At 34.8% G+C, this 144,179-nt stretch overlaps 12 protein-coding genes and 2 pseudogenes across 24 annotated transcripts; 5 read left to right on the top strand and 9 right to left on the bottom strand.

Annotated features, from left to right (window-relative positions):
* Positions 1–47,235: 47,235 nt before the first annotated feature.
* LOC122585500 lies at positions 47,236–50,901 on the top strand (annotated as a pseudogene).
* A 1,177-nt stretch (positions 50,902–52,078) lies between these two features.
* On the top strand, positions 52,079–54,952 carry LOC122591449 (annotated as a pseudogene).
* Positions 54,953–60,527: 5,575 nt separating this feature from the next.
* LOC122585824 (gibberellin 2-beta-dioxygenase 8-like) lies at positions 60,528–65,295 on the bottom strand. Its single transcript, XM_043757948.1, has 3 exons — positions 64,758–65,295; positions 62,262–62,586; positions 60,528–60,921 (listed from the first exon to the last, which is right to left on the bottom strand). Exons 1-3 carry the CDS (start codon positions 65,228–65,230, stop codon positions 60,670–60,672), a joined length of 1,050 nt encoding a protein of 349 aa, XP_043613883.1. The 5' UTR covers positions 65,231–65,295; the 3' UTR covers positions 60,528–60,669.
* Positions 65,296–76,256: 10,961 nt separating this feature from the next.
* LOC122583188 (synaptotagmin-2-like) lies at positions 76,257–80,824 on the bottom strand. 3 transcript variants are annotated; one of them, XM_043755623.1, is made up of 8 exons: positions 79,764–80,824; positions 79,429–79,670; positions 79,299–79,317; positions 78,572–78,777; positions 78,187–78,296; positions 77,402–77,500; positions 76,924–77,323; positions 76,257–76,860 (listed from the first exon to the last, which is right to left on the bottom strand). In XM_043755623.1, the coding sequence occupies exons 1-8, from the start codon at positions 80,507–80,509 to the stop codon at positions 76,760–76,762; spliced, it is 1,923 nt and encodes a 640-aa protein (XP_043611558.1). In that variant the 5' UTR covers positions 80,510–80,824; the 3' UTR covers positions 76,257–76,759. The 3 variants fall into 3 exon arrangements, with proteins under 3 accessions (XP_043611558.1, XP_043611562.1, XP_043611550.1); XM_043755627.1 differs by having other exon boundaries at positions 76,257–76,848; XM_043755615.1 differs by having other exon boundaries at positions 76,257–77,323.
* A 2,761-nt stretch (positions 80,825–83,585) lies between these two features.
* On the bottom strand, positions 83,586–88,233 carry LOC122585961 (pentatricopeptide repeat-containing protein At2g26790, mitochondrial). Of its 5 annotated transcripts, XR_006321837.1 has the most exons (6): positions 85,691–88,233; positions 84,690–84,764; positions 84,508–84,601; positions 84,255–84,303; positions 84,070–84,135; positions 83,586–83,884 (listed from the first exon to the last, which is right to left on the bottom strand). XR_006321837.1 is itself a non-coding variant. In XM_043758076.1 (2 exons), the coding sequence occupies exon 1, from the start codon at positions 88,086–88,088 to the stop codon at positions 85,704–85,706; it is 2,385 nt and encodes a 794-aa protein (XP_043614011.1). In that variant the 5' UTR covers positions 88,089–88,233; the 3' UTR covers positions 84,689–84,764; positions 85,691–85,703. The 5 variants fall into 5 exon arrangements, 1 of the variants encoding a protein (XP_043614011.1); XR_006321835.1 differs by having other exon boundaries at positions 84,070–84,303; XR_006321836.1 differs by having other exon boundaries at positions 83,586–84,135.
* A 1,596-nt stretch (positions 88,234–89,829) lies between these two features.
* On the top strand, positions 89,830–91,276 carry LOC122581502 (pentatricopeptide repeat-containing protein At1g61870, mitochondrial-like). The gene has a single exon (XM_043753735.1). The coding sequence runs from the start codon at positions 89,923–89,925 to the stop codon at positions 91,138–91,140; it is 1,218 nt and encodes a 405-aa protein (XP_043609670.1). The 5' UTR covers positions 89,830–89,922; the 3' UTR covers positions 91,141–91,276.
* A 4,894-nt stretch (positions 91,277–96,170) lies between these two features.
* On the top strand, positions 96,171–97,418 carry LOC122602129. Its single transcript, XM_043774858.1, has one exon. It carries the CDS (start codon positions 96,290–96,292, stop codon positions 97,313–97,315), a length of 1,026 nt encoding a protein of 341 aa, XP_043630793.1. The 5' UTR covers positions 96,171–96,289; the 3' UTR covers positions 97,316–97,418.
* A 765-nt stretch (positions 97,419–98,183) lies between these two features.
* Positions 98,184–105,460, bottom strand: LOC122584460 (helicase-like transcription factor CHR28). The gene is made up of 12 exons (XM_043756621.1): positions 105,221–105,460; positions 104,672–104,909; positions 104,452–104,583; positions 104,015–104,352; positions 103,331–103,402; positions 103,154–103,228; positions 101,812–102,676; positions 101,143–101,273; positions 100,317–100,535; positions 99,256–99,762; positions 98,645–98,854; positions 98,184–98,563 (listed from the first exon to the last, which is right to left on the bottom strand). Exons 2-12 carry the CDS (start codon positions 104,835–104,837, stop codon positions 98,453–98,455), a joined length of 2,826 nt encoding a protein of 941 aa, XP_043612556.1. The 5' UTR covers positions 104,838–104,909; positions 105,221–105,460; the 3' UTR covers positions 98,184–98,452.
* Positions 105,461–108,931: 3,471 nt separating this feature from the next.
* On the bottom strand, positions 108,932–113,648 carry LOC122610610 (6,7-dimethyl-8-ribityllumazine synthase, chloroplastic). The gene is made up of 8 exons (XM_043783585.1): positions 113,413–113,648; positions 113,137–113,270; positions 112,006–112,101; positions 111,684–111,779; positions 111,442–111,520; positions 109,746–109,792; positions 109,509–109,568; positions 108,932–109,309 (listed from the first exon to the last, which is right to left on the bottom strand). Exons 1-8 carry the CDS (start codon positions 113,558–113,560, stop codon positions 109,268–109,270), a joined length of 702 nt encoding a protein of 233 aa, XP_043639520.1. The 5' UTR covers positions 113,561–113,648; the 3' UTR covers positions 108,932–109,267.
* An 843-nt stretch (positions 113,649–114,491) lies between these two features.
* Positions 114,492–117,327, bottom strand: LOC122585707 (putative pentatricopeptide repeat-containing protein At5g08310, mitochondrial). Its single transcript, XM_043757830.1, has one exon. It carries the CDS (start codon positions 117,197–117,199, stop codon positions 114,713–114,715), a length of 2,487 nt encoding a protein of 828 aa, XP_043613765.1. The 5' UTR covers positions 117,200–117,327; the 3' UTR covers positions 114,492–114,712.
* Positions 117,328–117,915: 588 nt separating this feature from the next.
* Positions 117,916–125,497, bottom strand: LOC122608773 (myosin-1-like). 2 transcript variants are annotated; one of them, XM_043781869.1, is made up of 23 exons: positions 124,534–125,497; positions 124,345–124,446; positions 124,116–124,259; positions 123,893–124,043; positions 123,771–123,798; positions 123,433–123,598; positions 123,272–123,335; positions 122,939–122,952; positions 122,779–122,863; positions 122,613–122,716; positions 122,331–122,469; positions 122,102–122,220; positions 121,878–122,030; positions 121,694–121,783; positions 121,527–121,604; positions 121,227–121,385; positions 120,871–121,077; positions 120,040–120,245; positions 119,820–119,955; positions 119,582–119,711; positions 119,334–119,485; positions 119,212–119,218; positions 117,916–118,808 (listed from the first exon to the last, which is right to left on the bottom strand). In XM_043781869.1, exons 1-23 carry the CDS (start codon positions 124,843–124,845, stop codon positions 118,159–118,161), a joined length of 3,396 nt encoding a protein of 1,131 aa, XP_043637804.1. In that variant the 5' UTR covers positions 124,846–125,497; the 3' UTR covers positions 117,916–118,158. The 2 variants fall into 2 exon arrangements, with proteins under 2 accessions (XP_043637804.1, XP_043637798.1); XM_043781863.1 differs by having other exon boundaries at positions 117,916–118,806; positions 119,176–119,243; positions 119,339–119,485; positions 124,534–125,496.
* A 1,706-nt stretch (positions 125,498–127,203) lies between these two features.
* LOC122591442 lies at positions 127,204–128,957 on the bottom strand. Its single transcript, XM_043763713.1, has 3 exons — positions 128,577–128,957; positions 128,246–128,494; positions 127,204–128,193 (listed from the first exon to the last, which is right to left on the bottom strand). Exons 1-3 carry the CDS (start codon positions 128,955–128,957, stop codon positions 127,204–127,206), a joined length of 1,620 nt encoding a protein of 539 aa, XP_043619648.1.
* Positions 128,958–132,912: 3,955 nt separating this feature from the next.
* LOC122609328 (ribose-phosphate pyrophosphokinase 4) lies at positions 132,913–136,950 on the top strand. Of its 2 annotated transcripts, none has more exons than XM_043782389.1 (7): positions 132,913–133,121; positions 133,992–134,307; positions 134,532–134,627; positions 135,188–135,256; positions 135,342–135,470; positions 135,882–135,977; positions 136,379–136,950. In XM_043782389.1, exons 1-7 carry the CDS (start codon positions 133,006–133,008, stop codon positions 136,472–136,474), a joined length of 918 nt encoding a protein of 305 aa, XP_043638324.1. In that variant the 5' UTR covers positions 132,913–133,005; the 3' UTR covers positions 136,475–136,950. The 2 variants fall into 2 exon arrangements, with proteins under 2 accessions (XP_043638324.1, XP_043638316.1); XM_043782381.1 differs by having other exon boundaries at positions 132,917–133,121; positions 135,878–135,977.
* A 709-nt stretch (positions 136,951–137,659) lies between these two features.
* On the bottom strand, positions 137,660–143,903 carry LOC122609211 (protein MEI2-like 2). 5 transcript variants are annotated; one of them, XM_043782280.1, is made up of 14 exons: positions 143,885–143,903; positions 143,544–143,579; positions 142,650–142,719; positions 142,433–142,570; positions 141,920–142,350; positions 141,619–141,777; positions 141,019–141,135; positions 140,790–140,941; positions 140,600–140,691; positions 139,377–140,181; positions 139,206–139,290; positions 139,044–139,112; positions 138,752–138,931; positions 137,660–138,110 (listed from the first exon to the last, which is right to left on the bottom strand). In XM_043782280.1, exons 3-14 carry the CDS (start codon positions 142,678–142,680, stop codon positions 138,000–138,002), a joined length of 2,370 nt encoding a protein of 789 aa, XP_043638215.1. In that variant the 5' UTR covers positions 142,681–142,719; positions 143,544–143,579; positions 143,885–143,903; the 3' UTR covers positions 137,660–137,999. The 5 variants fall into 5 exon arrangements, with proteins under 5 accessions (XP_043638215.1, XP_043638206.1, XP_043638221.1 ...); XM_043782271.1 differs by lacking the exon at positions 143,885–143,903 and adding an exon at positions 143,673–143,770; XM_043782286.1 differs by lacking the exon at positions 143,885–143,903 and adding an exon at positions 143,673–143,770 and having other exon boundaries at positions 139,377–140,178.
* Between the last annotated feature and the right edge of the window lie 276 nt (positions 143,904–144,179).

Raw genomic sequence — 144,179 nt, 5'->3', positions numbered from 1 at the left:
CCAAACCATTTAACAAGCAACTAATCATTTCACAGTCCCTAAGAACGAACTCAGACTTACCTCTTTGCTATATTACAAACGATCGGGTCCACTGCCCGTGAGTGCGTAATAGTTAGTCCTTTGGTAGTTTTAGTTTACAAATATTAAAGCTCGATTTTGCACATCATCCACTCGGTCATGCCAATCAATCATGTAATCTTGTATCATAAACCTCTAGTTTATGACCACATGTGCTTCAATTGCACTTGACATTTTAGATCATATTGGAGAATGTAGTACATCAGTACTGTGAAGCCTTAATTCTCATTCAAATTGATATAACTCTTTTGAGTGTTTACACAATTCAATATAATATTGATTAGTCTCTAGCTATATCAAACAATAACAATGTTTGTAACGATAAAATGACAAAATTTACTAAACATGTAAGACCACTACAAACTTAACTCACACATGTATGTGAAACTCAAAACATTCAAGTCAACTATCATATAACGTTTTTAAATTTCATATACCCGTCGTATGAAGCAATCTTCACATATAAATTCATAATCTAATATGCATATCTCTTTTATTGGGACATTTTTCTTTTGCACATTGTCACTACTACTCATTGATCTTCTCATAGCATGACATCTTATCTTATCACCTTAACCATGTCTGTTGAGTCTTGGATTCGCTGATAAGACTTGCTCGCTGACGTGTGTCGTCAGCGAGTGTTCAGCGAGTCCAGTGACTCTCTTCAGCGGGTTGGATGCTGCCCAAATTTTTGGTCAAGGCGGGAAGATTTCAAACCAGATGAAGACAAGAGTCACATGGTGGTTCTTCCAACTGTAAAATACCTTATATGGCAAGATACAAGTTGGGACCAAAACAAGGTGTTGGATCAGGGATTCGCTGAGGAACTCAGCGAGTGGCTCATTCAGCGAGCTGTCAGCGAGCTCACTTATCTGCAAGCATATTCGATCTTCAAAGACTAAAGGATATGTTCAATGACTCACCGTCCAATATTTGTTAGTCAAATATGAACGGGAATTTGAAGATTAGAAAAATGGTCCCAAGGACACGTGTTGAAAAATCAAGATGAAGACATGTGACCTTGTACTACTTCGTTGCAGTGAAGTTTCTCTTTCATACCGTTTTTGGAAACAAACAAGATGAAGGAAAGAGGCTTCTGCAGATCTGAATGATCCACCAATAGATAGTTGACAACCTTCATGTGTCAACATCTACTAGAGTAGTCATGTGATTCCTTATCTGCCTATAAAAGGAATCACTTGACCTAGCCACCAAATGAGTTGGTGTGTTCCACTGTTTTACTTTATTCTCTCTAAGTAAAATTGTTAAGTTTTTGTGTGTTCAAAAACTTAACATATATTTTCTATTTATTGTTTATTGTTGTTGTAAAACAACCATCCATGTTTTCATCGTTTAGTTTGATATACATATAACTAAACAAAGTTCTTTACTTCTCATCTCTATTCTTGTTAATTCGTATTTACTTTACAAGTTAGTAAATTAAGACACAAGCAGTGCATTCGTGGACCATTAAGTGGTATCAGAGCCTCCGTTCCTAAATTATTGGAACAAGATCTGTTTGCCTCTTGTGCTTACATTAATTTCTTTCTTTTCTTTACATTTAAATCTAAATTTTTTTTCTTTTCTGTTCTAAAAGATGTCGTCTGTACCCACTCTTGTTAACACACGTGACTTTGGTTACGTTTCTATTCCTCCAAAATTTGAGCCAAAGGACTTTGGTTCATGGAAGGAACGAATGTTACTACACATAGTAGGTGTAGAACCATATCTTATGACCATTCTAAATGAAGGTCCTTACATTCCTACATATGTTCAAAGGACACCAGGTGCAACACCTGATGCTCCTGAAATTGTAACAGATCTAGTCAAGTCTAAAGTCCAGTGGACTGAAGAAGAGCGAAAGCTCGTCAATCTTGACTCTAGATTGAAAAACATGATCATCACCACCCTTCCCACTGAGGTGATGAAACTAGTCATTAAATTTTCCACTTCAAAAGAAGTCTGGGAAAGACTAGTAAGCACTTATGAAGGGTCAGCTGACTTGATTAAAACCAAGAAAATTGACCTCAAACGTGCTTATGAAAATTTCTTTTCTCTTCCTGATGAAAGTCTCGAGAGCACGTATACCCGATTTAAAGGGTTGCTCAATGACATGACAAACGTTGGCATTACCCATGACAATTTTGAGGTATGCCATAAGTTCATCGATTCTCTTCCTCTAAAATTGCAGAATCTTAGACAAATCCTCCGTACCACCAAAAAGATTCAAGAACTGGATCTTGAGGAGTTGTTTGGCACTCTTCAATTTGAAGAGAAGGCCTTGGCTCAAAACATTAGAGCCTCTGCTGAATCCAGGAGACATGCTGGCTCCTCTTCTGCTATCAGCACGTTTGCAAACCCCTTATCTGACCCTCTTGCTCTCATCTCTTCTGAGCCCATCTATCCCAATGATGGTGCCAGCACCTCTTCTCTTCCAGCATCCTTTCAAGCTCTTGTTGAAGAGCTTGATGCTGAAGAGAAAACAGGAAATGTTCAGTGATTTTGTAGAATTTTCCTTAATCGCTGGAAAGAAGTACTCCAGGAAATGGAACAACCGTAAGTCGGTTGATCCATATAAGCCTCCTGTGGATAAATCACAGGAGGAATGCTGGAAATTTGGTAGAAAAGGCCACTATCAAAAGGAGTGCAGGGTTTCTATCCCAACTCCTGCTGCTCCAAAATCTAACTCATTTAAAACTGCTGATGAATACAGGAACAAGTATTATCAGCTCAAAGCCAAAATGGCTGAAAGTGAAGAGGCCAAAACACCTGGCAAAGGTCTGGTCGCTGAAGAGCATGACTGGGCTGATTCAGATGACTCTGATGATGAGGAGTATGTTGACGCCATGTGTCTCATGGCTCTAGCTGATAGTGATGCGCTGACAAAAGACCAAGTCTCAACAAGTCAGTGGGTCAACGTCACTGTCAAAAAGGGATCACTGGGAAAAGGTGTGTGGTATTTGGACAGTGGATGTTCAAAATACATGACTGGCTCAAAAACCTTGCTGGATAACTATGTAGAGGCTGCTGGCCCTACTATAGTGTTTGGTGATAATTCTACCGGACAAACTGAAGGTTATGGTCTCCTCTCAAATGGGTTAATCAAATTCTCCAAAGTTGCCTATGTGAATGGATTAAAACACAATCTCATAAGCATAAGTCAACTTTGTGACGCTGACTACAAAATCATTCTTGATAAACATCAAGGGACTGTTGTAAATATAAACAAGGAAGTCGTATTGGTTGCTCCAAGAAAACGAGATGTATATCTCGTTGACTTCACTCCTATCAAAACTGATAGTGAGACTTGTTTCTTTGCAAAGTCAGCTGCTGAACTGAATTGGTTATGGCACAAGCGTATGTCGCATGTGAATTTCAAAACCATAAACTCACTGGACAAAAAGAACCTTGTTCGTGGCCTTCCTCCTCTCTCTTTCAAAAAAGATAGGCTCTGTGGTGCTTGTGAAAAAGGCAAATGCCATAGAGCTACTTTCAAAACTAAACAAGCCAACTCTGTTAAGGGTTGTTTTCACCTTCTTCACATGGACCTTTTTGGTCCAGTGAATGTCCAAAGTCTAAAGGGTAGCAGATACACTTTAGTTATTGTGGATGAATATTCACGATATACTTGGACAATTTTCCTTAATTCCAAGAGTGATGCTGCTGATGAAATCATTAAATTCATTAAGAAAATGGAAAATCTCAACAGCATAAGGGTCAAAGAACTCAGAAGTGATCATGGCACTGAGTTTAGAAACCACACTCTTGAAACTTTTTGTGCTGATCAAGGGATCTCACAAAACTTCTCTTCCACTAGAACTCCTGAGCAAAATGGTGTTGCTGAAAGGAGAAATAGAACTCTTATAGAGGCAGCACGCACTATGCTCAGTGAGTCCTCTCTTCCTAGTAGGTTTTGGGCTGAAGCAGTCAACACTGCTTGTCACACTCAAAATAGATGTCTTATTGTCAAAAGACATGACAAAACTGATTATGAGGTTTTAAGAGGAAAGAAACCTCAAATCAAATACTTTCATGTATTTGGATGTCCTGTCTTTATTCTTAATAACAAGGATCATTTAGGGAAATTTGATCCGAAAGCTGATGATGGTTACTTTGTTGGATACTCTTCTATCAGCAAAGCTTTTAGAGTATTCAATACTCGTCTTCAAAAAGTGGATGAATCAATTCATGTCACTTTTGATGAAAGCTCCTCTGCTCTTAGAGATATCCAACCATCTTCTACTGAAGAGATCTTCAATGAGTTCATTAACCCTCCTATGGAGGATGCTGACTCATATGTCGATGCTTCTTGCTCGCCTCCTTTTGATCAGCAACTCACTGAGGATGGTTCAGCAGACCCTGAACTAGAGCAAGTTGCTGCTCATATCTATACGATTGAGCCAGTTGAGCCAATCTTAAGATCAATCCATGCAGCATCAGCCAAACCTAGATCACTGGCTGATGATATGCAAGTTGATGACTCTGCTAATGAAGAGTATCATGATGCTTCAGCTAACACTGAGGATATGGAGTTTGCTGACAACTCCAACATCAATAATAACTCAACTCAGTCAAATAACTCAACTGATCATCCTGATACTGAACCCACTGTCACTATTGACCTTTCTTCATATAATCCTCTTCCTTCTGTTGATACTCAACTTGGTTCTTCAAGGGTTCCTTCACTTAAGTGGACAGCCAGTCATCCTGCTCACCAAATTATTGGTGATCTTCAGCAGGGCATTGTGACTCGATCAGCGACTAGAAACACATGTCTATATGTTAACTTCTTGTCAATGATCACTCCCAAAAATATCGGTGAAGCCATGGCTGATCCCTCTTAGTTGCTGCCATGCAGGAAGAACTCACTCAATTTCAACGACATCACGTCTGGTTTTTAGTTCCTTTACCACATGGTAAGGAACCCATTGGTACCAAATGGGTCTATCGAAACAAAATGGATGAAGACGGTGTTGTTATACGCAACAAGGCTAGGCTGGTTGCACAAGGTTATCTTCAAGAAGAAGGAGTCGACTTTGATGAAACCTTTGCTCCAGTGGCCAGATTAGAAGCTATACGCTTATTTTTGGCACATGCTGCTTATCGAGACTTCAAGGTCTATCAAATGGACGTTAAGAGTGCCTTCCTAAATGGAAAACTCGATGAAGAAGTCTATGTCGAGCAGCCACCTGGTTTTGAGGATCCAGCCAAGCCGCATCATGTCTATCATCTCTACAAGGCCTTATACGGTCTTAAGCAAGCCCCCAGGGCTTGGTACGACACTCTCTCTGAATTTCTACTTTCTAACAACTTTCAGCGAGGATCCATTGATAGCACTCTTTTCATCTTTCGAAAAGGTGCTCATATACTATATGTCCAAATTTATGTTGATGACATTATCTTTGGATCCTCGAGCACTAAACTATGTAAAAAGTTTAGCTCTCTAATATCTCACTTTGAAATGAGTATGATGGGAGAATTAAACTTCTTTCTTGGGTTGCAAATACGTCAGCTCACTGATGGTATTTTTATCAACCAGGAAAAGTATATCCGAGACATGTTGGCCAAGTTTGATATGTCTGACATTTCTCCAAAACTTACCCCCATGTCTCCTCCCAATAATCTCCATGCTGATCCTGATGGTAAGCATGTGAACCCCACTCACTATCGTGGGATGATTGGCTCGCTAATGTATCTTACAGCGAGTCGCCCTGATATCATGTTTGCTACTTGCTTATGTGCAAGATATCAAGCATCTCCCAGAGAGTCTCATCTTCTTGCTATCAAACGCATCTTCAAATATCTGAAGGGCACAATGACCTTAGGTCTTTGGTATCCCAGGGAGTCAAATTTTGATCTTGTTGCTTACTCTGACTCTGACTATGCTGGTTGCATGTTAGATCGTAAGAGTACCAGTGGAGGATGTCAACTGTTGGGGGGGAGATTAACTAGTTGGTCTAGTAAGAAACAGCATACAGTGTCCATCTCCACTGCTGAAGCTGAATATGTGTCGGTAGCGAGTTGCTGTGCACAAGTCCTTTGGATGAAACACCAACTCACTGACTATGACTTAGATTACACTAAGATTCCCATTATGTGTGACAACACAAGTGCGATTGCTATCACACATAATCCTGTTCAACATTCCAAAACCAAACACATAGACATTAGGTATCATTTCATACGTGACCATGTCATGAAAGGAGATGTTGAAATTTATTTCATCCCCACTGATGATCAACTCGCTGACATCTTCACAAAACCCTTAGATGAGAAGAGATTTAAAGATCTTGTCAGCAGGCTGGGAATGTTGAACGGTGACTCAACTATCTAACTTACATGTCTTGTGTAAGGTTAATTGGAGTCAGCAAGTTTAAGTTTGTCTAACTTGCGTTAAAACAAAATAAAGGCAATGGAAAGCCATAAGTTTCCATCTAGTCCAATAGCAAACGGTTATTGGTAAAGACTTATAAAATCCGTTGATCCTTGTTGCTTTGGGAAAAAGCAAAATAAAGGCAATGGAAAGCCAAAAGTTTCCATCTAGTCCAATAGCAAACGGTTATTGGTAAAGACTTATAAAATCCGTTGATCCTTGTTGCTTTGGGAAAAAGCAAAATAAAGACAATGGAAAGCCAAAAGTTTCCATCTAGTCCAATAGCAAACGGTTATTGGTAAAGACTTATAAAATCCGTTGATGGCTGACAATTTGCCAAAAATTGTATCTCAGCGACCATATGTGTGTCATATGCTCGCTGATACTTTATTTAAAATATGTTCTTATCGATACGTTCGCTGAGACATTTTCTATTAAATAAAATAAAACATATTAAATAAAACATAGGACTGGGTCTGAAACTCACTATTTCGGATGTAACTGTGTTGATGACGTGGCAGTCTTTTGTGCCACATATTATACACGTTTACAAAAAGTTACCCACTTGTTTTTACTCAAGTACGTCATCCGTCCACTTGAGACCATGACTATGCCTCTGTTGCTCTGTATCTGTCAAACGCATACGGCGCATACTCGAGTATTTTGAAAAATATCTTTTTTTCTTTTTCAAAACGTTACTCATAAAATGTTTTATATATATAAATATATATAGGGTTACAGTTGTTAAGCATCTGTAGATGTTGAAAATGAGGAGAGAGAAAAACTCTCTTTTGTCTTTTCGTTTCTGACCAATCACCTGCCTTCACCATACCCTATATATACATACTTCATACCCACTCTTCCTTTTTCATGCTTTCTTTCAACTATTCATTCTCTTCAAAATCTCTCAAAAATTCTTAATCTTCTCAAAATCATCATCTCTGCTTTCTTTATTCTCTGCATCTTCACAGTGTTCTTTCTTTCTAAACTTTAAAATGGCTTCATCTTCTCAAACTCCATCTGCTTCCGCCGCCACTCAAAAGTCTTATCTAAATTCTTCTTCCTTCTCTCCATCTGCCAATGTTGTAAAATCCTCAAAGATCTCTTTCAATGCTTCTGAGATGGTTGTTAAACCTAACAACCATCTCGGCTCGTCTGAAGTACCGAAAGGTACAAAAGGATATAAGCCAATACTCGATTTCATTCATGCTTCCCCTGCCAGTCACTGTATAATGGCAGATCCGGAGAAGATATATGTTCATCTTCTTCGTGAATTCTGGTGGACATGTAACTATGATGAATCCACCCAGTCTATCGTGGGTACTGTTCGAGAAGGAACAAAATCCATTTCTATCACTCCAACGTCGTTATGCCGTACTCTACGCTTCCCACAAGAAGATGAGGAAAATGTGTTTGTGGAAGCGGCTGGAGATGATGAGTGGAAGGCATGGTTGCCTTCCATCGGGTACAATCACAATTTGAGGAACCCTCCGGCCATCCCTAGCAATCCTCTTAAACAAAATCTCCCAGGGATATGGAGGGTTCTATTCACCCATGTGATCCAGTGCATGGGTGGAAACTCTGGGTCATATAATCAGGCGTCCTCTACTTCTATGCCTATTATTCATGCCTTGGCAGAAGGAAGGTTTGTAGATTTTGCCTTGTTGATCTTCAACGATATGAAGAACAAGGTCTCGCTGAACAACAGATCTCACACAGTGCCCTTTGTGAGAATTTTCTCCCTCATCTTCAAAGAGGCGCTGGGTGACGAGTATGATTTACCAAATACTGCCACGATACAAGTTGCACGGGTTGGCAGCAACATCTATAAGCAACCAGCTGAACACTTGGTTGCTCGCCTCACTCCACATATAAAAGAGGTACTCTTCTCCTTAAACTCTTCTTTATACCCCAAAAGCAGCGATTGGGAGGTAGCACTTCTTACTGATGAAGTGGCTGATACGGTCGCTGCGGACGTCGGAATGCCTTCTGAGGCTGGTTCGTTGATAAACCCCCCAGCGACCTCCAAATCCTCTAAAAAGACCAAAACAATTCCTAAGGCAGCGTCCCCAACTATAAATCTACAATCTTCACCCTCCGCTGTCGTCCCAAAACGAAAGCGGAGTGATTCAAAGGGCAAACCAAAGGTTAGGAAGTCCTCTACGCCCAAGGACGATAGTACCCAAGCCACCCCATCAGCAGCCTCCCAACAGGCTGTTGACGAGTTAAACGGGAGCAGCAAGCAGCCACCTCAAATTTCTGTAGGAGAGGTTGGTGAAGATATTGGGTTACCCCAGCCCACTAGAGGTCTTAGTCCAAATCCACCCCAAGTAAATATTCCCTCTTCTCTACAAATACCCTCTGAGTCGTTGACAACAGCCAGATCACAGGTGATGCTAGAGTCAACACCCTCTACGGCCGATGATACCTTGGTGGAACAACACACTGAGGTTGAGGCACCAGGTTCCCTTTCCCCAACCACTATCAATGTCTCGGAAACTGTTTGTGCAGGGACCGAGACTAACATTTTTGCAGACTTCGATATGGAAGATGAATATGGCAGCGAGTTTGATCCACAAGATTTTCATGCTGAAGTTACACTCGCTGCCGCTGAAGAGAGTGAAGAAGAAGTTGTTGTGGGTGAGATGTTTGAAGGTGATATGGGCTTCATAATGATTGGGGAGCATCAAACAAATGAAGAGATGCCCGAGATGCTTGCTGATATGCCTCCTCCTCCTTCCTACTCCCCAAGGACCACAGAAAGTTTTGAATCTATGGGGCACTTTGGAGAGTTTGAGACTGTGCTTAATGATGAAGAATTGCAAAGAAGGAAGGAGCTGTGCAAGAATCAACGTATTAGACCAGGAGTGTATGTTGAAGTTGAAGAACTGGATGATGAAGTTATCATGGAAGTGCCTCCTATGCATCATCCAGATTTCTTTGGCACTCCTTGCTCCAAGTACCCAGTCTCTCTAAGATCCCTAAGGATGCCAGAGCTCGACGATGAAAGAATATACACCGCAGTGGACTTGCCTGGATTTGACTATGTTGAAACGTATCAATTGCAAGAGCTGCTGAGAAGAATTCAGGTGTGCCAAAGTCAAGGGAATAGGCATGGGTACTTGTATGCGTGGTTGGTTGATCAGGTTGCCCAAGTACACTTAGAAGCGCATACAAATTTTCAATACTTGGTGCATAGCAGTGATAATCTCAATGATGGGCTGGCTGAGCAGAAAGATGTAATTATTCGAATGATTAAGGCTCAGCAGCAGCATACTGCATCAAATGAAAGGCTCTTCAAGCAGAATCAAACCCTTCTCAATGCAAGTATGAATCGGGTTAGTGTCTCAAACTCCTTTATCTCTGCCTCGCTAAATAAACTTAAAGAACAAATTGCTAAGTCAGCGACGGCAACCAAAAACACTGCCCTTCTCTCTTCTCTTCAACAACTCTCCCAATCGAATATTCTTTTTACAGCTCAACTCAATCATCTTCAAAACTCCATCAACTCCTTCTCTCGCAATCAACAAAATTTTCTGTCAACTCTCACCACCGAAATTGCCTCTCTCAAATCTTCCTTAAATTTCTCTTCATCGGCTACTGATAAACTCAGGATAGAGGAATCTATCAGCAGCCAGCGCAAACTTGAAAAGGAGGTCTCTGACCTTAAACAGATGATGAAAGAAATGATGGGTCTCCTCAAGAATAAAGTGGAAGTAGCAAGTACTCCAGCTACTTCCAAGGGGGAGAAAACTGCAATTAACGAGGAGACCCCAAATGCTGAAAAGGTCCCCCTCGCTGCCAAAGATCGTGTACAGGCAGCAAGTGCTGAGGGGGAGCACGCTGAAGAAAGAAGTGCAAAGCCCGCTGAAGTTGCGACAGCGAGGCCAATAAATGTGTCAGCTTTCAAACCAACAGATGAGTTTCATGCTGCCCTTGTAAAGAAGTATGCTGAAAAGGGAAAAGCAGCAGCAGTAACTCAAGGCAAACCACCTAAGGTTCCCATCTCAGCAACTGCACAAAAAGATAAGCTCATGTCCGGAGTTCTTCCCAAGTCTTCTTTAGAAACATCTGCTGAACTCACTCCCACTGAGATAGTCATTCAAGAAGAGCTGAAGAAAAAGAGAATTCAAGAAGAACTATCTCAGAAACTGATAAGTGAGCTGATTGTTAATGAAGAACTTGAAGGTGCTGATGATGAAACCAAAAGGTTAGCTGAGCAGTCTGGTGGTTTGGAAGCACTCAAGAGGAAAGAACTTGAATTCTTTGCGAGTAAGGAGAAGAAGCTTGAAGAAGCACGCCAAGCCTATCTTACTTCAAGAGAGGTAAGGCAAAGAAAAGAAGAAATCATATGGGTCAAGCCCACTCTTACTCAGCAAGGAATGAATCTTCAAGTTCAGAGGAAAGGTGTGCCCAGGGTATTCACTCTTAAAAATGTCAAATCTGACACCCTTGGGCCCACTGAGTGGATCGAGATCTATAAGCTCATCAAAGACAACAAAACACCGGTCTTTGATCCACTCATAAAGATGGCTGGTGATCAAATCAAGCAGACAAGGAGGATGGAAAAGAAATACAAAGTCAAAGATTCCTTGCTCAGTGCTGCCAGACATCCATACTCTCCTCCCTCTCAGCAACCCAGAAGCGGTGTCAAGAGGACAGCTTCTGGGCAGGTTACATCCTCACTCCCCACCATGCCTAGAACTTTGTCAAAATCTGACATTGGGGAGGAATCTTCACTCCACCTTCGCATGCCTTCAAGACTACTTTTCGTGGAAGGGTTGTACAGTGAAGACTTGGGAGGATTTCGCTTCACAAATGTTCATAGTCATGAGCTCTTATTTAGGACCAGTGAACACTCTGCTGCTCCCTCTGGATTTCTTGTAAAATTAAGGAAATACTGCTCAAGGACTTCAAACAATCCAAGATTCATTCAGCTGATTGATGAAAAGCTGATGAATTCCGAGAGACAAAAAGACAAGGCGTTCATAGAAGCAAAACAAGAATCTGTGTGGGAGTAGTTTTATACTTGTAACTTGTTTACTTTGCTGTACTTGTAACTTGTTTCTCATATATAAAATCAGCATTGTATCAAAAATCCCTTGTCAAATGTTTGTTAGTGCAAGCCCTCTATTCAGCTAAGTCTCCTCAGCGAATAGGGGGAGATTGTTGGATCAGGGATTCGCTGAGGAACTCAACGAGTGGCTCATTCAGCGAGCTGTCAGCGAGCTCACTTATCTGCAAGCATATTCGATCTTCAAAGTATTTGTTAGTCAAATATGAACGGGAATTTGAAGATTAGAAAAATGGTCCCAAGGACACATGTTGAAAAATCAAGATGAAGACATGTGACCTTGTACTACTTCTTTGCAGTGAAGTTTCTCTTTCATACCGTTTTTGGAAACAAACAAGATGAAGGAAAGAGGCTTCTGCAGATCTGAATGATCCACCAATAGATAGTTGACAACCTTCATGTGTCAACATCTACTAGAGTAGTCATGTGATTCCTTATCTGCCTATAAAAGGAATCACTTGACCTAGCCACCAAATGAGTTGGTGTGTTCCACTGTTTTACTTTATTCTCTCTAAGTAAAATTGTTAAGTTTTTGTGTGTTCAAAAACTTAACATATATTTTCTATTTATTGTTTATTGTTGTTGTAAAACAACCATCCATGTTTTCATCGTTTAGTTTGATATACATATAACTAAACAAAGTTCTTTACTTCTCATCTCTATTCTTGTTAATTCGTATTTACTTTACAAGTTAGTAAATTAAAACACAAGCAGTGCATTCGTGGACCATTACAAGGATTTTCTCTCTCTTACCCGTTTTGGTAAAGAAGACAAGGGCTCTTGCATAGAAGTATAAGGAGCCAATGGGACGTCGACAACCACCATCTATCACCATCAAAGTAAGGCTGTCTTGACCTAATTCCTCCTCTATAAAAGGAAACACAGCCGCATTGTATCAAGTGTGTTTGTCACCTCCAAAGTGTGTGTCACTTGTAATTGTATAAGTTTTTAGTGTGTCTAGACTTAGCAATTACTTTGTTCATTTGTATTCTTGTAAGTCAAGTTTGTAATATCGATCATCTATTCATCGTTTAATCAATGATACATATGATTATACTTGCATAGATTTATTACATTTGAGCTTGTCTTTGTTCTTGTTGTTTACCTTCTTATTTACTTTTTTGTCTAGCTTAATTATAACATAACTTGTGCATTCGTAGACTGTCAAGTGGTATCAGAGACACCGTTCCTAAGTCATTGGAACAAGATCTGTTTGCCCTCTTATGTTTACATTAATTTCTGTTCTTATCTTTTTCTTGAAAACCTCTTTTCTTTAAAACAAGAACATGACTTCTGTTCCAACTCTTGTGAATCAACGTGACTTTGGTTACGTATCCATCCCTCCTATATGTGAGCACAAAGATTTTGGGTCTTGGAAGGAAAGGATGCTTCTTCACATTGTTGGTGTGGAACCTTATTTAATGACCATTCTCACTGAAGGTCCCTTTATACCCACTTATGTCCAAAGGACTCCAGGTGCTACACCCGATGCTCCTGAAATTGTGACTGACCTGGTAAAGCCAGAAGTCCAATGGACTGATGAGGAGCGTAAGCTAGTCAATCTTGACTCAAGGCTTAAAAACATGATCATCACCACTCTTCCTACTGAGGTGATGAAGCTCGTCATCAAATATCCCTCTTCCAAAGAAGTATGGGATAGACTGGTCAGCATCTATAAAGGATCTGCTAACCTCATAAAGACTAAGAAAATAGACCTAAAGCGGGCCTATGAAAACTTCTTCTCTCTTCCTGATGAAAGTCTCGAGAGCACCTATACCCGTTTCAAAGGGTTGTTCAATGACATGACTAATGTTGGTATTACTCATGATAACTTTGAAGTATGCCACAAGTTCATCGATTCTCTTCCTCTCAAGTGGCAAAACTTGAGACAAATTCTTCGTAACACCAAGCAGATCCAAAATTTTGACCTTGAGGAACTGTTTGACACTCTTCAATTCGAAGAGAAGGCCTTGGCTCAAAATATTCGAGCCTCTGCTGAATCTCGAAGACATGTTGGCTCTTCTTTCTCTGCCAGCACTTCTTATCCTATTTCTGATCCTCTTGCTCTTATCTCTGCTAAGCCCATCAATTCCTATGATGGTGCCAGCACTGTTTTGGGTGAAATTTCAGGTTTCATTCTTGGGACCTCAAGAACATGGACCTTCAGGATCTTGACACGCCTTGACGAATTACTAACGATAAACTTCAAGTATTGTTTCTATGAGAATATTATGCAGGTAACTTGATATTTATCACACGGGAAATATCTCTAACGGTACAAAAGAGATTCAACATATGTCTTATTTGATCAACACTCAAAGAAGACATCAAATAAGACTTAGTCCAACATTATAATCGGACTTCAAGAGGAATTCAACATGAGGAGAATATCTTCAAACGGCTACAATATCAGTCAAGATATGCTCCAACTTTCACCAGATGAAGACCAGGAAGATCCCTATAATTTCGGAAAATTAGTTACTAGGCTGCTCTATATAAACGAGGACCTGATCGATCATAGGATATACAACGTTACACACACTCACATATTTACTTGCTTATTTTCTCTGCTCATACTTGTAAACAACCAACACACTTTTCTTTACTTAGAAAGATCGATCAAGTCGCTCTATCATTGTAACCAATTTACACCATTAATAAAAGAACAAGGCAGGAACGATTGCTTCCTCCCGGGGTTTTTATGCCGGCAATCCATAAAGGATTAAGGGCTTTTCCTCGATAACAAATCTCGGTGTTCTTTGTTCCTTTCTCTTTATTTTCCGCATTTATTTACGTTTATCTTTCTTTATCTTGCTTAATCTATCTTATATTTGATTATATAGTTATTTGCGAAATCTTTTGACTACCTTCTTTGTTTAAGTCGACATAATCTTGATTTATCATACTTATTTTAAACGCATCTTTGAATCTAAACCAACTTTATAAGCCCTTAACCTCACGAACAAAAGTTTGGTTACGTAATTGATCTAAGTCTTCAAGGTTGATTATCTTGGATAATTTTTTACCAAAACAATTTGGCGCCCACCGTGGGGCAAAAGGTGCTTTCGATCTGATAAAAAATATTTTTGATTTTCATAAATCTCGATTTTTCAAAATCTAATACCGAAGATGTCGACTCAACCAACTAATTCTTCGCAAATTACTCCTGTTCTTTCTTCTCCTTTGCCTCCTCCACCTCCAGGACGTGCTTCTTATCGAAGAAATAAGAACAATGCTGCTCGAACTTTTGCCCAGGAAAAAGGAAAGGAGGCAATGGATTCATTCCAGATCCCAGACTTATCTGGAGAAATTCCGGCAGGAAACTCATCTCAGGAGAATGCAAGATCAAGCCAGACTCAAAGAAGGAGTTTTTACGACGATTACGGCAATCCGGATCCCTACAATACCGGATATAGGAATGTTAACTCTGAAGAACTGGCTGACTTGTTTACTATTTTGCAGAATCTTGATAAGACAATTATGACTAATCAAGAATATAATCAGGCACAATTCAAAATTCTTGAGTCAAGGATTTTTGAAAACAGACCACCGATGACTCCTAGGAATTTGTTTTCAACGACTCCAACTGCTCCTGAGTCTGCTCCTATTAATACGTCGATGCCAACTGCGAATCCTAATTTTGGGAGTAATATTCCGCAAAACACTCATGTTGCTGGAACATTGGCCACCATGAGTGCAGGTTTGAACAATTCTAATAATTTTGCTGGATCTTTTGCTTTTACTATTCCATCGCAGGGACAAGGAGCAAATGATTACATCGCTAGAGAATTTTAGAAGATTAAAGACATGATTTCGAGCGTTCCTGGGTTTTGCAATCCAATTCCTGAAGTCAACCCTGCGTCCTATCTAATCAATAGATATGGCGACAGGATTGCGAACGTAGAAATCCTGAAGAAATTCCAAATATGAAACCATATGATGGAACCACTGACCCACAGGAGCATATCGCGCTGTATCTGGAGAAAATGGAAACGGTGTCGATTCCATCAAATTTGAAAGAAGCTTGCTTATGCAGAAGCTTTGGATCGACACTATCTGGATCAGCCTTAAAATGGATGCAGAGTTTGCCTCCTCTATCTATTAATTCTTTCGCTGATTTAACAAATTTATTTTATAGTCAATTTTCATGTAGTAGGACTTTTGAGAAATTGACTGACGATCTATATAAAATAATTCAAAAACCGCATGAATCACTTAGAGATTTTATGAATAGATTTACAAAAGAATCTCTTATTATTCCTAAATTAGATATGTTGACTGCTATTCAAGCTTTGCAGAGAGGTCTCCATAAAGGATCTAAATTCCAGGAAGATCTCGTAATGACGCCATACAGAAATTTAGATGAAGCAAAAGCAAGGGCAGCAAGATTTATAAGGCTCGAAGAAAATGAACTTACAACTTCAAAATTAGATGCCTTATCATATGATCGTCCAAATCGGAAGGCAAAAACCCCGGTGTTTAAACCGAGACACAAACCTTACTCAAGACATGTAGATGATCAAGTCAATGTCGTTGAAGAAGATGACGGGGTCGAATATCCAACTTTGGCATCATACTGTTTCTCTGTAGGAACTCCTGGCATTATAATGGCGCTTAGAGATCTTGGAGACAAGGTGAGATGGCCTTAGAAGAAAAATGACGGATACTTCAAGAAGAAAGATCCTAGCCAGTGGTGTGCTTATCATGAAGACTTTGGCCATATCACCGAAGATTGCAAGATGTTAAGAAGAGAAATATCCACTTTATTAGCAAAAGGATATTTGACAGAACTCCTTGGAAGGAAAAAGGCCAAAGATATTGAAGGCTTGGACTTTTCCAAACCAAAATCAACACAAAAAGCAGATTCCCCACCAGCGAATGCAAAATTAATTAATACCATCTCTGGGGGATCGGAAGTGTGCGGGACAACATATTCAGCAACAAAAAGACTTGCAAAGCAAAGCAAAGCAGATAAAGGAGAAAGAAGTGTGAAGAAAGCATCAATTTCGGACTCAGCCATTATCTCCTTTGAAGAAGATTTTGATGATATCATGGAACCTCATCATGATGGGCTGGTAATTACTCTTTTTATCGCTAACCATTATGTTCGCGGGATTTTCATAGATAATGGAAGCTCTAGATGAATTACGAGAAACAACCAGAATAAGAATAGCAGCTTATCAACAACGAATCGCCAAGTCTTATAATAAGAATTTATGATTAAGACGATTTCAAGTTAGGGATTTGGTGTTAAAGAAAGCTTTGATCAAGCCTGATGGGAAATTGAACCCGAAATGGGAAGGACCTTATTTGATCGAGGCAAAAACTGGTAAAGGATCTTATTGGTTACAAGATCTAGAAGGTAAATTAGTTACAAGAGCTTGGAACGCCATCCACCTTAAATTATATCATGTCTAATTAATTTTGTCTCATTGACAAAATCAGGTATGATTTCTAAATCCTTTTTTATTTATTCATTAATTTATTTATTTGTTTATTCTTCAAAATGATGATACTAACTTGAGCGTCGGAGTGGGGTTAGCCAAATGGCTAACGTCAGTTTCTAAGGATTTCAATTTGTAGGATCTCAAAGGATATTCAGCATCATACATAGCAACGTGGAACAAGGTCTTCACCTTTTGGCTTTTACGCCAACTTTTGGTTGGGGGTTTTCACCCTCTCTTACGATTTGCCCATGTCGCACGTTCATTAATTTCACAGCTGAAGGGTTAAATTCCAAGGTTGTCGAAATTAATTCTACCGATTATCGATGTCACCATCGATCTCCCGAAAAGGCTAACCACGCCACCCATTACACAAACACATACGAAAAGGCTAACCACGCCTCCCAAGCATGTTTAAGATATTGAGACACCCTCATTATCTTGGACTCCAATGTCCCTACGAGAATGTTAAAATTAAGAATTCCCTTCTTAATTTTAATCCCCTTCAAAGACCATATCGGTCCCATATATATTCTATTGCTACAGGAATATAGTGGAACTGATAAACAATTAAGACACTGGATGCTTGAAGATCACAATTTACAAGTGGATCTTAGTTACATATCACAAGGTACATGTATCTTACCCTATAATTATTACTTTGATTTTATTTGTTACTGTTGATATAGTCAAATAAGTCAAGGGTAATAATTAACTGACATGTGATATCATGCAAACGATTATTTAATTTTCCAATTTTAACCCCATTAACATCATTGATTTTTGGAATTGAAGCAATAAAGATCAAAGGATAAATATTTTTCATTCATAACGAAAATATTTACAAAAGATAAAACTGCTTGATAGCAGTTACAATCAAAAGAGTTTAAAAATGGGCTCTGGCCTTTGCATTATATCCGACATCGCCCATCAAAAACTTTACAGAAGAACGTCCCAGTAAAGCTCAGGGTTAATCTCCTTCAACTTATTCAAGATTGACCTAACCCTTTCTAGTTCCTCTAGAGCCCCTCGGAGTTCTTCCTGCGTTGCGCCAAGTTCGCAACAAATGTCTCTCAAAGCATTGTTGAGAATCTTATTTTTTGCTTCCAAACTCTTTTTCACCTCCAGACCCATTTCTTTTTCGGTCTCGATGGATTCCCTGTAAGATTTGAGTAGGCCTTCCATAGTTTGGATGATCTCATCGTTTATCTTGTCTTTGGCGATCTGTTGTTCTTCGAGATCAGCGAAAGACTGAAATATGAAATAAATAAGTTATAAATAACAAGCAAATAACTTAAGGAAAAAGAAGATTTAAATATACCTTTTGAAGGAAATCCCCAAGAGATTTTAGAGACATATTGTGACATCCGGCAAAATTCAAGGCCCGTTTGACTCGGGAGGAACCACTTTCTTTGACCATACTATATGATGATTAATATTGAATATGAATATACTCATATATATATAAATATATCTAGACTCATACATGAAACTATGTGTTAATTGATTTTTGCGTATAAGTAACTTATCGGTAAAACGTTAACTAGTATATATGCTTTCACTCGACCACCTTTGCGTGAGATGGATTTCAAATGAGAAATTAGATAAAAGAAAATGATTATCTTGTTTAATAAATATATTGATAACCTTATGTTATAATAATAATAAACCTTATGTTAAAATACTATACCTTAAATTAACCTACCAATTAAATAATTCTACTACTAACTAAACTAAATAAAATAATTAAACTAAATTACACTTCAAGCCCTCCAAAACCTCCTAGATTTCAGCCTCACCCCCTCCCCATACTAACCCTAATTATATAAACTCACTAAACTATTATATCCTGGCCACCGATTATATCTTCCAAATCGTCTACACTAACAATCCAGCCTTCCCCCCTAAACACATACTAACCTATTCTTACACCCAAAAACACACACTTCTCCTCCCTCTCCCTCCCTCAAACCCACGGCCACCACCACCCTTGAGGGCTGCCGCCCTTCAACGCCACAAACCACCACCAAAACAATCTTATATCATCCTAATAACAAGCCATGGTGATTTAAACATCTAAGCTTGAAAGATTAATGCTTAATAATAAGATTTAGCAAGCAAAAACTCTTCTTCTTCTTCTCTTTCTTGTGTGATCCGAAAACAGCCCTCAAAACCCATAAAACATCACTTCCTAATCATCTACAACAAGCAAACAACTCTTAGATTCGATCTAGTGCAAGAACAAGGTATATAGAAATCGAAAAGACCACCCTTCTTCTCCATAAAGGGGCTGGTCGAAATCTTTAATGGGTGAAAACCCATATATTTTCTTTTCATTTTATCTTCTAAATCCTCTTCAATGATTTGTCTATGCATCCTTGATGTTTGGCCTTTGGATTCAAACCTTTAATCATTGTTTAAGACAAGAGAATGATGGATTTAGTTACTATTATATTACTAGTATAATATAAATTATTTTTATTGGGATTCATCACCAAAAAGTTTATTCTTTTATTAAGATCCAAGTTGATTTATTCTTTTGTTTGTATTTGCTTTGTTCTTTGTTTGTATGTGATAAAGAATGTTGGATCTAATGATTGGATAATATAAGAAAAATAGAAATGTAAAGTAAACTCTTGGACTTATTAACATGAGTGAAGATTTATTAATTATAAATACTTTTGTTTGGATCTATGCATGTGAAAGAAATTCCAACAGATTGTATGGTTTCACATCTTAAATTCATACACTAGTATATAGTTAATATGTCCATCAATCATCTTATATTATAACACACTAATATTAATACATACTTGTGCGCTTTAACTACAAGTGTACTGCACACGCGTGAGTATAAGCACAAGTATGTAATAATCCAAAACATTCGTATGTATATTTATATGTTTAAACTTATATGTTTCCTCTAGTGCACTTGAGAAAACACCTACAGATTGTAAGGTCTTGGGTGCACTAGTGTGTCCATGCAAACGATTATACCTACCCGATACACCACATCCTTAAATTGATAGGAACCGGTGTCATGTATGGTCTCATCGGCATCAACACGTACATATAAATATAATGTATATATGTATATATGTTTGAGATGGAAATAATACAAGACACTTTTATAAGATCTACATGTATTTGTCACTCTTAAATGATAAACTCAATAACCAACAAAATAAACTTTGAACCATATTATTTATAAAGCTTAAGGGTGATGAAAACCTTTAAAAATGATCAAACACCACCTATCTATACTAAGATAAATTATATTTTCTTGTTTAGGTCATACTTAATCGACTCATCCTTTTCTTCATCCATACCCTTTTAAGGTGAGATCTCCTTAGCCCCATCTTACTTATATATTTTGGGCTGCAATACATACTCTTACTTTTATGAACACAAGTACATGCACATCGGTATACAAGGCTATTATAAGTTACTATGTTCACAACAAGTCCTCACAATCATGATATGTTAATTATGGATTTAAACGTGGATATGTTGAATGGCGCTATTTGGGTTGACACACCCCACCCGGCATAAACACGGCGGGGAGCCGAACGGGTGACACATATTTGTAAACATTCGGTACCTTGAACAAGTACCGGGAGGCAAACTATAACAACGTGTCAGTTTCGTATCATGAGCTTATATAGATGTATACTTCTTACATTCCTAGCATTGTTGTTTAACAATGGCTACATTCATTGTGGTAAAGCAATGGTTAACTTATGGCTTATGGTTCATGGCTAAACGTTTTATAAAAACCTAAGGAACTCACCAACTTTATGTTGACACAATTTAGTATGTATTGCAGGTGATTAGATGTTGTCATGCTCGGATTGCCACTTGTTGTTGCTTGTACTTGTTGAATAAAGACCCTTCTCACCATGCCTTCTAGTGCTCCAACTTTTGCTAAAGGATATGGATTTGTAGATCAAACGTCTTTCTCAATGTTTTCAAATCAAGACTATTTTAACTTCATGTAATGTCTTTGGATCTTTGAATAAATATTGTTTAATAAAATGCATGTTTTCAAAACGACAACATTTAAGTGTCGTTCATTATACTCTTGTGTTGTGATATTATTGAAGTCACACCCCACCCGTTGACCCGTATTTTGGGGGTGTGACACATATTGAAAGTATGGATTTTCAAGAACAGAAGATTTTTCGTGACTTCAAAAGACTGAGGGCACTCGCTTATATATAATAGGGTAAAAGGACATGAATGAATCGTCGGGTAGTTACCTATCAAGTCAAGACTCTTGGTTATCTTATCTCCACGCGTCTTATCCTCGGGGTGAATTCAAAAATTAACTCCTTGACTTTGGTCAAAGCGTACTCCGGAAGATTCAACATTATTTTGAGCAAAGTTATTTTAAACAAAATTGATTTTTTATCAAAATAACTTTGGGGACAATTGTTATGGGTGAAATTTCAGGTTTCATTATCTTGGGACCTCAAGATCATGGACTTTCAGGATCTTGACACGCCTTGACGAATTACTAACGATAAACTTCAAGTATTGTTTCTATGAGAATATTATGCAGGTAACTTGATATTTATCACAAGGGAAATATCTCTAACGGTACAAAAGAGATTCAACACATGTCTTATTTGATCAACACGCAAAGAAGACTTAGTCCAGCATCATAATCAGACTTCAAGAGGAATTCAGCATGAGGAGAATATCTTCAAACGGCTATAATATCAGTCAAGATATGCTCCAACGTTCACCAGATGAAGACCAGGAAGATCCCTGTAATTTCGGAAAATTAGTTACTAGGCTGCTCTATATAAACGAGGACCTGATCGATCATAGGATATACAACGTTACACACACTCACATATTTACTTGCTTATTTTCTCTGCTCATACTTGTAAACAACCAACACACTTTTCTTTACTTAGAAAGATCGATCAAGTCGCTCTATCATTGTAACCAATTTACACCATTAATAAAAGAACAAGGCAGGGACGATTGCTTCCTCCCAGGGTTTTTATGCCGGCAATCCATAAAGGATTAAGGTCTTTTCCTCGATAACAAATCTCGGTGTTCTTTGTTCCTTTCTCTTTATTTTTCGCATTTATTTATGTTTATCTTTCTTTATCTTGCTTAATCTATCTTATATTTGATTATATAGTTATTTACGAAATCTTTTTACTACCTTCTTTTGTTTAAGTCGACATAATCTTGATTTATCATACTTATTTTAAATGCATCTTTGAATCTAAACCAATTTTATAAGCCCTTAACCTCACGAACGAAAGTTTGGTTACATAATTGATCTAAGTCTTCAAGGTTGATTATCTTGGATAATTTTTTACCAAAACAAGCACCTCAAATCTCCCTGATCGTATTCAAACTCTTGTTGACGAGGTTGATGCTGATGAAAAACAAGAGATGTTTAGTGACTTCATGGAATTTTCTCTTCTTGCTGGAAAGAAATATTCCAGAAAATGGAACAACCGTAAGTCGGTTGCTCCTTACAAGCCTTCTGTTGACAAATCACAGGAAGAATGTTGGAGGTGTGGCAGAAAAGGCCATTACCAAAAACAGTGCAGGGTCTCTATTCCCACCCCTGCTGCTCCTGAATCTAACCCCTCTAAGTCTGTTGATGAATACAGGAACAAGTACTATCAGCTAAAGGCTAAGATGGCTGAAGCTGAGGAGGCTAGAGCACCTGCCAAAGGGTTGGTCGCTGAAGAACATGACTTGGCTGACTCCGATGAGTCAAATGATGAAGATTATGTAGACACCATGTGCCTGATGGCACTCGTTGATGGTGAGGCGCTGACAAAAGATCAAGTCTCCTCAAGTCAGTGGGTAAATGTCACTGTCAAAAAGGTACATTCTCTTCTCTCCTCTTCAGAAGATGATAAGACCAAAATTATTGAGTCTTTATCATGTGATCTTCAGTATGTAGAAACTTTACGTGCTGAACTTCAAGCTAAACTTAACTCTGCTGGTAATGAGTTAAGTGATAAAAATGAAAAATTCTTGAAATTGAAAAATGTTCATGTAGAACTTCAATCTCATGAGTTAATGACTTAAAAACTTCAACTTGAAAATGAAAAACTCAAGGCTGAAGTTTCTAATCTGAAGAGATTGTGACCTCTTGGTCAAAAGCTTCCAGGTTTCCTCATCAATGTCTAAGTGAACAAGTCCCTGCTCAGGTTCAAGCAGTGATTGGTGGCAACTTTGATGTTGCTGCTTATCTCTCCTGAAGAGATGAAAAAGTGGTACTTTGTCAAAGGACAAAGTGACTACCACTCTGAAATGAATGTTGGTGCTACCCATTCTTCCTCCACCAGCGAATCCTCTACCTCTACTGAGGTAAAAGATACTAAGTCTTCTACTAGCACAAATATGTTTTCTCATCTCCCTATTGTTAGAATGATGCCACATGAAGGTAGTTACCAATACTCTCCTCCAAGAACGTTTAAAGGGGACATCTCAAGTAATGGTTATAAACCCATTACTCCTCAGCAGCTTCCCAACAAATCTGTTGAATTTAGTCAGTCAGTCAGTGAATTCAGTCAGTCAGCAACCTTCATGTGCTCCATCATCTTCATCTCTAGAGCCTGCTCATGTTAGTCATAAGGATGACCAACATGACCGTCTAATAAAAAGACGTGTCAGGTTCGCTGATGATAGACTTCAACGAGTACTTTCGTCAAGGGATTTACCTGCAGATGGTCAATCTATTCAGCAGATCCCTCCTCAAAACTTGTCTGTGTTAGCTAGGTCCACTCCTAGGTGTAACACTCCTCAAAGAGGAAGGTTCCCTTCTCAAAATAGGTCTACCACTCCTCAGCGAGGACACTTGCCACATCAGCAAGTGAGACTTGTTACTCCTCAGCGAGGGCACTTGCCACATCGGCAAGTGAGACCGACAACCCCACAGAGAGGACAAATGCCTAATCAACATTCTCAATCCTCTATGACAAACAGGGAGTATCTGCCTCATAGGAAAATGAGGTCAGCAACTCCCAATCATCAATCTAGGCCAACTACTCCTAGAAGAATGTCTCATCCTAAACCTCAATCTCAACAGGGTTCATCCTTTTCTTCCTACCCTGTTGGAAGACAAGCATCGACAATCATTCAAGGATCTCAAAATCCTTATGATCACAATGGTCAATCCATACTTGGTTCTGTTCCTCAGATGCCTTGATATCGCCTATTTTATATATATTTATTTTATGCGATATCGTTTTTTTTATGTGTGAATTATTACTATTTTGATAGACTTTATACTTAATATATGTTTTTATTGAATTATAGGTTTAAGAGATGAAATATTTTGAAAGTGGACTAAATAAAGACCATTTGCAAAGAAATAAAGATTGGAGCTGAAAAAATGAAGAATATTACACATTATTTTTTGTGTCACATAAATCTATAGAATTATAGAAGAGACCAAGTATCCTGTATGTGAAGATGTAAGGGTAATCCAAGAATTGATTATGAGCTCAGGTAGAAAGTTGCAACACAACATTTTAAATTAATAATTGAGCCGAGAGATGAAGCGGTGTAGATGATACGTAGCCGACAAACAAATAATTCTGGCCTACATATATGATCATAATTAAATTACTGTTATTCAAGAATTGGAAAGTTGGTTTGGACTTGTGGTGTTCACGTGGGCTCGAGCAAAAAGAAAGGAAGAAGAAGCCCAAATGGGCCGAAGCCTTTGGCTTTGGTAAAATAGGTCGGTGAGCAAACAACATCAACAACTATTATATATAGTTGAGAAGCTGCTCAAATTAAAAGAGAGAAGGTTGCCACAATTTCGTACGTGGCTAGGACACAATATTTAGGGATAATTTGGACGTGAGGTGCTAGGAGAGGAGAAAGTGGTCGGTTAGTAAGGTCGAGAATTTTATTCGTAAAGTTTTCTTTTAGTTCGTGGGAAGCAGCCGCATAAGACAAAAGTTCGAACTCTATTGTCTTAGAGTTTCGAATTCGACCAGCAACATATTCGCAGCACGGCAGCAGTTACCCACCTCTCTCGTTCGACTTTTAAACTCTTTCACTTTTATTATTATTAGTTGTTTATTGTTAGATTATATTACTCTACACTTATTATTATGGATTATACTTATATAATATTTGTTAGTTTTATTGTTCTTGCCATGAGTAGCTAAATCTTTAATCATCTACTAAAATGAAGTGATACAACTGAACGATGGTTGCACTATTTTTATAATTCGAGTTGATTTGATTTAACGTTGTGTCGTAATCTTAGCTTATTAATTTTTTGTTATTTAACTCTTAATTAAGGATAGTTTTTGCATGATCTTAGTGGTAGCTAGGTTGTGTAAAAGTTATTTTGATTGCTTGGTTAGAAGCGATTGTATCTATGACGGGTACGGTAGAAAGTAATTAATAGTTAATAAGAGTTAACGAGTTAATGGTTGGGTACAATCAATAGACACAATTGTTATCTAAATAACCAAAACAATTAGTTGACTAGGAAAGTTATGAAAGGCGTCTTGGGGTACCGGTCTTAGTAATGGAACTAGTTAATTAAGGGAATTGAATAAAGTAACGAACTTGACGGGTACGGGGTGAGTCTTTGTTTAGTTCTCGGTTATAAATCAACATATTTGAATTGGTTCTTCAATTAAGTGCAACCTAAATTTATAGTGTCATGGATTCGAGGTAGATGATCTTTTAAATAATCTTGATATAAATCAAATCTCTTTTCGTTTAATTCTTCGGAATTACTAATTCTATTAATTAACTAACTTTTTCAAAATCCAAGGTGACGGGAGTCCTTAAAATCCAAAACTATTTTTAAACTGCATTAAACTCGCTTGCTCTAAATCAGTCCTTGTGTTCGATCCTGGACTTACTGATAGCTTTACTATACATGATAAGGTACACTGGCTGTGTGTAGAAATCTAACTATTAGTATTTTCTTGTTTATAAATTTAAGACTAGATTTTACACATCATGCCTCCATCTAGACCTAAACAAAGAAACAAATCTAAGTCTAAGCAAAAAGGAAAGGCATCTTCCTCTAATCCTCATATCAATGAGCTTACTTAGCGAGTCAATGATCTATCATCTCAGCTGAGAGACTTTCTCATTTTGAACCAAAAAGGCACTTCCTCTATTAAAAAATGTTATCTATGTAGCAGTAGAGGACATGTTGCCTCTGAATGTGAAAGTGTAAGCTCTAGGAATGCTCCAGAGGTTGTTACACAACCAAGTTCTTCAGTCAAATGTTGCTGAACAAAATGTTGTTGAGTATATCTCTTCCCAACACATTGAAATTCCTCATTCCCAAAGGGTCATTTCAAATGCATGGGGACATCCAGCTATGCTGATTGAATACAGTGCTCCTGACGTAGTCAGCAGCTATGTATATATTCAAAGCAATGAGACTAACATCATGCCTTTTGAAAAAAATGATCCCACCTTTGGAAATGTCAATGTGGGTAACTTCCCCACTCTTGAGGATGCTCTCTCAACAGAGCCACCATCTACCTCCAATGAACCTACCCCTAACTCTGCTGACAGGGTCATTGATGAGTTCCAAAGTGAAGCCTAAATCATTATATTATATCCATGCATAGCTCGCTGGGAAAAGGAGTGTGGTATTTGGACAGCGACTGTTCAAAACACATGATTGGCTCTAAGTCCCTGCTGGATAACTATACAGAAGCACCTGGTCCTACTGTAGTGTTCGGTGATAACACCACTAGACAAACTGAAGGGTATGGTCTTCTTTCTAATGGTCTTATCAAATTTTCCAAGGTTGCTTATATAAATGGATTAAAACATAATCTCATAAGCATTAGTCAACTTTATGATGCTGACTACAAAGTGATTCTTGATAAGCATCAAGGCACTATTGTAAATGTTAACAAGGAAGTCGTTTTGGTAGCACCAAGAAAGAGAGATATATATCTTGTAGACTTCACTACTATCAAAACTGATAGTGAGACTTGTTTCTTTGCAAAGTCAGCATCTGAGTTAAATTGGTTATGGCACAAGCGTATGTCGCATGTGAACTTCAAAACCATTAACTCACTGGCCAAAAAGAACCTTGTTCGTGGCCTTCCTCCTTTCTCTTTTAAAAAGATAGACTCTGTGGTGCTTGTGAAAAAGGTAAAGCCACAAAGCTACCCTCAAAACAAAGCAAGCCAACTCTGTTAAGGGTTGTTTTCATCTTCTTCACATGGACCTCTTTAGTCCAGTAAATGTCCAAAGTCTAAAGTGTAGCAAATACACCTTAGTTATCGTGGATGAATATTCACGATATTTTTGGACTATCTTTCTTCATTCCAAGGGTCATGCTACTGATGAAATAATCAAATTTATCAAGAAAATGGAAAATCTCAACAACATAAGGGTTAAAGATCTCAGAAGTGACCATGGCATTGAGTTTAGAAAACACACTCTTGAATCTTTTTGTGCCGATCAAGGGATCTCACAAAACTTCTCTTCTACTAGAACCCCTGAGCAAAATGGTGTTGCTGAAAGGAGAAACAGAACTCTCATTGAGGCAGCACATACCATGCTCAGCGAGTCCTCCCTGCCCAGCAGGTTTTGAGCAAAAGCTATCAGCACTGCTTGCCACACTTAAAATCATTGTCTTATTGTCAAAAGACATGACAAGACAGCATATGAAATTTTGAGAGGCAAGAAACCTCAAATCAAATACTTCCATGTATTTGGTTGTCTTGTCTTCATTCTAAACAATAAGGATCATCTTGGTAAGTTTGATCCTAAAACTGATGATGGATATTTTGTTGGATATTCTGCCATCATCAAAGCTTTCAGAGTATTTAATACTCGTCTTTAAAAAGTGGATGAATCTATTCATGTTACCTTTGATGAAAGCTTTTCAGCTCTTAAAGATATCCAATCGTCTTCTACTGAAGTTATTATCAATGAGCTCACTGATCCTCCTATCGAGGATATTGACTCATTTGTTGATGCCTCTTGCTTGCTACCTCATGTCAATCAGCAACCTACAAAGGAAAGCTCAGCTGCAGCTGAACGTGAGCAAGTTGCAGCTCATATCTACACGATTGAGCCAGTTGAGCCTATTTTGAGGACAATCCATGTTGCATCAGCTAAACCTAGATCTCTGGTTGATGATGTGCAGATTGATGACTATGCTGAAGAAGATGTTCATGATGCTTCAGTTAATGCTGAAGAGTTGGAGTCTGCTGATGACCCCATCATAACTGATGACTCTCACCAGTCAGATGGCTCCACTGATCAAAGTCCTGTCGAACCAACTCTAACTATTGATCTCTCTTCTTATAGTTCTCCTGCTGAACCAATTCCCCAGTCTTCCACTGCCCTTCTACTTGGTTCATCAAGTGTTCCAGCACTTAAATGGACATCTAGTCATCCTGCCCATCAAGTAAATGGTGATCTTCAGCAGGGTATTATGACTCGATCAGCGACCAAAAATTCATGTCTTTATGTTAATTTCTTGTCAATGATCACTCCAAAAAATATTGGAGAAGCTATAGTTGACCCATCTTGGGTTGCTGCCATGCAAGAGGAACTAACTCAATTCCAAAGACAGCATGTCTGGTTTTTGGTCCCTCTACCTCCTGGCAAATAACCCATTGGAACTAAATGGGTTTATCAAAATAAAATGGACGAAGATGGTGTTTTAATTCGTAACAAGGCTACGTTGGTTGCACAAGGTTACCTTCAAGAAAAAGGTGTTGACAATGACAAAACCTTTGCTCCAGTGGCCCGACTAGAAGCTATACGCTTATTCTTGGCACATGCTGCTTATTGAAACTTCACAGTATATCAAATGGATGTAAAGAGTGCCTTCCTAAATGGAAAACTCGAAGAAGAAGTTTATGTGGAGCAGCCACCTGGTTTTGAAGATCCAGCCAAGCCACACTGTAACACCCCGACTACGGCGAAAAACTAGGGGCGCAAGATAAAGCACACGCGCATATGGATGTTACATAGAAAAACTAAATGAGTTCATACATTAAGCATAAATAATCGATTACATAGTTCAAATAATCAAAATAGAAGTCATCACACACAGAATTTAAAGAAGCATTCAAATAAGTGCAAGGTAAGTTCCCACGCAGGGGAAACAGTTAGGCATATTGCCATCAAACATATACGAAAGCATGAAAACTCCCAAAACCCAGCCTGCAGTCTGCTAAGAGTCCCATGCTACCAATCCCAGCCACGATTTGCTTGATCACCTGAAAGGAATACTTAAATGTGTCAACACAAAGGTTGGTGAGTTCGTAGGTTTGAGAACATTAATAAGTTGTATAAGTTATGATTTATGCCGTCAATAGAATTCGAGAATAAAGTAGTATGATGTGGCTAGAGACCAACTTTGCACATGAGTATGACAATGTGTATAATCGTGCACTTACAGTACTTGGCTAGAATAAATCAATCGTGCACTCACAGTCATAAACATGACATGGCTAGTATGTATCAATCGTGCACTCACAGTCATAAACATGACATGGCTAGTATATGCAATCAATCGTGCACTCACGGTCATAAACATTACCTGGCTAGTATGTCACAAAGTAGTCTAGCAGCCATAGAATAATGAAAGCAGTTACGGCATATATGAAAGCATGTGTAGTATTCCTTTCACCCCAAAACATAAGTAAAGAAAAAAAGGGCTACGAAGACTCACAGTGATCCGGTACAGCGTAGTTTACAAGCACAGAGAACAAGCACAGATATAAGTAGGTTATATCTATTTGAATCCAAGTAAGTCTTGATGTAAACCTAATCACAAGTTATTGACCATAAATAAACACATGTATTAGTTCTAGTGATTAATTATTCACTGAGATGTCCTTGATGAACTGATGATTTGGTCCTTTGAAGATCTTTGAACGTTTTGACTCGAAAAGAGTTTGAATGAACTTTAAGTACATGAACTGGATTCGAACTGAACGTCTTTGAACTCACACATAAGTACTTATCGTGTTAATAAGTTGAGCATGTCTTTAAATGATGAACTTTAGCCTTAAGAACTTGATTTAGTTGTTCATAGAACTCGTACTTTAATAGTCAAGGTAGAACACGTCTTTGTATACTCAATTAGGGTTTGCACAATATTCGTTGTTCTAGATCGTTTTAGGAACTAGCTTCAATGTTAAAACATAGCCTTGAATGTGATTAATCATATGATAATGAAGTTAAGAAGTGATTTTGGTGATTAGGTACATGATTAGATTGTTTTGAGTGTGATATGTTATAGGTGTTAGGTTGTGCTAGGGTTTCGAAGTGTTTCAAGATCATTCTAGGGTCTAAGGAAAGTCAAGATCGTCCTGGTTGTTGCTTAAGATCGTCCTGGTTGTTGGCTCAAGATCGTCCCACCTGATGCTTGGTTCAAAGTCGTTTCACAACTACAAAGTCTCAAGATCGTTTCATCGTTTAAGGTATCACAAGCAAGGACAAGGTCGTTTTATGTTTAAGACACAAGATCGTCTTAAAGGTTATAGTTCAGGATCGTTTCAAGGTTCTTTACTTCAGGATCGTCCTAGCCTTGATCTAACAAGATCATTTCATACAATGAGAACAAGAACAAGGTCTTTTCCAAGATTATGAACGTGTGTTTGAGCAAAACTGATTCAAAGAATCAATTACCCATTAAACGTACCAACAACACAACACCACATAAGATCGAATGAACAAGCACGAGGAACCAAAAGAGGTTGTCTAGGACGATCTTGAACTAAGATCGTCCCATTTAAGACCGTTTCATGTGCCACACGAGCTGAACAGAGGCAATCATACAATACGAAGGCCAAGATCGATTTCCGGACTTGTTAGAACATAGCACTAGTACATATATACACAATAACACTAACCAATAACAGTTTTAACGATTTCAAGACCATCTATAACATGAACAAGGCGTGGCACATCAAGGGCAAGTTTTCCTTCACTTTCAAAAATGGGTTTTGTAGATTAAAGCATGTTATGACCCAAGTTTGTTCATAAAAATGTTACTAAACACATTTAGACACAAACCCATTAACTATAAACACGATTTTCATTTAAAATTGGACCAAAATCATCAAGAACATAAACTTGAAAAAGTACACTTTTAATTTGATCAAAAACTCATAGATTGTTGTTGTACCTGAGATTTGATTCTAGAAATATGTTTTGATTATCACAAGGATGCTAAAAGTACAAGCGATTTTGGTTTAACAACCCAAAATCAAAAGATGAATTTTGTGTGTGTGAATGTGGCTGCAACTAGCTTGGTGTGACACTCTTTCTAAATTCCTTCTCTCAAATGAGTTTCAGCGTGGATCCATTATGTAATATCCTATAAAATTTAAAAGATTAACTTGAAATACGTAAGACAATATTTATCAAATTGTCACAAATTTTAGGAAATAAAAGAAAAATAATATGTTAAGAAGATTGTAAAATAACCACCATAAACTTTGATATGGCCAAATTGTTGTCTCGAGAGTAATGACTAGAACTTGTTTAAGCCATTGTGATAATAACAAATATATAATAAGGATAGTAACTAGTATTAAAAGCTAGATAATAGTTAGTGATCGGTTATAGGGAAATGAAGCAATACATACATGTATGGAACAAAAATAGTGTAATGACCATTAAATTGCACCATGGCTTTTTGTATATATCATCTACGGTTAACAATAAAATGGGTAGATAAAAGCTAGACTAATTGTCATTGTCATTAACCTCAAACATTTCATATCCCTTTTCTTTTCATACGAAATACTAGGAAGATATTTGAATAATTAGATGGGGTTGGGAAGTAGTATAAGGAAAAGATGGATATTATAAGGTGAAGAATTTGGTCAAGTAATTTACATAGTAAAAGACTTTCATCTCTTTGCTAAAATTATATCATAACTTAGAAGAATCCTGATTCCTACTCCTTGTATGCATGTATGTGTGCTTGTCACAAAGAAAAGAAAGCAAGTCAACATAATATCTAGGGGAAATTGCAAGTAATTTACATTTACACTATACAACAGTCCAAGACATCTCTTCATTGGTAAGCCGCTAAACTCGACTTTATACAATACTTTATAATGTTTTAAACAAATTATTATCATTGTATATATATTTTTTTATATAAAAAAAAAGAATTGTTATTATATTTATTTTTAGTAAATATTATTTTAACTAACAAATTGTTAAGAGAGCTAGCAACATGAATTTTATATGACTTAAATTAGTTGGCCTTATTTTGAGAACTAATCCAAATTTTGGAACTTATGGACATCAAGTGCTACGTCTGATTATTTTCATTTTATTTTATATTTTTGGGGCAGTTTGTTGCAATATGATTTTTGTTGTTTTTAATCTACATATTTCTAGTACATATAGACATCATAGTAATATTGTAAATTTGAAAGACATCATGATATAGTTGATTCTCCATTTTCACAACTTAGATTCTACTATAATTAAATAATCGGTATAATTTAATCTTACAATACACCTCAAGGTTTTAATTTTTAACTATTTATGTATGATCCAAAATAAAAACAAACAGTAGCTTATTTTATTTTTATATTCTTATTTTAGTCAAATAAATAACATATGTATAAAATTGTATATGCCTTCAATATCGAATAACATTTAGCATATTTGACAAATGTGATTTATGGTCAGATCGCAATTTTTTTTCTCTAGCTAAACGAATATGTTGAAATGTAACAGAAGGCCATCAATTCGAGATATATAATAAAACCATAAAACAAAAAGGATATTACATACTCCCTATTTGAATATATTTTGTGCTTATACTTTTGTATATGATTAGATTCGGTTTGGTGATCGCGTTTCGTTGGTGGCTATTGCATTTTTGAATTCATTGTGATCGGCGTTAAGGTACGGATATTCTAGGTGGTATTAGGATCCCTCCGGTAAAATCTTTCTTCTCAAAACTTCATTTAAATTTTGTGAAATTTGTATGGATTTGATATATCATTTGAAAAATTATTTGTTTGTTAACCTTTGAATATATTTGTTGATTCAAAAATTATAATATTTTTGATATATATTAAGTCTGTCAAAACCATCTCGTGAAACCCAATTTGATAATAGTCCCGAAAGAGTTGCGTTTGGGTGTTACATTTGATGCGGTGATTCGCACGAGTGTTCCCCAATGCGTACACTCATATATGTCCCTCGATTAACGAAAATAATACTGTCGCATATTATGGAGTGATAGAGATGTGATTTTATGTTTATATTTAAATTTCTTCAAATATTTTTACTCTAATTGTCTAAAAATTCATTTTGTCTTTTTAAAAACTCATTCGATATATCTATATATATAAGTTGGTCAAAATGGTTTCTTAAGATATGCATGTAAGGGTAACCTATCCATGTAGGTCCCATGGGCGCGTTATCGTGACACCGCTGACGTGGCACCGTCCGTAGCGGTGTATTTGATTTGTTCTACGACGTCTCCTTTTGATAACCCGGTGTGGTTCGAGCTCATTATACTATATTTGATAGGAGGCGTATGGATCGGTCCTAGGTAATATTTGTTTGACGGTGGGCGCTTATCGTTGTGTCAGACGAGGCGTTTCGCACCATAAATGAATGATTAGTGGAGTAGCTACCCTATGAATTCATTCGGCCCTTGTTTGTTTGACTCTTAGATGCATTATTTTATGAAACTTGGTTTTATATTTGATATCTATATTTGATGTATAATATATTGTGGAAATTATACATATTTGTACTTTGATTTGAAATAAGTTTGTTTCAAAAATAAGTTTGTTTATAAAAATATGTTTCACTTTTTACACTATATTCCTGCTTTTGTCATATCCGCTCACTGGGCTTTTGCTCAGCCGTATTCCTTTTTCTTTCTTATATGGCAAGTAATCCAGGGGGCATTGGGGATGAGCGAAGAGTGTAGAATGATTTGGACCTAGCACCTTTCGCCTTAGAGTTCTTCAAGCTTTAGTTCTTTATGTTGGATTATAAGTACTTTTGAATATCTTGTTACTTTGACTTTGGTTTGATTTTGAATAAGATTAATGCCCTTTTTTCGATTAAGTTCCTTTTGATATCATTTTGTATGTTTTGTAAGTTAGGGGCGTTACACATTGACAGCACCCTCTTTATATATAGAAAGGGTGTCCATGTCCTCGATGTCCAAATCTATGTAGATGACATTATCTTTGGATCCTCTAGCAAGAAACTCTATAAGAAGTTTAGCTCAATGATGTCCTCTCACTTTGAGATGAGCATGATGGGTGAGCTAACATTCTTCCTTGGTTTACAAATTCGTCAACTCTATGATGGAATTTTTATAAACCAAGAAAAATACATTAGGGACATGCTGGCTAAGTTTGATATGACAAATATCACTCCAAAGCCCACTCCTATGTCCCCTCCAAATAATCTCCATGCTGACCCAGATGGAAAGCATGTGAACCTCACTCACTATCGTGGGATGATTGGCTCTCTGATGTATCTCACATCGAGTCATCCTGATATCATGTTTGCTACTTGCCTTTGTGCAAGATATCAAGCATCCTGATATCGAGTCATCCTGATATCATGTTCGCTGATGTATCTCACATCGTTAGGTGCATGTTAGATAGGAAAAGTACCAGTGGTGGATGTCAACTGTTGGGGGGAAGGCTGACTAGTTGGTCTAGTAAGAAACAGCATACAGTTTCCATCTCCACTGCTGAAGCAGAGTATGTATCAGCAGCGAGTTGTTGCGCTCAAGTCCTCTGGATGAAAAATCAACTCGCTGACTATGACTTAGATTTCTCTAAGATCCCCATCATGTGTGACAATACTAGCGCTATTGCCATTACACATAATCCTGTTCATCATTCCAAAACGAAACACATAGATATTAGGTATCACTTCATTCGTGACCATGTCATGAAGGGGGATGTTGAAATCTACTTCATCCCCACTGATGATCAACTTGCTGACATTTTCACCAAAACTTTAGATGTAAAAAGATTCAAGGATCTAGTCAGCAGGTTGGGAATGCTGAATGGTGACTCTGCTACTTAGCTTACATATCTCTCGTAAGTTAAGTCTTGACCCTTATCAGGATTACCTCAGCGAGTTCAAGTGTGTCTTACTCGCTGAACAGAAAAGCAATAGAGAGCTAAAAGTCTCTATCTAGTCCAGTAGCAAACGGCTGCTGGTAAAGACTTCTAAAATCCGTTGATCCCTTATGCTTTGGGAAAAAGCATAACAAAAGTAATAGGGTGCTAAAAGTCCCTATCTAGTCCAGCAGCAAACGGCTCCTGGTAAAGACTTCTAAAATCCGTTGATCCCTGATGCTTTGGGAAAAAGCATAACAAAAGTAATAGGGTGCTGAAAGTCCCTATCTAGTCCAGCAGCAAACGGCTGCTGGTAAAGACATCTAAAATCCATTGATGGCTGACAATTTGCCAAAATTTCTATAAAGCTAGTCAGCGACTACCTCTCTCTTTCTTTGAGTTGCTGACTAAAAACTTGGTAACCATTTTCTTTAACAAAAGAGTGACTCTTCAGTGGATACCTCTAATTATCCTAGTGTATTCCACTACGTATTTTTGTTAATATTTTATTATATATATCTCAAACGGTTATCTCGATTTTCTCCCAAATGGGCAACTTGTACACTGTACGCGCTGTATGTACTCGAGTATAGTTGAAATCGTGGTTCAAGTGGTCACATCATACAACCCACATACGTACATATATACAGTTTTCTTTAAATAAAATAACATTTTATATGCCACGTATGAAAGAGAGTATGTGTGACGACTCACTTTTTGCAGTTATGGGGCCCATACCCATGCCATATATATGCAAATCTCTTCCTCTTCTCCATCTTTTACGTTCATTTCTTTCTCACAAACTTTAAAATTCTCTCAAACTCTCTCAAATCTTTTCTATTCTCTTAAAATATTTTTCTCAAATTCTCATTCATATCATCCTCTTCCTCTTCATCTTTACTCTCATCTAAAATGGCTTTCCCATCTGAAAACGTTCCTAAACAACAACAACAACTCTCTGAAAATCTCTCCTATCTCACATCCAAAGTGTATGACAATGAAGGCATTTGTCCTTCTAATCAAGTGTCTTTCCAAGCCTCCAAATTGGTCATTAAGGCCAATAGCTATCTAGGATCTGAAGAGATCCCATCTAAAATCAAGGGATACTTTTCAATGCTCGACTTCATCATGGGATGTCCTGTTAGAAAGGCCATCTACAGTGATCCCAAGGAGATGTGTGTCCACCTCCTAAGGGAGTTTTGGTGGACTTGTGACTATAAAGTTGCCAGCAGCACCATTACTGGCACAGTAATGAAAGGAGAACACTCTATCTCCATCTCAGTTGACTTGCTAAGAGATGCTCTTCGTCTTCCCAAACAATCAGAAGAGCATCCATATGTTGATTTGGTCCCCACTGCAGTGTGGAAGGAATGGTTGTTAACCATTGGGTATGGGACCAACATGGAACCAGCACAACCTGTGCACAGCAATCCTCAAAAGAAGTATCTACCAGGTGTATGGAGGTTGCTGTTCACACATGTTATCCAATGTCTGGGTGGCAACAGTGGCTCTTTTGATCAAGCCACTGCTGCTCAAATGCAAATAATATATGCGCTGGCAAATGGTCGCAACATTGACTTTGCCAGCGTAATTTTTGAAGACCTGAAGGGGAAGGTCACAATAAAGAACTGGTCAAGCTCAGTGTCGTTTGCACGTTTTCTCTCGCTGATCTTCAAACATGAGTTAAAAGATAAGTACCTCCCTGAAGGTGCTCAATTCATTCTCTCCCCAAGGGTTAAAAGCTCTATATATAAAATTCATGCTTGTGACCCTGAACAATTTGAATCCAAGTATGTTGTGCTCACTCCAGCAATGAAACAGGTACTATACTCTTCCTACCCTGATATATATAAACCGAACCCTGCTGGAGCTGGTATGCTGGTAATCCCCCCAGCAACCTCCAAAGCTCCCAAAAAGACCAAGAAAACCACTTCTTCCACTTTACCTCCTGCTGCTGTCCCAAAACCGCAGCAGCGAGTACGAAAGGGCCAAACTTCTAAGGTTAGGAAGTCCTCACTACCCAAGGACAATAGAGACCCAGCCAGCCCATCAGCAGTCTCAAAAAAGGCTGCTGACGAGAAAAAGGGTAACCACAAGCAGCCACCTAAATCTTTTGTAGGCGAGGTTGGTAAAGATCAAGGGCCACCCCATCCCATTAGAGTTGAGTCTAACTCAAAAATACTTCCCTTTTCTTCTTCTCAACCTTATGAGTCGCTGTCAGCAGCCAAATCACAGGTGATGCTAGAGACAGCACATTCTTCGGCCGACGATACTTTGGTGACACAACACACTGAAGTTGAGGCACCCAGTTCCCCTACCCCTTTAAATTTCTTAATGGAGGGAAGGATGGATGTGGAAGTTGCTTTTGATGTTGAAAATGTAAGTGCTGGTGAAGCAAATTTTCCTAGTGATGAGTTAATCGATGAAGAAAGTGATCTGCAGTTGAGTGAATTTATGGCGGATGCATTCCAGCTGGATTCCTCCAACTAGGCTGATGAATTGGATGCAAGTGATATGGAGGCGGATGTTAAAGAGGCTGCTACTGATGAAAATGCAGCAGCCATTATTGAAAATGTTGAAGTAGCTGCTGCTGATGAGAACGTAGCAGCAAATGTTGAGGAAACTGAAGTGCTGACTCTTCATGCCAGACCTCAGACTCCACCCATGCAACCAGTGAACACCCTGCTCTCTCTTAGCATGCCCTCTTCTTTTCTAAGTGTTCCTAGCTGCTCATCTGCTACCATGCCTATTGAACCTCAGACTGCCAAAGATCTGGGTATCTCTTTCTCTACCCACTCTTCGGATAGGCTGGCAAGGGTGGAAAACCAGCTGAATGATCTCACCAAGTCCGCCACACTCACTGTTGAACTTAAAGATAAAGAAAGTGGTCGATTGGTGCAGATCTTAGAAAGTTGGTATAAGAAATAATGTGAAAACACTGCCAGCATTGAGACCATTAAAACTAAATTTGTTTCAATGGCTGCTGATCAAGACATGCTTCGCACCTATACAAATGTCATCCACAAGGATCAGCAAGCCACAAAAGGCTTTACTCGATCGTTGTGCAAGATTGGTAACTCCATCCATTACTCAGCGAAGAAGGCAACCTCCAACAGCCTAAATGCTGCTGCTGAAGTAAAGAAATTGGCTGATCTCATCTCGCCTCTGGCTACTCAAATCGCAAAGAATACAGAAGAAATTGATGCTTTAAACAAGCGAGTGGCTGATCGTCCTCCTCCTTTTGTTTCTTTCACTAGGAAGATCGACAGAGACAAACGAATTTAGAAAAGGAGATGGGTGAGATCAAAGGGCTGCTGACTCAGCTCGTTGCCTAGCAGTCTAAACCTGCAGCTACTATGGAAGTGGTTATTAACAATACCACTTCCAAGGGGGAGAAAATTGACGCTAAGGTCTTAGATGCTGTCCCTGCTGCAGTGAATAAGGCGGTAGAAGAAATTTATAATGCAGCTGCTGAGAAGGTACTGAATGAGGATGATCCCGCTGACGCCACCACAACTGAAGATAACGAATTGGCAATAGTGGCTGTCAGCGAGGTAAATGTAAGTGCTTCCCCTGCTGGTGCTGAGGGGGAGACCAAAATAGATATGGATGCTGAAGCTCCCCCTGCTGGTGTTGAGGGGGAGACTGGAATGGAAGTTCATGCTGAAGGGGAGCAGCAGACTGTTGCTGCAAATTCTCCCCAGATTGAAAACTTTAAAGAATTTGACCCACAAGTGCTTAGAGCTGAAGGGGAGGCCAGGTTCGCTGAAGAAATGGCTACTGACAGATCCAAGGAAGTCCTCCCAATCTTTCATCCACGCTTCCTTGGAAATGCCGAAGTTACTCCTTTAACAGCTGAACGAAGAAAACAGCTCACAGAGTCTGGTTTCTTTAAGAAACCCCTTATCACTCTGCAATCACAAAATCTCCCCATCACTTCCCCAGCATGTCATCAACATCAAATGATCGATATACTTGCTATGACTGCTGAAGAAAAAACTCAAGAAAAGGCTATTCAGGAGCTGGACAGAATCAAGACAAATCAAGAAAATGAAAAGAGAAACTTGGAATACATTAGCCAACTGCCTTTTATTGAAAAAGATCAACTAGATGGAGAGCAGAAGCTATTGCTGCAAACTGGTGGGGCTGAAGCCTTGTATGGGCAGAAGCATGCTGATGTGGAGAAACAGCTCAGTGAAAAGAGAGAAAGTTTTGAAGGTGAAAAGGCAAAGTGGCTGAAATATATTGAGGATAGAAAGAGACCATAAAAGATCATTGTCGCTCAAGCCTTCCTTGCTGACATGGGATTAAAGACAAACCTGGAGATTCTGAGTGAAGGTGCTGACAAACCAATCATGTTAGAAGGAATAAAGAAGACCACTCTTGGTGCTTCTGATTGGTTTGAAGTGCACATGCTAGTAAAGGACAAAACTGCTCCAAGCTACACTCCTCTTCAAAAGATGTTGAGTGAGTACTTTGAAAAGGCCAAGGAGTATGAGACAAAGTTCAAGGCCAACTTGCCCATGCTAAGGCAAGCACTTGGCACTTCAGCTGCCATCACCTCATCAGCAGGCAGAGGAATGCAAAGAAAAAGAAAGGCAGAGTATCAATCTTTGTCTGCTGACCTTCCTCCTATCTCTGGTGAGGGTGCACTAAATCTCAAACTTCCTCCCAGAAGTGTCTTTAAAGAAGGGAGAGTACTTGAATCACCCGCTGGCATCTTTTTCCTCAAAATTCAGAATAGTCAGCTTTTCTTTCGACTGGCAGAAATAGAAAAGGCCTCCACAGGGTTCCTCATCAGCATCAGAAAGAGATTCTCCAAGCTTTCAAGTGCAAGAGGTTTCATCAGCAAGATTGATGAAGAACTAATGAAACCTCATAGAAGAGATGATCCAGTGTTGGGAATAGCCAAACAAGAAGAAGTGTGGGAAACTGAAGCTACAAATCTTTAGATATCTATATTTGCAGAAGCTTTATGCTTCAACTTGTAATATTCTTTAATGATATAAAAGACATCTTTCTTCTATACTTCATTCTTTTCTAAGTATTATCCACTCAGCAAGTCTCCTTAGCGAATAGGGGAGATTGTTGAGTCTTGGATTCGCTGATAAGACTTGCTCGCTGACGTGTGTCGTCAGCGAGTGTTCAGCGAGTCCAGTGCCTCTCTTTAGAGGGTGATGTGCAAAATCGAGCTTTAAATTTATAAAACTAGAACTACCTAAAAACTCACTACTACGCACTCACGGGCAGTGGACTCGATCGTTTGTAATATAGTTAAGAGATAAGTCCGCGTTCGTTCTCAGGGATTGGAAACGACTAGTTGCTTTATTAATTGGTTTGGAAAACAGGTGTTGCTTCGAAAATCCTCTTTGACAATTAAATTAAAATTGATTTGCAAACAAATGGCATACAATTGAAAAGAACTTCAAACAATATAAATTAAAAGTCATCCACCTTGATTTCACTCGACTTCAAATGTGATTACATTTGATTAAGACCAAATTCTTTAGAATTTAAAGATAATCGTGACAAGATTAAGATGCTCACGTGGTACCACCAACCGTGAACAAATTACCGAATCACCTAATTGCCAGTTGAATTATACAAGCCGGTACCACCAAAGCAAAGACAATTTTTTCTAACAACTAGTTTATTTGACTATCGAATTATCAATTGAACCTATGTGACAACAACGTGGTACCACCAACCGCTATGAATCACGTTGACAAAATTAATCTTTTATTAAAAAACCCCTTAGGTTATATTCAGGGATGGTCCAATAAACAATAAGGGTGGTGATCATCTACCCTCAACTCACGATTGTTAGTAACTTTATTTTTTAAGTTCATTAGAAACCTACAGTTATATATGCAGAGGATGAGAAAAAAAACAATATAATAGCAAGAAATAAAATCAAAGAAGAAAGAAAAAACTTTGGTAAATGGAACGGTAATTGTGGCTAATAAAAAATAAATAAATTGCAGGGTTTCATTTAGAAGAAGAAAATAACACACTTTTTATATTTGTCCATTTAAGTTTTTTTTTTTTTCTAAAATTTTCAATTTAAACCCTAACTTTGAAGTTATTATTTACTAGGTTAGAAGTCGTGCGATGCACAATTTGGTTATTTGTCAACGACATTTGTTGTTTGGCTTGTAACATGACATTCATTATAGAAATCTAAACCTTGTAGAGTTTTACTTGTTTTTTACTCATGATAAAAAAAAGTGGTCTATAGTCCTATAGATAACCTAAAACATTAAAATATATTTTAAGAAGTCTTATTTTTGCTGGTTATACTTAACCCAAGATTTAACAATCAAATATTAAATAAACAATAACCACCTTTCTCATTGATTACGACAATAATTATATTTAGGATAATCTAATTGCAAAAGTTAGCGCTTAGTCCGTGTGGCAATAGCATTTGCCATAAATCCGTTTGGCGTTGGTTCAATTCCCACCACTGCGTTTGATTTTTTCATTAGATATTCAATTTGAACCAGTTCATTTCTCTACCAACATGCCATGTCATCCATTGCATGGATAGACTAAGCGAGTGCCACGTAGGACTTTTGTGCTTAGCACGAGCCACCTAAGACACTAGGTAAAACCCGCGCGTTACGAACTATCTTAATTTTCGTCAATATTACTTGTGAATTAGATACAATAAAAACATTCATAAAAGTTGAGAATTTACAGGTTCAACTCTAATAGTTTTCAGGATGAACCTTTCATATATATATATATATATATAATATATATATAGGTTTTAGATAAAATAAAACAAGTATTAAAGTAAAACAAATAAAATAATAGGTTTTTCTTCACTGAAGATCATCGTGCAATATGAAAATCATTGTGCATCAATTGCTTCGTGAATCTTCGTGCACCAATTTAACCATGATCCAATGGTCAAGATCATGTCTTATTTGTTTTACTTTAATACTTGTTTTACAATACCCAACCTATATATATATATATATATATATATATATAAAGTAAATATAAGGTTCTCTCATACCTGAGTTTAGATATGAAGCCTCCCACTTATTAAATTTAATACTTATTGTATAATAAATAATGACATGACCCTTAAATGGCTTCAAATATATGTATGGAGACCATAATAAGCCAATAATGCACATCAAAAGGTTTGAGGTGCATACTAAAGGAATTGAAATATAAATGAAAAAACTCAAATTTACATCCATGTATATCCGAGTTAAATGAAAAGGGAGTACAAATGAAGAACAATAATTGAAAGAAAAAAAAATTAAGCAGAAAGGAGACTTGCAAGTTACAACAAATGTATATACATGAAATTGAAAAAAGGAGTACAGATGAAGAACTGAATACTTGTGTTATATGACTAGTCATGACATTTTAGATGAAAAAGAGGATCAATTCATTATACATGGAATTTTAATGTATTGCAAGCTATCAACTATGTAAACTAAAGGAAGAAACTTAGCTCCAAAACAATAAACAAAAAGCTATTATGGAACCGATAAAACAAAATTATAGTTCTTGTGACTCTATAACAACATATCATTAATTTAGGTAGTGATGTGAGATCATTAGTATTGTACATTAGGATTTCCTCATACAAGACCAACGGGAGAATATTAATTACCTAGATGATCTTTAGCTTGACTCCTCATTGAATTGGGTCTCATTCAATTTTATAAAAAAAAAAAAAAAAGAAAACATGTGTACCATTTTCTTTCAGTTAGGCATTTTATCAAACAGTTGATATGCATTAAGGAATTTACAAAAGTGAAAAACAAAAGAAATAGGAAAATATATCAACATGAAATTAACAACTTACTTGATTGTTATAATTAGTATCAATGTCCTGAAAAATCACTATCAAGATGCAAATAATAATACAGAGTGATAATGATCTTAGTAGAGAGGCTAAAGAAAACTGCAAAACAAATACAATATAGATGCAACCCTATTAGTTCAAAATAAAAGATATTGATAAATTAAATGGAAACTTGTTACTAATGAAGTGATAATAAAACATAGATAGTCATAGGAATTGAAGGAAGAGGTACGTCAGAGGGAATTTTTCTACTTCTCTGGGAAGTCTATTGATACAACTGATGGAACCATCTAATGATAATTATTTCATAGAAATAATCATTTATTTATTGTGGCTTTTCAAATTAGAAACAAAATTACTGTTGGTTCAGCTGGCAAATATGTGTTCACGATACCAGCACGGTACTCGCGCAATGCAGCGGTGAGATGGTGCAGGTGATAGGTCGTAGGAGGTGATAAGTCATAGAGTGTATAGCCAAATGCCTTAGCCGTACGGGCTCCGCCTTCGAATTTAAAAATTCATCGAAAGTGTATCGAATGACATCCCTAATGAAAGAGCATGAATTTTAAGAACACTCATATAATTTTTATAATTTATCGATATACGGTTTTTGAGATAAAAGATTTTGAATAAAAAAGAGGAATAATATGATTTATAGAGGAGAGAGAAAAAATGAGTGGTTGAGATTTGAGGAGAAAAAAGAAGATGATGGTTGAGATTTAAGGCTATTATAGGTATATTATGTTGAAATGTTTAAATTAGTGAATAAAGAAGAAGGTAATTTTTTTTTACAAAAATTATAGATAAAAGTCGAATTGTTTACAAAAATGTCATCGCGTATTTTTTTAAAGGCGACGGGTCACACTCTGATTGGCCAATAAGACCTTCTCCCCCTTCTTTCTTTAACACACATTCTCATTTAATCTCTCTCATATATATATATATATATATATATTAAAATATAATGCCCTGAACTTATCTTCTCTCATATATTTACAGTAAGATCTTAGGTTAAAATAAAATGCATATGGTATTATTTCCTAATAAAGCTTGGTTTAAGCTTCATATCTTATGAAAATTTCAATTAAATATTTCATTCATACATTTTGTAACAAAAATTATAATTTTATGTTTTCAATATAGAAACTAATAAATTTTTTGACCAATATAGAAAGCAAAATTTTATTAAGTAGTTCATACATTCCATAAATTTATATCACTAGTTATTTATCCCCGCGCATTGCCGCGGAAACAACCTTTTTTTTATCGACAAAATAAAATTCTGTTATATGTTTACAATTTGACAAAAGAAACCTATTAAGGATTACATAAAAGTCATACATTTTGACAAAAGAAGGTTGTTGTAACTTTTAATTAACATGAAGAAAAAAAAAAACTCTTTAATAAAAACATGTTTACACACAGCTAGTGGTGTTGGTGGGAAATAACAAATAAGATTAACATACTAATATGTGAATTAAAATAAAAAAGACAAAGTAGAAGTAGCAACGAATATATGTATATATTAAACGTCGTTTAAGGGCAATCACGTAACAACATGCCAATAAGGATGATTTTTTTTATATAAAAAAAGCCCCAAACAGTTAGGCACGGGGGTAATGCCCCCAATAACTTTTCATGAATTAGCTTATATATATAACTGATTCCTGATAGGTTGTTTTACCTTTTAAGTCCAAATTAATATGATGCCCCCCGCCCATATTATCATGGCCCTCGACTTCTTTCAAGTTTTTGGGTGAAATGACGGAGGTTAATAATTAATGCTTTGCATTTTTATAATACTTGAATGATGGTGAGTTCACTTATGTATCGATGTGGGATGCCATGAAAATACAAGTTATCTATTAAGTCTTGGTGAGCTTTTTTCATATCATTAAGTCTTGATATACTTTCTATTCTTTTAACTACCATCGTAAGATAATTTTTAGTTATCTCATTTTTATTTTATTAGAGAACAACTAAATTCGCTATAGAGTTTATATTTTGTTATCATAGGTGCGTTATGAGTTGATTAAAGATTAACTATATTAGCGGTATATAGTTTATAAATTTTGAATTATTGAATTGTTGTTTGAATTATACTTGTGATGTGTTTTCTATTAATAACGGTATACTAAGCAAATTTTTATTATTTTCATTGCAACTTTTTCAATGTAGCAGCTTTTCGGTTTATTTTATCGTTTTTAAAATTTTGTTTAAATGATTTTGTGTCGGTGTATATTTGTCATTTGACCGTTATGAAAAAATTTGCCCCATATTAACCAAATTCCTAGATCCGCCTCTGGTTAGGCTGCTCGGCTACTACGTAGCTTGCTGGGTGCTTGGTCTATTGTAAATAAGCAACTTGAATTGTTATGTGCATATATGGTAAAATTCATGTGAGAGCTATTCACTATGAACATAGCTTATATTAGGTACAGCTTAATTTGTATATATGTGCATATATTTGTTCACATATACTATTCACATATGAAATAACATAACATATGAAATAACATAAATATATTTCATAAGAAAATTATACCACCATAAAGAAGATTAAAAGGGCAAAAGGTGAAAAAAAAAAGTTGGTTGTCAAAACTAAAAACAACAAAGTTTATTATAAGTTGGTGGCAAAAATTAAAAAACTCAAAGTCTGTTAGGTCAATTTAAAAAGAATAAGATTAAAGGGGCAAAAGATGGTGGCCAAGTTAAAAAAAAAAAAAACTTATTAATGATTGGTGGCAAAAATTGAAAAATCCAAAGTTTGTTGGTCCGAATAAAAGAATCCAAAAAGTTACTATAGCTAAGCTAATTTTAATTGTTATATATAATAATAATTTGTTTGTAGATTTTATAAATTTTAAGGAAATTTAGTGATAAATGGGGGAAAACATTTAGGTTATGTAGCACCGAAACGGATACGATAAAAGGGATCGGGGACTATACGGGAACACGGAAAGACAAAATTAAAAATATAGGATATGGATACGGTATAGATACGACAATAAAAAATAAAATAAATAAAAATATGTTGATTTTATATAAAGAGAGACTTGAAACTTGAGAGATTATGTATGATTATATATGTATAATTTTATAAGATATGTTTGTTAGTGACCGGTGATCAGTGATTAAATTTTTACTAATTAATTTTGAAATAGAATAAGCCTGATGGTGATCGCAATTGTATAATGTAGTTGGTTTGTGTTTCGGGCTATGCATAGTCGCAAGATGGCAGTCATTTTTTGGAATAGAAAAAGCTGATTGAAACCCTAATATTAATTAGATATGGTATGAAAACTTTACAGAAACGTTTCGGTATATATGAAAACTTCAAAAAAATGTTTCATACGCGTTTCATACGAGTTTCTTTTCCAATGGAGTTTTTGAAACATTTGGATCCGCCGTTGGTTATATTTCACTCGATTTAGAAAAAATGATATATGATATGTCGGTCATGTCAACATTTAAAGTTACTTTCACCACATATTTAGTAGCCACCAATAACTTTGGGAAAACAAAATTTAAGTCACTGGTTGACCGTGACTTTGATCAGAATTTTGAATTATAATGAGATATGTCACCCGGGTGATGCCCTGAGAAATATTACGTTCATGTATACGATAGGATATTAATTAATATAATTTTTTAGACATTTATTGTGTACGATAATATGTACGATTTATAAGGTGTTTTCAAAATTATTTTATACATAATTTAAATGTCATGGGGGAATAAAAAAATGATACTGATTTGTCATTGAATTGTATTTGTCATACAACATATTATAATTAGAAAAAAAATGCTATTGATTTATCATTTAATTGTATTTATCGTACGACATATTATAATTAGAAAGAGAAATAAAAACACACACATTAGTCTGTCTTAAAGACACGCGGACGCCGGACGGGTCAAACTTGTTGCCAGCTCAGAATTATCATCAATTTTATCATCAAAATCATATATAGATTTTGACCTCCTTTACAAATTAAATCGTGCTAAGCTTTTATAAGTCTACCAAATCCAATCCGCGTGTATTAACTCCAATAGTTGAGTGAAGAAAAATAAAATAAAATCCGTGTGTATCAATTTAAGGATGTTGGCCAAGTTGCAGCAATGGGAGTAGCCAAGAGTCTTTCTAATTGACCGAGCAAGTATACGTACCAAGTTGATCTCGTAGCAATATATGTTGTCCGTCCGTCCGTCATATATATATATATATATATATATATGCATCCCAACCATCTGCCATTGTATACTCATCCTTTCATGCAACAATTGCTAGTAATACCCAAAATCACTTATATATCAAATCCAAGTACACACATTCATACAAAATAAGCAACGTACCATAATGCATTTACCAATAGTGCTAGTAGTACTAATAATAATGATGGCATCTTTAGGGAAAGCAAGTGCTCATGAGTTGCCACAATGTTGTGAAACGTCGTGTGGTAATGTGAATATAACATTTCCTTTTGGTTCAGGTCCAGGATGCTACTACAGTGACGAGTTTCGTGTTACTTGCAACAGGTCCCATAGTGATGGGCCTACGCTTCTCTTACGAGCCAGCAATATCGTTATTACAAATTTGTCAATAAGCACGGGCGAGATTGAAGTTACTTCGTATGTTGCTCATGATTGTTACGATAGCAATGGGTTAAGAGACGAGAACACATCCAATGATCCGTCTTTCACGTTGATGTATTTCCAAGTATCAACCAAGAACAGGTTTGTCGCCATTGGGTGTAACGCCGACGCAAACATACTAGGATCAAGGGGGGATGAATCTTATGGTACTGGATGCATTTCTGTTTGTGACAACACCAGCAGTATCACAAATGGATCATGCTCCGGGATTGGGTGTTGCGAAGTGAAAATCCCAGAAGGAATTGGCGCTTTTAACTTGTCCGTAAGTAACTTTTTTAATCATACATCTGATGTACTTGACTTCAACCCTTGTAGCCATGCTTTTGTTGTTAACCAAGAGTACAACTATTTCAACTTTTCCTCCACCAATCTGCAAAATTTTCAAAGTATAAAGGAGATGCCGATGTTACTTGACTGGGCAATCGGGAATGAAACTTGTGAAATAGCAAGTCAGGATACAAAAAACTTCTTATGTAAAGGAAACAGTGAATGTATTGAAGAATATGCTGGTCCTGGATATCGTTGTCGTTGCAAGCAGGGTTATGCTGGCAACCCTTATCTTAAAGATAACTGCACAAGTAAGTTCAATTTAGTTCTAAGGGATAAGTATTTTAGAATGTAATAAACTTTGAATGAATGTCTATAGCAGGAAATAACTAAAGTTGTGTGTATTGTATGTAAACAACTCCAAAATAATGTTTATTGTATGTAAGAAAATGTATTCAACCAATTAAAATCAGACAAGTGGCACCTTTATATGGTTGTCACGTATGTTTTCTTACATACAATAAACATTTTTTAAAGTTGTTTACATACAATATACACAACTTTAGTTATTTCCTACTATAGACATTCGTCCAAAGTTTTTTACATTTCAGGATACTTATCCCTAGTTCTAATTATATAATTCCGACCCCCTTGCTTAATTTTCAGCTGACTTCCCCACTGATGAAATCCTGAACCATTTTTTGTCTTCTACAGATATTAATGAGTGTCAGCTGGAAGGAATTGATGTTTGTCTACATAAATGCGAGGATACTATAGGAAATTATACGTGTTCTTGTCCAAGAGGATACTCTGGAGATGGCAGGAAATATGGATCTGGTTGCACCGTCAAACAATCATTCGTTATAATGATCTCCATATGTAAGTATATGTACAGTTGATCCATCTTCAAATTTAAGATCAGTTTACAACCTAGTCAATCTGGAGCAAAAATTAAGAGGCTGAAATGAACGGGTTAAATTTAAGATCAGTAACTGTTGTATATTTTGTAGAGCTGTCAATACTCGATGCAACCCAAATCTCGACCCGTCTACCCGCTACCTGATTTTTTTTGGGATGGGTTTGGGTTGACAGGTCGACCCGTCAACCAGAAAATGTTTGAAGTTTATATAATTTCTTTTAATAGGTCGACCCACCAACCCATTTGACCCATAAAACTGACAACCCACGACCCATTTGACCTGAAACCAACCCACAACCCATATGACCTGAAATCAACCCACCAACCTGACAACCCACTACCCCGACTTTTTTCAGGATGGTTCAGGGTGACAGGTTGTGGGTCAGGGTTTAAATACCTGACCTAAACCTTTTAGTGGGCCGGGTTAGTGTCAAAAATTTTTTACCTCTCAACCCACCAACCCGGACCCATTGACAGCCATTATTTTTTTAGGATTAGTAACTGCATTATTTTATATTTAAATATTTCATTTCCTAATCTGGTTTTTAAAGTCTGGTTTTGTTTTAAACTATCCATCTTCATGTATTGGAGACTAGCCCCTTTTGAACTGGGCCAGTTATCTTAAGTGTTTTTAATTAGATTTCTGAACTTCCAGATTCTATCATAAAGTCACCGATGGTTAATTTATGTGTTGGGCGTGATACTATAAGAAGTCAAATTATTATTGTGCTACATCTAAGTTAATACTTCTTGTTGCAGGTACCTCAGTCGCTGGCTTGTTTCTCCTTTTACTCTTTACCTGGATATACTTGGGACTCAAAAGGCATAAGAATTTGATTCTTAGAGAGAAGTTCTTTAAGCAAAATGGTGGAATAATGTTGCAGCAAAGAATATCAGGGGTTGGGGGTTCTCAAATTCAAGCTAAGCTGTACACAGTAGAGGAGCTCGAGAAGGCAACCAACAACTATGATCAGAGCAGGATTATTGGAAAGGGTGGCTATGGCACAGTATTTAAAGGAATTCTACCTGATGACAAAATAGTAGCCATAAAACAGTCCAGGATAGCAGATCAAACCCAAACCCAAACCTAAGTCGATCAATTTATCAATGAAGTTCTTATCCTTTCTCAAATCAATCACAGAAATGTGGTGAAACTTATTGGCTGCTGCCTAGAAACAGAAGTTCCTTCATTAGTTTACGAATTTATTCCAAATGGCACCCTCTTTGATCACATCCACAATGAATGCAAGTCAAAGGCTATTACTTGGGACATCCGATTGAGAATAGCAACGGAGACGGCTGGAGCACTTTCATATTTACACTTTGCAGCTTCTGTCCCAATCATTCATCGAGATGTCAAGCCAATGAATATACTTATTGATAGTTGTTATGCAGCAAAAGTAGCTGATTTTGGAGCATCAAAGCTAATTCCTATGGATCAGAATGAATTGGCGACAATGGTGCAAGGAACACTGGGTTACTTGGATCCGGAGTACTTTCATACAGGCCAACTGACTGAAAAGAGCGATGTTTATAGTTTTGGAGTAGTACTGGTGGAACTTTTAACCGGAAAGAAGATTGTTGACTTCAGTAAGCCAGAGAAAGAAAGGCATTTAACCAAATCTTTTATAGCTTCTTTAGAAAATGACATTCTATTAGAGGTTCTTGATGAAAACTTGCAACTAAAGGAAGTTCCACATGATATCATCCTAGTTTCAAGACTTGCACAAAGATGTTTACATGTTAAAGAAGACGAAAGGCCTACCATGAAGGAAGTGGCATTAGAGTTAGAAGGAATATCGACATCAATGATTGACAGGCATCCATGGGTGAAAAGTACTTCAAATGAAGAAGCAACTGAGTATTTGCTTAACGGACCAAGTGAAGACTCTGAAGACACTGACGACGCCGATACAAGCCCAAATGCTTTTTTTAGCATAATCTGCATGCCTAAGATAACACCGATGACTGGCCGTAGGTATAGGTAGGGACTTGCATCTTCTGTCGTTGTTGCTGTATTGAGGAATGACCAAAGCCGGCTTATAAGTATCAATCCTTTTATGAATTACTAGATTTGAGTCTTTGACGTATGTAGTTTGTTCTTTCTGTCAAATTAGGTGCGGTCTATTATGCTTTAAGATTGTAGTTATTAGTATATAAACTCATTGTCTCATGTATATGTTACAACTTGAATCATAATTGTAAAATCTTTTCTTTCTAACTTTCTTGTGTAAGAAATTGTCTTCAGACACCGACTAGAACAAATCCACCAATAATTCACCAAATTCAATCTAACTTTATAAATATTCCAATACTTAACAATACCACAGTTCGTATCAGATCCAGAACTGGATAAGAAGATCAAGTCCAAATTGGATGAATTTATCAATTAAGTGGATCCGGTTTGATGAACAAAAATGTGAATTAAAAGTTCTACTTAATTAGATATAAAAAAATTAGTAACCTTTTCAATAGCAAAAAGAGCAGCACCATGACCGGCCACAAACTGCGTACTTCCATTTCCATTAACTGAAAACGAAGCGAGAACAACTTTAGATTTCCGACGAAATCGCTTAACCAAAACTCCGTTGTTTTTAGTTTATTTGCAGCCGGAAAAAAGCTTCTTTTCTAAGTCCACAAAATTGGAGCGGATTAGGAGTAGTAGTATTGAAGAGGGAGAACACATGTCGTTTTCTCCGGTAATCGCAGATGAATAGATGAGAATGAAAAAATAAGGGATTGTTTCAACAGTTTCCGTAAGTTGTGTTGAGTATTTTTTTTTTGGAAAATGATAATCATAGGGCTGTCACTAACAACATATTACATGTTTAAAAACTTATACATTATATATTAAAAAGTGCCCCCTGATTTTTCTAACTGCAAGGTACAAATTTTAATGCACCCAATTAGTTTTTACTGATAACCCTAAGGGCTGTCACTAACAAAACCCTTTTTTTTCCTGCCCAAAATTAATTCTAGCCACATGCTCTTCATTTTCCCTTTTCTTCTACTCATTTCCATACACTAAACACACACAAACATCCATACACTAAACACACACAAACACACATATCTTCCCATGACAATCCACTGTCGTCAATCACGACAGTCTATCACCATCACAACCATAAATTCCCAAAATCATCAATATTTAACCGCCGCAACGCGCAACATCTATCTAGTTACTTTTGACAGATTCATGTATACAAATATTAAAACCATAACCTATTCCGCCTAGCACCAGAGCCGGTACATGAATATCATAGATAATGTTGCTAACATTTTCTAATTAGACGTATACTCGTGCGATGTGGCAACAGTAGTAGCGGCGATGATGTGGTAGTGGTGGTGACGATATGGTGATGGAGGTGACGGTGACGGGTGATAACGATGACAATGACGATGACGGTATGGTTATTAATGTTAAGATAATTAATATAGAGGTGTACATGGTCAATTCTAAAGGTTTTTTTTGTTAAGAGAGGGGAAGGGGTGGTTTATTGATCTACATGTTATAATTATTTAATTTTTACTTATAGTAGGTTTAGATAAGTTTTTTCTTTCAAATGATTAGACACTAGGGGTTCCTCATCAAAAATATTTAAACTGAGGATCTATTCTGTGAGATTCTTTTTAACACGAACACGGTTAAAGTAATGTATGTTAGGCCCTTCGATATTCTCGAGTAATTCTCTCCTTTAAATAGATAAACTAATTAAGATCTCATGATTGTGAAAGATCGTGTGGTGATATTGATATTCCATACCCGTTTGGTTTGGAAGAAGGATGCTACCACAGTAAAGATCAACTTGTGACTTGTGATCGATCATCTGGCGATCCTAAACTTTTCCTTAATAATAGCATCATTGTTATTAGAAATATGGTGCCTGCTAATTAATAGTACGGTAAGGGTCATGGGTGATGTTGCCCGTGATTGCTACAACAGCCCTGATCAAGAAACACGCAACAACGCATGGGTGAGTTTGAGGAATTTTTGGATCTCAGACACTAACCGCTTTGTTGCCATTGGGTGTCAGACAGACGCGTACGTGATAGGAAGAAAAGGAACGAACCAGATCTTGACCGGATGCGTTTCTACATGTAATGGTAGCAACAGTGATATCACAAATGGAACTTGCTCTGGAAATGGGTGTTGTGAAATGACGATTCAAAAAGGGTTGGGCTATTCACAAGTGAGACTAAGTAGCAACAATACAATGCCGTTGAATCCTAATATTTGTAGCCATGCTTTTGTCGTTGAAGAAGGGGGGTACAATTTTTCTTCCACTGATCTTTTAGATTTTAGAAGTGAGAAGATGCCGATGTTACTTGTATGGGCAATTGGAAACAAGACCTGCGACAAAGTCGATAAGGAAGCTGACGATTTCTTATGTAAAGGAAACAGTGAATGCATTCAAGAATATGCTGGTCCTGGATATCGATGTCGTTGCAAGAAGGGTTATGCTGGCAACCCATATGTTAAAGATAACTGCACAAGTATTGTAAATTCCACATAATATGGCTATGCCTTTTCCTCTTTATTTCAATCCTTCAGTCCTTATTGCATCAGACTTGGTAAATAACAACACGATTTGATCACCATTTTCTTTTCTACAGATATTGATGAGTGTACAGTCGGAACTCATAATTGCAACGGTGAATGCATTGATACTCAAGGAAGCTATAGATGCCCGTGTCCAAATGGTCAACCTGGAGAATACAGGAAAGATAACAAAATGGCAGGAAGCTAATTGTTAAGTTATGTGTTGCTGGCTCACACTATAAAAAAGTCCAAATTATTAGTGTATTGTGCTCAATGTATGTCAATGCCTCTTGTTGCAGGTACCTCAGTTGCTGGCTTATTTCTGCTCTTACTTTTTACGTGGATATACTTGGGGCTTAAAAGACATAAGAATTTGATCCTTAGAGAAAAGTTCTTTAAGCAAAATGGTGGAATAATGTTGCAGCAAAGAATTTCCGTGGATGGGGGTTCTCAAATTCAAGCTAAACTCTTCACATTAGAGGAGCTTTAAAAGGCAACCAACAACTATGATGAGAGCAAGATTATTGGAAAGGGTGGCTTTGGCACAGTATTTAAAGGCGTTCTACCCGATGACAGAATAGTTGCCATAAAAAAGTCCAAGATAGTAGATCAAACTCAAACCCAAATTGATCAATTTATCAATGAAGTGATTATCCTTTCCCAAATCAATCACAGAAATGTGGTGAAGCTGATTGGTTGCTGCCTGGAAACAGAGGTTCCTTCATTAGTTTATGAATTTATTCCAAATGGCACCCTCTTTGATCACATCCACAATGAATGCAAGTCGAAGGCTATTTCTTGAGACATTCGACTAAGAATAGCGACAGAGACAGCTGGAGCACTTTCATATCTACACTCTGCAGCATCTGTCCCAATTATTCACTGAGATGTCAAGCCGATGAATATACTTATTGATAGTAGCTATGTAGCGAAAGTAGCTGATTTTGGAGCGTCACGGCTAATTCCTATGGATCAGAAGGAATTAGCGACAATGGTGCAAGGAACACTAGGGTACCTGGATCCGGAGTACTTTCACACAAGTCAGCTCACTGAAAAAAGCGATGTTTATAGTTTCGGGGTAGTGCTGGTGGAAATTCTAACCGGAAAGAAGATTATCAACTTCGATAGGCCAGAGAAAGAAAGGAATTTAATCAAACTTTTTATTGCTTCTTTAGAAAATGAGTCTCTGTTAGAGATTCTTGATGAAAACTTTCTCAAGTAAAGGAAGTTCCTCACGAGATCATTATCCAAGTTTCAAGACTTGCCCAAAGATGCTTACACCTTAAAGGAGACGAAAGGCCTACCATGAAGGAAGTAGCATCAGAACTGGAAGGAATATCGACATGAATGATTGAGAAGCATCCATGGGTGAAAAGTACTTCAAATGAAGAAGTAACTGAATATTTGCTTAACGGACCAAGTGATAACTCTGAAGACACCGATGACACTGATACAAGCCCACAAGCTTTTTATAGCATGATCTGCAAGCCTAAGATAACATCGATGGCTAGTGGTAGGTATAGGTAGTGAGTAGGGAGTTGCATCTTCTGTTGTTGTTGCTATATTGAGGAATAACCAGAGCCATCATATCACTTTTTGAAATTACTAGATTTTGATGTATGTAATTTGTTCATTTTGTTAAATTTGGTGCAGTCTATTGTAGTGCTTTAAGACTGTAGTTAGTATATAAACCCGTTATCTCATGTATTTGTTACAACTTGAATCATAATTGTCAAATCTTTTCTTTCTTGCCTAAGAAAATCTCTCTAAACACGGACTAGAACAAATCCACCATTAGTTTACCTGATTCAATCTAACTTGATATATAATCCAATAATAAACGATGCGAAAATTGGTATCAAATCTAGAACAGGATTAGAAGATTAGGTCTTTGCAGATTGAAGCATCGATTTGGTGATTTATATTCGCTTTTTACTCCTATTTGGTACGTATATTCTCTGAACTACTGATACTGTTTTGAGGTGGATTCTGTGTAACAGTGAATGATATATGCTTGAATATGTTTACTGAACATATTACATTCATATTATTGAACATCTGGTCAGCTGTTTGAACACTATTTGAACGAAACTAAAATTAGCGACAGAGACAGCTGGAGCACTTTCATATCTACACTCTGCAGCATCTGTCCCAATTATTCACCGAGATGTCAAGCCGATGAATATACTTATTGATAGTAGCTATGTAGCTATGTAGCGAAAGTAACCGGAAAGAAGATTATTAATTTGAATCGGCCAGAGAAAGAAAGAAATTTAATCAAACTATTTATCGCTTCTTTAGAAAATGAGACTCTGTTACAAGTTCTTGATGAACACTTGCTACTAAAAGAAGTTCCTCATGAGATCGTTCTAGTTTCAAGAGTTGCACAAAGATGCCTACACGGCTACACCTTAGAAGAGACGAAAGGCCTACTATGAAGGAAGAAGCAACTGAATATTTGCTTAATGCACCACATGAAGAGTGTGAAGACACAGGCAACACCGATACAAGCCCAACAGCGTTTTTTAGCATAATCTGCATGCCTAAGCTAACACCGATGGCTAGTGGTAGGTATAGGTATGGACTTGCATCTTTTGTCGCTGTTGCTGCAGCGAGGAATGACCAAAGTCAGCCTATAATCATCAATCCTTTTATAAATTACTAGATTTTTATGTATGTAATTAGTATATAATTAGAAATCTCATGTATTTGTTATAAAACTTGAATCATAATTGTAAAATCTTTTTTTTCTAACTCTCTTGTGTAAGAAATTCTCTCTAAACACAGACTAGAACAAATCCACCACTAGTTTACCTGATTCAATCTAACTTGATATATAATCCAATAATAAACGATACGAAAATTGGCATCAAATTTAGATCGAACAGGATTAGAAGATTAGGTCTTTGCAGATTGAAGCATCGATTTGGTGATTTACATTTGGTTTTTACTCCTATTTGGCATATTCTCTGATCTGATACTGTTTTGAGGTGGTGTTTGTGTAAGAGTGAATGATATATGCTTGGACTTGTTTACTGAACATATTACATTCATATTATTGATGTTCTGTGTTGAAAGCAGAATAGAAATTGAGAAATTGAAACAGTTCAACTTCCTACTTATAATTTCCAGTCTGACATCTTTCTTAAAAGTGCCTAAGTTTTGTTCGCAATTCGACTATGATTATTTTGAATATAGATTTCATCGTTTTTGCACGGTTAGTTTACATGGATTTGTCATTTTTGTGGATCCGGTATTATGAACAATATTGTGAATTGAAAGTTCTGCTTAATCAGATTTAAAGTTTTTATTTCTGCATGTTTGAACTAAGATTGATGTTAATTCTGGTTGAAATGGGATAATAATTCACATTTTTGATTGAAATTGTACTTGGTTTTAGGCTATCTCAGTTCTAATTTGTATCTGATGTTATCTGAATTAAATTTGTGTTATTCGCATTTTGTATGGATTACCGGTTAGCTCTCTTAGCTGTTAAGTGACATTAATTAGTTTAATTTGAACTCATTTTGCATTTTGGTGAGCATTTTCTGGGTTACAGCAAGTATGTTCATATATGTCAATATGGTTTTCGATATATAGTCAACCACAGTAATACTTAGGAGTTCAGTTTTTAACTAGTTTATAATTTCTTAGTATTGTTGTTCGGCTTCTAAGTACTCCATGTTTTAGTTTGTGTGATTGATGATATTTATCCTATAAAAACCCAAAATGCAATTCATGGTTAACTGAAACTCGAACTACAAGTGTGAGTATTACTAAAACTCGAATTTGCAGGTCCATTTTGTACTAGAACACAAGAAATCCATGTTTGACAGTGAATATACCATGAACTTATGAACATTCCAAAATTCTTCATCTGCTGATATTCTGAAAATGCCTTTAAGAACGAATTGCGGAATTCTAGATATATATAACCCCCATCAGTATATAGCCTAGTTTTGTACTAAAACACGAACCAAAATTAACTTTGTGCTAAACCCCAACTGAATTTCCTTTTAATGATAAAACCTGGACTGGGTTGTTTATTTGAATCAAAACTCGAATAGAGGTGCTGAATCAATCTTTGTGTTTGTGCGAAAACACAAAAGAAGTTTCATACCTGTTCTAAAACCCGGAGACTTATTCTGTTTCTATTATAACCTGAGCTAGTGCGTCTATTTGTATCAAAACTCAAACTGTTTGTCCATTTCTCTATAAAATTCGAACTGCACAACTGCAAATAAATGTTCCAGTTTCAATTTTTGGGTAGTTCATATTGTACTTAGTTCGGTTTTTAGTTATCAGTGGAAGTTCTGATTTTAGTTCATTGTATTATCTCGATTTTTTAGCTGTTCCTTTAGTTCGAATTCTAGTTGTTTATATGGATTCCGTTTTTGGCTTTTACCCATTTTGTCCATTATCCAAAGTTCTATTTCTTCTTTAGTTTGTGATATCTTTCTACTTTTCAAACTTTCAGTGGTTTAGTTTGCTATTTTGAAAACGGCCCGTTTTGACCCGAGTCCATTTTGACCCAGCCCGTTTTGACCCAATCCGTTTTTACTCGTTTTCAAAACTACCCATATTGACCCAGACGTGTTTTGACGGCGTGACCCGACCCGACCCGCACATTTTTCCATCTCTACTTTCTATCATTGTTCAACTAACTATTTCAAGTGTGTGATTAGCTAAGATTATAAACAGCATTATGTCATGTGAGGCACTTACAATTGGTTTCAAGACCAAGCCGCTGGTTTCTGTTATTCGGTGAAAATTCACAATGGAATGACCCGTTCACCGATTTTGTTAACAAACAAGAATTAACTTGGTGAACTTATGCATCTCTGAGAAGAAGGTCGAGACTCCAGACACTTATTATGTTGAGATACCACAGACTAAGTCTAATGTACAAACAATTTATACTTTAAACACAGCCCTTAAGGTTGTATTTATCAACCCAAACAAAAAAGGTAAACATTTGGTATGGTCCACAATTTCTTTTCCTTCATGTGCTTTTGAGCCAGAAAATATTACAAAAAGTTTTGATTTTCTATTGCAACAAATTTTATATCAAAACGTAAATATAAATAAATCATGTATAACATAAATTTCAAATAATAACTAACTAGATTAAACCTATGCGATGCATGAGACAAACTGATAGTGTAAATAACTACTTTATAAAAATTATCACATTATCTCTCTTAACACCTTTTAATACTCTATCTCATAAAAATGTCTCATGCAAAATGATTATTCTACCCTTAATGAATTAATTAAATCTCTCTTTTTAATTCATTAATTTAAACACCCCAACTTAAAATACCTATAATACTTTTAATTTAATAATTTACAACATATACTCTTCAACTTTCAAAATAATTTTAAATTAATTATTTTACAATAATAGTCACACCACCACCACCTCCGTCACGCCACCACAACTACCAACCACCGTCGCTAATACCACATTGTCGCTACTACCACCGCCGCCACACTACGCGGGTAAATTGCTAGTAAATATAATGTAAGAAATAACCACATTTGAAAATTAATAATCTTTTATATGGATTATTAAAAGACAAAGTTTAAACTATAAAAGCATCATTATACTTGTAACAATGTGAACAACTCAATATGACAATTCCTTAATATAGTGATTATAGGAGGCATTGAAAGATAATTTTCATTAAAAATATAGTATAAATGTATACAACGTATAAATATAAATTTAAGTATTAAATATAGTATATAATTTATAATTTATAGATGAATATCGTGTGTAATATATTAAATATAAATCGAAAATGAAAATATCTTTATCTTTGTCAAAAATATGTTTAAAAAAATAGATATATCTACACAAATACATTGCAGCCGACTTCATGTTACGACTTTTTACTTTTTATTTATTTTATTAATTAATGATGATTAGGATAAATGATTGGGAATATAAAAGATGCTTAAAAGTAGGAAATTAATGAAAAAATTACACATAGTGAAAAATTCTACATGGCATACTCTCATAATTGTTAGCTAAACAAAAACATATCATCTCTTAGTTATATAGAGAGATAAGGAGTATCCCAGTCGCTCCTAGAGTTTTTAGAAAAATTAAAATGTGACAAAAACCCTTGTTAGAAAGTTTTTTAAGAAGATATATGATTATGTTTATGATCTATACAAATCTGTACAACCTAATAACCTGTTGAAACTGGCAAACATTTATATCTAACATTGGGCCGTTAATTAACAAAGAAAGTTGGGCTTAGAGTTTTAGTTCAATGGTAAATTTGGGCCCATTAGGTTGGGTCGTGTGACTTGGGAGGCCTTATGCAGTTTACATCCTCTTTTCCTTTTCTGGACATTTGTGAATTCAAATTCATTTAGTAATTTAGAGACACTTCTTTATACATATTACGAAGTAGGTGAACATATATAAGTGCAAATCTTATCATTATCTATACTATATTATAAAACAGATAGCTTTTATATTTTTAAAATTAAACTTAAATGTTCAATATTGATTTTAAGTACCTCCTCAAAATATCCCTCCTATCTATTCTATATTTACCTAAAATAACTATAATATCATTTCTCTCTCCTCAGATTTCAACCAATCATTTTTTTTCTCTCCTCAATAAATCATTTTATTTTTCTAATTCATTCAAAAAATTTTATCTTAAAAACCGTACATCGATAAATTATAAAAAATTATATGGGTGTTCTTAAAATTTCATGTTTTTTTATTAGAGTGGTCATTCGATATACTTTCGACAAATTTTTAAATCCGAAGGCGGAGCCCGTCAGGTAGATCATCTCATCACCGCCGCCGCCGCCATTACATCACCACCCCGCCATCACCTCCATCACCGTCGCAATGCGCAAATACCGTTCTCGTCATTAATAATAAATAAATATAAAAATAAAAAGAAGATACTTAATTCGGTTATGTACATAAGTTTAATTTTCATTTTACTTTGTCAATCGCAAATGTTATTTAATGAGAGAATGCAAGAATCAAGCATAGTGTCATGTAGTGCTCATGGAATTAATTCCTCATCAGTAACTCTTCAAATCATTATGAGATTTACTACCATTTGACTTCTAAAGGATAAAAGGATTCCAAAGGGCTAATTCGATACTGATGCAGGAATTAACTAATGATCAAACTGGAGACTGTACAAAAAGGCTAAAATATCTTGTGTTACATTAATTAGCGTATTATATTATATATATAGAAATAGAAATAGAATATATGGTACATACAAATAAGATATATAACTGTTATATGACAAATGAAATAATTAAATCCCCCAACCCTCTAGTGGTGCATTATCTTTTAACATAATTGCACCATGTATATATTTAGTTATATATATGTATCTAGTATTCAACAGGATTTATTTATGCATCTCCACCGGTAGACACAAGAAATCTTGGAAGACCGACCTTGTGACCAAAGGTTTTAACATCTTGTTGAATTTGGCTTCGATACTCCCCAAACGTGAAGCTTCTATATATCGAACTTTCTTCTTTGCAAGAACCGATGAACGACTCGTAAGAAGGGCACAAGAAGTAGGCTATCGAGTGTCTCTCTACTTCCCGGTTTACCATTACTTTGTGTTCCACACTTTTGTAAACGTCATTGCTCCATGCCTACAAAATTAATTTTATATATTTTACAAGTTAGTTTACTAATTTCATATGCTTCATTGAATCTGTTCGATCTTTTGCATCAAAAAATCATTAATATTCTGTGATTAAGAAATGTGTGATTCATACTAGCTACTTTGACCATTATTGTATTGCTATTATATTATGAACAACAACACTTTTTGATCGATTATAAAAATAACATATTCCTCTTTCTCTCTCCAAGATTATTATTATACCTGGCATTAGTTAGACTTATATATATTTCAAAAGATAAAAAATAAAAATAAAACTGTTGACTTTTGTTGCATGTCAATGGCTAGAGAATCAACTCTAAAAGTGTTATTTGGAATATATGCAACGTATGTATTTTTTTTATAATATATACTACATATGTGCCAAGAAAACTATACTCGATTATTAAAAGTTATGATGGTATAGAATTAATTAATTAAGTACACCGGCTTGGTATAAAAGTTATGATGGTATAGGATTTTAATTAAGTACACCGGCCCGTTTAAAGATACAAATACTTTTTTAAGAAGATTAAAACAATTAAAGTTATTTTAATAGCGGTGTTCAAACCATTCCTCATGACCCCCTCTTGCCTCATCCAAGCTTTGTAATTTTTACCTCTTGTAAAACACGTTAACTCATTTTTTTTAAACAACTACTCCTAAATTATTTGAATAACTAAGATGTAACTTAAATTTTTTGAAAATCTAATTAAGTTTCCAATTATAGAGTACAACTAATAAATAGGGTAAACTATTTGTTATATCGGATCACTCTACTTAGAAAAAATGATATGCAAGTCGGTGTGTCAACACATATATCATCTTCGTGATAATTATTAAAATTAACTTTAAGGAAAATGCTAGAGTTGAATCTAATTTGAAAAAAATCCCTGATACTTTTTATATTAAAAGTTCATCCCTAAATTTTATATACTTAATTAAACCACAATTTTAACAGTTTAAAAAAACCAAAACTTAGCCCAATTTTTCTAGTGTACTAGTGTACTATTGCAAATTACTTTCACCGTCCATTGACTTTCAAAAGGATACAAAGTCAGTTAAACATATAACATTATTAATTGAACGAGCTAGGTTCGGTTAGATTTTATTCCCCGACCTAGAATCATTATGACTTTAGTATCGTTTAAATAATAGGATTTACACGTACTAGATATATGTATATATGAAGGATGAAACTCACGGTTCGGATAACATCTTTATTACCATATATTTTATGCCCGTATATTATTAATAAATAAAAGCTTTATATATATGCTAGCTAGCTAGTACATGAAAAAGGTAGCAAATTAATTAAAGGAAATATACCTGAAAAAGGTCACCGATGTTGACAACAAGGGCATCAGGATTAGGTTTTACTGCCACCCATTTCGAATCTTTCATAAGTTGAAGCCCACCAACTTGTTCATCTTGGTGCAATATCGTGAGGAAGTCGCTATCCGTGTGGGGGACGAGCCCGAAAACCTCTGGAGACACGGGGCACGGAGGGTACCGATTTAACCTCATGAAACACGTGCTCGCATCGCACTTCTCTTCCCATGCCCCCCTTTGTACTCCCATATTCGTCACAAGTACTTTTGCTATCGACTTTGCAAGTTCTTGCATTGAGCCCGCATACTCTTGCATCACTTCCCTAAAGAAAGAACAAAAGAAAAGAATTATATTCTATTAATTATTCGTACTTCTAAATGGCCGGAGGATCAGGATTAAAATTAAAGTAAAATAATTATTAAAGATAAAATAGTTAAACTTTTTTAAACTAAGATTGTTGTGCATCATATTTGTGATGGAATTCATAATATATTAATTATTTTTAGCTTTGATTAATAAATTTTATTTACTGTATTTAGTTATATACATTAATTTATTATGTGAATTTTTATGTATTTATATACATTAATTTATTATGTGAATTTTTATGTATCAGTTTTATATAATGTGTTTTATTATCTGAAAATTCATGCAATCAATATTATATAATGTGCATGGTTAATATTCTTTGTATAATTGGTAAATTTTCATGATTTTATTTCATTTATCTTATTTAGATACTTGTTTGTTAATAACTAGTTTTACTATAGTACATTAATAAACTGCTTGTAGTACGCAGTAAATTAGCAAATAAATAGTCGATGGTCATATTCCTTTGTCTATTATGGGAGACATAGTGCCTAGTGGTTGATCACTTTATTTCCCAATATAGCAGTATATTTAGGTACATTTGGATTTATATATACACAACAAGAATAATATAATATATTCTATTCCATTATTTTTTTAGCCGTTTATAATGATATATCCTAATTAGTTCCAATTCCCCTAGCTACTTTGATTCCCTCTAAAATATATTCTAAAACTCTCGGTTTATTTCAATATATAATAATACATATACCAGAAAAGTTATAGCTTAATTATTTAAGAGTGAAAAGCTCAATATAAAACATATATTGTACTTATACGGAGTATAATAGAAGCTAGTCGTCCTTAATTAACTAACATAAGGCATCTTAAACCTTAAAATATAATTAAAAACCGACAGAGAATTATTTTTTCCCATTTTCATGTCAGACGGTTAGTATTAAATTAACTAATTCTGGAAAAGGATTATGTAACTTTATGCTTCAATATTATCTTCTTTACAGATATAAAAAAATGGAAAGTGGTAATTGTATAAGGTTATCTATTTATATTTTATATATCAAGCTTTAACTTTAGACATAATACTCGTATCTTGTTTACTCACAAGTTGCCGTTCAATTCCGATAAACGTGTTTATACAAAATTAAACCATATAATTAACGAGAAACAATTATCGGTTCAGAATCACATGTACACCCACGTACACCATGTGGACAATATTGTGGAAGGAAATTATATGATTAGCTAACTCAGTGACTCGCTAATTAATGAGGGTTTCAGATCATGTTGTGAAACATGATACTAATATATATATATATATATATATATATATATATATATATATATATAGGGTTTAGGACTGTGTTTAAGGTGCATAAATTGTTTGTATATTTACCATGAAAATCAAGGGATGGACTTTTAATATGAAAGGTATAAGTTTTTTTTAAGGGTTATATTTAGCATTTCCCTATATATAATATATCTTTAAAGTTCAACAATATTCCAGAACCAATTAACTGCCAAAGTTCAACATCTTTATGTCGAGATTGGGTAATTAATTTGTTGTACTAAATGAGGTTTGTTTTGATTAATTACATTATGTTTCTAGTGAAAATCACTTAAGAAACCACATCCATATTTTAACTTTTTTTTAAAAAATAATAATATGTCGTATTGCATATATGTCGAGAATTCGTAAGTGTAGGCCTAAATACGATGTTTATACGCGGAAATGTGAACTTTGAGTGTACGTCCAATGCTTCTTTTAAAGCTAACATGGCATATACCGTCGAGAATAGAAGAAGTATGATATAACAATGTATTCTTTGGACTACTTAGCGTCTTTGCTAGTAGTCATTTATCATTTATAACTTGATATGTTCATATAAACATAAGTAATGTTATATAATGATAAATGACTACTGGCAATGTACTCTTTGAACGTTAAGTATAACTTGATATTCATGAACCGTTTATGGATGAACATAAGTAATGTTAAGTATAACTTGATGTGAACGAATCTGTTCACGTATATCATTTACATATGTATATCAGCATATATATATATGCCTTTCAGAAAAATTATATTGATAGTTAAAGAGATAATGCATGATATGTTAATCAAACAGACAAACAGAAGGGTATAAGGGTACGTATATATAGTACCTTAAAGAATTGAAGTCTCCATAGCAGCTATCATCAGAAATCTTTGTAAGAGGAACATGGAAAGCTTCACACCATGATAATTGTTTAGGACATGTCGCGGTTTGATTTCCCCATCTATACGAGTTATTAAGAAGCCCGGGAGCGGCTTTTTGTTCAAATGATGCCTTAAACAACTTCACTTGCTCCTTCCTCATCTTCCTAAGAAGTTCAAGGTTTATTCCATGGTTAACAATCTGAAAGAATCCCCATTCAGCCGAAGCCTTACATATCTCCAAACCACAAGAAAGCCGATCCTCTTCATTTTCGCTCCACAAACCGCTAAGGTCGATAAGTGGAAGCTGGCATTCTTCCATGATCTCGGTCGGTACATGGTCGTTGTTCACAAGTCGTTTTACGTCAATTTTGTCTCTTGACTGGTTAAGAAGTTGAGTGTAGTCATGAAGAAGAGGTGGATTTTGGTTGAATTCAATCATTTTCACACAATCTCTAGTGCACGAGGGGTATGTAAGTTTAATATACAAAGAGCGAATGATACAAATATAAGACCAGAAAGTGGAGTTTTTATACTTATAACTTTAGAGAAACAAACAAGGAGAAGACTACAAAAAAGTGCATGAAAGATGGTCTTCTCATTTAGTTTCATAACATATATATATAAAGATTGAAAAATGAAGAGGGGGGAAAGAAGAAAGCTTCCTAAACGTGACAAATGTCAAAGTTCTACAGTCTTAGAATTATATTGGCCCAAGAAGACCAAGTCTGCATAGGGTTACACAATAGTGAGTATATCAAATATATTTTGGCACCGAATAATGTTAAAGTATATGATTTATGGTGGGAATGGGAAGAAAGAAAATGGGAAAGAAATATGGATCCACTAATTATAATATTGTGAAACGGTGAAATCTTGATACAACAAGTTAAAAATCGCCAAAAGTAAGATCCTTAGAACATGCCAAATGACAAAGTGTCAATCGTCTTTGACTATGAGACTTTTGTATTATTGTATTATAAGAGCGGTGATCATTTCAAAACTAAATTTTTTTTAAAAATTAAAAATCTGGTCAAAACACACTGTGATTTTAATTTAACACAACTTGTTTTTAATGTGTTTTTTAAAAACACATCGTGTTAAGTTCATATCACAGTATGTTTGAACAATTTTCTGATTTTCACGCGCTATCAAAAATACGTTGTGATTTAAAACTTAACACAATGTGATTTTAGATTACACAATAAAACACAATGTGTTTTTATAAAACACAATTAAAACACATTGTGTTAAATTCAAATCAAAGTATGTTTTTGTCAGTTTTCTAGTTTTCATAAAATTTTTAGTTTTCAAATAAACATTTTACCATAAACTATTAATATTATTCATTTAATTAAAGTATTCATTTTTCTTGATGGAAAATGATATATATCCACTTAACTAATTAATCATATTAAAAATTTTCCTAACTACAATATGTAGCAAAATCATATCATAATATAAAATTTTGTAAGTAATTTGTGGAATCCAAAAGTTTGTCGAGGATTTTTAAAAGTATCTTTATGAAAATTATATATTTACTTTAAATAGATTAGCAGATTATTTCTCGTTTTGTACATAATTATGTCTTTATTTAGCGTCTAAAACTTGTCTTTCCTTAATTAACCTCCGTGTAATTTAAAAATTATAAAAAATGTTAAATTTTGCCGATCAAGATATAACGAGTATGATGAGACAAAATTTGAAATCAACACGAAAGTCTATAGAATTTTATGCGCCAAGCAAGATTTTTGGCATTTAACATGTGAAACTAATGTTTAATGTTTAACAATCTACTTTTTTTAACAAATGAAATGCGAATATGTCCCTTTACCTTTTTATAGAGTCGATCTATCTCCATATTAGTTGATAGAATTTATAAATTTCACAAAATAAAATAAAAGAGACATATCACATTATCATATATGATTATATTTTCTTTATTACTATTTGGTGTGGGTAATATTTAATTTTCAATTTTGATCATAAATAATTTTGACTGTGTCGTTATAAAACTTTTGATGTAAAATATATAAGTTAATTGTGTTTTAATTGTATTTTATTGATATAGTTTTAATCAAATAAATCTCTACTCCCTAGTTAATAAAGCAAATCTTCCTCCCCATTAAATATGTCTGTTTTTGAAATAATTTATTTGCCTTTGTATTTTTTGTTTTTTCTTTACGTAACTACTTAAATCCCTAATAAAGCATACCTCCTTCTCCACTATTACTGTCGCATTGCACGGATACCATGCTCGTATATAATACAAACAAAACATGCATCTTACGCTCAAAATTAAAAAAGTTCACTCAAAAGATTAAACTAGCTTTGATAATTGAAATTGAACGGAAAGAATATATGAATCTTGGTTTTTACATAATTAATTAATAAAAACAAATTACTAAATTTGATAATATCGTAAACCCCGTGTACAGTATTGAATACGAGTTTAAAATCTAATATAAATTAATCTAACACCGTATTAAATGACATGATAAAAGTTTTATATCAATTTCAAGTGAATACTTATTACATGACATGTAATAATTAATTTAAGGGTTATTGTTAAACATAACTCTTATGTCTGCAGTTAAGATGCATTAAATAGTTATACACTTATCTTAAAATTTAAGAGGTTGGATTTTGATTAAAAAAAATATATACAATTTTTTTATTCTCGTTAAATACAACTGCATTTAGCATTTTCCATAATTTAAATGTTAACTTATGGGCGTGAAGTCAACCAAATTTTCCTTCTTCAATTAGAAAAATCGAACTTCAAAGCATGTATCACATATTCACATGGATCAAGTAAGTTTAGGTAAAAAACCACACATGAATTATGTTCAATATGTGTTATTATAATAACAAAAAGAAGATTAAAAAATAATTAAGAATGAATACATACAAAACAGTATCTGGCCATGAAAAGTGTCACAAGAATTTATTTCATAGTTTCGTTTTCGCAGCCTCACGAGCACAAGACTAAAAACGAGTATTCATTGTAAAGTACAAATGTGTGAGTTTTTTTTTTTATTTAGTATTCAAAGAATCGACTGAATAGTGTGAAGTCACATTTTAAAATACAGCATCGGTTTCTTCTATTTAGATTTTTAATCGTTGTCATAAATAATGTTAGTACGTTGTAGATTAGCCTGATTTGTGTGGTGTGATATTATTTTCTAAGTTTTTCGACGTGTTGTCAGATTTCTAATCATATATTAATAATTTTGGTGTTAAGAAAAACAAATCTTTATTTATCATTTTTGGATGTACTTGAATTCATCAAGACATATTTTCTAAATCTTTGGACGGCAATATGATTTGAATAATTGGTCATGCATATTTTTGTTTTTTAGGACGGCTTCTTTCTTCCTTTTGCCTTAACTTCTTTTTCGCATCCAATTTCAGCATTGGCAGTCTTCTCTTAATAGTACGAAACTACGAATCAAATGTTTAAATACCAGTATTTTAGTCGTACTATTGTGGTACTCGATACAAGTATTGCCGGTATGGTAAATTTAATATATGAATTTACAAAATTTAATAAAGTTTAGCAAAATTATCAAAGTAAAATTACAATTCACTCCAAAATAATACCAAATAACATAATCCATATGTAATATGTCTCTTTTTTTCATTAAGGTATCATAAAAATAATTATAAAAAAATTGAAATAATGAAAAAACATAAAATAATGAAAAATTGGTTTTACAATACCGGAAATATTGAAAATGTCGACAGTTCCCGAAAACATTGGACAAAATATCGGGATAATTGTACCGGAGTACCCTATGGTACCGGTACACTGGTAATACTAGTCGGTATAGCATCGATACGAATATACGTAATAAAGTACAAATCGAAGTCGGATATATAGATAAGAGTGCCCTAATTACTTGCATTCTCACGTTGGACCATTTCAGTATGTTTCTGGTGTAAACTTATTAAGTAAACTCAACACCATAACTAAATGAACTTATTTATTTAAAAAAAAAACAAATAAAGGAAGAAGCAAATTTAGAAACACAAGATGGTTTGGTTAGCCGAATCTATTTACAAATTAAGGTCGCAAAAAGCATTTTTATCGCCTCCCTAAGATAATATTTTTTTTCTGCTAATCATCCCAGTTTCAAAACTATGCAATCACTAATTCTTTCTTCTCGTTTTCATTTGATTTTGTGACAGATTTACATTACTGGGCCCGCTTATTTTCTGCCAGATTTACCATTACAGACATGAGGGCCCGCGGTATTAACGGCGACGTCGCCGCTAATACTCTCTGTTGGTGTTACACTTTTTTGCCTGATGGTGTTACGCACGTCATTGATCAATCAATGTTTAATTTTCTAATTGATAAAGTCAATTTATCCAAATTTGGACTTTTTTGACACAAATTATTGTCCATTGACAAGAATAACTCCAAACAAATTTCCTGACACAATGAAAAAGGGCTAAAGACCAAGTTAAAACTACTTGTGGTATGTGATTTTGAAAAAGTTACCAGTAACATGTCTTGAGTTTTAATTTTATTTTGCTTTAGGGGCAGTCGGCCACACTTCTTGTGCCTAAATTCCCATTCAGTTGTGGTACGTGTTTTAATTTGTACGACCCACAAATTCATTATTATTGTTGGTTCAATTGTCTATTCTTTACGGAGACTATGTTCGCGTAGCAATCAAAGGCAACTTCTTGTCTCCTATCGTTTCCTTCTTTCTTTCTAATTTATGGCCTCATTTTTTATTGTCTTGATTTATGGCCTCAGTCATGTCATAATTTTTGATTAAGATATAATTATTGTTTTTTTCTGTCGGTATCTCCTAATTATTTCCATCTCCATGTCAATTCTTTGCAACTTTTTTTCTTCATTCTTAACAGCAAATTAAGATTATTGATGACTTTACATCAATCGAAGAGCCGAGTGAGGTGCTGACTGTACAAATTAAGAGTCACTAGCTCATCCAACCATCTCCACGCTCACAAGAGGAAACCCACCATGTTAGTATAAAACCTCATATTGCAATATAGAATCTAACGTTTTCACGTATGGTACTTGAATTGATGGCCTCTTCATTATTAAAGTTATTGGGTATTTTACCTTAGAAGTGAGCGTCGTTGATTTATAAGAGGATTTGAAATTGTGACATGCGGAAACAAGGTAATTACACGCCCCGGCCAACACACCAATGCTATGTTGGTTTATGAGCTTTTAATATGGAGTATATGTATTTTATTTTATATTTCTATAATACATTAGTCAACTATAGAATAATACGAGTATTGTGTAAAGTTTTTACAAGATAGGTCGTATTGTCTTAACGAGTATATGCAAATATATGGTTGCTTGATAAGGGGTGGGTTATTTTAGGATTATTCTTAAATTAGGATTATTAGAACCAAATCTCAACCATTCATTTTCTTTTTCTCATCAAATCTCAAATTCCGTTTTCCAAAATCCGGCGATAGCTCCGACGACGACAACGACATCTCCGGCGACATTTATGGAAAGAATCAGTTTCGTTTCTGGTGGATACGGTATGGGCGTTGCCCTCATCCGTTCTAAAGGGATTGTCACCAGGCACAAATGAGATATGGATTTGATGGGCAGCGATCCAAGAGATGGTGACGGTTTGATACTGTATATGCGTAGCCCTTGCTGCCGAAGTGGTGATTGTCTCGCCTAAGAAGAAGGGAGGATGAGGAGGTGGTGGTCGGAGATGATGGTGGTGGACGGAGATGAAGGAGGAGAGATGGTAAGAAAAAAAACAAGTGGTTGAGATTTGATGAGAGATAAAGAGAAAAATGAATAGTTGAGATTTGATCCTAATGGCAAAGGTGGCTCAACAGTACTATGGAACTAGGCGATCGCTTTAGGCCCCCAAATTTCTAAGACCTCAAAATCTTGTATATTAGACTTAGTGTTTGAATTTTAGATTAAGTATCATTATATAATTTGCATTGCAGTAACGCCTTTTTGATTTTTGCATCAATATCTGCATATTGTTTTTTTACTTGTAGTTCAATAACAAAAGACGAGCTATTTTTTTTTTACTTTAGTTTATATGGTAATGAACTGGGCCCCCAAAATTAATCTCGTTTGAGGCCTCTAAAAACCTTAAGCCGCCATTGCCTAATGGTCCTAATTTAAGGATGATCCTAAAATAACTTTTTCATGTTTGATAAAAGACGAACGCTATATAATAAAACATCTAGTGTTTACTATTATTATATAATTAATTAATAGCCAGATTTAATTAAAGTTAATCCTTCAAACTTTGGTTTACCGTCTAAAATTAATAACTACATAAAATGAAATCTGATCCATTAAAGGGTGAAATTGTGGCCAAAGATGTAGGTATACACTCATTTCTTTAAAGTAAACATTTCATTTGTTGTGACTTGTGACCCAAGATATCCTTTCAAAAATCTAAAAAAGAAAACGAAAGCTATGATATTATTAATTCAATTGTCATTATATTAGAATTCTTTCGCAACAAGCATGCGTTTAGTTTATTATTAACTGTTAAACCAATTAAAATGATCGATTAGAAAGATTTGATGTTTGTTATCGCTAGGCGTGCAATAAACCATATGGAAGGTGCAAACAAGCCATCCCTTAATTGATGTTAACATCATAAAATACATGATTTAAGTTAAATTAAATCAACTTTTTTTTTCCTGTTCCTTTTCCTTACAAGTTGTTTTCTTTTATTTATTTTTCTTTTTCACTACACATATATTATTTGAATTCATCCTACTAGATAAACTGTCAAATGAGAATCTATGAACACAAAACTTCCTTAGATAAACCCAGATAGTTGTTTGGAATAGATCAAGTCGCAACATATATGTGTCAAAATGCTGCAATTAAGAATAAACCGATTGCTATTTGTATGGTTTGGTGTTAATAATGGTTGACATGGAAGTATTATCACAACAAGATCGTCATGTGTTGTACGGGCTTAGAGATATTTAACAATATAGTTTCTTTTTTTTTTATAGATTAATTTTTGTAATAAGAAGTTTAACCTGATGTAGTCATTATGGCATACCCCTTCAAACTAGCTATATGATGTAATTAACTAATTATGGTTGTTTTGACATCTTTTGCTTGCCAAAGTCTTTTTGTTTTCATAACATAACTTTCGCCGGTGATATAAAAATTTTAATATCAATTTATTTGAGTGTTTGCTTCTTTTGCTCAAAACATTAAGGTATAATAGGTTGGAATTTCTTAGCTTTGGCTTTACCTAACCCAATATATCAATGGATGAGATAAACTGCTAAAGGTCTATTGAGATTTTTCATATAACATCGTAGTATTATATTATGAGGATACGTACCTGCGCAATGCGGCGGCGAGCCGGCGATGACGGTGGTGTGATGGCGGCGACGGATGGTGACGGTAGTTGCAACATCAATTGGTGTAGATAAAGTATTTGATATAATGGGGGTTAGTATAGATATTTTATAATATAATGGACTAATGATATAGTTTAATATTAAAAGTTGATGGTAATTTAATTCATTAAGGATACTTTAGTCAATTCACATGTCTAAATTTTTAAAACTTTCTAACATGGCTTATAGTTTTTATATATAGTAATACCCGCTAAACCGTATACGCAATCCCCTGCTTTCAATGCTTAGAAAGTTAGAATTGGCAAAATAGTCATTCAAAAATATGAGATATCCTAATTAATTCAAATTTTTTTCTTCATACGTTTCTCTTCCGTATCTCTTCCAAAAATACCTATATATTCACAAAACATGAATATAGACGTCAAATATTTCCACCAAAAATCAATCTTTCATTAGACTAAAACATAGTTGCTCTAATAACTTATCAATCAATCATAGTTCTCGATTTCTTAATGTTGACTTTTGTTTTCAATTTTAACTTTAATTTACACTTTTTTTGTTTTCCATCACAAATTTACATTTTTTACCCAATAGTTTTAATATAATAAATAAATAATAATAACTTATATATATCCAATAGAATAATAGCTAATATATATTCAATAAAATAATAACTAATATATATCTAATAATATGTTCTATCATATATATAAAATTACGAAATCTTAATGTTGACTTTTGTTTTCAATTTTGACTTTAATTTACACTTTTTTGTTTTGCATCACAAATTTACACTTTTTACCCAATAATTTTAATATAATAAAAAAATAATAATAGCTTATATATATCCAATAGAATAATACCTAATATTTATCCAATAAATAATAACTAATATATATACAATAATATGTTCTATCATATATATAAAATTAATTATATAAAAATAAATTAAGTTTACTGTAAATATGTTAAGATTTTAGTAGTAATCGTACTATTTTAATTTTATTTTAATATATATTAAAAGACAATTGAACTAATGACTTATTAACCAATCATATCGCTCGATTTAATCAAATTGACTCTCGCTGATGTCATCATTTAGTTTTTTACATTATTTTATTTAATTAATAAAAAATAAATAACTAAAATAATTATTTTTACAATGTTATTAAAACTAGTTTCTATCTATAAAGTCCAGTTTTCACACACGAACAATTGTACATTGCAGTATCTTGAATTAAGTCAATAAGGGGCTTTCAGGTGTTAATATGTGACAAAGATAAGAAGACAAAAAACACTACAACAAATTTCGTCTATAAATAAGTCTTTCAAATGATGAAGGATGGTATATACTTCCAATATTCTTTTATTACATTAGTTTTCTTTTTATTAGCTTAACATTCTTTACATTTGAATTGAACACTCAATATCTACTTTTATTTTTAACTTTCACTTTATAAGCTTTTATGAGTTACATATATTAATATCTAATATTAATGATGTTGTAAGTCTCGTGTCCAGTATTGGATACGGGTCTAAAATCTAGTTAGTCACTAAAACTTAGATTTCCATTATTCAACACAAAGGGCTTAATTAGTCATTTTTCGAGTCTTCGACTACTGCAAGTCTATAGCCACCCCTAGCGGCAGTTCAATCATACAACAACGTAGTATCGGTCTCCAAACCATGAGCCCAATTATGCCTTCGAGATTAATTAAATTTATATACTTAAACTAGTACTTGTTGTGAAAAAGTACATTTTTTCACCACTTTGGACATCAATAAATATATGGTCGTGTGACATATATCATGAACCGTTTAGTGGGTTTTGTAGTCTCTGGCCAAGGCTACGTAACAAACTAAGATGCGTCCAAATTGGGTTAAAGGTGAATGAGATATCGAGTCTCAAAGTTGTGTGTTTAATGCATAAGTTGGAGTTAGAAAACCTTGTCCCACATTGGTGTGAGATATAAACTTTCACTAGTTTATAAGTGGAAGTTTTTAAGCTATATCAAGATCTTGTGTTGTGTTTTACTCTGGCTCCTACCCGCGCGCAAGGGGTGCAGAAAACGGGTTTCTGGGTCAAAATTCTCTGAACCAATGCGTGTACGCGCAACCTGCGGACACAAATGCAGCTCAAAAAATTGGGCCCCGCGGGGGGCTCCTTTTTGCTGCGATCGGAGATACACACTGCTCTATCTTTGCATATTCGTTCTCGTAGCAACATCCATCCCTGTGTTCCGTTCTTATTTCAGGCAAGTGATCAACGTCCGGCAGTATGCTGCTTTAACCGGTGTACCCTGGGAACAGATGACGAATCTGTTTAAGGGAATTGTGTCAAACACAAGCCCGATTCTTCTTTATTGTTATTACATTTCTTTGTCTTGCAGGAACCTTTTCAGTTTGCTTCTTTTATTTAGTTCTTCCATTCTGTTCTTAGTTTTATTGTTTCATATTTTCGTTCGTATTGTAATTTTCTAAAGGAATTACATATATTATTATACTGTATTTCCAACAGTACTAATACCCGTGCATGTTGCACGGTTCACTAATAATCATTTATATTTATATTTCATTTTATTTATGATAAACTTTATATTTGTTTATAATAAACTTTTATCCAATGAATAATAACATAACATCGATTGAGTATTAAAAAACTTATAAACATCAACAAAATAGTATTAAAAATATGTAATGTAAACCTATTGATCAAAATAATAATAATCAAGAAAAACATAGAACGAAGGCTAAATCAATCAATCGAAATCTAATAAATTAATTTTTTTAATCCCTCGAATCAATTAACATTGAATATATACAATAACATAATAATAATAATAATAATAATAATAATAATAATAATAATAATAATAATAATAATAATAAATAATAATAATAATCAATACACTATACTAATACTAATGATCAATATAATGTTTTTGTTATATATCCAAGATGGTTCGTAAACTATCATAAAATACTTAGATAGCTTTTTATCTGGATTCAATGCTTAATACAAATAACTTAGATAGCAATATAACATGTTGTCGACTTAATTGTCGTCGAAACCAAAAACTATGATGATGATGATCTTATAAGAATTTAGTATTTATAGTGTAGGACATTAATTAAAACGAATGAGATTATTACTATTATCCGAGATATATCCATATGTATCTACTATGATAATTTATTTTTAAAAAATATATTAAATATGGTTAGTTGATAAATATAATAATAATTAATAATTAGGAAATTTTTTTTTTTTTTTTTTGAAAGCAATAATTAGGAAACTTTAACTTATAGTTTGAGTAGGATACATGTCGTTCATAGAAAGCACCATGTGTCGCATAAATGATGCTTTAGTCCTGTTTTAATTTATTGGTCGATAGTTAAATAGTACACTTCCGTTCTTAGTTTATTTATTTATTTATTTAATATTTTAAGTTAGTTTCGATTTAGACGTACTGAAGGTACTTTTAACCAGCGATTTGCTAGACCTCCAACCCCCTGCTCATGAAAAATCCCTTAAGATGATAAACCCAAGACTCGAACCCGAAACCTTAGAAAAAACTCACCCCCGGGCCACATAGTATTTTGCATGTAAAGTTTTATTACATTACTAAATTTTCTCAATAATACATTGATCGTGTAACATAATATAATACCTTACAGACCGGGTGGGTTTCCATCTAATATTCAACACAAAAGGCTTTATTTTTCTTTTCTTTTGAAACGGCCACGGCTGCTTCAAAGTGGCTTCCTAAACCGAACACAAGGGCTTAGGCATGCTTGTTGTAATCTTTAACATATATAGAATGGTTTTTGTATTTTTGTAATCTTTGAAGATTAATGATGTTTCGTTTACACTTATTGAATGAGTTGTATTTTAATTTTTTGAGTGTAATAATAATGGTAGAGTAACTAGTTTTGAATGTGATTGTTCCTAGTGTAGTTTATGTAGCACACTTTGTCAGTGTGGTAAGCACTACAAGTGTGGCAAGCACTACAAATGTTCTTATGTGATACACCAATAACTATGAGACCGTCGTCATCTCATGACATATAATTTGACAGCATTCTATAATACCACATCACCAAAATAAAATAAAGTCTCATATTATCCATGCCTAAATAAATTTGAGGATAACAACATTCGGATGCAATGAGGCGTCATATAAAAATAGCAAAAAGCTTGACATATTCAGGTTGTGCTAATCGGTACCTGCCTACCCCCTTTTGGCTATTGCCAAAACCATTTGTAAAACAAGACGTAAAGCTTGGATTCCATACTTATGAAATAAGTATACAAAAAACGGCAGAACATGAAAGGGGCTATATGCAATCTATCTGTACAGTTGCGATCTATCATATAAAATATATTCTCCTATCTAATTTCTCTCTTTTGCGTAAATTTATAAACGTCAAGAACTAAGGGTCCTTCTCTAAGGCCGGATTTGATACCACTGTAGCAAAAATTCATAGGGGTCATGTTTAAAAAGTTATTCCAGCCCTAAACTAGCATTTCCCTGCTCAATAGTTAGGCCAGAAGGTTATCAAAATTCAAGAATTACTTGATTACCGTGAAACTATGTGCATCTCATCAAGGATTGAAGATATTTGAGCCACCCATGTTAATGGCTGTTAGTATCGAGATACTTGTGATCACGCCAAGCCAGAATAACGCTGATCCTGCAGATAAATCTATAGTTTGGTCAGCACAACCTGTCTGAATGAAAGAAACAATAGGTGAAATGTGGTCACTACCTCCAGAATCAGATTCAGGCTTTGCAAGATTGGCTGTTTGACCAGGGGGCGTAGTTGTTGGTCTCATATCTGTTACGGTATTTGATGATTCAGAAGCCACTATTCCTTGAAATTCCTCACTGACAATGAAGGCTGCTAAAACATCCATGAACGTTTCTTTATCTGACCCACGTGATGTAGGCTTGTATGTAGTGTCGGGTGGCATCAGGTCCAAAAACTCATCATCTGACGCATCTGTATCAGACTCGATCTTCTCATCCTCTTCGTCTTCAACATAAGATTTATATGTAAGTCTAAGTAGGATCTCTCCAGAAGAGCCCTTATTCAACAGTCCCCAACCTCCTTGGAGGGTCACAACCCTATCTGTTGGTACTGTATCTTTTAAAGATCGTAGATCAACCTGAAAGTTTGAGAAATTTAAGTATCTAAAACAATTATTGATTCAAGAAACTTATGATTGATAAAGTGAAAAGGTTACCTCTCCGGCACCAACGGTCAAGTGTACAAAGCCAAGAGAATCCTTCACTTGTATCAACAATTTTTGTTTTCTTGGGTTTGTAACTAGCATACTAAAATCCTGACAAAAGCAAAGATTGAAAATCAGTAGTGACTTTGGATATTTTAGTTCGTTACCTTATAAATCAGCCGATCTGAGATATTGCTATCTCAAATGGATACAAAAAGCAAGTTGGTAAAAGTAAAAACGGGTCAAATATGTTGAAAGTCATCCTAAGCGTATTCTTGATGGTTACTAGTTACAACACTTCAAATCGTTATATTCAAATACTTATTGATATATTATGACACTGGTAATAATAGGTAATGCATTACTTGAAAAAGATAAAGATGGACAAAATCTATTTACCCTCGGGTAAGGGTAACACTATCTGCCTCCCACCTCCCCAATATATTCATGATGGGATTGCACATCTTTGTTATAAAGATGGACAAAAAGTAATTACCTGTTTTGATCCAACCCCTAATCATACTTGACAAATCAATCATATATTGAAAAGTTATAAAGATGAAGAACAAAGTGATTTTGGATCAAGCTGAACTGACTCGTTTTGATTCACACCTTAATCATATAATGAAAAGTTATAAAGAAGAACAAAATATTGATTATAGATCAGGCTGAACTGACTCGTTTTTTATCCAAACCCATTTTGACCCATTATTGAACCCCCACACATCTTCGCTAGCTTCGTAAATTACTTTAAACTTTCACGAAAGATGCAAACTAACACTAGGAGAAAATCTCACCTGATTCCATATTGGCTGTCCTGGAGGACCAGTGACAGTTGTTTGACTATTCTTTTTACTGCGCATCACTTGATCTTCCAGCCTTAACTCAACATATGGATCTGTTTTCCCTGCACAAGAAAGTATGGAAACAGATCTTCCATCATGGTTCTGGTCTAGCACAATACTCAAAAGTGAGATCATAAAAACACTTGTGTTTTAGCATATACATAATAAATGTAAGTCATGAAATAGCTTCTTTAATTTATTAGCTTGGCATTACATTTGTATCTACATACACATGTACACAATTTTTTGAAACATACCCCAAATTGATGGAATAGAAGATAATGAAGCTTTAAAGGTAATAATACATAGAAAATACAAAAATGTAGTGACTACGCACCATAGAAGATGTAAGAGAGTTTCCGAGCATCAACAAGAGTGACAGAAAGTTCACCAACAAAATTTTTGTTTCCTTCTTGCATTTCCCCAGATTTGAAATCATTTTGTAGGGGACCAGCAGCTTTTCCCTTTTGAAAGTCTAAGACAATCTTTTTAGGACGCACAAAGAGTCGTGGCAAATCCTCAGTCAAAAGCTTTTTCAAAAACCTACAACTCCAAGCAACATAAAACAATAAGTTGACTGAGTAGACCATCAAATTACCAAAGCATTTAAATCAAGTCCAATTAAGGGGTGTTTGGTTTTCGGTATAAAACTGAATATCTAACTATGGAGACCTGAAGCCAAAACTCACACTAGTCAGTTTTTAATGTTTGGATAAATAAATTCTTCTTCAGATTATCTGTTTATTAACTGTTGAAACTAATCATTTTACTCTCATTAAAAATGAAAACTAACCTCCTACAACAAAAATGCCTTTTTTGTCAATTTAAATGTCTTTGTTGGTCATTAACCTAAATCCTTACACAATCAAAATTTTCAAAAAACTAGACTTCGGATTATCTGATTATTAGATATTCAAATGGTAGTTGCACAACCAAACACTATCGACTAAATCCTTTTCTTTCAGCTGACTATCTGATTTTAACCATTTAATAGGATACAATCAATTTTAAAATGTGCATCCAAATAAAGGCATTCATACTACAGCAATTTGCAGAGCACTTACATCGAGAGTACAGGGATGGCTGGTATCACATCAATACATGCAAGCAAGAAAAGAGAAAACAATGAGCATGTGATAATTATAGTTAAAAAACTGACCAAATGATAACAACGACAAAAACAAAATGGTATACCCATTAAATTAAACAGCCGAAATGGTGACAACTCAAACTTTATTTTTGGAAGTGAGACAAAAGCCCATGAAGCAGCTCCCACCCAAGGCTTAGTTGGAATCAATCTCAGTTTAACCCAAAGTTCTCCATCAATATCAAAGTCCCGAATACCAACTGGCACCTTAATTGGAATAATCCCAAGTTTTAGTGTCAGCATTAGAAGCATTCGAGCACCACCAGTGTAACGTAAACCTATTTGGTACCTTTAAAAAAAGTAATAACAAATAATATAAGACAAAAAGTAAGGATGAAAGATCATTAAACAAAAACCTTAAATGTAGCATAACAAAACTTACTGTAAATCATTGATGCTGCGAGAAGTCCTTCGTTCAACATTTCTAACGACAAACGGCTCATCCCCAAGCGAAAACTGCTTTATTTCAACTCTTTCAACATAATCAGGTTTCTTTAGATCATCAATAACTGGTTGAAGCAAACCGATAACCCAATTCTCGAGCCCACCTCTATAAACCTTCCATAACTTCCCCAACACCATGTTAACCCACTCAACTGACTCCTTCCTCTGCAAATCTTTCTCGAGAAACAACGAAAAACTAGTGGGCACTTGTGGCCACATTCCAAGTTTTTCTCCCTCATTATTACTACTTTTCTTTCTCAATGTCCAAAGTTTATCAAACACAACCCCGAAAACAAAAAAGAAAACAAACATTCCACCTATATTTTTGTTAAAAGGAGGTAAAGATATCGGATGTATAACCCCTAATTGAGTTCTTAACTTACCTACAATAGGATCATCTCTAAATCCACTAAACTCATTATAACAACCTAATTCTTTTTCACCCTGATCTAACTCACCCGAAACTCGGCTTTCCGAGTAGCTTTTCATTCCTCTTTTAACCGAATTCGCAATATCTAAGCTCAAAGATTGGTTCCTTTCATCAAATGGAGCTAAACTAGCCAGAACCACACCCCTTTTTCTTGAAACTTTTTTTCTACTTAATTGGATTGTTTGGAAACATGGGCAAATGGGTAATGATAAAATCTTATAAAAATCAAAACTTGGAGATAAAGATTGAGCCATTGATACATATGGTAAATAAATCAAAGTACTAAAATTTCAAAAAAAGCTATAAAATTTATGCCTGATCAAGATAAAGAAAGTTGTTAACTTGGTTTTCTGTAATAAACTTAAGCCTAATCAAGATAAATAAAGTTGTTAACTTGGTGAATAAAGATTGAGGTTTTTATATTCTGGTTAAGAATCTTTTTTAATTGGTGAATAATTTATCAAGATTTATGATATGGGTATTGGAAAAAGGTGAAGATAACATAACCTGGGTAAATCTTGCAGCAAAATGTTGGGGGCTTTGGGCTGCAAAATTGACTTGAGTTTGAAGAAGTTGACAAATTTTGTGAGATTTTATTGCTAACAAATTGATAGTGAGATTTGATGGATAGATGACCCACCAAGAATTTTAAAAGGGTCAAAGAGACGGACGGAAGAAGGCTGGCTGCACAATATACACGTGGGCGAAACCGACGCGGGCTGGTTTGATACTGAAAGGTTTGACCCGGACATTCCTACCACTCGGTAGGCTGAGAAAAATCGAACCGACTACATAAAAGCCTACCCAAAGTCCCAAACCATAAAACTAAATCGAAAAAAAGCCAATGTGAGTCAACTCATCTGGTCAGAGTTGTTATCGGTTTTACCTAAAGTTTTGAGCTCGATCCTTAAAGATAGATAAAATCTTAAGGTTTTTCCTTCTGAATACTTGTAACGCCTCATGGTCAACATCTCGATGTCTAAAGTACGTACAATGTTTTACCATTATACGGTGAGGTATCGCCAATGTCATATACCGACTGAATGTTCGGGGAAAAAAGTCAAAAAAATAAAACGGCTAACCGATCACTTTGGGTTTTTTTTCTTCCATAAATTCAACTTTTTTTTTTTAACATTCGAGTTCCATAGCATGTTCATTTAACTCAAGCGTGATCATAATGCATTTGAAGAAAAAACTTTATAAGTTTGTCGCTTTAGAGAGTCAAACTCAAGACCTATTGAGTTATTGGTAAAGTAATGTTTTCTCATATACTCCAAACAATTGTCGGTTGATCTATGATTTATTGGCCAAAAATCAAAATTTTGGATTCGCCTTTAGTTTCATATGAAAAATTAAATTAAACTAAAAATATTTTTTTTGTTTTGTTTTATTTTATATTTATATCATTTTTTATTTTATATTTATATCATTTTGTATTCATATATATTGCTTATTTTTAATTAAAATGTTAATACATCTATAACTTTTTTCTTTAAGTGTAATTGACCAATAAATTGTATGTTTTAGATGACAATGTACACCAAGATCAATTCAGTTAAAAGAAAAATTATATCAATTTCAGTTCTAAAAAATAAGATTATTAACAAAGTTCAATTATATATTCTAGTTTCTTTAACATAAGATTTGCTTAATAAAATGTTTAATTTATAATTTAGTAAGCTAAATTCGTTATTAAAAAGAAAAAGAAATTCTGAAACTTGATCCAAAAACCGAACTAACAAAAAGCGAATCTAATGCTTTCTAGTTTTCAAAAGGCGAATGTTTTGGTTTGGTTTTTGTTTGTTTTTTTTCTCCAGAACCGACCACACTCACCATAGTCTTTGGTGATCTTTTTGGTTCAATAAGCTAACTGAATACTGATTTGAGGCTCAAAATTAATAACTAATAAAGCATTTATTTTATGGCTGGTTTTGATAATGATGTTTAGATGATCAAACAGAAAAATGTCAACACACTACACTTTTTATTATTTAACCCTTAGCAGAATTTGAATAATTTGGGGATGGTATAAATGATTGGATATGCTTTGTCGTTTTTTTAAATCGGTGTCTAGGAGATAAATTTGTTTTGTCGTAGTTCACTTTATGTCAATGCATTGGTGTCTGGTGACCCAACCAGTATTTTAGTAATTGAACCACACTTTTTGCAGCGAGGGTCTCTACAAAAAGTTGTCACCATTATCCGTACACTGTTGACTTAACAAACATTAATGTAAATTTGTTTTATTCACTTTTTGCAGCGATCCCTCGCTGCAAAAAGTGAATAAAACAAATTTTTTAAAGTAATAGTTAGCGAAATTAAAAATTTATACAAACATCAAACAAGAAATTAAAAATTATATTAATTTTTACACTTTTAATTTTATTCTTATTCTCTTTACTTACTTGTATTTTATACCTAATATAGTTTACTTATATGTTTTTTCTATGTAATCTTTAATATTCTTTTTATACTAATATAGTTTATTTATATCTACGTTTTTATATTAACTTTTTTACTGAAATTTTCAAATGTCATATTTAATACTTTTTAACTTAAATTTTATATTTACTTTTATCTATATTTTTGTTACACTAACTTTTTATACGTTTTAAGTAGTTTATTTTAAAGTTTTGTATTTTTTTTTACTAAATTTCATATTTTTGTTACACTAATTGTACGTAATTCTACGTAATTTATATATATATATATTTTTTCTTATACTTACTTTTATATTCACTTTTTTCTTAATTAACTTTTATATAGTTTATTTTTTTTTTGCATATACGCTAATAAAAAAATCTGAGTTTGTTGTCATCCTATCCGATCGATTATAAGATGCACTAGTTTACAACCTCAAAAGGTAGCATCATACAGTACTTCTGTTTCAAGTAAATAACATATGAAATGGTGTATACAAATAGAGCCGGATTTGAGCATGGGCAACCAGCACAAACGAGCAGGGCCTAATGTTTTATATGGGGCCAAAATTTTGTTGGTTCAACCATATACGAGTATATGAATAAACAGAAAAGGATGTTACAAAATATTATATTTACCCTATTGTTAATGTTTTTTTCTTTCAATTTTTAAGCATATATGTTTGAAACCTAGCATAAATAGTGTGGGTTTTTTAATTACGTAGTCCTTTTTTTCATAATAATCTGTCAAGAGTGTTTATTATTATTATTATTATTTTTTATTTATCATTATTATCCTTACTTTAAATTTAGTTTATCACTCTAAATAAACACAAAAAGTATGAACAAACATGATTTACATTTTAGAGATTATTAAAATATGGGGCATATTTTAGTATAGAACAAAGCCTTTAAAAACCATGAGACAGTTCTGTATAACAACAAAAAAAAATATTTAAGAGTTACACTACTAATTATGTACTTGTATATCCTATTCTCATATTCTGTAGTGTGTTGTAAATATAAAATAAAAATAAAAAACTCTTCTCTGTGGAGTTTTTGTTGCTTGTTGGTGGTTTCTCCCTCGCTGGCAATTCGAAGTTTCAGGCGTATTCTTGGCCGTATGCATACCTGGCTCTCTGCGCATGGCTTTTTGTTTCCTATCTTCTGCTTTTTGTGCATATACGTAACCATTCAACCATGATAGATCTATAAGGCCACATTTAACTATCTTTATCAGCGTTTTCATGACAGGACAAGGGTCTCCCAGGAGAAGGTGGCTGGTGAAACATTTAGATGATGGATAGCTTCAACCATCTTCAGGGAGATAAACGATATGATCTAAAGAATTTCAATGGATAAACTCGGATATTTTCACAATTTTTGGAACGAACCTAAATACGAGTAGCACGTTTTGCATTTTTTTTCCTTCCCATGGGACGGAGGGTATGCTGCATAAGCTATGTCAGACACCACAAATACACCATGACTTCATTTGCATTAGAGCCGGAAGGCTGAAAAACTCACATTAAAGCAAAAAAAGAGCTTCAATTGAGAAAGTAGTTGAAGCAATGCTTACAGCTCTATTGATTTGTTGCACATGTCCAAGCAGACACTGATTCAATTAACTGCAGAGAAAAAAGAACCATCAAGTATGTTGAGAAGTGGGTCAAATTCAGGGTCCTAAACTATCTAAAAACCTGAATAGCATGAAAGGCTTCTCTTTATATGTGCTGAAAGAACACACAAACAGCGCCGAGTCTGCTTATGAAGAAACAAACTACAGAAACTTACCATCAACAAGAGAAAGATAGATATACAAGGCTCTATACCTTTTGTTAGTTTTTGTCCCAGCAAACTTTCAGTCACTTTCCACAATTCCAGGGCTATCTAAGATATATCATTTCACGTTCATGACCCTTTTTCCTATAAGAAATTTATTTCCTAGAATATATTACATGATAACAATGTCGTAAATAAAAAAAAACCACTTTCATTAAAAAATTAGGCCTACCGAGTGTAGCTAAATGCTTCCGGCAGAGTGAACCAGAGAGTTGGTCGGGTGGAGCTTCTGATTTAAAATCCGGCACTGCAGATATACAAGCATTCAAAAAAATCATAAACAGAGACAGCCACTCCTTTGTAAGATAGTGTATGCTTCAGTTATAAGGAAAGGTAGTAAATCAGATAAGTTTTATCAACATCTAGAAGATACAATACATCTTTTAATACCTAGTAAATGCACCTAACTATCTTCAAGTGTAATAACATATCTAAACTGCTCTAAGGGCCTAAGGGCAGAAAAAAAGATTTATTTACGTAGGCCTTATTGCCTTAAACATCAACCTAGAAATAGGCCTAACTAGAAGATGGAGACACATGGCAAATCCAAAGGAGGAGATAAGAATAAAAAAAAATGCTTGAGCCTTGAGCCATGTGTCAAGCATTCAGTGGATTATTAAGACGATTTTAAGGTTGATTTTTAAGCCAATGCATCATTATTTTCGTCCTGTTACTTTTGAGGGGGTCAGCTTAGATAGTACTTATCTCAAACAGGTAAAATCCATAATTAGCTAAATAGATAATGGGCTAGTAAGATTTGTCCAAATCAAATTTCGAAGCATATATCTTTTTAGCAGGCCAACCCGGTCAGACCTCACCCAGTTACCCCACATATCCATCTTTCCACCTCTAAGTATCATATATCATAGCCCGGTGAGAAGTGTCATTGTGACTATATGTATTAATGGATTACAAGGTCTGGACATCTTAGGCCTGTTATTTGTACATATCAATATTAATTAATGACAGTAATATCATGACAGACATAATGAAGACCGCCTAACTTATTGTACTTTTTAACATTTAGGGTCGTGCTACAGAGTACATATATGAGATAACCATGTATGGATTTGCAGAATGCAGAGTTCTCTGTTAACTAAAAATTTCGTAAGATAAGACACCGGCCATTTGCATAGGAAAAAACAAAATGATAGTAGGACTTATTTGTCAAACCTGTAAGGGTAATTTAATGCCTAAATTTCCCTTTCTTGGCCTTCACTGTTGTTAGAGCTAGCATAGTCCGTGAGTTTGGTTGGATCCCCTTTGATATCATCTCATCAACAAGTGTTTCAGCCTTCTTCATGTATCCATGAGAACAATATCCACACACAAGTGCAGTGTATGTCACAGTATTTGGTTGAAGACCTCTGTCTATCATTTCATTAAATAAGCAAACAGCATCCTCTAAGTTATCTGATTTACAATGCTTGTCAATCATAACCGTATAGCAAATGACATCACAACTTAAGCCCATTTCTTCAATTTCACTTGAAATTCTCAACACATCCTCCTTTTTACGTCCTCCGTGAAGTAAAACGGTATAGGTAACAATATCAGGTCTTATACCCCTATTTTTCATGTCATTAAAAAGATAATAAGCTTCCTTTACAGAATTAACCCTACAATAACCATTTATAATCATAGTGTACGTAATGGCATCTGGTATTAATCCTTTTTCGATCATTTTATCAAAAACCCACCTCGCCATCCTAATGTCTCCAAGACGTGAATACACGGATACAAGTTCACTGTATAATAAGTCACCTTTACTGTTGTCTGATGCCTCAAGTGCTTCAAATAACTCGATAGCTTTTCTGGTTTTGCCTTCCGCGCAAAGACGGCTTAGAAGTTTTAAGCAAGAAGCCCGTTTTACAATGAGCCCGCGTTCAGACAACCAAAGTTTAAAAGCATTAGTGGTATCGTTTGCTTCGCAGTACCCATTCATCATTGCTGCATAATGATCCAAAGTTTTAAATTCCAGAGTATTGAAAAAATATTCAGCTTCTTTCACCTTTCCTCCCTTACATAACCCCTCAATGACCACACTATCTGTAATACACGTGGGTTCTAGCCCATGTGCCCGCATATCGTTTAAAAGACCGATTGTCTCCTCAAAAAAACCACATTTTGAAAACCCACCAGCAAGCACGTCAAAAGTGATAACATCTGGTCTCAATCCATTCCTCGTCATCTCTTCAAAGATACTATACGCATTCCATGGTTCTCCTTTAAGCCCATACCCGTTGATCAAAGTGGTATAATGCATAACATCTGGAATCATGTTCTTACGCTTCATTTCTTGAAACAACACAATAGCTTCGTCCATTTTCCCTAGTTTACATAATGCATCAATCGCAATATTAAACGAGATTTCATCAAGAAAAACTCCCAACTCCATATAATCCATGAATCGACATGCAGCTTCAGCCAGCAAACCCAGCTTACACAAGCATTGCATTATCGCACTTACAATCTTACAATCAGTTTTAGTACCTGTTGATTCCATCTCATCATGTAGGGCTAACGCCTTAAGAATATTCCCTGTTTTACAATATCCTTGAATCAATGCTCCATAACAAGTCACATCAGGCACAACTCCAGCATTCTTCATGTCAAGCAAGACGCTTTCTGCATCCTGTAGCTTCAACTCTTTCACATAACGTCTAATGATAGAAGTATAAGCATAAACATTCATTTGCACATTTGCGACCCGTAAACTTTTCAGGAACTCAAAACCAGAATCAACTCTTCCATTCGAACAAAGCCCATCTATATAAGTACCATAAGTAAACTCATTAGGCTCAACACCATCCTCCTTCATTTTCCTAAAAACATCCAAAGCTTCCTCCAAACACCCCTTCCTACAAAATCCTTTAACCAAAATCCCATACGTATACACATTCGGAACCAATCCTTTCCTCTTCAACTGCCTAAAAACCGACTCCAACATATCCAACTTCTCCCACGAAATCAACTGATTCATCAAATAATTACACGTATTTGTCGACAATAAAATCCCACCCCTTTTCACCTTAAACAACGTGTCAACCGCCTCATCAAACATCCCAACACTCGCATAAACCTTAACCAAAACATCAACACCTTTCATCAAACTTCTCGACCTCGTGGCCTTAATCTCATCCATCAACACTTCAAACAAATCCGAAACATCGAATTCAAAACCAACCCCATCTGGGTTCTTTACAACATCCAAGAAAACATTATATAACCTTATATCCATACCCCAATTACATAAGAACCTAACTATAGCCATATAAGTAACAACATCATGCTTAAAGTTTGAAGCTTTTAACTGGGTAATGAAAGATAATGCAAGATTGGGCTGTTTATTTAACTTATGTAAAGTTTCAAGGACTGAAAACTTGTTGGGGTGTTTTTCTTCAAATGGGCTGCAAACTAACTGGGCATTATTATTTTCATCTGAAGATGATAAATCTGAACTGTAAGTTAAATGGGCAAGTGATGAAATAGATATATAATGGAATTTAGATATATGTTTTACAGAATCAGTAGAGAAAGAGGATGATAACCTGAATATTGGATGCCACATAGGGGTTTAAATGTTAAGTCTTTGAGATGAACATGGTAGTGGCGGCCGGAGAAATGAAAGTGGGGACGGCGGCGGCGGTGACTGTGTTGGTGCCGGAGAAAGAAGGTAGTAAACCTGTAATTGTGGTTTGTTCTTATATATAGGTTTGTACTGTTGAATGTTTAAGGGTTCTACAATCGAATTTGAAACTATAGCTTATTTTCATGGCTTTTTTTCTTATTTGCGTATGAAAGTAAAATAAGCTACTTTTTAGTGTTTGTGTGGGCTTATTTGCTTAGGCTTATTAGTTTATATAAGCCATTTTTGAGAAGCCATCTTTGTCAAGCTTTTTAGCTTATTTCCCTTCATTTTCCTTTCAAAAGTCATAAGCTAATCCAAACATTACAAAAAAGCTTATAAACTTAAAGCAAAAAAGCCATAAGCTACTCATATTTTATAAGCATAAGCCATTTTATAAAAGTTAGGCCAAACACCCCCTTAGTTTAACTTGTCTCAAATAGTCCAAACCTGACCAATTATCATTTCTGTCCTAAGTGATATATCTACGTTAATTTTTAGACATCTACAACAATTGCATATATTTTATAGCACAATGTACAACTGTTTAATGCATGGATTGTTGTAGATGGCTAAATTTAGTTTTGGATCTATCACTTCCCATTTTTTTTTTCTTTTTACAAGTCATTTCTGTTCAAAAGATTATATCGAGTATCATGTTATTGTTCATATGAATTATTTCTACACATTTTAGTTAATTAACATTTAATTTTAAATCTGAAAGAGCTTATTAAATCGTTTATTGGATAACATCTATTTTTATGACAAAAATAAAAAAAGGTCGTCATTAACATGTGAATGTGTACATTTTCACACTTATCGGTGTGTAGCTAGGACAAGACCCATCAACTTGTAAAATACTTTAATTCAAGTCAAATCGAGTTGAAAAATGTCGAGTCAAGGAATCAAGCATACTTTAATAATGATATTAAGTTGGTCTAATTCGATTTAAGCTTGATAAATCAACTAGTTATCTTGCTTGAAAATAAAGCCTCATCGAATTCAAAGCCATTTTGAGCTTTACTAAATTCACTAAAATTACTCTGGTGTTGCCTTAAATATACTTTTAAAAGTCTTTATAATCATGTGATTTTAACATTTGGCATAATAAAGGATGAGATTAAAAAATAAAACATGAATTACTTATCATTTTTTAAGATTTTTAGAAAAATTATCCGGTTTTATTAAGAGGGCATATTATTTTATTTTTTTTTAACAAAAGAGGACATATTATTTCTCTTTTAGTCAAGGTTGTAAAACTTTTTCGAGTCGGCCAAGTACCTAAAATAAACTTCTGACTCTTCACCTCGCCGAGTCGAGTCCGATTCACGAGTTCCCCTACCTTGATACGGACACTCCAACCTCAATACAAACAAAATAATGATATCAACTAATCTTACGTTCAATTTTCAAGTTTCGAGTTATTATGTTATTGTTTTTAAACAATTATGTTTAAATTTAATATTTTTAATTACATATAATTTCAAAAATGCTTATTTTTGTATATAAAATTTCAATCCGAATTTTTCTCAAGTCAAATCCGATTCTCCAAAAACTCTTAACTGCTCCCCTCGCTAAGTCGAGTCCTAGTTATATATATATTGTCATAATAATTAAAATTTAATAATTTTTATTATTAATAATTTGATTTTTTTTAAGGTGATTACTTGAACCATCCCTACTATATACACAAATCACAACACACCACTAAAACTAGGGTTCTGAACCTTTGAAAAACCCTAGAAACACAAATCATCCCAAAATTTCACAAAACAAAATGGCAATGGCAGCTTACATTTCAAGAATCACCAAACTCTCAATCTCCAAACAAACCCCACTAAGACCATTTTCATCATCATCATCATCTTCCCCTCAATTCCCATCATTCCGTTTACTAAAATCAGCAATCAAATCAGAAACAGACCCACTAAAGATTGCAACTTTATTCGAATCCTCAATTCCAATACCCACATTTCGTCGCTACAGACCCTTATTCGATCTCTCTGTTCACAAACTGACAAGATCCAAAAGATTTGATCTTGTTGATCGAATTTTATCGAATACGATATCGAGTTCCCCTGTTTCCCAGCTGGGTTCTGAAGGGTTTTGGCTAAGGATTGTTATGTTGTATTCAAAAGCTGGAATGGTGGACAATGCACTCCAAGTGTTTGATAAAATGCTTGAGAGAAAGAAATGTGAGGTTACTGAGAAATCACTTTGTGGGGTGCTTTCGGTTTTGTTGGATAACAAGATTTATGATGAGAAGTTGTGGAAAAGTTGTGAGGAGTTTGTGAAAAAGACGGGTGTGAAGCCGGGTGTCAAGGCGTGTAATTTGATGTTGAAAGGTTATTGTAAAGGAGGGCGGGTCGACGAGGCTGCAGCGTTGGTAACGAAGATGGAAAGTGAGGGTGGGGTGAAGCCGGATATTGGGAGTTATAATGTGTTGTTGGGGGCATATTTGGATAGTGGGAAAAAGAGTGATTTTGATATGGTGGTGAAACGGATTAACGAGAGAGGTTTGGAAGGTAATTTGGTTACTTATAATCATAGGATTTTGAGGTTTTGTAAGAGTAAGGAGTGTGTTAGGGCTAAGAAGTTGTTGGATGAAATGATATCAAAAGGGGTGGAACCTGATTCGTCTAGTTATAATGCGATTATATTTGGGTTTTGTAAGGTTGGAGATTTGGAATCTGCAAGAAATGTTTTGGAAAAGATGGTGAATGATGGGTTTGTGAAGGCGCCGTCTTTTGGTTATTATACGTTGATGAAGCATATGGTTGAGGAAGGCGAGTTTAATGATGGTTTGGAAATATGTAAGGATATCGTAAAGAATAGGTGGGTTCCTCCGTTTGAAGCCACAAAGCTTCTGGTCAATGGATTGGTGAAAGAGTCAAAAGCAGACGAGGCGAAGGAAATTGTCGGGAAGTTCAAGACGCAGCTCAGGGGGTCTGCATTAGAATCATGGGGAAAGATAGAAGCTAGCCTTCCTATATAAATGCGAATATGATTTGTTTTGAGGATAAAGAAACAGATTTCATAATGTATGATCAAAAACAGAAGGTGTGCTAGAAGTTTCTCTAGGATTTTCACTTTTTAAATATAACAGTCCTGCGTAGTGGTTGTTCTTTTCATTATAAAGATTTTACTTTTCAATCGGTGACGTTTTGCTTATAAGGCATCACCGTAGATTGTAGCTTAGGCAGTTAACCTTCAATACCTTGATAAATACTTGAAGCTTTAGCAGTTTTTCGCACTAATAACAGCTTGTGATGAGATGTTACCACAAATTATTACATAAGGTTACACTTTTGGCCACATGTTTTGATTAGTTTATCCCATAATGATATGTCGTATTCATACGGTTTTCAGTTCATTTTGTCGTGTTTATATTGTAAATTGTAAAATAATCAATGATGATGTCAAAAATCATTAAAATGGATGCTAGAGTAGCTATCATGTCAAGTTTGAGCTATTATCTGTTTTTAGTTACATTTTCATTTCGTTACATTTAGTTACATTTTCATTTCGTTATTATCTGTTTTTATGATCCATAGTCTGCAGTAATGTTGGATTTTACCTAGATTTATAAGTTAGTGGTTAGTGAATAGGTTGTATCCAAAAAAGTTTTTGGTATGATCAAATAGGGACAAATATTTCTTCTTTGATGACAACCAGTTGCCCTTTGTATCAGAGTTCCGAGTTATTTGATATTTTTGTCAAGATGTTTCTCCTTAGAGTTAATTTCAAATAAGTTGTGTATAGTTTGTGAACGTGCCACTATGCCTAGCGGGTTTTCATAAATGTTGTACTTAAGCTAGACAGCATCTCTACATTATGCATAAGCGATCGTTCTCATGATCTCATTTGAGATTTGAATGCTGGATATAAGATAAATTTAAGTTCTTAGATAGTGTGCTTAGCAAATCATGTATTTAGATCTATATGTAGAATTGTAGAATAGAAGCACTTTAGATTTCCCTCTTAAATATCATGGAAAATCACTTCCAAAACTCCCTTGAACCCAAGTAGATTATCTTGATAACATTTTCAATTTCAAAGCCATTCTTTTCTTGTTAGATCTGTAGGTTGTTCAATTGGGAAAAAGATTAGGATGAAAGAATCACCAAAGACGAGTTTGTTGATCTCAAAATAGTCCATGGTGTCAAAGTACAAGACTTTAACTAGTATGCTAATAAAGTGTAAAGTAGATAGTATCTATACAAGTTAGTATTTCTACATGACTTTTTTAATGACAATTACTTCAACTCTTATTGCACATATTGTCACTCATTAGTCATTCATCCCATAATTTTAGGATTGGGTGCTTTGCAGGTAGCCACTGGTGGCAACACTCTTAATCCCAGGTTAACTAGTCTTTTATGCCATAACACTTCACTAATCCAAAATCTGCCTTGCTAGAGTTTCTATGTCTGTGTCATGGATACGTTTTAAATAATAAATGCTACATTCAGATCTATCAATCTTGGAACCAAATTTGGTTACTCAAAATCATAGTATTGTAAGAATAAGGTGTGTTAGAGATAAGAAGTTGGATGAATTGATGTCGAAAGGGGTGGAGCCAAACTCTTCCAGTTATAATGCGATTATATTTTTCTTATGTCTAAGGTTGGGATTTTGAATCTGGTTATTGAGAAAGTTGTGAGTGATGTAATGTTTAGCTCCGTCTTTTGGTTTTCATACTTGGAACCATACAATCAAGGAGGGCTTATTGGGTTACGTATACGGGAAATATGTAAGGATATTTATTCTGCTGTTTGAACCACCAAAAAATCAATGGATTGATGACAAATTCAAAAGCAGACAAAGGAAATGATTTTATGGGAAAGTTCACAAAACAGCTCAGGTGATTGAAGCTAGCCTTCCTATAAAAATTAGAACTCGGGTTGTTTTCTGGAAAATGAGAGCGGATTTTGTAATTCATGATCAAAAATAGCAAGGTATACTAACAGCTTATTTAGGATTTTCGCTTTTAACTGCAACTTACATACATAATGGTTAATGTTTGTTCTACATCAAGTTATTTTCTTTACAAAGGTTAGACCTTCTGATAAGTTATGATTTTGCTTGTACCTGCATCATCAGATATTTTATCTGGGCTGTTGCTTAATGTCATGCTAAATGCTTGAAGATATCTTAGTGCTTTTGTGCAAGTAAATGTGATGTGAAATTACCAAAAATTATACATTACTTCTTGATCATGCATTGCAATCGCCTTTTCTCATATGATATGTCCATCTGATTTTTTTTTAGAGCAATATGTATAATTGTATTGCTTGTAACTAATGGCGTTGAATGTTATTAGAATATCAGCATGTTGTATTTGTGCATACCAGCTATGGATGCTGGAATGGTGGATACACTATCCCATTATCCATCTAAGTCCTAAACTAAAGCACATAAGTTTATATGTTTTACAGAAGAACTTGTACATATCCTTGATGTATATCATGAACAAAATCAAATCTTGCTGAACTAGATCCATATTGTAACTTGTAAGCTTGACAATATCAGGGTCAGTGCGCTTATTTCATGTTAGTTTCATACTTTCATTGTCATCAACTCCAGAAGATTACTCCGACCATAAAGCATGTACCCGAAAAAACTTCTCACTCAAGTATCATGCTAATCATCTCTTTTCTTTTTTATTCTAATGTGGATTACCCTGATCTTTATTGATTATAAGAATGATTACGACACAGTGAACACCACAATCATTGACATAGTCTGCAGTATGCTGGGGACTACGACAATGATATGGACGTATGGTAACCACTTTGATACAGTAAGCTACTTTGAAACCATGGCCTCGCCATCACGTACCCATAATTTTAAACTTTTATCAAGTCGTGTACTTGTATAGTTATATTAAAAGAAAAAGAAGTCAGCAAGAAAAGTAAAAAATGATTTGCAATGTTTTTAAATTGTATTTGAAGAACATCAAAAAGGAGAATGAAGGCGTGAAGCATCTATATTTGACCTTCACCCATAGAGAAAGAAACCAAAACTTACTATACGAATCAAAAAGGCAAAGAAAATAAACGTGAGAAATCCACCAAAATATACGGATAGTGTACAAGTGGTTAGTAACTTAGTACTACATCAACAAAAGATACGAATCTTATACAAGTTGCAATTACGACATCAACAGTTACTTTTTGTGATGCAATAATTCGTGCAACTTAGTTGTATCATGCAATGACATTTTTGTAATTAACGACTCGATAGTTATAGTATTATTAATATTGAGTCGAGACGAGCTATAATTTGTCAAGTTGAGCTGGAAAAAAGTCGAGCCGAGTTTGAAATTACGAAATTAATACTTAATATTAGTTACCGATTTGAGCCAATTCAACCTCAAAGTGTCGATTAAGAGGCAATAAGAGCTAGTAAATAAAGGCTCAATGTGAGTTTGTTAATCAAGTCGAGCTTCGGTTTGAGCTTTGATAGTGTATATATGTATATAAAAATCTTGATTGCATCATCACAATCTTTTATCCATTTGCTTTTTCATTTACTGATTCGAAAAAATAGAATAAGTAGCATACTTGAACTTTACATGTAGTCAGTTAAAGATCAAACATCACAACTATCATGAATATCATCATTTGCTTCATTTGCTTTTGTTAAAATGGTTAGGTTGTTCCATTATGCTTATTTTAGAAAAGCCTATGTATTGCGATTTGATGTGCGTTTCCATATTTTACAGATGTCGATTATAATTTATAAGTGATGCGTCAATTATTCTTGATATATCCTTATCACTCCATTCGTCTTAAAAGTTAACGAATGATGCATAACAAACATGGAAGTTTGCAACAGGACTTGGACAATTCAAAAAAATTAATGATAAGATGATTAAAACGCATCTATTCGAATTAAAGGCTCATTTGATCCATATAATGCGAGGGAGAGAAAAATTCCATTTGTCATCCGAAAACTTGATCAGATAGAAGAAAAGTGAATATATGGATATCACACCTCACATAATTGTAAGTTTTCAAGATTTTTACAAAAAATAATTCTCAAAATAAGGCTTTCCTATTATTATATATATATATATATAATGTATCCTATAAAATATGAGAGATTATATTGGCACCATGAATTTTTTAGTAAGATACCATATTTACATACTCCCTTCGTCTCATTAATAATGTCCACTTTTTAATCTTCAAAGTCCTTTCTTTACAACTTTGACTAAAAATATTTTTATTTGTGTTGCGTATTACTTGATGAAAATTATATGACTAAATAGAGGTTTAGATGTGTTTTCATTGGGTATAAATTTCGCCAAGTATTATATAATACAATAAAAAATATTTAAAGTCAAACTTACAAAAAATAGACTTTAAATATTTAAAACTGGACACAATTATTGGGACGGAGGGAGTATCATTTATTGGTATAATCTCTATCTCTACTACATTATAAACATTTGTTCTCACCAATTTTTTCAACATTAAGTGAAAATCTTAAAATATCTCTATCACTTATTCATAATATTCCTAAAAGAGTTCTCAACCACTCATTTCTCTCTCTCTTCAAATCGCAACCACTTATTTTTCTCTCTCTTCCATAAATCATTTTCTTCCTCTAACTCATTCAAATCTTTTATCTCAAAAACCGTACATCCATAAATTATAAAAATTATTTGGGCTTTTAAAATTTCATGCTCTTTCATTAGAAATGTCATTCGATATACTTTCAACGAATTTTTAAATCCGAGGGAGGAGCCCGGACGGATAAGGCATTTGGCTACCACACTCTATGACCTAACAGCTCCTATGACCTATCATACTTTATGGCTTATCACCCTACCATCCCACCGTCGTAACACGCGGATTATTTGTCTCGTTTATTATAATATCTATACAATATGATGAAAGTATATACCTAAAGGCTAAAGCCAAACGGTCAAGCGAGGGCATTCTAGAGATTTCACTTGGTTTCTTTTCGTTCTCACTTCCCCCTATCTTTTATATTTATTCATTCACACGTCTTTAATACTTAAAAAAAAGGAAATGCACAAAATAAATTCAATTCAATAAAAAGAAAATTGAATACACATCCACAACCACAGGCCAAGAATAAAACCTATATTATCATATATATCTCCGGCCGCCATGTTTCTCGTCGAGAAATCTCAATTAACTTCCCATTTCAAATCTAAATTCACCAAAAAACCACCTTCAACCACCACCAAATTCTATCAACAACAAGCTGCTTCTAGATCTTTATATGATGAAAAAATCATTTCACATCTCAAAACCCTAACGCCGTTACCTACTTCTAGTTTCACCTTACAATGGATCTCTAACGCCGTTAACTTCCTAACTAAGGTCCACACCGACTCCGTAACTCATATCTCCAGCTTGAAATCTGTTCAATCTGATTATTATCATGTTTTATATATGGATTATAGTTTGAAAGTACTGGATCTATGTAATTTGATGACGTCAGCTGTTCAGAAACTTACCGAGCGTCGGATGTTGATGAAGCTGAGTCTCCGGTTGATAGATTCGAGCTCCTCCGGCGAGGCTCCGGCGTCGGAAAAGGTGAAGAAAGCTAAAGACGTTTTGATGAGATCTGTTGGTGTAGATCTGGCACCGGAGGTTGAAAAAGCTAAACGAGCTAAGGATTTGATCGGAGAGTTGATTGAATTGATTTCCTCCGGTGAGATTCCGGCGCCGGAGAAGGTAGAAAAGGATCATCAATCTAAAACGTTGATCGGTAAATCTGAGCCGTTGATTAGGAAAGATCTGATCGGACGGACGTTGTACGGATTAGGTGTATTGACTGTATTTGTAAGTAATGTTTTAGTTTCTGTATTATACGGAAGGTTAGATATAGATATAGATACAATAGATGAGATCCGAGTTCCGGCTGAGTTTGGTTGGGCTGACTCGGTCAACGATATGTTTGACCAGATAAATTCAAAGAAAGGATTACTAAAGGAGGTTAAAGATGTGAGTGACGTCATCGGAGACGGAAGTGAGGAGCGGTTGATAAACGGTGGAGAAGAGCTCAAGAAGGTGGTCGGAAAGTTCTCTGACGGTGTAGATGAGTTGACTAACGGAGTTAACGGTTTGTTTAGGTGTGTGATGAATACGCGTAATGGTGTGTTAGACGGCGTTAGAAAGTGTGTGTGATGTGATGTGTTTATATATATTTTGTTTTTATTTTTCCTGTGTAATGTGTTATTGATTGTACCAAAAGCGGTGGAATATCTAAATGACATGAATTATTACGTAATACAATATCATACGTAACGAGTTGTGTGGTGGTGTTAATCCTTGTGACAGCTTTAGAGTTTTTTGGTTACTTTCTTTCTTTTTTTGTTTAGTAACTTGAAAGCAAAATGACAAACGAAATTGACCATCCAGCTAACAATCAGCTGTTTGGAGTTGGGACATAACGAAGAAGATAAAAAAAAGGAAACTTATTTGAAAAAAAAAAAAAAACTAGTTCTGGTTTGTTACTCATGATTAAATTTTATAATGACATCAAAACTAAAATGATATAATTACACATTGCACCACATCTGGCGTCAGCCGTTTCAGATTAGTTTTCTCCAGAGAGGTTGTTTCGATGAAGTTTCAGGTGCCGGCAAAGTCTGATATTGTTCAATTGTGATATAAGTTTCCAACAAGTTTCTTCTGAAGAGGATCACTGTCGGTTTTCAACGGTTTCCAACTTTCCATACTTCCATCAGATGATTGCCTTGACTTCAGGTGGTTTGGTTGGTAGGCCACCCTCCCATTGTTGGATTTATATAGAAAATTTTTTAACAAGGGTCGAGAGGTTCGACATCTATTAGCACTCAAAAACAGATTATGTAGCCAGAAAACAGACCTAGATTAATATCTTGAATCATTGTAATTTCTAGCCCCTTGTTAGTTTTTGCTAATCTGATTATGTACTAACAGCTACTGCACACACTGTTTTATGCGACTAAAAACAATAGTTTACATACCTAGATGCGTTCAATGACTATTACATCCTACTTCCAAACTGGAGTTATAAAAATGCATGATCTTGACCATGCTATGTTCCCAATTGGTCCCATAAACATGGCAAGAACAATACCAAAAGAGTTGAGTAATGCCTACATAGATGCACCTACAACCATAGTATCCTATTTTAGTTTGGGTACAAAAACGCCCGAATGAAAAGAACATTCGAGACTAACCTTCTCTACAGAAAAATAGTATTTAACACTATTTACAGGGCTTAGCACCTGATCTAAACAAAAACGCCCAAACGCCACCACCTAAAAAATGAAAGTTTCAACGTCCCCCCATGAATAAAAATCTGAGATCTTCTGGGGTCAAACCCTTGGCTGAAGCTCCACTTTGATCTTCTCCGAAGGCCGAAGCCACCATTTTCCTCTTTTCTTCCTGCATTTGGCACAACATATCAATTAAGGAAAAAGAGTGTAATTACTAAACGGTTAATTACAGTAACCCTGCAGTACAAACCTGGAGAGCAAGAATTCTGTCCTCAACTGTGTCTTTAATAGTGAGTCTCGTCACTGTAACAGGACGAGTCTGACCAATTCTATGAGCTCGGTCAATAGCCTGATCTTCAGTGGTTGGATTCCACCAAAGATCTAAAAGAATAACATGGCATGCTGCAACCATGTTCAGACCAAGATTACCGGCTTTCAATGACATCAACATAACAATCACCTGGAACAAAATTTCACTCTTGATTGCAAAACTAGAATGAATTTTACAACTATCAAGGTGCCACTTAGCAGCTTATTTAATGAGTAACTGGTCAAATACCGTGATGTGCAGGCTACCGTGTTGGTAAGTTGTGACCATTTTGACTTTAGGAAACTTGTATATAAAATAAATTTTGTAGCTTTGATGGATAAACAGATTGATTACTCAAAAATAAAGGGAATACCAATTGGTTACCATTTTTACTTAGCCATATGACAAGGTAAGCATACAATGTTTTTGGGTAAACTCCAACCCATAAAAAAACCTACCTGCTCTGACTTGGTACCCAACCCGACCATTTTCCCACTTCTAATGTCATATAAACAGGAATATATTAATCAGCTATTAAGTAAGAAGTCAACCTCAGGATCAGTGTTAAATTCTTTGACAGCCCTGTCCCTTGAAGCCAAAGACATTGAACCATCAAGCCTCCTGTATTCTAAACAATACTGATTAAGTGACATCTCAACAAGGTCCAGCATTCTTGTCCACTGGGAGAACACAATTGCTTTTATTGGTCCTTGAATACCAGAACTAGAAGATGCATTCCCAGAACCACCATTGTATTCTGAATATGAACTTTCTGATCTGCAATTTGACCGGATAATCTCAATTACAGCTTTGATCTTGGCAGAACTATAATCTTGCTGAAGAACTATGGATTTCTCATTAATTTTTGATGAACTTGCGCCATTATCATCAGAGATAGAACTTCGTAATGTCGCTTCGTTAAATACAACATCAGAACCAATTGGACTTTTGCATTTTGGTGACGGACAAATATTCTCATCCCCTGTTAAGTAATCTGATACACATTGATAACAAAATACATGTCCACAAAGAGTAACTACAGCATCTTCTGGGGGATCCTGTAAAAGCATCCAGTAATCAATTAAGATCTGAGTCAACAAAGAAGCATAAGTTGCACGTGTTTGAATGTTTAATCTGCTTATCTATTTATAGCGATTGTAATCACAGTAATCAGAATTTATGTCAAAAAGATTATAATTCTGATTACTTGATTATCTATGGGTCAAATGATTAGCTTCATACCAGTAAAATCAAAACAGATAAATTAAACAAACTAAATTCACTTATTTACCTTTCTTTTTCACCTTGTCATAGCAAATTTGCATCAACATTTCTTGTTAATAACTTTACTATATATAAAAGATGATTGTTGGAAATTTTAGTTGATCAAAATATATTATCATTATTTTAAAAGATAGATGTTACAGCTAATTATGTTATGTTGATATTCAATATCACATATTTTGTCTCCAAACACCCTGTACAACACCATTATACTTTTGGACGGGGTCATGGGTGAGGTTGGGTGGGGGCTATGGGCCATCTGCCATCAGGACATACATTAAAGGCTCTCGATTCTAGAAAAATGAAGTTGGAGTCCGAGGAAACTCACACTACACAAGCTACATATGTTGAGAGTGTCCAAGAGATTTAACAAGTTGACTAGCATATCTTTGGGAAGAGTCTTTGCCATTCTTGTAGAAACTCTACTGACAGATTCTGAACTAAATCCCTTAACAAGCAACGGGTGGTCACAAGCTTGGCGAAGGCGCAACAGCATCAAAAGGATATTTGCATAATTTTGACTTACAGTACCTGCAGCTGCGTATGCCTATAAAAGAGTATGTAAGACTCAGAATGGACTAAAAAGCTAAGATTCAGGACAGCATAAATAAAATTGAAATCAAACTTTATTCTTTTATAAATCATATTCTTCTCTTCCTTAATTCTTGAATAACTTTTTAATATTTAACCAACTTGTTCTGTTTGAGGCTAAGGCCATTGTAAAGACAGATGTAAACACACACCAAAATATAGCATTATGACTATTTACATATTGTATTGAATGATGAATTAGTATCATTCCAACTGAAGCAATGTTCAAAAGAAGATTTGATTGTTTCAGCTAAATCATGTAACTGATGTACCATACTTGAATAACAATACCCTAAGAGGCTCTTCGTTGTTTTGTTAGATTAAATTAGGTTTACCCAGAAAACTTTGCATCACCATACGGTTCTGCACTGTTCTTAAAGTATCTGAGATAGTATTTATGTAGATCATAACTTTAAAAAATAATGACTATTTAAGTAAAGATTGTTTAGATATAGATATAACCCAAAATCGAAAACAGTTGATTATAATAGCAATAGCATGGTATTCATCATACTTAAAAAGCTTTTCTTTTATCCCACATCGAGGAAGTAGAACATCAGTACCTTGAATCGTGAACGTGATTCAGCTTCAAGCTTGAGATAGAAAGCTCGTTCTTCAGATGAGAAATCAACTACGGTCAAATTAATAATTTTCTCAGGTAGGTTGATGATAGGCTTACCATCAATTAGAGTACCTGCCAAAGAGAGAGAAAAATAGCTGATGTTAAATAAGGTAAATGATCAATTATCTTGCTCTTCCAAAAAAATAAATTGCCGTGCTACAAAAATAAAGTGGCGTTGTATGATATGGCATGAGAGACTCTCTTTTGAAAGTGCTTTGGAATTAGAACAATTTTACTCGAGCACGAATCCAGTTACATGTTTTAAAAACAAATTGATATCTCAATTAACTTGTACCAGCAAAGGTGGGTGGGTGTTTTTTTGTGTGGGTGGGTGGGGTGGTGTAGCAGCAGGAGGTCATTGGAGAGAGAGAGAGAGAGAGGTGTTGATAATGTCTTAGGGTGGAAAAACTAAGGAGTGTTCGTTGCACGGTCACATGGATATAAACTAATAAACTTAAAGGCTGAGATTAGATCAATAGATGATCCAATGGGTTTATCACCAAATTATTTAGTTTTGTTCCTGAACTATTTGCTTTGATCCATCCACATTAGATATTGGAAAAGTACAACCCATAAAACTTGTATCTAAAACATATATGTGTTCAAGTACCTTTTGTTCGACGAAGCATTATTGCCGTCAGCACAGCTTGAAGTTTCCTATAACCATGCATTGAGTTTCTCGATATCGGAATCTTTATCTGATTGCAAAAAGATTTATAATTGGCATACGGGTCACATTTCAAAAATCTGAAATAGCTGAACAGTTCATCAATTGAGTTCTGTATAGGCGTTCCTGACAAACACCATCTTTTCTTTGCTCGAAGTCCACAACACGATTTTGAAACCTGTGTTCTGCTATTTTTTATTGTTTGAGCTTCATCTAATATCACGCGAAACCAATTCACCTTTGCAAGAGTACCACTACAGTCAATAGAGCCGTCAATTCCTTTTTTACCCTTCTTTTTCTTGCCAGATGTAGCCACCTTCTTTTTCTTAAAAGCAAACGCAGAAGATAGCCCATATTTGTCCCCGAACTTTTGATCATCTTCATCCTGCTCATCAAAAACTTTAGTCGGGACTTCTTTTGCGACAATGGCATATGTTGTAAGGACTACATCATAACTTGCCAGCTCAGCAGGATCTTTGGTTCTATTGCCACCATGATAGACTAGAACTTCAAGCTTAGCCTCATCTGTAACTTTTTCATCAAGCTCACGGGCCCATTGTCTTAGCACGCTTGCTGGGCACACAACCAGGGATCCTGCTGTGGGTTTACGGTTACTAACTTTATGTGCTGAGCTACTAGGCGGGGTTATTATTTTAGATTCATCTTTGTCTTCATCTACAACTACTGTCTCTTTTCCGTCATCCTCATCATCTAAATTCATAGCTTCAGCTTTCGAATCATGATTCGGTTTTGATAAAGATTTCGACATCTGTATCAGTGCAATAGTTGAAATGGTCTTACCAAGTCCCTGTGGAGGGAAATAGAGAAAAAGTAAGTCTATGTGGGATTTCAAAGTTTTACGATGTAAGCCCTAAATTGCAGCTACCAGTTTCGCTTTGACCCATTCACTAATGAATGGGGTTGATTGGGGTTGTGTTATCTCAAACAAGTCATATGGGCCATATAAATATGGTAAGAGAATGGGCCAGATCTGTTGAAAGCAGCACAGTTTCTTTTTAATGCCAACAAGCGTACAACATCCTAAATCACTTCAAAGATCAGATAATATTTGTAAACATAACTTATTTTCTAAATGAGAAAAAGATGTTTTCTGTCAACCCAACCCAAACCAACCAAAACTTTTCTAAACCGATTCCCCCTGTACACATTTTGACCAGTTACCACCCTCCTCCCCACAAGGAATTGATTTTTTTTTTTTTTGTCAGTTCTGGTATTACTAAATATAGTATGTTGACCAATGTATTGCAATTCACAAGCTATTAACCTGATCATCAGCTAAAATTCCACCAGAACAAGCCACACTATGTTCTTTTTGAAGCATCCATGCCAATGCAATTTTCTAGAAGCACAAAACCAAAACACAGGGAACTATGAATTAATGTACACAAACAGAGACTAAAAGTAAAAAAAAAAAAACTTTATAATCAGGCATGTGGAAAACCTGATGCCTTAGAAGAGAGACCGAAAGGACCCCTTTGGGTAAATCTGCTTCAGCTTTAGATTGACCAAGATCCTGATATATATAAACAAAGATATCCATTTCAATGTTATACAAAATTCAAAACTTGAGGAGCAAGCTATTGAAACCAGGCACGTTAGGTTTAACCCTGATATTAATGAATGGGCAAATTCAGATCAGGTGTCATCTTTATTAGATCAAACATGTTGAAAAAAAGGCTTAAAAGGCTATAGGGCGATACAAGCCCAAAGTGTACCTTATATAATATGATGTATGCATGATGTCTTCTAAATTATTTTCTTCATATATTTTAGAAAGAATATAGTCTGTGTGGTCAAAATTGACACTCTAAGCAGTAAGTACTTTGAAATAACTATAAGTACCAGTAACTCAGCGCTATGGGTCAACACAAACTTGTTCTGATCCACTACCCAACCCATCCATTTCAGCACTTATATTACAAACCTACCTTCTAGGCTCAAAATTCTAAAATCACATTTTAGATCTGTCAAAGCCCTTTTCGAAAATATATTACACTCATAAAATTTTCCCCTACAGACCTTCACCTTCATGTATTTTGAATGTATAAAGTAGAACCTAGAATGTTTCAAATGCTAAAGCTAATGAAGACATACACCAATAGCACCTGTACCAAGAAGTAGATACCTGTAATGCTGTTTGATATATAAGCCTCTCATCACCAACTTCTTGTTCATCAATAACCCCTGCAGGGCGATAAAGCTCAATGGCACCACCATATTGTGAAGTTGGCACAGACATGGGAGGATTCATTGATGGTGGTAGAACCCTACTTCCATGGTGGTTACCATTCATCACATCATTACTGGACCTGCCGAAATTGTCTTCCTTATAAGCCTTAGGATTTTGCCATGTCTGTCCGTAAGTTTCACGGCTACGACTGCTGCCTACATCTTTTACTGAATGACTTGGCCTAGAACTAGATGAAATTTGCTGAATGGATGAAGGAAGCGTTCTTCTGAAATCTGTTGGGAACAATTGATCAATCAAAGTTTGCCCCACATAAAGCATCATGTCAGGAATCCAATTTTTTACCATTCTTTGAAATAAGTTTGGTTTCTTACTATTCGAACTTCCAAAGTTGTTACTAGAACTTGATACAATCTGAAGCTGGTCATCGTAATCTTGATTAAAACGAGACGAATGTCCATTCATAGGAGCTTTCCTTTTAGCCGAACTAGCCTGCTGACTTGAACCTATGATTCAAACAAACACCGAATAACTTAAACAGCAACAAAACGGTTTCCTACCATAAAAAATCTCACTAATCAAAACTTTCTTTACCTGCATTACTCGTCCCAGATGAAGATGCAAATGAAGACGGAAGAACCCTAGTATTAGGCACGGAGGTAGCCGAATCCTTAATAGTTGAATCATTATACGCTTTATACTCATCGAGATCCCAATCACTCGATTCACTATCCGTAGAGCTGATATCTATCGGTTCCATTCAATACTAAACTACAGATAATTACTAATCTCCTATTTTCGATTTCCTACTCCACAAACCCCAAAGTTAAACCTGCATTTTCATTATAAAAAATTGTAAATTACATACATAATTAACTTAAATCCCCCCAAAAAATAAAAATTAGGGCTTGCATGATGAGGCATGAAAACTTAAAAAGTTAACAACTTTATGAAAAAGTAAAACAGAAAATTCTTAAAACAGGTCATTAATAAACACTATTTCAACTAAAAAACTATAAAAAAAAATTCAAAATTAACAATTAACAAAAAAAATGAGCTTAATTTAAAATACATGCATACATTTATACGTACATTTTATAGTTATATATGTGCATATATACAAGACCAAAAAAAAGGATTTACCTCAAAATTGTTGGTAGTGAATTAGGGTTTGGAAATTCAAAATTTGTGTGGAGGTTGAAAAACCCTAATTTGTGAGTCGAATCAATTAAAGAGGGTCTGCAGTTATTTTTGGGGGGTTATTGAGTGAGTGTGTAATCACGGTGTTCCCCCTTTCTTCTTCTCACGTATCATAATAGCGATGTACCGTTATTGCGTTTGGTGTAGTTATAATTATTGATTTAGGTTAATGTTTTGTTTTGGGTTTTTAAATGAATTTAATGAGAAAAAAAAATCTTAAATGAGGTCTTTGATAATACATTGTTTATTGCCGCATGGTTGCTTTTAGTTTCTTTTCTTTTTGTCTTTTCAAATTTTTAATTTTTAAAAGTAAAACTATGTTTGGTGAGCGTACTTCAAACATTGAGTTTAACTTTAAATGTCAAGAGGTGCCAACAAAGTCTCATCAAATTTTCACTCTTGACTCCTATCATCTCCATGTTCCATCTTTATCTTTATGAAGTGTTTGATACGATAAAATAAAATAAATAAAAAAAAAAGAAAATGAGAAAAACTATTCTTAAATGTATTAGAGAATAAAATCGATAATGAAAAAGTGAGAATAATTTTTATTGTGAGAATAGTTTCATTCTTTCTATTCATTACAAATGAGTGAGAATAAAAAAGAAAAAAAAAAAATTATTTTTGTTCGGATGATGTTATATGTGTTAATTTTAATTATTAATTAAAAATTTGTATTTATATCAATTATCTGTTTGTATTAAACGACATAATTAATTTTTTTTTCAAAAACTTATTCCCTTTTAAACTAATTTCATTCTCTGTTACATTTTCATTCCTTATGATTTCTTCCTATCAAATACTCCTTATAGGAGTAGTTTGGTTCATAAATTATAATAAATTTGGAATTAAAAATTTTTATTTTCAAAATTCTTTTATAAATTGTTAATAAATTAATATAAGAAAAAAATGCATTTTTGGTCCATGTGTTATTACACCATTTGCAATCTTGGTCCATACATTTGCAAAGTGGCGATTCTGGTGCCACAAATGGAAAAGTTTCGCAATTTTGGTCCATTTTTAACTTTCCATTTGTTTTGTTCCGTTATCCAAACCATGTGCTAAACACGTGATGGGTAAATGTATCTTTTTACATATACAAGGATCATTCTTGCAACTATAAACTTTTATTATTAACTCTTTTAAGAATGCATATATATACAACAAATCATTATTATACATCTTTGAGAAGGGGATCTTGGTCCCTGTGATACAAATCCAACTATATGAACAGATTTTGAGATTTAGAGATTTCAAATGAAAATTTCACCTCGATCAATGAAATGGAATTCCCTACATCTGACAGCCTAACCTTCATCGTGGTGTCGGTGACGTGGTGGTGGCGAACGCCATCGGTGTGATGGTGGCGGTGGTGAAGTAGGAATTTTTTAGAAGATGGATTTTTGACAAGTATATATGTACTTGTAGATCTGTATCCATATCTATACGACCACGATCCACTATCTCCCTTCGCCATCAAATACTACCGCCGCCGGTGCTGTTGCTTCTGTTGCCGATCTTGTCGGAACGGCTACTAGTTGGTTCTCTATTTTCTATATAAATCTATTATTTTGTTAAAAGTAATATAATAGGTGTTTGTTATTATGAGTTTGATTTGGTTATAGATTTAGAAAAGCTGGATGTTTATGGTAGTTATATGTTCTATAGTTGTATGTATATATTGTAACTATATTCATTCACCGAGAATGAATTATTGTTAGTTGAATGTTTTAAGGTTGTGTTGTTAGTTGTTGGTGGTGTTGGTTGGTGTGGTGGTGGCTGGTTGATGGTGGTGAACAACAAAAAGAGAGGTGGTGGAAGCAGCTTTTATTGTGGTGGTAAGAGGTGCTGTGATGGTGGTTTTAGGTGGTGGATGGTGGTGAGGTGGTGATGGAGGAGAGAGAAGTAGATAAATTAGATGGTAATTTGGTTACTGGTATCAATTTGGGGAAAAAGAGGGTTATAAAGGGGTGGGGTTTTTTTTGTTGCAAATCTGGTAAAAAAAATTAAATGGACGAATCTATCCCGCACGTGACATGCACATGGGTCGACAAACAGTCAAATGGACGGAAAGTTAAAAATGGACCAAAATTGTGAAACTTTTCCATTTGTGACACTAGAATCGTCACTTTGCAAATGTTTGAACCAAGATTGCAAATGGTGTGATAACACAAAGACAAAAATGCATTTATAAATATAGTGATTTACTTTAATCAAGACTATCTAACTTTCCTTTATTAAAATAAAGGATTTATAAGGAATGTTAAAATAGTAAAATTATATTGATTAAATGAATATTCTTTTATTCATCAAATTAGAATAATCTTAAAGGTAAAAAATTTCAATTCCAATTTCATTGTATTTGAGGTAACAAAAAAAAGCTCCTTATTTTTCTTTGTTTGGTATCATCTATCTACAACTTTTTCTTTTAACATTTAAATATGTGTATACATGAATGATTTCAATATAAACCTTACAATAAAGTAAAAACATTAAATACAACTTTTTAACATCTTGTAATTATTTATATTTAGTAAAACAATACACAGATCAAAATTTTCAATCATGAATAACTTGACCTATATATTAATATATCGAAACCTGACATTTTAAGTGATTAATATGATAAATGAAATAGTCGGTGTCTTCTTCAAATATACATACAAATTTGCAGGTACTTTTTGGTTCCAATGGATACATTTTGCAAGATGAAATGTGTTATTTTCCTTCCCATTTTTCTCATCTTGTTTTATCTCACACAGGAGGGACGGTGTAACATATCATCACACCCCGCCATTTCATCCACTCTCACATTATCGTTACATGACCTCTTCTTCCTTAAACATTTAAGAACACACCCCCTATTAACAATGACATTCTTTATCTTTATCTTCAAATATTTTATTAACATAAACACAATCTATACATATACGATACTTTGCCCGGACCCCACCTCTCTTCTTTGTCTTCGCCGTGTGGAGAGGTGGTCAGAATATGGGTCGTGCCATCGACGTTTTAGAGAACACGCCCATAATGCTCATAATCTAGCACCGATGGTAACATGATGGAGTGAGGTAAAGGTTCCAAAATATTCGCAAATAACCTGGTTAGGTCATATATTTTTAGAAACAAAACTTAGTTTTACCGGGACTTGAACATAAAATTATTATTATTATTTAAATGTCATGACAGTTGAACATTAGACATGAGAACAATGTTGGACAAATTAAGTGTTACAACATAGGGTCATTTTTTCATCCTATCACAAACACATCATTTTTGTAGTTTTTATCCTTAGTTATCTATTTTATTCTTGTTATCTCCAAAACTATCTGAAATTCATAGTGAAAACTAACTACATTCTGAAAGATCTATAATTACACCCTGAAGCTGTTAAACGATTATACGATTTATTTTATTTTTAATAAAACTATATATGAAGAGTCAATATGCATATACATATTTACATTTTCTTTGCCGTCGTTAAATATTGAAGCAACACATTACACACAAAGTAAATCTTTGTTGTAACACTATCAAAACGGTGAATTTATAGCAATTAATATAACGTATTTATAGTGTTGTTACTTTCCGTTCGATAATATCAAAACAATGGTGATAGATAATAGTTGAAGTGATAAATTTACCAAAATGTTGTAACAAACTGTCTAATCGATCGATGAAAAGATGCATTGTCAACATTTCCACTTGGTTTTTCACCACTGTTTAAGTTGAAATCTTGCATTTACTCGCTGAAACCAAATTACCACAACATTGAATCTTCCCAACTAACAGAAAGTGTGAAACTAAGCGGAAAAAAAAATTGACGACTCTCCTAGTTGTTTAAACGACATGATTCGCATCAACATAATATTTTGCAGCAATGAAGCGGCAATTCTGGTAACAATTGTCTTTGCATTATCATGTTCTGCTGAGCAATGTGATTTCATCAAATGTCATAACCTTGCAATATTAGATGGCACACAATGATTACACCTTTAGATGATGCTCAAATAGAGATGCCATTTCAATCTGCAAAACAAGTATATATTTCAGTAAGCAAAACTGGCCAAAAAAAATAAATATGGTTGACTTAAATAAACTCAAAATGACACTACGAATCTTGGTGTAATCCACCATGATAGAGGAATAGTAGGTTCCTAATTAGTATAAGGTCAAGTGTTTAGAAATGTAATCAACTTAAAGTAAACAATATCATAAGTGAACTTACAGCGGTCAAAGCTGCCTCAGAACCCTTGTTCCCTGCTTTACCACCAGCACGATTCAAGGCCTGTAACAATCAAATATAACAAGATTACAACGCCATAATATTATGATGACACTGTAATAGCTTATAGTTTGAGATAAATTACATTCCACTTAGATACTTAACCTACTAAAAGTAATATACTTTGGAGTAAAATTTTTGTCAATAAACACACAAAAAAGGAGTATTAAAGAAGTATACCTGATCCATGTCTTCACATGTCAATACTCCAAATATGCAGGGAACACCTGAAAGAGTTTGTAATTAAATCACATACATCGTCAATTCAAGCAATAATAAATATCTGATTGGAAGAAAGGCATCAATCCCAAATCATTATGATTTATGGCATACTTAGCATCGTTTTTACATGATTCTATAGGAGAGAAGAAAATAAGTCTCAAAGGGAACAAAACTGATATCGTGTTCGAGTTTTTTGAAGAAAAGGAAGAGGAGGAAAATTATATAGCTATTCTTAACACAATCTTTCTTATTTGGGATGATTAAAAAGCAACTCACTTACTTCATTTTTTCCTCTCATTTTGAACTCTGGAATGCAACATGTGCGACCCTCACATAATTTCTTCAAGTTTGGTCTATAGCCACAGCTACTAATGATTCTAGTGTTGATGGTTCTTTATGTATAGTCCCCCTCCAATATTCATCATATCCCTAAGGTTATTCAATTATCAACTATGTGTGTAGATGCATCCTTATCACCTATCAATTGGATGAAGTTTCAATATTCAACTATTTTGGGCTTGTGTGTGAGTGTGTGACAGTTTAGCCTATAAGTAACATATAATGTATTGTTTCTTAATAATAGGCTAATAGCTAACTAGAGACAGTTCTCATAAACTAACAAATCAAACTATTGAGCTAATGAAAGTAAAACTCAAGCAAGATATTCTTTTAGTTATCATATGGTTAATGATAACTATCTTACAAAGCATTAAAAATAAAAACTTCAAGAATAGTACAAAATAGCTTTTGTTGTTTGTCATGAAGTGATTATGCGATTCTTGTTTCTAAACTTATTCTAGGAAACAACACACACATTACAAACTTGACGACGAGTAACCATGGCTTCACCGCTACCAACTAATCTTAAAGTTTTCTTTTCCATCATCTTATCACATTATAAGTTATGCATTGTCATCAAGTGATTATGCGATTCATGTTTCTAAACTTATTCTAGGAAAAAAAACACACATTACAAACTTGATAACGAGTAACCATGGCTTCACCGCTACCTACTGATTTTAAAGTTCACTTTTCAATCATCTTATCACATTACTAGAAAAAACTAAATGGTTAGAGAGAGAAACATCTTTCTGGATATCTATATTCCTTGGCTTGTTAACGTGATTTCATTATATATAGAAACCGGGCCAAACTAAAACTGTTAATCAAAAGAACCTATGTTTATAGACTTGGTTTATGATCACACAAACCAACACCAATTATATTTTAACACTTTATTCAAGTGATAGTCGATTACATTTCTACAAAAAATAAGTCGACAGCAGGTTTTTTCGACTAGTATATAAGGCGGTCCCAAAAAACATTAGTTATGGTACAGATCGAGATAAAGAAACAATGACATAATCACACACAAACGGTACCATCATAGTCATTTTAATCACCTCTTAACATTGTTTCTTTCTACAATTGTCCTTTCTTATTTATGTGTACTTATTGCCTTTGGTTATTTGGTAGTATGCCTATTTCACTTGTTTTTTCTCTTCAAGTGATTTCTCGATATTTAAACTTGTATGGTCTTGTGTTGGGCATTTTAACTTTGAGTTTTGACTGATGAGCCCTTCAATGGGCTAGTTTGGTAGTTTATCTAAAGGGATTTAGTGATTTAGTCTTCAAATGCAAATGTAAATCCAACCTGAATTAAGGCCAGCAGAAAGGACTCCAGATGCAGCTGAATTGGCAACAGCATCATAGTGAGTAGTATCACCCCTTACCTAGAAAACCACAAAAAGCTATATATATTTAATTATCGATGTCAAACAAAAGTCAAAGGGGGATCAAATATAAAGGAAAGCATGTTATTCCAAAAAATGCATATTGCAACATTTTGTCACAAAAAGAACATGAAACATAAATAGTTGCAAACAAATATATTACCACAGCTCCTATACACAAGACTGCATTATATTTCCCTGACTTTCCAAGCTTCTCAGCAACCAAACCAATCTCAAAGCTACCAGGAACCCACACAACCTATAAAGTTGAACACAAAGATTTGAGTCACGAATCACAATATAGTCAAATCACACTTAAGAACTAAAATCAGAAAATATACTATTTGTGAACCATGGCATGCACATTAGGAACAAGTTTATCAAGCTTTCGTTCAGTTATGCCGAAGAAATTATAGAAAACGTATAAAAGATATGAAGCAGCACAAAATAAGGAAGAAATGTATATAAAGAGAGATAACACATACGTCAATATCTTCTTCCCTCACTGAATATTTCTTAAATGTGTCCAACGCACCCTCCAACAATGGCCTTGTGACAATTTCATTAAACCTTGCAACAACCTATGTCATGAAATACTATAAAATATCAGAAGTATATCAAATTAGTGTAATTAACATATAATGCACAGTGATTATCCCACATAATGCCAATTCATTCCACAAAATCCCAAGAGGATACGATGCAAATTTAAGAATGCAAAGAAAGCTAGAGTTCTCTTTTATCCATAGAGAAAACCTATAATTACAAATGTTAATTGCCAAAGAAAGGGACACATTGCAAGCTAATATATCTCGGCAGATTTTAACAACCGTTCTTTCCCTGTAGATAATGTGTTTGCCCCCCACACTTACCAACAAATGTGAAAGCTTCATAGTAAATATTAGTAAAAGACTCAATTCTATTTGAAGATAAGATGGACTAAACTTTAACATTTTATAAGTTATGCATTTTCGGTTTAGGTTTCAGGGCTCTGCGTTGTATCAGACCCTAAAACGGCATACCAACTTCACCCCACTAGCTTCGTGAGACGACCGCAAAGAGTTCAACCCCCTCTAATTGGATGCGATATGCCATTGACGAGCAACACTATTAGATGTTTTCAAGTCTAACTAAATCCCTCAAATACACTAAACTAGTAATAAAATCTGTCGGCTGATACCATGTCAATAGTTTGAAAAAATTTTTTTTATAAGAGATCAGATACATTCATACATACAATAGCAATAAATTATAAAGAGTTTAATCGACAAATTTAAAATAGCAACCTACTTTCACTTTAGTCCCATTGTCGTCATTGAACTTGTTGTTTTTGTACTAATCTAAACGTAGCACTACTTTTCTACTAGAAACATTTTAGCGGCGCGATGTGGCACATGCTGACATGCTACTTCATAACACAAATGAAAGTATAATAACACTAAAGTTTTAAGAAAAAAAAAAAATACAACCCAATTCAAGTTACTACTACGTAGGAAGTAAAATTACAAAGTTAGATTGATATTCGTAACAAAATGCGATATGTTAGATGCATATAGTTGTGCTATATATATATAATTAGGTCAGCTATACTATGATAAATAAAGAGAGAAACTAACAATAGCGAAACGGAAACCCTCGGCTTTCGTCAAAAAACCGGTGAATTGAGCAACAGCTTCAGTTTGGAAACAAGACTTATTATTATGTTTCTTCTTTTCTACAGGGGTTACAAATAGAGGATTCTGCACTAAACCTAACAAAACAAAGCAACAGAACATAGAATAAAATAAGATTGATAAGTTTTTATACTATTATTGAATATGAAATGTTGAATGATAATAATAATAATAATAAGTATGATAAACAAAGAGTAAAGGTAATAAAAATTTACATACATTTGGGGGAAGAAAATTGGATGGGAGGTGAAGGAGAGGAAGAAGGTGTACGGAAAGAGATGAGAGATGAAGGATTTTGTGATAAGGAAGTCAAGTCAACGTGATGAAGAAAAGTTGTTAAAGATGATGATGATGCGGCAGCCGCCATTTTTTTTTTTTTCTGTTGTTTCGGAGGTTTGGCCGTTTAAAGTCAGAGTGAAGTGAAGAGGAGATTGATTGCAACTGATGTGTTTCTATCTTTACTTTACCCCTGAGGCCCTGACCACCATTTGATGTTTTTTTTTTTTTTTTTTTTTTTTTTCATTTTTATTCTCATATTTAAATAATTTTAAAATTTTAAAAATCAAAAACTATATAATCTGAGTACTTTTTAAAGGACACTCAATCCTTCTCCTATTTCTAAATTACTGTATCTGAGAGACGATGTATGAATTCTAAACCCCCAACAGTTAATGTGATTTTTTGTTTGACGCATGTCAATCATCTAGTCTATTCGCGGTTGTGATAGACGAACCATGGGTGTTGCGAATAGAGATTGACAAGTGAGTGACTGGTTTGACACGTGTTAGTCATTTAGCTTATTGACAGGTGTGGTAGGTGGGTTGCAAGTGTCATGAGTGAGTAATTGGCTTGACACATGTCAGTTATCTAGCTTATTCGCTGGTATAATAGGTGGGTCGTGGGTGTCATGGATAGGTTAATTGGGTCGGGGGTCAGCAATTGGCTAGACATGTCATCTAATATGAACGCAAGTGTGGTAGGTGGGTCGTGGTGCCGTGGATGGTCGCCGAATCGCATATGCAAAATGTAAAATGCATATTGTTTTCAAAAATTGGACTTGAACCGTCATAGGAAATAAAAAAATCTACCTACGATATCTTGATGTAATTGAGTTTGCCAAAATTAAAATGGTGTTTATACATATAGTGATGTACAACGAGAGAAATGCAGCCGTGCTTCGGTAACATTTTATGGGAGTTTATTTCTTTGCTTAGATTTTCATGTGACAATGAAACGGTAGTTAACTCATATACTGCAATTGTCAAAAATGTGGTAAAAGAAACAAATAAACACTCTACTTTACCTTGTAAAAATTGGTTACATAGCTCTTTCAAATATCCCACAAACTACATTTCTAAAAATTTAACTACTGTGTTACAAAACAGCGCATATCAAATAACTAGTTCCACAGGGAGCCAATTAATTCTTCAAAATGAGCCCCCAAAGATGAAAAACCGTTAATATATACTTTTAAAATGCTAAAATTTCCGCCCACAAAGCTAAGAATATGACTAATTGACTATGATTCTCCTGTTTGCAGCAAATGCATTGGAAGACTATTGTCTGCAATGATTGTCTGCATTTCTGAAGAAGTCGATGCATCATCCAACAATTTCACCACGGCGTCCCTCAAAACTACACAGTTCTTATCAAGCGAACCTGGCAGCTTTTCATTCTGAATCATTTTTCTTAAAATATGGAGGGCCATGGGAGCATTTGAAACAGAAATAAAGGCATCTATTAATGTCACATATACATATGTGTCTGCCCTCATGTTCTTCTCTTCCATTTCTTCAAAATACTTTAAGGCCATATCTGGTTTTCTGTTTTTGCAGAGGCCATTAATGAGGGCCATATAAGTTATATTATTCGGGGAACATACCATTCCATTCCAGATTGATAAAGCCTCATCTGATCTTCCTGCATTGCATAACCCATCAATTAAAGTTGTGAAAGTAACAACATTAGGTCTCCGGTTTTTCTCAGTCATCATTGTAAAGAAGCTTAACGCCTGATCAATGTCATCATTTTTGCAGTATGCATCGATTAACAAGTTGTAGGTCACAACAGAGGGAATAAGGGACTTTTGTACCATTTCTTCATATATATTCCGGGCTTCAGACACTCGTTTGGCCTTGCAGAGACCATTTATAATAGTATTATATGCAACAACATCCGGACAACGTCCACTTGCAGAAATGTCTCTAAACATTTTCAAAGCATAATCTACTTCTTCTATCTTTAACCAACCATCAATCGCTGCAGCATAGGCAATTATATCAGGAACAAAACCTTCTTCCACCATCATTGCTAGAAAGTGGCATGCTTCAGCCACTTTTCGATTTGTGGAAAGCTTCTTCACAAGTAAGGTGTAATGTTTGATCCACGGCTGATGCCCATGAGTACGCATCTCATGCATGATACTTACGGCACTATCCACATCCCCAATCTTGCAATAGTATCCAAATATAGAATTGTGGGTGAACTGTGATGGTGCAATTTGATTTGTTTTCATATCATTAAGAAGCTTGTGACATGTTTCCACTTTGTTTGCATTACTAAAAGCATCAATCAGATTATTGAAAAGTAGCAAAGTTGGTTGACAACACATACCATTGAAAAGCTCTAGGGCAAGATCTAACTCGCCTTTTTGGCACAAACCATCAATAACAATTCCATAAGAAGAGGCATCTAGCGAAACAAAATATGTGTCATCATCAGACATATCCTTCGTGATTTCTCGCACGAGATGATAAGCTTGATGAATTGATCCATCTTTAACCATTCTAAGTAACGCAGAATTAAACAAACGAGTCATGGATTTCTTACTAACATGACTTTTTGCCTCTCTTAGTAACGACACTATCTCTTTTTCATCAGCTAAAGACGATAAGATAACTTCAAGTAAACTAACATCAGGGCGAATACCTGTTGCTTTCATCTGGGAAAACAATTCTAAAGCTTTTGTTTTCTCTTGGTTTTTGAAAAGCCCTTCAATGAGTACAGCGTAAAGCGAAATTCCAGAAACAAAACCCAAAGTTTGCATCCTTTTTAACAAGTTTAAGGCGAAATCTACCTTGCCATGCTTCACGAACCCATGTATCAAAACATAAATGGTCTTCTCAGTCAAGCTAATCTTGAAATCATCCATCTTGTCAATCAAATAAATCGCTTTATCCACTTCACCCGCTTTAGTCAACGAAGTTACCAAAATCGTGAAAACATACGAATCAACCCAACCAACCTCATCAATATGCCTAAACACTTCCAAAGCCTTTTGAAACTCACCCGCCGTACAATGACACTGCAAAACCGATGTCAAAGTATACTTATCCGGCTTCCAACCATTCTCCTTCATCTCATTCATCCTCACAGCCATTAAATCAACACACCCCATCTTCGAAATAGCTTCCAATAACGCGTTATAACTATAATCATTCGGAACACACCCCATTTTCTTAACATGATCAAACAACTCATTTGCTTCTTTAACCATCCCTAACCCACCCAAACACCTAACAAAATAGCCCAACCCACCCGGACTAACATAACACCGCGAATTAACCAAATTATCAAAAAGCTCCTTCATTGCGGCATTTTGTCGAGCACTTGATAGTATAGATGCCATGGCATTGTAAGTATAACAATTGTGAGAATACCCATATTGATTTGATGCCCAAGTAAAGAACTTTAATGCAGATTCCCAATTCTTGAAGCGTTTAAGTGCGGCTTCGACTATATCTGTTGTGATTCTTGGTTCGAAATCGGTGAGTTGTGTTAAAGACTTTTGTGGGTGTTGCTGTGTGAAAATGAAAATGAGTTTATCTACAACTTCAACATTGGATTGTGAAGACAAAGATGGTGATGATGATGATGATGATGAGTAGTGAAAGATTTTGGTGAGTGAAAAATGAGAAAGTGTGTGGGAAAGAAGAGGGATTTGAATGAGAGTCAGATGATATTTAATAGGGTTTAAGGGTTTGAAAAGCAAATGTGTGAGAGTCATGGTGCAGGGTTTAGATACAGATGATATAATTATTATAATTATATATGTATATATAAATACAAAAATAAAAATAAAATATACACTGAGGTAGTGAGGTGAGGTATATGTAAGATGTTCCTCAGTCCACTCTCAAAAGTCCCAACAGAACAGACAACTTACTCTCTGTTTCTTGAGTTCTAAGCTTGGTGGTCCATTTTGGATATTTTTGGTTTCTGATGAAGGTTGAGTACTTAAGTGAGACTTAAAGTCAAAGTCAACATCAAGGTCAGGTCAAAGCAAGAAATTATGAATGTGTCGTTTATGAAAAAATGATATGTAATTCGTAACTTTAAAGGTAAATAGGCTAACAAAGGTTCAGTTTGTACAAGTAAAAGACATATGGTTAGAAATGTGTTTGACTTCTTATAGCTTTGGATCTTTTGATGACATATTGACATGTCAAATGACATGACAAATATATTTGTTTTGGGGCCAAGAGATGAGTCAAACAGTCAAACACATACAAATGAAAAATGAATTAAAGTTTGGTATAAAATAAAGGCTTTGTACCATAAGACCATAACACTTAAAATCGGAGGCAATGGCTAAGTTTGCTTTTTAGTTTTTCCCATCAAAATTCCCCTTAAACTATTTATGGTATTTGAACTCAAGAATAAGTGTACAACAACATAGTCACTAAACAAACAAAACTTGAATTACAAGGATTAATTACCTGCAAGCATACACAAACAAAAGCTTTCATCAACCAAATAATCATTGTTTGTTGGTTTCTAAAACACCAATAAAGATACTTTCACACTAGTTTATATATACACCATCAATAACACATCAAAATTTGTCAATATATGTTATGTAAAACAAGTCTTTTTCCTATAAAACACTTGTTACTATTTGTTAATGGTTGATAAAAACAGCAAGCAAAATCAATTAAAACCAAATGGAGGGTATAATGGAATCAATTAATTAATCCTTGAGCTGTTGAGCCTTCCCCACCAATTCTTTTTAACCTTTTCACTACCACTACCACCACTTTCTTCACTACTTAACTTGTTCAAAATTACTTTTGTCTCCCTTAATCTCGCGCCGAAATCCTTCTTCCAACCTTCAAAACTTAGTTTCAACCTTCTTAGTTCCTCCTCCGGGTTCAAATCAGCCTCAGCTTGACCTGACTTAACCTCAACCAAAAACTTAGCATCGTCCCCGAAAACTTGGCTTCTTTGATCAAATTCTTCTGCTAACCGGCTAATCAAACTCAGACCTGCAGCCATTTCATTATCACCTGCGCCTAGACCATTTAAGTTTCGTTCATCAAACCTTTCATTGTTTGTTGGATTTACTGAAGGGTCTGAGTTATCGTCAATGCTGGTGAGGGTTTGTTTTGCTAGAGTTAGACTTGATTGAAGTGAGTGCATTTGTTTCTGCCATAATTCTTCCATGGATTTCATTTTTTGTTCGTAGTCTGACCAACGGGTCTCATATTGATGTATCCGTTGTAAGAGCATATCCCTTTCCTCATCTTTCTCTCGTAAACCAATCTCAGATTTAAGAACTCTTCGTTGTAGCTCCGCAAGATATGATGAGCTGATCCGCACATCGTCCTCCTTACCCTGTTGATCACCAACCATGTGACATTTATCTTGATTATTACACTAGCGTTTAGGATTGCTTAATAAACAGCTTTTAGCATAATTAGATAAATCAGCAATCTCTTAATTTCAATTAGAACATCTTATTTCATCCTAATTAGAAGAATATCTCATACTTATCAAATGATTGTCTTAATAATGCAATAAGCGGGCAGGTGGTTTAAATAAGAAAATCCCACACCCCCACTATGTATACAGATTTTTACAAATCAAATGGATATACATGTGAAACGGATCATGTAATTTTTTAACATATCTGAAATTGTTTACATACATAGTTTCGAAACAGTAATAGAATCGGGAGACTAGGAAAGAGAAGAGTAAAAGTACCTTTCGGGAACCAAATTGAATAAGTGCAATGTCCCCTGTGCATTTCCGCACTAGCCATCCACGAATAACTGGAAAAGTGGTTTAATGTTCAGTTCTTCGTGAAATCATCATTGCAGTCATGTTAGTATAATTATTCAAACCAGAATAGATACAAAGGTATTACCAGCTTGTACAACAGCTGATGCATCATTAAGTATTTTAAACTCTTTCCTGACTCTTCTTGCCTTTATCCACTTTTGGATAAGCACGGCTGATCTATGTCTGTGTAGTAATTTTGCAAACTCCTTTCTATCTTTTTGACCACGAACAACTGAACCATAAATGGTCAAAGATGTAATTACATAAATTCACTTTGTTAATTATGAGATCCATGTGAAAAAAATTGAAAAAACTTTTGAAGGCATACATGACTGAAGAGTGAAGATTCTTCGTTTCATCTCCCTCAGCAAATGACGAGCTTTGTGACCTCTAAAGCAGCTTTGAACACGTAATATGCCATTGAGAGTACGATTTCGTGTATCCTCAAGTTTACCAATCTGGTATACATCCACAAAAAACACAAAAGACTGCTTAATCATACTCATCATTTAATCCTTACTTTTCATGACTAGAAAAAGAAACAATTGGAAAATGAGAATGACAACCTGTCCAGTCCGAAAGAACAACTTTGTATAGCCAACTTGATACATCTCTGGGAGGATGTCAAATTGATTAAGAATGGACACTGACGCACTTAGTGGGTCTTGTGACGCAACATGGTCAAGAAGAAGAAAACCATACCTAATCCATGATTAGAAAAAATATTAGATCTAATAGATAGCATCACATATTGGGGAAGAACTAAACAATAAAAACTTTCATGACCTTCTTGAGAATTTTTGATGGGTCATTCTTGTTGGAAATCCAGATCTTGATATTCGAACCACTTCTAAAACACCACAACATTTTAGCTGCTGCAGCACAAGTTGTTGATCGTAAATTCCAGGAGAGTGCGAGTTATTGGGCTTGATGCAACGTATGAAATGCGATGTTGTGTTCCCCAAACGTTGCATTAGTTGGAACAATTGACCCTAAACACAGTGAAGAACAATGCAACTTTCAGTGAACATGCCTAACAGATAATAACAGACTCTAGAAAAACTGGAAAAACCATGCCACAGTAGACAAAATGGAATATAAGCAAATGATAAAGGCATAAGCTGATATGCCATAGGTGGTTCACTAACACCCATCCCTTTAATGCTTGAAAACATTGCTTTGTATAGTATATGAGTAGAGATTACCATTTTGACCCATTTACTTTTGAATGCTCAATCTGGGTTAAGTGTTGCTTATCAAGATCAAACTGGATAAATTTAGTAATATTACACCAAGATAGAAATAGGTCAAGTGGGTCAAACATGTTAAAACTGTAAAGTCATTGATATGTAGTTTAATGCATTAACCTTTTTGTTAAGCAGAAAGACTGTTGTTGAAATAAAATAACTTTCTTGTTAATGAACTAATTAAGTTTGTTGGTCAAGAAGTGTTATCGGTCTACCCAACCTGCCTTGTATCATAATATTAACTGTTTTAACCCACACCCATCACTCAACCTGCCCGCCCCACCCATTTTGACACCTCTGCTTATGAGTATTAAACGGTATCATGACCACAAAGAGTTTGAATTCAAAAAATAGAGGTATATGAACACACCTTGAACTTCAACATTACACTAAGCTTCTGGATATCCACTCCACCTGATTTATTAAGTGAGCCAGCCGCAGGCTTCTCCGACTGTGAAAGCATATTTGAAGCAAATATCTGAGGAAGTTTGCATGTGCATGAAGACAGAAGTAGAATGGAATCCAGATGCAATAAATCACGATTTTTCTCCAGAAATCCAGTGGTGTCGTATGTAACCTGCGAGGAACAACTGCAAACATAAGTTTTAGATCATAAAAAGTCCTAAATGGCTAAATGTACATAATAACTCAACAATAATGAGTTTGTTCTGCATAGATTTATGGTCTTATGGATGAAGAAGAAAGAAATATGAATAGATTGCATACTTCCCCAGCATAATGGAGAACTGTGAATGATTTGCCTCGTTCTCCTCTAAAACATGGATTAGACTTCAAATGCTGCTTTAGTTTGTTGGCTAATGACATATCTGTCCCATTTGGAAAAGTGGATTCTTCATCTAATAAAGTCAGTAATCCCAATGGTTTCTGTTAAGAGCAAAAAAGGAACCAGATAATTAATTAAGTACATGAACATTGGCTAATGTCCATATAAGCCAACAAATCAGTTAAAAGTAGTCAGCAAAATAATTCACATGTAAAATACTAATTATAGAAAGTCTGAGTAACCTTTTCAAAAAGACTGAGACAAGCTTGATTGTCCTCAAAATCCACCTTTGCCCAGTCAATGCCATCTTGGATATATTCCTAAAAAGTCAACACAGCTTTCGGTAGAAAATTAAAAACACAGTCACAAAGTATTATGTATTATGTAGATTGCGACAAAGATACATTACCTCCTGTTCTAACTTGAATAAATGACGATTGAAGTGTTGCTGCAATCTCTCATTTGCATAGTTAATGCAGAACTGCTCTAAACTATTTACCTAGATAAGTCAAAAGAAGAAAGGTCAACCATTTACGGTAGGAGTATATAACCAAAAGACAAATGATGATAAAATGAGGAATCATGGGACAGACATCAAATGATTCGAATCCATATATATCAAGAATGCTGATAGATCTTCCTGTACGACGTTTCCCTGTGGAAAGTGATTTGTTGATTTGTTCCACTAACCAATCAAACAAACAAGAATATATTGATTTCGCCAATGCATCCCGTGAGTCAATAGCCTGAAAGATGAAGGGTTCTTTAATTATCATAAGATTTACCATACGATGCTTGTAACTATTATTTCTCTTACCTGGGCCAGAGTTAGCTTTTGAATAATACTTTCATTACTAACTGTCATTTTCCGAGTGGAAAATGCACGCTGTAGTTGCTCAGCCTCACACCCAAGCAATTTACCAACAGTTAGAAGAGCTATCAATGACATCATGTTAACAGTTAGATCATGGGACCATCAAGTCTGGTCAAAGAGTTGGTTCAGGAAGAATAAAAAGCTGTTGTGAAATAGAAGGAATTACATATACCTTCATCAATCACAGGTTCTGCATGGTTTTCATTATCAACAATTGAAAAGGTTACATTTCCCAGCCACAACACCGCCGCGAGAATGCCACAAACATTTTCTTGGTCCTCTTTGCTAACATGAACAATATCCAGTGCTTCCTAAATGAAGGAAAAGCTTGTGTTTGAATGAAAGTATCTGATTTTTTTTATTTTGAGAAATTAAGAGTGTTGATTCACTCTTTGTAGACTCATCACACATCAATTACTAAATTTAGGCCATACAAAGATGAATAATACAGTACCATTACAGTACCAAATTGTTCGGCATCATTAACCCCAGGAATAGTATAGCAATTGCTTTGCTGCAGATATTTGTACTCATGCACACTCTTCAGGTTTAATTTTTCTGTCAGAGTACACAAGAAATTAAAAGAACATTCTAATAAGTTAAACTTATGAAAAGATTACCTCTAAGAGACGGTGGAGCTCCTGCACAAAGCTGATAAAATGAATGATATGACCTTTCCCCTTCTGTGCACTGAACAACTCGTGACTGATCATAAATAGATCAGGTAAGTGGCTATGTAGTATGAAGATAGAAGGAAAAGGTAAAAGATGAAAGATGTACCTTTTCAAGAAGAACTGCAACAAATTAGAGATCAACAACAAAAAGCGATCAGAACTTCAGTTTCATGATAACGTACATAAAAACTTTATAGTTACTACTGATAACCTCAGAAGCAGTGGTGGTACCACATGGGGGGCAAAGAACGCAAATGCCCTCCTCAAAATTTAGATTTTGTCATGTACTTTTAAAATTTTCATCGATTTTCAAAAATTTTCTATAGATTTTTAACATTTTGACCCTTTTTATATTTATTTTTCACGAAATTTTTAATTTTGCCCCCTTTGAAATTTTTTCCTGGTACCACTCTTCGCTCAGAAGAATATGGCATCTTACATGTTTGGATACTGGCACCCGCTATTTTTCCAATATCACTGAAGTGGATTTCAATTAGCTTTCCCTGACAATACAATATGATTCAAAACATCAAAACTTCATCTTCTTATATAGATTGTTCTCTTTCAACTTTTGTTAAAAAATAGGAACAGCAAGCTTACAAAACGACTTGAGTTGTCATTTCTTGATGTTTTTGCATTACCAAAGCCCTCCAAAATTGGATTGGTTTTCAATATCTCGTATTCTATTCCACTGCCGCCTCTTACTGCAGCTATATATTGCATTGCTATCTTCGCTGTTTCAGTTTTCCCTGCTCCGCTTTCACCACTAGGATGCAATAAAGGGCACACATTAGGTACAATGCAAAGTAGCAGTAAACAATATCCAATTAAAATAGTGAGAGAATAAAGCTTTGGTAATATCTATCACCAATTTAAAGCGTAAAAAAGGAGCAAAAAAAACTTAATAGATGGGTCTTAAGTGGGATCATTAAACCAACCTTATCACAATAGACTGATTTACTTCATCTGAAAAATGGTAAAAGAGGTAATTAAAGAGCAAAACAAACATGAAAAGAACACTAAACTAAAATCCTATAATTGGACAGAAAATGTAAATAACCTCTAATCATTTCCCGGATAGCTGTATCAGCAATGGCATATACATGAGGGCTATGCATCTTTCTCCTCTTATAGGCTTCAATGTAGTCATTCCCATAGTATGGTATCGGCTTAAAGGGATTGATGGCAACTAAAACAGGTCCTGCTTTTGACTAAAACAGAGGAAAATAAGTCACCAGAACAATAGTAAAGGTTCAAATCATTTAACCGTTGTAGATTCTTACATAGATCATATCTCGATCATATCTATATTGAAGATTGTATAAAACTGATGGTTCACTTAAATAGCTTAGTTGCATGAGATCATCTACCCCGTCAAGGATTTCTGGATTGGCAGGTAACAGACAATCAGATTGAACCTTTAATACCTATTTTTAGAAGCAGAGAACCAAAAATTATTGCTTGAACATCCATATAGAAGATAACTTTTAATATCTACAAAAAGTAGCTCACTTTATCTTCGCGATATGCTATGAGTGACTCGGTTCCTGTCACAGATATAATCCTTGCGAGCTCCCAGTTCCCATCAGGGGCTTGAAACCAAGCATAATGCTTCTGCATTATCAGTACAATGTAAGCATTAGGTACATAGATAAGTTTTGCTCAAAAGTCAATATCTCAAAAAACTCAGACCAAATTTACCTTCTTTGCAGCATTGTACACATCAACTTCATCCCAACCCCGTGAAGATAAATCCGATTTCTGGTTAGATACCGAAGGTTTCACATCTTTGTCATCCATCGAACTTCTTTCATCCATTAACGAAGTAGGACTATGACCATATGGTGAATCCTCATCATCATTAAACCGCCCATCTCTACCACTATTCTCGGGCACACCATCAGATTTCACACTAGTATCACTATCCCTAAACTTTTCAGCTGAATCCATATACCTATAGTCTACGGGCAATGATTTGATAGACTTAAAAACAGGCGCTGTTTTCTCTGACATTACTGTTACAAGATTTTAATTCCTTGAATTGAATTCAAGTCTTAAATAATCAAAATCTGTCAAAAACTTACTGAACTCTAAATCACGGTCCCACTAACTGATAATATATCTACCAAACTTATAGCAGGGGACCAGAGATAAATAAATAAATAAACAATATTGTCAGTATATTATTCTTTCTTCCCTTCAAAGCAATCTCAGCATCAAAACTAAATACAAGTTTTCCTAAATCAAGTATCGATATTCACACGTATAACAATCAGGTTTTAGAGGAAACAATGCCAAACTGTATGGCTAGCTTCTGTTTTATGCCAAACTGATGTTATGCAGACTTAAGTATGTACATACTCTAGCTGCTCCAACAACCTGATCAGATAGATAAACCTGAAACCGAATTCTGTGTAGCATAAACTGTTTTTCTGCATACCTAACTATGAATTTCGACGTATGTCTCACGTCTATCACGCGATCAAATAGCTTTTGAATCAAACTCTGTATATTAATATACACAAACTGATCCTAGATATGAATTCCGGATAGCTATTGATTTAATCAGACGATCAAATAAATTATGTAATCGCATGATCTCGTAAATATACCTATATAACTGAATTCTATGAATTTCTGCAGACCTATATTATGTATATGTATATGTATGTGTGTGTAAATATAAATTAGCAGATATTAAGCCGAGGATCAAAAACGTATTTCATCATTCAATTCCGAAAATTCTGTATAAGAAAAACGGTTTCTATTGTAAAGATAATAAATGAATTGGATTTAATGATCGAAGTAATATGAGAGGAATAATTTTCGAAAGATGAATGAAAAATGAAAAAATCTTAAACCCTAAAGAAAAAGAAGAAATGATAATTGTGATGATTTTGAGGGTGAGGGTGAAAGAAAGAAAGGGAAGGAAAAAAAAAAGGAAAGGAAAATGTTCGGAAAAACCAAAGAAGAATATGAAAAAAAAGGTGACCGGGCTTCTAACTGAATTACATTGTAACGCGGGAGGGCGGGCGGAGAAGTGATTCGCACGTTCCCATTGGGTATTACTCCGCGCCATGTCACTAACTTTTTATCTGTTTTTCATTAGTAAAATACCGAGTGATCAACATAAATCGTCCTTGTGTTTTATTCAAACAGTCAAGTTTAGTTCTTTAACTTTCAAAACCTCAGTGATCATCCTTTATAGAAGGATAAGGTTCACATTCCATCCTTTCCATTAAGCGACGTTATCCCATCTCCGTTAGTGCCCTCACGTGTAAACCACATGAGGGTAGTTTTGTATTTAGCCACCCCTTTGACTCCCTTTTCTCTCTCTTTTATTTAATAATACCAGATGTGTATATATATATATGTATATATATCATCCCCAAATTAAAACCCTAAATTAAAAACCATAATATTCTTTATTTCTTTGTGTATCAGTTGACGATCAATCATAAAATCAAGAATGGTGTTTTGTTGGTGCGGTAAGCAAGCAATACTACGAACATCATGGACTGACAGAAACCCAGGAAGGAGGTTTTTTGCTTGTCCCAAAGAGGTTTGTACTCAAAAATTCATTGCAATTTGGTTAAACAATTTCACCTAAATTGGGCATTGTTGGTTTACCAGGGTTCCAAATGTAGATTCATTGGATGGCATGATCCAAAAATGTGTCAACGTGCTACAGAAATTATACCTGGTTTGCTTAGGTCCAAAAATCGAGTTGAAAGACAATTAAAACAAAGAAATGATCAAGTGAAAAGATTGAAGATAATGTTGCTGCTAGCTGCGATTGTAATTTTGTTTCTTGTATCATTGTTATTGGTGTGAACTGGGATCTTAGATGTAGGAAGTGGTATGTTTTTGGTAATTTTGTTATGCATAATTGACAAAAACATTGTAATGCAGAATGAACTTTCAAGTATGAATGAAAATGCTAGTATTTTGTTATGCAGAATTGACAAAAGTATTGTAATGCAGAATGAAGCTTGAAGTATGAATTAAAATGCTAGTATTTTAGATACATTACAAAATTATTACAAGAGAAAATGCAGAAAATGCTAGTATTACAAGTATGAATGAAAATGCAGAATTGACAAATATTGTAATGCAGATATCGAAATTTCATCCAACACAAAGACATATTAAACCTTAAAATATTGTATTGCATAATTGACAAATATTGAAAATGCATTATCATCCAACACAAAGACATATTAAACCTTAAAATAGTTGCATTACATTACAAGAAAAAGACATAAGTTGCATTACACAGGACACTAAAAGTCTTAAAGTAGCCAAATAGATAAGTTGCATTACATGACATAATATACCAAAAGACAAGTTGAATTACATGACCAAAAGACATTAAATTAATCTAAATTTAAACTGACTTGAGTCCACCCTTGGTTTTAACCCACCTAATTGTACCACCTGGACTGGTAACAACTTTGGATTTGCTTGAACCACCAACAAATGTACCACTTTTTGACTCACATTTTGACTGACTTGAGCTCCTACCTTTTGACTTGGGACATTTTGACTCCCTTGAGCTCCTACATTTTTTCTGGCACCTTGACTTGGAACATTTGAAGTAGCCTGACTTGATTGGGTTGGAACATTTTGACTGCCAGAAGCTTGCCCATCTTTGCATGACCTCTTGTTATGACCAGATTTTCCACAAGTCGTACAAACAACTGACTTGTGTTTCCTAGACAAGTTTCCATTTTTGACCATTTGAAGCTCTTCTTCAGTCTTTCTTCTTTTCTTTCTGGGCCTCCCCACAGGTGTTTGATACTTGGGTGGGATGATCATTGTTGGAATCTGGGATTTGTTCCACATGTTGACACCATTGGTGGGATTGATCTTAAACTTGTACATCAATTTCCAAGTGTCAAGCCTATAAATAGGATCAACCCATGTCTCAATTGCACCAACTGGTCTTTTATTTAGTGCCATATTCCAATTCACACAAACTGCATGTTTACATGGCAGTCCAGTTATTTCCCATCTCCTACAAGTGCATGTCCCTTTCTCAACATTTACCACTGTTTGATCCCCCCAAGGCCCACTAACTTGATACACTTCTCCATTAAATATAGCCTTGTATGGATTGGCCTCTTGTTTCACAACTTCCAACAGTTTATGTGCAATTGGTGTAAGTGGTTCCTTACATTTATCAATCATCTTTTGCACATTCCCTATCCTAATCATCAAGTATTCCCTAATGTATTCCAGGCAATAAATTATAGGCTTATCCCTACCCTTAATTGTTTTGCTATTCAAGACCTCACACATATTGTTAAGCAAGACATCAGACTTGGCCCTTCCTGTTTGATCAAATATTATTGACCTTAGCTTAATAATTAACTTACTAAATTAAAGGACAATTAGACCATGAATGTTGTACCTGAAAATGTGATCTGGCCCAATGTTGAGGTGGAATCTTGACTAGCCAGTTGTATGCAGGCTCACTATACCTTTTGAACTCTTCCATATACCTCTGGAACTCCTGAACAGTTGTAGCTGTAGCATACCTCCATAGATGGTTCTTGAAAGCTTGGCCTCTCCATTGTTGTTTCATATTCTCATGAATATGTTTGAGGCAGTACCTATGTTTAGCTGAAGGAAACATTTTTGCAAGAGCAGGAATAATTCCCTACACGAGTAAATTATAAAGTTAATTATAAAAGTAAATATAATTAGCTAGGAATAATTCATTGAGTAAATTGATTGTGTACCTTCTGCCTGTCACTTATAAAAGTATAATTAGACCTGCTATCAAGTTCTAAATCATCACCCAAGTTAGCCAGGAACCAAGTCCAAGAGTCCAGAGTTTCAGCTTCCACAATTGCATAAGCAATAGGATATATTCCATTGTTGGAATCAACACTAACTGCAGTCAACACTTGTCCTGGGAATGGACCAGACATAAAAGCCCCATCAAGCCCAATCAACTCTTTACCAGCACTTTTGAATCCCCTTTTCAATGCACCTAGGCATACATAAATTCTTCTAAACACCCTGGTTGGCTCATTGTGATTAATTGGTGGTTCAACTTGTAACTTAACTGTAGTTCCAAGGTTTGAAGTCTGCAATTCTAGTATGTAATCTCTAAGCATGTTGTATTGTTTGGTATAATTTCCCCTAAGTGGCCCTTTTGCACATTTTTTTGCTCTTTGTGCTTTCTGTTGAGACACTCCTAACTGTAGCTTCTCTGTAATTCATCCTGTAGAGCTGAACTAGGGATTTCTGGATTTCCTATAAAACCAAATAATATGCAGATGGTTAATTAATCAATTATAAATTAGTAAAACATGTAATATATTAGTACAAAATGTAATAAATTAGTACAAAATGTAGTAAATTTACCTTCAATCTGTTGTACTATTGTTTTTCCAAGATATGTATGTGTGCAATGCTTGTTAATTCTGGATTGGAGACATTTATGCTCTTCCTTAAAGGTTTTAACTATCCATGTTGCAGAACCCTTTATTTTGGACACATGTAATCTCCAAGGACATTGAAATTCAATGGGTTTGTCTTATGTCCTCTACCACCTTTATTGACTTGGGAGTTCTCACCTACCACCTCACTATGCTCACTATGCATTTCATCTTGTTTTCTTTTTGACCTAGTGGACTGAGGTGGACCATCAGTTGTATTTTTTGGCCCACTTGACTTACTTGGCCCACTGGACTTACTTGGACCTTCACTTGTCTTCTGTTTTGTGGCTTTCTTTGTTGGACCAGTTGACTGACTTGGCCCACTGGACTTAGTTGGACCTTCACTTGTCTTCTGCTTTGTGGTTTTCTTTTTTGGACCAGTTGACTTACTTGGCCCATCACCATTGTTTATTGTCTCAGTTGCATGTTCTACATTAAAATGCCCTACAACTCTATCATTTTCATCAAAAATAGGAAGTTTGCCTTCACATAATACTGTCACCCTGATTTTGTCATTTTTGACAATCTTCAACTCCCTCCTAGTCTCAATTGCAAGGCTTTTCACCAATTCTTTTACTTCATCAGAGTTCCCAAATGTTTGACCAACTTTGGAAAAAGTTTTATCAATCTTCTCACTCTGAACTGGTTGCTTCTTTGTCAACTTTCTCAACAGTCTCTTCCTAATTCTATTAGTGTTATCTTCTGAATCAGAAGCACTTTCAAAGTCTTCATTGTTCAATACCTCAACCTCTTCATCATCACCAACAACTTCATCTATAACAGGAGGTACATTGCTACCCATGAACTCTACATTGGGATCTACATGCAGGTGAAAGTCTCTCATGTCCACTTCAACATCCTCAATTTCATTATCTTTATCTACAAAGTAGTCACTATCCTGACTGTTTTCTCCTTAACTATTTTTACTTTTTTCTGCTTCTTTTTTTTCACTATCTTGACTCTCTTCTCCTTCACTATTATCACTTTTTAACTACCCACTTGTGCTTCTTCTAATGGTGCTTTACCCTTAGCAATTTGATTCACATTCACTTCCTCATTCACATTGTCAGTTTGTATGTTCTCTTGACTACTAGGGGTTAAAACAGGTTCTTTCTCATTCTAATCAAGCAACAATCTTCTATAAGTTCCTTTATTTTTCATGGGTTTTGATGGTCTAGGCCTAGATGAAGTGGGTATATCATCAGGGATCTCTTCAATCACAACTTTTGATGGTCTAGGCATAAAATACTGATCTAAATTTGACATGCCATGTTCAATGTAAACATTAAAAAATTAGTTTGTTCAACATAATTACCCAAATTAATTACATCTTGATCACTAGCTAGGGGTTGCAAACCATCGTCTAATGAACATCCTGGTTTCAAAAAGTAATAGAATATCCTTTGCCCTTCCACATAACCTAAATCCTCCATAATGGAGTCCATTTCATGAACTGAAAATTGATCAATATTAATGCAATCAGCATAGTTAATCTTACCCTTTTCATATGTCATTCCTGGCCATGGTGTGAAAAAACCTCCATGATGAACCTTCATCGAAAACAACCCAGCATAACTGTATGCATTTTTACAACAAACTAAAATGGTTAAATACTGAAACTTGAATAAATAAAGAGCAAAAACAAACAAACATATACTCATGATAGATATTGTCGAGGTCCCAATCTTCACCAGGCACACGAATGGTATACAATGGACATCCTGTCATATTTGTTTCAGAAAATCAAGGTTTTACATGGAAGAAGGAAGTGTGTGGTTGTTGGTGTGTGTATAGGGATTGTATTTTATTTTATTTTTTAATTTAGGGTTTGTGAGGATTGGGGATATATATATATATATACATCTGGTATTATTAAAGAAAAGAGAGAGAAAAGGGAGTCAAAAGGAGTCAAAGGGGTGGCTAAATACAAAACTACCCTCACGTGGTTTACACGTGAGGGCACTAACGGAGATGGGATAACGTCGCTTAATGGAAAGGATGGAATGTGAACCTTATCCTTCTATAAAGGATGATTAATGAGGTTTTGAAAGTTAAAGGACGAAACCTGACTGTTTGAGTAAACCACAAGGACGATTTGTGTCGATCACTCTAAAATACCACTTTAGATCAAACGAAATCAAATACGAGTAGTTTTTTTCTTTTATATAACATCAAAGGAGATTTTATTATATATAATACTAACTAGCGAGAAGCTAGTAGTACATTCGAGAAGAGAGAAAATAAACACTATATTAGAAGTTAAGAGTACACCAATTCGACCAATCTATTCGGAGTTTTGGTTATCTATTTGTTATTCATGAGAGACTTGTGGTCTTGACTTTCTTTATTGAAAACGAGTTGATGGGTGAACTCATATAATTTAATTTATATATTATAAACTTTTTAATTACTATTCATGACACTATTTTATATCATAAAATCAATCAATGTTAGCTTTTTGAATAGCTTTTTGAAGTAAGTTTTAAACAATAAATCCACTCACTTTGTTTTTAGCCAAACGTGACATACATACTTATTCAGAGTCACTCTCGAAAGTTGAAATATCAACCACTAATTAACGAGCATTTAAGATTAAGTGGTTCAACATCTTGGTACATTATTAAGTCAATTTATGTATAGAAGAGAAATATTTACATACGACAATAAATAGTTGGTGGTGGTGGTAGCAGCGACAGTAATGGTGATGGTGAGATGACAAAAAATGTATGTTACTGATACAAAATAAGTAGTGTAGCAATTATAAGAATTAAGGATAAATGTTATAAATCACTAATTTCACATGAAATATTCTTTACTATTTTAAACATATTCACTTGAAATATTTATAAAATGTACGTGAAATACTTATAATTCCATTAATGAAATTAATTTACAATATTTACCATTAACTCTTAAATTACTATATTACTACCACTTTTAAAATTAATTAGTTTTATATTAATAACTATACCAATATCACATTGCCTCTATCACCTATGACTAGTAGATAAATAAAGTGTTTTGGAAAGCTATTTGATGAACAAAATTAAACTCAAGAAAAAAAAAAAGTTTAACTTCAAAATAATTTGAAAAGACATTAGGATTTTTTAAATTTGGTCATATCAATACAAGGAATTGCACATAAAATATTCAAAGTTTCACATATAAGGGATTTTTGGGTATACAAAGCAACATTTTAAATATGAATAATGATAAATCAACTTAATCATTTGATGATGACATGAAGAATAATCTAAAGATAATATTAGGAAAGAGAATTAATGTAATCCATGCGTTAAAAACTTAAAGTTTTAACTTAATTTTTAGATACATAAGATACATTGATTAATTATTTTCCTTTAAATATTTATAAGAAATTAGTTCGAAACACAATAATAAATTTCAAATTAGAATTAGCCTATCATATTTTTGGTTGGAATCATACCTTTTTTGCAATTCACAAAAGTCAAATCAAAATAAAATTAAAAAATAGCATCGAATTTAATAGAACTTTTTTTTTTTTGTTATAAAAATAAAAATATTTTATTTAAAAAAGTTGCGTGTAGTTTGCTTGCAACTAGATTCTTTTTACTCATACGCACACGCGCGCCAACACTTTTATTCTTTCTCACTCTGTGTTTTCAGAACAGCAGCAGCCCACATTTTTTTGAAAAGAAGAAGAAAAAGAATAGAGTGAATAATAATTATTAAAAATATATAAAAAATGGAAAAACCAGAAAAGAAAAGGGTGCTATTATTCTACTGTGTTGAATCGGAACAACTTGCTCGCAAAATTGCTTCTCAATCTCCCCACATTCACCTTCAATCCATTAACTGGAGGTCTTTTTTTATTTATTTTTTTGCTATTGTTACTATTTTCTTATATAACTTACTGTACTTAATTGTAATTCTAGCTTTTATATTTATCTAAAACAAAAAGAAATTAAACTGCTATAAGGAAATATGATATTCTATTTTAACTCAGTTACTGTGTCAATTTTTGATTTAGGGATTGAAACAGTAATTTTTATTTAGTGCCTGCTTAATAGTATAAAATTGTAGTTAAAAAAATTGTATCTACAATTTTAAAGTAATGCACTTTAGCTATATATATATATATATTCCCTATATATATGGTATATTGGGAAAATTGAGTATGTGCTGTTAACCACCCCACTTTTAATATTTTAATATTTTGAATAAATGATTGCCTCATGATTTTTATGGTTTAAAAAAACCATGTGAGGTTTTTTCACCCAACTTAGGTGTCTAACAGCCTCCTATTCCCTTCTTCATATATATATATATATATAGGTGCAAGTTATTTTAGGACCAATTTTAGAACATGTGTTTTTTGTAACTTACACCACCATAATCATCTCCGACCACCACCATGATTTTCCGGTGGGCCCGTCGCCGGAAAGTCTTAGTGTTTTTACAAAAAAATCTTGTATATCATAGACCGTAGTAGATGATGATGGTGGTGTGTAAGTTACAAAAAACACATGTCCTAATTGGTCCTAAAATTAGAGGTGATCTTAAAATAACCCACCCTATATATATATATATATATATATAGCTGCATAGGGTATAACATCTTAGCTGGTATTAGTCTGTGTCTGTGGTACGAGAATTAGTTGGCATCTCGGTGTGCACTTTATATAGAGTGATTGATGTACATGTATTTGACATGTGGTATCGCGTTTTCAGGAGTTTTGATGACGGATTTCCTAACTTATTCATAAACAATGCACAAGATATCAGAGGCCAACATGTGTCTTTTCTCGCATCTTTCAGCTCCCCGGCTGTAATATTTGAGCAGTTATCGGTTATCTTTGCACTTCCAAGGCTCTTTGTGGCTTCTTTCACGTTGGTATTACCTTTCTTTCCAACTGGATCCTTTGAAAGGATGGAAGAAGAAGGCGACGTTGCTACTGCTTTCACCATGGCGAGGATATTATCAAACATTCCGATATCGAGAGGTGGTCCCACTAGCATAGTCATATATGACATACATGCTTTGCAGGTCAGATTATTTATAGATATTGCTTGAAGTTTTGTATATCACATTAGGAATTTCGCTTTCACGAAGCTGAAAACATGAAAGTTTTCATCTTTGAACATTCATATCATTGTATCTATTGATTAATATACTTTACATCTTCTTTGCAGCTCATAATTTTGAATATTTAAGCAAATAATCTTAAAGCTTCACTAAATCACTTTATGCTGCAATTTCTTTTCTCACAGGAAAGATTCTACTTTAGCGACAATGTTTTGCCTTTTTTTGAAACCGGGATTCCTCTCCTGAAGCAACGTCTTCACCAGCTTCCTGATGCTGATAATGTAAGTCCTCTAATATATAATTATATGCGATGTTATTGGATGTGTTACCCCTTTAGAGAATTGTTTAGTAAAGGTGGTTGGAAATATTCAAAAAATGGGTTTGGGTTGAAATGGTTTTTTTTTTTTTTATAGTTTTGGTTGAATGGGCTTGGTGGGTTGCCGTTGACCCGCAAATGCCTTATTGTCCATTTTATTATGCTTTAGTTTTATGGATGAAAACGGTATTATTACAATAATAGTTCAAATCTGTGAATAAAAACAATTTAAGAAGTTTTATAAGTAGACTCTGATGCTACTTTTAACCCGTTCGACCCCTTTCATTTTACCTTTTTCAAATTTGATCCGTTTGAGATAAAAACAACCCAGGTCAACCCATTAATAAGTTAATCGGTTGAAATTGCCACCTTTCAATGATAAGGGATAAAGTTTGTTCTCTTGAGCTCATTGGTTTATGTTTTAGTTCGATGTCACCTATGTGCATATCTATTGTTATAATAGAAACTGCTCATTTGAGACTACCGTTTCCGCATATTAATGTTATATTTCTTGTGATCTATTAGATTGTAATTGCCTTTCCTGATGATGGAGCTTGGAAACGATTCCACAAGCAGCTGGACCATTATCCCATGGTGAGCTGAACCTTTACTTGTACAATGGCAAATTGAAAATGCATAATCTAATATGCTTTTGTGGTAATGATATTGGCAATGACAGGTGGTCTGTGCTAAGGTTCGCGAGGGTGATAAAAGAATAGTACGGCTGAAAGAAGGTAATCCTGAAGGTTGTCATGTTGTAATTGTTGATGATCTGGTGCAATCTGGAGGCACTTTAATTGAATGCCAGGTACTTTTCCAACTTCCATGTCTGTGTGCATGTGCGTGTGTGTAAGTCGGATCTGATCTCTTTGACATATGTATATACATAACACTAAAAAGTAGCTAACTATTTGTCTTCTGTTTGGGGGACCTGGAAGTTTCTTTTTATCAACAGATTTTATTGTATCAGTCACATTCATGTTTGGTAGATATATTGCTAGAACACACTTTCTATAGGAACATTTTCCATTAGCAATCATGCATTATTAGTCGCGCGTTCAGTTTTTACATAGATTAAAAACTCATTTTTAGAATTTACCGTGGACTGGTGATGAAATGTTGATCTAAAGCTAGCTAATGTACGGAATAATTTATTACGTTATCTCTGAAGGGTTTTTTTTCCTGCTATGGATATAATAAAGTATTTTGTTGTAGAAAGTTTTGGCAGCTCATGGTGCAACCAAAGTTAGTGCGTATGTTACTCATGCAGTGTTCCCTAAAAACTCCTGGCAGAAATTTATTCACAAAAATGGTGGTAAGGATCTCCCTCCCTATCCCTACTTCTCTCTCATTTTGTCTCTTTTGAAGTTTGCAAAATTTATGTTTCGTCACATGTTAATTGCAATGATTTCCTGGACCAAAATACCCAAATTTAATGGAATGAACATGTAGTCCAAAATGCAGCATAACCTGTTCCAAAATCATTTGATTACAAAAAGTAGATTATTATTATGATCAAAACTTTTCGCAGACTAAGGATTTATTAAAAATAAATAAATTTCAAGAAAACATTTCAGGTCAACCTAACACTATATGTACAAAATCACCCGGTTTGACTCGAATCAGTTTTGATGTGTTACTGGACCCGATATTGCAGTTTTTGGTGGAATTGATTGCATAAATATGCATTCTCACATCCATTGATAATGTGTGCAGAAAACTCGAATAAGGCATTTGCCTTCTTTTGGGTCACTGATTCCTGCCCCCCTACGGTCAAAAGCATTGAAAACAAAGCCCCTTTTGAAGTCTTGAGTCTTGCCGGATCTATTGCAGATGCACTACAAATATGATGGTCTGTGATTTGGAGTATTTAACAATTAAACCAAGTATTTAAACTATGGCGATGGCTGATTTTTTCGCCCATAACTTCAGATTTTCTGTGTGTGCCTTTGATGCAATTGCAATTCAGTTAATGCATCTTCACGTAACAGGCTTGGGTTCCTAATAACAAAGAAAGACAAGTACAAATGTTCTATTTAACATTTGACATTCCTTACTAACGCCATTTGAAGGAGAATGATATTTGAGATATTATAATTGTCGTGAACAACCATTACCGTGTTTAGTTACAGAAAATAAATTAAGAGCTTTAGCTCGTGGAGTTGTGTAACGGTCATTCACTTAGGTCTAGTGTGATGAAGCTTCAGCTCTTCTATTTCCATTCCTCGTATGTTTTCAACTTGTTGATTGCTATGTTAGTCAAAATACCTAATAAGATTTCAAACTCAGCCATTTGGGGGGAGGGAGTTCCCTGTATGGTCCTTATTTGTTGAGCAACTGAATCAATGTGACGAATAATACACATGGAAAAGTATCCACAAAGATGGTTAAAGACAACTTTTTAGTACTGTTTTACATTGTCATATGAATAACACCACTGAGTATTGTGGAAATGGAGCGAGCCATTGCCTTACTCATGTACCATCCATGTTAATGGCATAAGTTTTTGTGAGCAAATAAAATGATAAGAAAAAGCATTTTATGAGAAGGTTGATGAAGATTGAAGAACATTGATAGAACAGTAATGATAATTAATGGAGTAGGCTACTAGGCTTATCTTGTAATGTACAAAAACTGGAACGCTGCAATCCATTTTTAACCTTTTATTTTAAAGACGGTAATGGTAACCAAGACAATGACAATTTCTATAGAATTGTCATTTGGAAGATCTAACAAGAAATTAAACAAATAAAGTCGCCAACTGGTCTGATCTGACAGAAAGGTATGTAACTTAATTTCGAAACAAACAAGGACAGTTCAAAACTGATTACACGGATGCTCCAGTTTTATAGTGGCCTGAACATTAAGATCTGGAAAGAGGAAGTTACCCTAGAAACCAGCCGCATCTAAGACGGCACTTGGTTCCAATGGGCAGGTCCCTTTCTTGCAGAATAATCTACATCAAAACAATTCTACCCATGTAATACAAACTACTTGTTAGATCAATGTGTCAATATATACATATAAGATCAATGAGATCATTATTTGGAAATTTCACTTTATACAATAGTAGTTACCATCCGGGATCTGTTGTCTCCGTTCTATACACTTGAAAACAGCCCTTAGGCACTATATTCCTAACTCACATATGTACATATATAAACAATTATTTGACAATTTACCTTATACAAGACTGCAAATTCTCACAATACCTCAGTTACCGTTTTCTCAAATTTCTATAAAACAACTTGTTGCTCTCGATACAACAAACCAATGTCTCATTAGCGTTATTTTCCACCAAAATGATGCGGAAAAATGCAATCCCGTTATAATAAACTCAAGTCTGGTTTTCTTCCAGACTGCTGGTTGAACTATCTAGTGAATCCACAGAGTAAGATCCATCTGGTTGACGAATACATATGTTCATGTTATGGTAGGGAATGGATTCCTGAAAGATTCAGCATCCAATAAGAGATGAGGTTAGCAGATGATAATTACAAAAGATTTGTGGGAGGGAGAGCATTAAAGACATCTGGTCAATAGTCAAACACTTCTATCAAATAATATATGTCAAGAGTCAAACATTGCAATTTCTGGTCCTCGATATAACTGAAGTAAAGTTGAGCATAACAATAAAAACATACAAAGGGAAAGCAGTATCTATTGGCTGAAATTCTCCTATTCAGGGTTATAATATATGATCACCATTTTGCGACATAAAAAAGCACTTGGTTCTTGCATTGCAAAAGAAAAATGCGCTTAGTTATTTCTAATATAATACATAGCATATAGCTAGAGGTTGCAAAATGGGTGGGTTGGGTAATGGTCAAACTGGGTAAAGCATATAACTTGTTGGCTTGACCTGGAACACTTTTTGTCCAAAACGAGCTAAATTTTTTTCATAGATAAATAAAAACATTGTATTATTTCATTGAATACCTATTTTTTTTTAATATAAAATGATTAAAGAGGTCTTATGCTATTGACACAATTCTTTTTCAGCTATTTTTTTATTTTACCTATTTGACCTGTTTGATAAAGTGTAACCCAATCTACCCAAAAAAGGCAATGATATTTAAATATCAGTACCAGATCATCATCCCCTTGAGCCTCAGACTGGAAGAGAATTGGTCTACACCATTTGTCCTCGTTCATTAGACTCGAATTCTGGAAATGTGTAACAAGAGCCACCTTTCCTTGGATCCTTCCATATGCCAAGGAAGCAACCTTTTCACTATTAAATTTCTCCCACTTTTTTCCATTGAATGCCTGAAAAAAGGTAAATGTCAGAAACATCCAATATATGTCAAAGTACATAAAAAAGGAAAGTATCAAACGAACAAAAAACAAAAGTCACATGTGAAGAATAGAAAAGTGGAACCTCATAAAAGGAGACAATGTGTGAAGGAGACACCATGTTGATGAACGCATAACCAACATTACATTTATTCTGTGATCATGAACGCTAAATCTAGTCAGAAATGGTTTCTCAATGAAGGTGGCTCGTGATGCTATCTACTTATCTACCAAACGTAAAAATTACCTTAAAATCTATCGGCAGATATACAAAGTCATAGGTACCCTTGTGACTTTCATCGATGGCTGCAAGCAACATTTTGGAAGTATACCTGATATTAAAAAGAGAAAACAAATGAGAAACCAACAAACTACTTTCAAATGATTGCAAAGCAAAAAACATTGTAAATTTTCTTACTTGTTGGGGATATTTTTTATCATCAAAGTTGTTCTAGAATCCTCCCCACTCAATATTTTATCCAAATCAAGTTGATACTGCTTGTTTCCTATCTGGTTCACAGAATAATCAACTCGTCGACTTCGATTACGTTCAATTAAAGCATCATTTGATGCTCCCCTTCCTTGATAAGAACCATTACCAAGAAACATCGGTCCTTTACTAGGAAAAGATGGCATTCGGGAAATAGGAGAACCACTTCCACTAAAGATGATTGGGCTCATAAACGCTCTCTCTGAAGATTCAGGATAGGATGTGAAATGGCTGTCAAAAGGTATACCAGATGGAGCAGAGCCAACATGATGATGTGATCCTATAAACGCACCATGCTGGCTAGGACTTGAATAAACTTGTCTCTGTTCGGTGGGTGGAAACGGGCCCACAGAAGAAGCCCGCCATGAAGAAGAACTAGTTGGACTTCCCCAGAGAAACTCTGGACCAGATAGTCTACCGATACTAGATGGGTCATGATTGGAATTGATAAAAGATCGCTCATTTTCAGAGAACGAATGAGCTTGTTGATTGTCAAAGCCCTGTATCGACTTGATAAAGCTGTTTCTCATGCCTTGATCTTTACCAATTGGTGCAATCTTCACAGGGCTCGACAAGTGGGGTGGAAGTATAGAAGCCAGGCCATGTAATGGGGTGCTGTTAACAGGGCTCAGTGTTCCAAACCCAGATGACCAGCTGAACCCTTGTTGTGAACTGCGTTCCCCTGGACTATTTAGATGATTCCAGCTACCTGCTAGACCTATAGCATGGACTTCTAGTTAACAAGAAACCTAATTAGAAACCACAAAATGAACAAGACTAATAGAGCCCACAATTTCGACTCCCATTTACTCATAAGTTCTTCGACCAGTTTATTTTACATCGCTAACAACCCACTTGGATAGATTAAAAGAAATTGCTAGCAGAAAATGAAATTCATATTGTATATAATCTCCTAAAAGCATTTTACTGAGAAAAAAGAAGCTGGATTTTTATTAAGATAATGCAACTCTTGTAATCATATTTGACAGACTAATTGATAGTAAAATAAGATTTTGGATCAAATCAACCACCCTGATCAGGTTTTACCCATAACAAAAGTTATTTGTTTAGACCCGTTGTCAAACTTGCTCACTTTTTTGCTACCAACGATAACATCCTCACGGAAGCTTATAAGTTATGCAAAGACTAACCGGGAGGAGAGTTGACCACTGGTGAACCAGCATGGTGCCAGAAAGATCGAGTATCATCCTGTTCCAGCTCTTGACTCAATTGTTGCATCAGGCTGCATGTAGAAACAGTTGTAGTATAAGTTTCATCTTAACCCAAAAGGCAAAAAATCGGCTATTGAAGTACTAAATGATATTAACAGGTGATACATACCTTCTACGAGCACCACCAGGCCTGCTATGCTCAAGCTTTATTCGTTTGCCAGCAATTTCACTCCCATTCAGAGCGTTGAGAGCCATCTCTGCCGCTCTAACATCATAAAACTCAACAAACTTATGGTGTCGCTTGTGTGGTGTTTCCCTGATCTGTTTTTCATACCCAAAAAGGTCAAAATGTATTTAAATTAGCAAATATTTGGACAAAACACACTCTTAATTATTACCTCTTTGACTTCCCCATAAGCTGCAAATATGTGACGAAGATCTTCACTAGATATTGATGCATCCAAGTTGAAAACAACAAGAGTCCCTTGGTTTATATCCTTTTCTGATGGATTATCCTGATGTATCATGGAACATATTCATAACATATGTTATTTCTGTGAAATGGAGGTGGCAAGACAGGCGGGTCAAAAAACGGGTAGTTTTTTTTGCTGGTCAAAGTGGTTTGGAAAAAGTTAGAGAACCCGCAAACACTTTTTATCCATTTTCTGAACTTTGTACTGATTGATGTACTAAGCATGATTAAGAAACCACATATTATCGATTTAATAGTATCACCCCTAATAATTTAACTACTTTAGAAAGTCATACACTATGGACCGTTAACCCATTTGACCTGTTAGCAAACAAAGAAATACACTATTAAATCACTTATAATTTAACTACTTTAGAAAGTCATACACTAATAAATCACTTTAGAGACGGTTGACCCGGTTGACCTGTTAGCAAACAAAGACAACCCAAATTGACCTGTTTTATATAAATGGGGTTGAAATTGCAATTTCTAGTGCAAGAAATTGTATTAAATTTTTACCACAGACCTTAGGGATTGAAAAATGAATATCTAGTTTCCTTCGTCTTAAAGGTTTATTTTGAAGTTCTTTCATTGCAGCCCGAGCATGCCGGATGTCATAATAAGATATCATCACAAAACCCCTGTGCTTACACGCGGTATATAAATTTCTGATTTCTCCATATTCCTACACAAACACCACTTCCTCAAGTTAACTGCAGTCCATAACTAACACAACAACTTAAACATCACATAGACACATACAATCATGTACTCATGAAAAAGTAATTGCAGTACAAACTGAAAGAACATCAAAAGGGATGAAATACCTCAAAGAGAGATCTCAATTCAGAGTCTTCAACATTGCTATTTATATTCCTAACGAATAAAGTCCTTGAAGGATGTTCTCCATACGGGTGTTCTCCAACAACTGGTGTTCCACTATTGGGGAGGTCATGACGACCAAGACCGATTAAAGGGACACCATCAGACATGCTCAAGTTTGAGAGACCATATTGGATCCCATCTTGGGCATCAAAATCCATCTCCATTCCCCCTCCACTTTCAAAAAGGTCATCATCCAAATCCTCCAATTGAGTAGGCAAGTCAGCAAGGTCAAAGTCATCTGTTATACCAGCTAATAGCTCATCTTCATCCCCTGGAAGCATGCTTCCGGTTAAACTAGTTGTGATATCACCAATTGTATCTTCACTCCCGTCTTCTCGAGATTGTTTATTATAGTGTGAGTCAACAAGATTCACTGCACAAAAGCAGGTGCCGGATGTTAAACCATATATGAATTGTTAAATAAATAAAACGTCTTGATGAGGAGATATATGCACATTTCTCATGTGTGATGACAGGCAATGAACTTGAAAACAAGCTAATGTCACTTGATGCTCGATATGCATTCCGTCTAATCCCCCAAGCATTTTCTACTTCTTGAAATATAGTTGATACCGATTGAGCATCGGGTTTGCCTATTTGACAAATAATGAAAATATATTTCAATTGTTACATCAATATATGAACAGAAAGCTAAAAGCACAAAGAACTAACCTGAAACAGGATGTTTTAAATGCTTCTCCATTGTACTACTTCCAAGGTCCTATCACCAGCCTAATACTATCTATTAGCGAAAACGATATCATTTAATGGTACGATTAAGTTTTGCTAAATTTAACAAAAAAAGTACTCTTTTCAGACATGTTAGGTTAATCTAATGTCTAAATGTCCTATAACTCAAGAAACACAACTAACAACATAGATACTTAACACTAAATTATCTCTCCAAATTTTCCAAATAAAAAGGCTCTAAAAGGACATCCCCAAATAGAAAAATGATACATTATTTCCTTAGGAAGACCAAACATGGACTAGTTTTGAAAACATTAAAAACAGAACCAAATTCTAGTTGCAGTACCATAATTTCAACTACAGAATTGACTTCAAAACAGCATGATACTCGTACTAAACATCACTAGCCTTGTACCATCCGCGCAAACATGTGGGAAACTTTGCGCGGGCCATGTTGGTTCATATATGGCTCAAAGAATAATCATTTGTTTGGTTACAAAGACACGAAATGGAAGAATCGGAATCAGATCAAACAGATGACATTTATTAAAATCTTATAAAATTAGGGGCCCTACATACAGACGGTAATTAATGTTAAATTAGAGGCCTAAATTGAAAATTTATTAAATTAGAGGCCCGTTTACACTAATTAACTGCAAGCACGGACGGTAATTAATGTTAGCAGTAAAATCTTGTAAAATTATTACCAAAAAGCACATACAGATCATGAAGTAGTAATCATAAACTCATATATATATATATACACTGATTACTCACATAAAATCAACATATATATAGGCATATTTATATACACACATAAGTACAAAAGTTATATAAAAAAAAAAGTAAAAATAAAAAGAAACTAGTGAAACTTACCGGATTACTAATTTTGTTGTTATTGTTGTTCTCTTGCTGCAAAAAAGGATATATAAAATATATAAAGATGAGAAAAAATAAGTTGATAAAGATGAAGATCAAAGAAAAACAAGGAATTTTTGAAGTAACCTTAATAATTAAACAAGTAGTTAGAGAAAAATAAATAAAAAGAAGTTGAAGTTGTAATAACAACAACAACAACATAGGGAAATGGAAAACTGAAAATAAAAAAGGGGCGGGCCTATGATACGATATTTAATGATGTTTTTGTTTTTGTTTGATTGGATAAACAAATACTAATTAATGAGAAGTAAAAGAAGGAGAAGAACAACAGTAGTTACGTAGAAGGAGAGAAAATCTATTTCGTACACTCATCTACTTCTTACTTCCTTCACTCCCGCCGGATCAATATATATATATATAGTGTTTATACGAGTATATATTTTGACTCTCCTCCTCTTCCTGCTATCAATCATTGGATTGGATGATGCTTTCATATATACATTTATATTTATTTTCTATATATGATATTGTATAATACCAGAAAATTATTCCAACCGTTAAATATATATATATATATATATATAGTATATGTATAGAACGCTCTTAAAATAAGAACGGTGAGAATACTTAGAA

Source organism: Erigeron canadensis, chromosome 1, assembly GCF_010389155.1.
Source record: "Erigeron canadensis isolate Cc75 chromosome 1, C_canadensis_v1, whole genome shotgun sequence".
NCBI lineage: Eukaryota > Viridiplantae > Streptophyta > Magnoliopsida > Asterales > Asteraceae > Erigeron > Erigeron canadensis.
Note: the sequence above shows the minus strand (reverse complement) of the source record. Positions and strands in the feature narration are given on the sequence as shown.

Excerpts from the sequence above, each read along its gene's own strand:
- LOC122585707 (XM_043757830.1), bottom strand. The coding sequence starts at position 117,199 with ATGACTCTCACACATTTGCTTTTCAAACCCTTAAACCCTATTAAATAT.
- LOC122609211 (XM_043782280.1), bottom strand. The coding sequence starts at position 142,680 with ATGGAGAAGCATTTAAAACATCCTGTTTCAG. Across the intron at positions 142,351-142,432 it reads TGTCATCACACATGAGAAAT|TGAATCTTGTTGACTCACAC; the intron begins GTGCATATATCT and ends GCTTTTGTGCAG. Across the intron at positions 141,136-141,618 it reads TTCATTTTTCAATCCCTAAG|GATAATCCATCAGAAAAGGA; the intron begins GTCTGTGGTAAA and ends ATGATACATCAG.
- LOC122591442 (XM_043763713.1), bottom strand. The coding sequence starts at position 128,957 with ATGCTTAGAGATTACATACTAGAATTGCAGACTTCAAACCTTGGAACT. Across the intron at positions 128,495-128,576 it reads TTATAAGTGACAGGCAGAAG|GGAATTATTCCTGCTCTTGC; the intron begins GTACACAATCAA and ends TTACTCGTGTAG. Across the intron at positions 128,194-128,245 it reads GGGCCAGATCACATTTTCAG|CTAAGGTCAATAATATTTGA; the intron begins GTACAACATTCA and ends TTAATTATTAAG.
- LOC122585824 (XM_043757948.1), bottom strand. The coding sequence starts at position 65,230 with ATGATTGAATTCAACCAAAATCCACCTCTTCTTCATGACTACACTCAA. Across the intron at positions 62,587-64,757 it reads GGAGACTTCAATTCTTTAAG|GGAAGTGATGCAAGAGTATG; the intron begins GTACTATATATA and ends TTCTTTCTTTAG. Across the intron at positions 60,922-62,261 it reads ACATCGGTGACCTTTTTCAG|GCATGGAGCAATGACGTTTA; the intron begins GTATATTTCCTT and ends TTAATTTTGTAG.
- LOC122602129 (XM_043774858.1), top strand. The coding sequence starts at position 96,290 with ATGTTTCTCGTCGAGAAATCTCAATTAACTTCCCATTTCAAATCTAAA.
- LOC122608773 (XM_043781863.1), bottom strand. The coding sequence starts at position 124,845 with ATGTCAGAGAAAACAGCGCCTGTTTTTAAGTCTATCAAATCATTGCCC. Across the intron at positions 121,784-121,877 it reads ATGGATTCGAATCATTTGAT|GTAAATAGTTTAGAGCAGTT; the intron begins GTCTGTCCCATG and ends TGACTTATCTAG. Across the intron at positions 119,712-119,819 it reads TGTTCTTTCGGACTGGACAG|ATTGGTAAACTTGAGGATAC; the intron begins GTTGTCATTCTC and ends GATGTATACCAG.
- LOC122609328 (XM_043782381.1), top strand. The coding sequence starts at position 133,006 with ATGGAAAAACCAGAAAAGAAAAGGGTGCTATTATTCTACTGTGTTGAA. Across the intron at positions 134,308-134,531 it reads ATGACATACATGCTTTGCAG|GAAAGATTCTACTTTAGCGA; the intron begins GTCAGATTATTT and ends CTTTTCTCACAG. Across the intron at positions 134,628-135,187 it reads AGCTTCCTGATGCTGATAAT|ATTGTAATTGCCTTTCCTGA; the intron begins GTAAGTCCTCTA and ends GTGATCTATTAG.
- LOC122581502 (XM_043753735.1), top strand. The coding sequence starts at position 89,923 with ATGGCAATGGCAGCTTACATTTCAAGAATCACCAAACTCTCAATCTCC.
- LOC122583188 (XM_043755615.1), bottom strand. The coding sequence starts at position 80,509 with ATGGCTCAATCTTTATCTCCAAGTTTTGATTTTTATAAGATTTTATCA. Across the intron at positions 77,501-78,186 it reads GACAGCCAATATGGAATCAG|GATTTTAGTATGCTAGTTAC; the intron begins GTGAGATTTTCT and ends TGCTTTTGTCAG. Across the intron at positions 77,324-77,401 it reads TGACCGTTGGTGCCGGAGAG|GTTGATCTACGATCTTTAAA; the intron begins GTAACCTTTTCA and ends TCAAACTTTCAG.
- LOC122610610 (XM_043783585.1), bottom strand. The coding sequence starts at position 113,560 with ATGGCGGCTGCCGCATCATCATCATCTTTAACAACTTTTCTTCATCAC. Across the intron at positions 112,102-113,136 it reads AGGGTTTCCGTTTCGCTATT|GTTGTTGCAAGGTTTAATGA; the intron begins GTTAGTTTCTCT and ends TTCATGACATAG. Across the intron at positions 109,793-111,441 it reads TTCTGCTGGCCTTAATTCAG|GTGTTCCCTGCATATTTGGA; the intron begins GTTGGATTTACA and ends AAACTCTTTCAG.
- LOC122584460 (XM_043756621.1), bottom strand. The coding sequence starts at position 104,837 with ATGGAACCGATAGATATCAGCTCTACGGATAGTGAATCGAGTGATTGG. Across the intron at positions 104,353-104,451 it reads CAACTTTGGAAGTTCGAATA|ATTTCAGAAGAACGCTTCCT; the intron begins GTAAGAAACCAA and ends TGTTCCCAACAG. Across the intron at positions 103,403-104,014 it reads TATATCAAACAGCATTACAG|GATCTTGGTCAATCTAAAGC; the intron begins GTATCTACTTCT and ends TATATATATCAG.
- LOC122585961 (XM_043758076.1), bottom strand. The coding sequence starts at position 88,088 with ATGTGGCATCCAATATTCAGGTTATCATCCTCTTTCTCTACTGATTCT.